The 144,179-nt window shown below is 31.8% G+C and overlaps 2 protein-coding genes across 5 annotated transcripts; one reads left to right on the top strand and one right to left on the bottom strand.

Annotated features, from left to right (window-relative positions):
- Positions 1–26,615: 26,615 nt before the first annotated feature.
- Positions 26,616–35,237, bottom strand: LOC114333129 (uncharacterized). Its single transcript, XM_028282958.2, has 2 exons — positions 35,110–35,237; positions 26,616–28,252 (listed from the first exon to the last, which is right to left on the bottom strand). Exons 1-2 carry the CDS (start codon positions 35,155–35,157, stop codon positions 26,771–26,773), a joined length of 1,530 nt encoding a protein of 509 aa, XP_028138759.2. The 5' UTR covers positions 35,158–35,237; the 3' UTR covers positions 26,616–26,770.
- Positions 35,238–48,341: 13,104 nt separating this feature from the next.
- On the top strand, positions 48,342–89,486 carry LOC126883772 (cytochrome P450 9e2-like). Of its 4 annotated transcripts, none has more exons than XM_050649452.1 (8): positions 48,350–48,414; positions 50,322–50,379; positions 64,480–64,684; positions 71,752–71,915; positions 72,910–73,244; positions 79,483–79,687; positions 82,164–82,412; positions 87,940–89,486. In XM_050649452.1, the coding sequence occupies exons 3-8, from the start codon at positions 64,488–64,490 to the stop codon at positions 88,374–88,376; spliced, it is 1,587 nt and encodes a 528-aa protein (XP_050505409.1). In that variant the 5' UTR covers positions 48,350–48,414; positions 50,322–50,379; positions 64,480–64,487; the 3' UTR covers positions 88,377–89,486. The 4 variants fall into 4 exon arrangements, with proteins under 4 accessions (XP_050505416.1, XP_050505409.1, XP_050505403.1 ...); XM_050649446.1 differs by having other exon boundaries at positions 48,369–48,418; XM_050649439.1 differs by having other exon boundaries at positions 48,381–48,518.
- Positions 89,487–144,179: the final 54,693 nt, after the last annotated feature.

Raw genomic sequence — 144,179 nt, 5'->3', positions numbered from 1 at the left:
AGAGTTTATTAAATTGAAAGAATTAAAATAGTATTAAATGTTATTATTTTGTTGAGCCACAATTTGACAACAACAAATTGACAATGTTTAGTTGTAGTTATATCTGTTTTCTTTCAAGAGTCAATAAATACATATTGGTTCATTAATATTAATGTTCTATTTGGGATTCAATATAGACAATTTAATAGACAACCAAACAACATACCTTGTGTCTGGTACATATACAAAACCTATTTAGTATTACAATGGTATCACCTCATAAATAACATTTTTTATAAATTCTTTTATAGTGCGTCTAATAATTTGAGCAGAACTGTACGACTGTACTTATTCTACGAAAAAACAGAATACGTTCAGATTGTTATAGATGTTTAAACATCTGGTGATGTTAAGCATTTTAAAGAATTCTTTAACTGTGAATGGGATTGTAAACCATACTTTTGATTTTCTCAGCTATTTTTATTTTGTTACTTAGCGAGAAAGGTTTGCTATTTTACGACAGGCCTGAGTTATTATATAGTTTTAAGATTTTTATGATGGCCGACACCTACCCTAATATTATTATGCATTGTTATATTATTGGGTATTTCACAATATTATATTCGGGAAAATACCATTACTTACAGTAATTAGGGCAAATTTTAACATTTTATTAGTTGTATTGTACAAACTATGTAGTTATATTATATGTTATGATTAAAATATGATGACATTGTCTTTTAGACCGAAAAATACCTAATTATGGGATATATAAGATTTTTAAAATATGCAAACAAATTTTTGTATCATTATCCAGGTACCTGACGCATTCTTAGAAAATTTATATTTATTTAAGGAATAAAACCAGTATTTTTGTAAAAAACTTAGGTAAAGGATTCTCAAAAAAATTAAGTAAAGATCTAGATTAAGATTTTCTAAAAAAACAAAATACCTATTTTAAGTCTCTTTTTCTAAAAATGTTTGTGGAGAGCGTGTGGATATATTATTAAGTTTTTAAAACCCAATTAAAAAAAAGACATATTTTTTAAATATGAAAATCTCTTACCGCCTAATTCAAGATATAAATCATCCACTTGGCGCAGATTCATATTGTTTAGGACAACATAATTTGGTTAATTCTTGAAATACTATAAACAAAAATGAAAATACATTTCAATAGATATAACAATCTCGAAAATTGCTTACCATCCTCGCTAATTATTTCTTTTACTAACACAACTCTTTCAAGTAACACAATAATTTAACCTTGTAAAGTTAGGCCGAATTTACTTTGTAATACTAAGGTGATTTGGCGGTTTTTAAATGTAGGCGTAGCATTCTTGAAAGTAGCTTAGCGGTAAGTGCAATATGGTAAGGTATATGGACGGCAACTGTAGCAGATACCGTCAAAACGCCATAGTATTTAACATTTGCCGCCAAATGGCTTAGTATTTTAACTAAAAAGTGTAGATACCGCTAACAAAATTGCAATTTTATTTAAAATATAATGCTTCTACAACTCCAAAGACTTTATAAAATATACTAAATACCCTATTCTGCCTAAAAATACAAAAATCTCATTTTCGATAAAAAATCAGTTCCCGCCTTTGGGCTTAGCACGGCAGTCCTGGTCTAGTATAAATGACTAAAATATTTAATATCTATTGATTGCATCCTAGGTTTTAGATAATTCAAAACTTTTTAATAATTTGACTTTTTTTAATAACTAAAAGAATAATTTGTTTTAATAAATAAAAAAGTTTTGCATAATGTCTGCACCATTGGGAAAACTTTTTAATTTTTAGTTTTATAAAAAAGATTATTCTTCACGAAATGTTCGGAATGATCTAAAATCTAGAATAAAATCATCAAATATAAAATTGTTATAGTCATATAATGTCGTGTTGCAGGGTTGTCATGTCGAGTTGTCGTGTTGGATCCTCATTGGAACGGAAAACAGTGGGAAAACATTAGGAAAACACTGACTCTAACTTATAACTTTATTTAAAGTTTACAACATCCATACACGTAAAGTTACGAAGATGTTGTTCCGCGGGGTAGTCTTTCAGACACCCATCTCGCACGACTGCTACTAGCATAGTAACGATCTTAATCTTAATATGAATATTAATGCTTCTATTTTACCACTCTGCGGGCTTTTTATTATCTTCCTATAATTTGGACTTTGAAAGTAAACGGTACGTGAGTTCCAAGCGACACTCGAGGTTACCCAAACAAGCTCCGTCAATCAACCTTCGCCTTGTTTGTGATGGTAGAAACAACATCTTCAGTAACGACCTAATTATGCTTAAATTGTATACATTTTTTTAGATACATATTATATTATACAGTAAGGATTTTTTCCCTTACTGTACAATACGCGGTTTGTCAAAAAATAGCTTTGACAAACCGCCTACTTACCTGAAAAAGGTGATGATGATTGTTTTTTGGTTTTAGATTATTTAGAAGTTTTTATAAAGAATAACTTTTTCCATAAAACTAAAAATTAAATTACTAAGTTTTCAATCTAATAGTACACAAAATAATATTCAAAAAATGTAAATATTACTCTACATCCCACCAGATTGAAAACAATGGGAACCTTCTCTGGTTACATCTCCGAGACTTCTAAAATTTGCAAGCCATAACGAATGCTGAGGCTAAAGAAGATTAGGGAATTTTACAATTTATAATTCACGTCTCATCTGCTCAGCGCGATAAAGTTCCTGATGAGAGACTAATAAGTTTCGAAACCGGTAGAGGTGCTTGATGCATTCTCTGATTGAACTAGAATATAATGCGGCTGTACTCTCGTATTGCAACAGAATTGAAAATGGTTATTAATTTTTGATTTACATGTTTACTTTACTCTGATTGTAGTACGGAAGGGGATCATTCTCGTTGGAACCCCTTCGTACTTCTTCGTCCTTAACAGAACTAATATGTAAGCGCCTTGGAAATTTGGGTACACAAAAGAATTACATGCATGTCCTAGACGGAACAAAAGACGAAACTGTTAATTCTGCAAGAGCTTCATATAAAGACAAACCATATAATGGCACCACGCTCTAAATAGTCTAAAGGAATGAGGAGAAGGAGGAGGACAAAAATCATATTGGTTATATAACAACAAAAGTGCGGGAAATGGAAATAAAAATAAGGGACATATAATAATTGTACATATTTAACAAAAATCTATTGCAGGGAATGAAGATGATTTTCAGCGACTTTTATATTACAGTCGAACCCGCTTATTAGAGTACCGCTTATAGGAATGTCCCGGTAGGAATAGAATTTTGAGGTCCCGAGACATTTCCATTTACTCCTTAATAAATTTAACCGCTTATAGGCATACGTTTTAGTAAAAGAATACCGCTTTATCGAATAATTCTAAGTTACTAAAAACTTTTTACATACAATTTCCCACAAATTTATATGTTTTCTGGTTTATTGGATCTGTCTATAATATATTTTATTACTTACTTTATTATGGGTACCAATTCTACCTTCCTCCAAACATTTACCGATCATAAAGTAGGTACCTACTTTTTCAATTGTGTAAATATTCTTATTGCTCACCTACCACCCACGTCGTTGTCTGTTTAGATTTTTAGAAACAGTTGGAAGTCATAAATAACCGCTTGTAATATAATAATCGCTTTATAGTATGAAAGAAATTTTCTGGAGGGTAAAACCAATGTCAATTTTTTATTTATTATATTTTAGAGCAACAAGTGACTAATATCTTGAACAACTAATATTTAGCAACAAGTAACAAAACAAATAGTCTCAGACTACCGATTATTTTTCCAGAAAAAAAGTAAGTCTGTTGTATCGTTGTATGTATGTCAATAAGAAAATATATATACCTATATCTACATATTGCATACATTTAATATTTATTTGGGTAGGTATGCATGCACAGATAATATAGTTTGGTGTTTTAATAAAATAAATAACAGTTACACTTGGTACTGTAAGTATTATTGACATAAAAAGAAATAAAACCATATACATAATATATGTACATAACGTATGTATGTACATGTACATACATAGGTACTATGTACAAGTAAATACAGTATGTACATGTACAAAGTGTGTTGTACTATTATGACGTATATTCGGTACATTTATTTCTGCTAGCCACCACTGATCGGTTATTAGAATATCCCGGTTATAGGAATATTTTTGCTTGGCACGAAGGCTATTCAAATAAGCGGGTTCGACTGTAATTTAATATAACAGCAAGAAAGTTCAACATGATATCACCAAATAAAATAAAAAGTATGGTAACTTTTAGATCCAATAAGGTGTATGCTAGAAGTGGACAGCAAAATGATCCAGCAAGAAAGAAATATAACCTACCTGAGAGTACTAATCCACCAAAAAATAAACAAAGCCAACATAATAGCAGGATGTCTTAAACATACTATCTGGCGCAACATACATCTACGGACAGAAACAAAGGCCAATATTTATAGGCCAATTATGACTTACACTGCGGAAACAAGACCTGACACCACCAGGATAAAAAGACTAATGGAAACGTGTGAAATGAAAATAGTCTGAGATATCACAGTAAAATCATTATGAGACACACAATATAACACAGACCTCAGGCAAACTGTAATATAGAGAACATAAATGACTAGATATTGAAAAGAAAGAAATAATGGTATAGCCATATAAGCAGAATGGGAGAAGGAAGACTGGTAAAGATAGCACGAGATAGATCACCAAACGGCCGAAGGAGTATAGGGAGGCCAAGGAAGAGATGGAGTGACAACCTGGATATCTGATGAGGAGACATCCGAAGATGGACAGGCGTCAGCCTATTAAGGAATCAGGAAGAAGAAGAAGAACAAAAATCTACACCATACACATACTAGATACTTAAATTAATGACAAACCTGCATAAAACGAATTAATATTGCGGATATCAGAAAATTATTTTTTTAAAATATTGTGTTATAGAAGAGGGCGGATCTGTTTTGAGGTAGATGTGAGAGGTGCCATTCGGATTTTTGCTGATGAAGTTAGGTGGCAACTTCAGTAATCATAATTGACTGATGCTCCTTCTCAAATATGCCGGGAACATTAGTAAAAAAAATAAAATATTTAAAAATTTCGATAAACATCGATTTTTTTTTATTTCTTTGCTTAATTTTAAAACGATTCATTTTGGAACAAAGCCGTAGTAAAATAAAATAAAGATAATTAAATTTTGTATGAGATACGACTGGTTAAAAATGTCTTAAATTATTGCCCTTTCTGCAAAATAGCAATAAATACAAAATAGGGGGGCAAAATAAGGCTATTTTTGTTCAATATTTCTCAACCACTTTGTTTGCACTTAGAACCTTCATAATTCGCTTAAAAAATTCTTATAATATACTTAAACCGTCCACCAAATTTCATTAAAATCGACTTAATAGATTTTGCATAATAATTTTCCAATCTAAATGTTTTTAAAAAAGTTTTTTTTAAACTTTCTAAACAAAAAGTAGACCATTTAAAAGTTACAATTTTTTTAGTAGCTTATTTTTTCTATATATAAACAGGCGCTCTACCTGTCTAATACAACTTACAGAATTAAAATCGGATTATTCAGGCAGCCTCAGCAATGTTTTAAAGTGACAAACAATTTTTTGGCATATAAACAAATTAGGGCTGTCGCCAGGAGGGGATGCAACCGCCTCTTGTATTTAGATGGACTTACCTAAGTTTTTTTTATCTGTTTTGACCTGTAGAACACGAATTGTTTGGGTAACCGTTGATCCGGATGTCGATAAGATTGTTATATATAAAGAACTCGAGGAATTACATAACAGCGATTTTTTGCAAAACAAAACATTTTTTTGTATTTCTTCGGTAATTCCAAGAAAAAATGTCCTTCCATTAAAGTTTTTTCGTAGGATGCATAGTTTTCGAGATAAACGCGGTTGAAACTTTCAAAAAATCGAAAAATTTTTGAACCCGAATAAATTTTGATTAAAAAAGAAAAAAGCAGTTCTGCTGACAGTATTTAAAAGTTTAAGTCAAATTATACCGGTTTTGATTGTTTGCACCACTAAAAATAATTTTTTTTATTTTTAAACATAGCTATTAAATAATCCGATTTTAATTCTGTAAAGTGTATAAAATAGGTAGAGTGTCTCTTTATTAGGGATGGGAAAACCTGCCGGTTATAACCTAAAACCGGTTTTTTTCCTATGCAATAATCGGTTTTTCGGTTTTTTTGTCCCGGTTATAACCGGCTTTTTCTTTTTAAAGTAATAACCAGTAAAAAACCGGATAAGTGGAAAAATACTGAATTTAGAGAAAACATGGGAAAATTTTTCGCCCCCGTGCATAAATGAGAAACATTAAGCTGACTGAAACCGACTTTACAACACTGATAACTGATTTCTATACTGATATGGACTGATATCGATTCGACCTAACACTGGTTTTTGGAATAACCGGTTTTTTTGACCGCTTATAACCGCCAGGTTAAACTGTAGGTAAAAAAAAACGGTATAACCGAAAACCGGTGTTTTGTCAACAGCCGCCATCCCTACTCTTTATATGTAAAAAAATTAGCCAATTTCTAAATGGTCTACTTTTTGTTCAGAAAAATTTTAAAAAATTTGAACTTTTTTAAAAAAATTTAGATTGCAAATTTATTATGCAAAGGTCGACTTTAATGAAATTTGGTAGACTATTTAACCATGTTATAAGAATTTTCTAAGCGAATTACTAAGGTTCGAAGTGCCACCAAAGTGGTTAAAAAACATTGGATAACAACAGGCTTATTTTGTCCTTTTATAGGCTATTGATTGTATTCAAAATAAGATAGCTAAAAGGAACTACAACGTTAACGGGGTTTTATTATTTCATATGATCAATGGATATCTATGTATAAAAAAACCGCGGAGTGCTACCATTTAAAGTGGTGCGTTTTTGAGAAATAGCTGAATTAGTCCCTGGGCACAGGTTACATTAGGGTGAGTTCCATGCACTTTTGGTACAAACATACCTAAATAAAAATTGTTGCTGGTTAAATTTCTTGTCTAAATATCACATTTTAAAGTCAATGATCCTTTTTTTTACAAAAATATATTCAAAAGAAAAAGCACAAAGAAACCCAAAAGAAAGAAATTTTGTTTTTTTCCCATAACTGTTGTCCACGAGGATATAGGTATAGACATTGCTTTACAGAAAAAAAAACCTACATAATTCTTCTTTAAAATGCTGTTTAGTAGAGGTAATTAGAATTTATAGTTTTTGAAATATGATTTTTTAAAATTCGCCACTCAGAGCAATTTTGGGCAATTTTCGTTGTTATTTCGCAAATATTGTGCTGTAACTTTTTTCTACGTAACTTTAGGTATATGCAATGGTACACGTAATAGAAATAGAAATCAATTATCTTTAAAATGGTCTACTGTGTATCGCTGTACGACTTTTTTAAGAGATTATGGTTTTTCAAGGTTTTATACTTTTATCGATTTTTATAATATATAAAAATAAAATAATATTATTATATTATATATTATATATTATATAATATTATATTATATATAGTATACATAATATAATATTATATTATATATTATAATATGATGCCTAATATGTATAAAAAAATATTATTTTTTACATTTTTACGATTATTTTTAAAATTTCTCATTATAACTTTTTTCTTCTACATTTAGGTATATATTATATTATATAATAATGAAAGCTTATTTTGTTTACTTAAAAATGGTGAATTACAAAAAATTCTAGGATTATTTTTGAATAAGATATTATTTTTCAAAATGTAATAAGTACTTGCAACGATTTTTGATTTTAGGATTATTTTTTAAATTTCTCATTATAACTTTTTTTTTCTTGTACATGAATATACTATATATTGCTCAATAAAGAGGGCTTACTTTCTGTTCATTAAAATGTTGTATCATCTATATTTAAATAATGGAAACCGAGTGATTCTTTGATATTTTTTTATCTGTATTATTTAAAATTATTTCTTTTACAAAAATTACATAAACATTAGTCTTAGAAAAGATCACTTTAGTTAAAATTATTTAAACGTTGACATTTAAAAAATTTTCAAAATCAAAGTCCATCTCTTCGTTAGCATTAGCTTCAATATCTTCCTCTGACACCTCAGTTATCTTCCCACAATTAGTACCCATGCACATGCACCCTTTGCACGATATTGAACAACTAATTTCTATATTCCTACAACCGCAGTTTTTTGTACATCCTTTGGGTCCCACGGTGAGTGTAATGGATGGCCAGACTGAGCTGTTAAATACCGCACAGCCACATAGCAACACAGGATAGAACCCATTTTTCGCGCTTCATTTTACTGCTCTTACAGCGCCATAAATTGTCGCTTCTCTGGCCGTAGCCTAAGAAACCTTTTTTTTGTTCCTTGGTATTTCGCAAATTAAATGTTCCATTTTTAGGTGTTCTGCGTCGCCGGAATCTATGCGGTGCTAGTGGATCTCGACAAGAATTTATTGAAACAAATTTTATACAAACACGATCAAGATCCAACTTTTAACAACAAAAACAACATTTACCATGAAGTTAATGTACAACCGCTTCTACCCTTGCCAAAGGAAGCCAAAAGATTATGTGTTATGGTTCGTACCCAAATGATCTGCTATGGATAACCTGGTTATTAAATTTTTCTCACTTGATCAAACATCTTTAATTAATATACTACGTGATCACAATAAACCAATAATCCAATCATATTTGTCTTTTATTAAAAATAAATAAATGTGATACAATTCATTAGATCTAGATCTTACAATAAACGTTTAAAAACTTTTTTTCTACAACCGTGTTAAAAATGCAATTTTTAGCACTCCATACGAGCGTTAAAAATGCTACTTTAAAATTTTTAAGGCACTGCAGTTCGTATTGACCGTATAGTAGTCTAGTAAAATAAAATTACACTACATGTAAATCAAAATGTAAATTCGTACAGGTTGAAACAAATTTTATATCAAAGTTTAGGTGTGTACAAAATATATTTTTAAGAAAGCATCCAAATCATACAAGGGGATCATTGTTTAAATAATTAAAAAGGGGTCATTTTTGCAAAAAAAATTTTTTTTTAGCTGCTGAGGTCATTCAAATACCAATGAAGGTCTATGGGATTTTTTTCCGCAAAGTTGAAGGGTAAGTCTTTCACGTAAGTCTTACTAAATTAAATTTGACCCCCTATTTATTTAAATAATTGTATATAAAACTTTAAAAACAAATTTTCAAAAAATTATTTTTAGCGTTTTAAATAAGCACTATAAAATATCTTATTTTACTTAGTAAGTTGCGCTGTGTTACCAATATTAAGCAAAAAAAAATTGGTCCAAAAATATTTAATATTTTTTTAGATATTGAATTTGTTTATTAAATGTTACTCTATTTTCTATTGCAAAAACGCGATTGTTGCCAAAGAAATATTCACCTGTATTAAATCTTATTATTTTATTTTTATGTATATTTTTGATAAATGTATTGATAAATTCAAATTTCAATTAAACTTCCCCCTAAAATGGTATTTGAAAATTATTCAAATTTGTTTATAATTTTTTTTAATAATGTGGCGGGGATTAAATATTTTAAAATGCCGTTTCGATAATTGGGTTCCTGGGAAATTTTCACTAATTAACAAATTTTTTTGCCTTTTTTTCCTCTTCTTTTTTTTTTTTTTCTTGGAGTTATATTATTACGGGCCCTTTTAGGGTTAAGTTTCATTAAGAATGTCGAATCTCTAAGTTGTAGATTCTAGACATAAAAATATTAAGATTGGTCTAAAATCACTTAAATAAAATGTGGCTACTTACTGAGTTACAGGGTGTTTTATTTAAAAATTTAAAAATTATTTTTACCAATTATTTTCAAACTATTTGACGTATCCTTATCATACTTGGCAGAAAGTGTACGTACTATACAGTCTACTAAATTGTGATGAATAAAAGTTTCTAGCTACTACCAGAGGCGTACGACAGGGGATAGTTAATGGTTGACCCTTCCCAAATTCTACGCCACTGAGGGAATTACTATTTTAGCGAAATTTTTCGATTCTCCAATACTTTCTATGTAAATAATATACTCTTTACTGGTAACGATTAAGTCATTAGTTTTCGAGATATTGGACGTTAAAAATGAAACGGCATAGTTATTTTGATTCATTCATTCATTCATTTTAAACTTCCAATATCTCTCAAACTGATGGCTTTATCAATACCAATAAAGTTATTTACATACAGAGTATTGAAGAATCGAAAAATTTCGCTAAAATAGTCATTCACTCAGTGGCGTAGAATTTGGGAAGGGTCAATCATTCACTATCCCTTGTCGTACGCCTCTGGCACTAGCTAGAAACGTTTATTAATCACAATTTAGTAGGGTGTATAATAGCTACACTTTCTGCCAAGTGTGATAAGGATACTTCAAATAGTTTTAAAGTATTTGATAACAATAATATTTAAATTTTTAAATAAAACAGCCTGTAACTCAGTAAATAGCCACATTTTATTTAACAGATTTTAGTTAAATCTTAATATTTTTAGGTCTGGAATCTACAACTCAGAGATTCGATATAATAAAATTTAACCCTGAAAGGGCCTGTAGTAATGTAACTCCAAAAAAAAGGAAAAAAAACGACAAAAAAATTTTGTTAATTAGTAAAAAATTCCCAGGAACTTAATTATCGAAACGACATTTCAAAATACTTAATCCCCGCGACGTTATTAAAAAAACAAATTATAAACAAATTTGAATAATTTTCAAATGCCATTTTAGGGGGGAGTTTAATTGAAATTTGAATTGATCAATACATTTATCGAAAATATACATAAAAATAAAAATAATGACATCTTAAGCAGGTGAATATTTCTTTAGCAACAACCGCGTTTTTGCAATTTAAAATATAGTAACATTTAATAAACAAATTCAATATCTCAAAAAATATTAAATATTTTTGGACCAATTTTTTTTGCTTAATACTGATAATATAGCGCAACTTAGTCTGTAAAATAAGGTATTTTATAGTGCTTATTTAAAACGCTAAAAATAATTTTTTACAAATTTGTTTTTAAATTTTATGTACAATTATTTAAATAAATAGGGGGTCAAATTTAATTGAGTAAGTCTTATGTGAAATATTTACCCTTCAACTTTGCAGAAAAAATCCCATAGACCTTCATTAATAAGTGAATTACCTCAGCAATAAAAAAAGTATATTTTTTGCAAAAATGACCCCTTTTTAATTTTTTAAACAATGATCCCCTTGTATGATTTGAATACTTTCTTGAAAATATCTTTTGCACCCACCTAAACTTTGATATAAAATTTGTTTTAACCTGTACGAATTTACATTTTGACTTTTTTTTATTTTATTAGGCTATAGGCAATTTTGATATAATGTCAAAAAAATATAAAAATGGAATGTCAGTCAAGTTCAAGTAAAATTTATGTAGATATTGTCCTGTAATTACGTTTGTAGAAAAAATATTGTATGATATGCATGTTACAAAGTACATTTTTAAGGCACTCGCTTCTCTCATTCTGCAAACTTTCACATGCGTGCCGTAAACGTGTACTTTTAACACTTATATCATAAATAACTATTAAACACATATAGGTACACACATTTGATGTGAATATTATAGGTCTAAGCATGTCTAAGTAAAAACCTAAAAATAATGGTTTGGAACCTTTACTACTGCACGAACAATGTTAAAGAGGTCTTTATATAGTTTTAGCAGACATGATGGAATTTTTAGAAATACCCTTTCCTAAAATGAAGAATGAGAAATCATAAATAATTTCCGATATGCGAACATCACAGTACTGTTAGCTTCTAGTCAAGAAGATTCACAACACTTCTTGAGTGAGAGCTATAAACAATCAGGTCTGGATCTGAACATTTTAAAAGCAAATTACGGAGTAAGTAAGTAAGTAAATAAAAACTGGATGAAAGCGGCGCATTATTGACGGAGTTGGAAACAAGCGGAGAATGCCTATGTTCAGCAGTGGACTTTTGATATATGTTTATTTTACTGCTCGAGATTTACTTAATTAACCAGCTTAAATCAACTTTATTCACGCTGTTTTGCGAATCACTATTTACGTTTACATTTGTATAGAAATAATTTATTTATTAAGCTCAACAGGCCTTAAGATCTAGGGCTATCTTAAAGGCCTAGGGCTTTAGAAATAATATTGGTAAATAAGTTCAATATCAAATATCACTTTTTATTTAATTTTTCCACAAATACGTGTTCAAATTGAAGTCTTAACTAAACCTTACCTTGACAGTTACAAATCATATCCTCACACAAATCATAATATCATCACATCAAAAGTGATGGTTAAATGAGTCGTATATAGGGCTTTTCGTTCACAGTCATTTGTTTCGAGCTTCTGTTATGTCTGTGTCGTCTAATATTAATATATCTACGTAACACGTCTTTGGTTTGTATCATTGGTATGTACCAATAACGTATGACGTAAATATATTAATATTATACGACACATATGACAGAAGCTCGAAACAAATTACAATTGATTATAAGCCCTATTTATGTAATTCCATGACCTATCTCAATTGTGAGCTTTTTTCCAGTGACTCAGTAGATAATATTTTACAGTTTATAATATCATTACGTATATAAACGTTTATGTCATGATACGATAATGTTCTTCCACTCTATCATTGCCCATGCATGGAATAATTGTTCACGAATTACCTTTTATACTAGGTCGCTTGTTTACTCACAGGAACTAGTATCGTAAAGTTACGCCGCTCCTTCATAGAAATCTCAATAGCCCAGTCGGGATAGCATTTGACCTTGCATTACGAGCTGCCCCAAATTGTATTTTTCTAATCTTTAGGGAGGGTCAATATTAGTATAAATTTAAAATCTCGACTGAATTCTACCGTTGCGTTAGCCGCCATCTTGATTTTAAACGAGAACGGTTTTTGCTCAATATCTCCGCCATTTTAAATTTTTCGACAAAAAGTTTAAAAACTGAAATTGTTTAAAATCCGATTTTCTATAATTTCGTTTATTATAATTCTTTTCGTGCGGTCGATATTTTCCGAGTTATGAGGGGAAAATAGTGACAGTTGGAGCATAATTATGGAATTATTTAATTATCTCGTTTAATATCAGTTTTACAACAAATATGTATCTATACAAAAATGAAGAGAATTAAATTTTGTACAATTTTGATGTCGTTCATTTTTTTGATAAAACCAATATTTAAGATAGTACGTACGTGGTAAAAGTGCGAGCGTAAGACCTGACTGATTTTGTAGCAGTTGTTTTTGTTCAATATCTCTGCATTTTCAACTTTTCGACAAAAAGTGTAAAAACTGAAATTGTTGCAATTACGATTTACTATAATTTTTCGAGAGAACCAGTGGCCTGTCTATAAGGGGGGGGGGGAAATAGGAAAATAGAAAAATAGGGTCCAAAATTTAAAAAAAATTGTTGAAATATTACAATATATTGGCTGACATAAAACTTAAAATATCGACCGAATAAAATTCAACCAATAAAACCCGCGAGTTAATAAAATTAAGTGAACTTAATGCATATAAGTTATTATTTATATCTTTTATATACTTAGTTTGGTTGATGTTTCTTTGGAAGTTTCAAAAATTGTATAAAATATAATTCTCTTTATTTTTGTTTAGGTACAATTATGTCATAAAATTAATAATAAATGAGACAATTCAATAATTATGCTTCCCCTCCGCTTCCACTATTTTCCCCCTTAACTCGGAGAATATTGATCGCATAAAAAAATTGTGCCAAAGAAATTGTAGGAAATTGTATTTCCAACAATTTTCTTTCCCACCATTTTTTCGAAAAGTTGAAAATGGCGGAGATATTATGCAACAACAATTCTCATTTAAAATCAATATGGCGGCTAATGCAACCGCGAAATTCAGTCGAGATTTTAAATTTACACTACTATTGATCTCTCCTAAAGGATAGAATTATAAAATTTGGGGCAGCTCGGAAACAAGATTCAATTCAATAATTATGCTCCCCCCACCACCTTTTATTATTTTCCCATGTAACTCGGAAAATATCAACCGCATGAAAAAAATTGTTAAATAGAAATTGTAGGAAATTATATTTTGAACAATTTTAGTTGAAAATGGCGTAGATATTCAACAAAAACAATGGCTATAAAATCAATGAGGTCTTACGCTCGCGCCATTACCGCATACGTACTACCTTAAATATTAATTTTAGCAAAAAAATTAAAGAGATCAAAATTGTGTAGAATTTAATTCTCTCTATTTTTGTATAGGGACATTTTTGTCGTAAAACTAATAATAAACGGAATAATTCAATAAATATGTTTTAACTGTCAATATTTTCCTCCATATCTTGGAAAATATCGACCGAACGAAAAAATTGTTTAATAGAAATTATAGAAAATCAAATTTTCAACAATTTTGGTTGTTATACTTTTTGTCGAAAAGTTGAAAATGGCGGAGCTATTGGACAAAAACTGTTCTAGTTTAAAATCAAGATGGCGGCTAACGCAACGGCGAAATTCAGTCGAGATTTTAAATTTACACTACTATCGACCCTCCCTAAAGATTAGAAAAATAAAATTTGGGGCAGCTCCTAATGCAAGGTTAGGCCTGTTATTCGTCTAACCCGACTGGACTACAAGTAAAGTAAAGTAAAACAAGGATAAACAATACATGTCGTTGATTCCTAGTTTACAATGAATTTTGATGTTTATAATTTTCAATGACAGCGACATTAGCGCATTTGTCTTGTTTATTGGGTATTCGCATATTACTTGGTTTTATAAATCAATAAAGTTTATTTGGTTTGATATTTTTAAAAAATAAATATAAGATTTCAGTTAAATAAAGGATGAGTTGCAATTCTGACTTTTGGGTCCCCAGACAAAGGGAATATTAGTAATAGGTTTGTTCTAGCATCAGTTTCAAACAGTTTGAAACTATCAAAAGCATGCGCATTTGTTTTATGGCGTTCTAGCACACAAATTACTAGTCTCAAACTACTAGTCGAGCGTTCTAACGAGAGAAAATTTTGGTTTGGAAACTAGTTTCAAACGGTCAAAAGAGTTTGCGGATGTTGTTCGGTTTTTCAGTATGTGACTTGCGCAGAGGAATTATTTGTTTGAGGTTTATAAATTTTAAATGAAAGTAATATGCTTTGACTATATTACTTACCATTATTTACGTTTATAACATTAATTTTCAATATTTAGCATAAATCTTGAAAATTTTGATACTTATAAGAAAAGTTTTTCCAATCTAACCTCAAAATTATAAATAAAAACAAACAATTAGACGTTGGTATTTACTGTGCTAAAAAAGCGTTCTAACAAAAACAGTTTGTAACTAGTTTGTGGATTGAACATGCGCAGTAAAGCAGTACAATAATCTGGTGTCAAACCATACACAAACTACATGCTAGAACAAACCTAATATCGTAGTGTTGGTAACTCAATATGTGAAAAATTTGCACTTGTAAATGTTTTCCCAAAGGTGCGATGTATTAAAAATATTAATGTCCGACTGATCTATTATTTGGCAAATAATAATATTATTTCGAAGTCTATTAGGTACGATAAAAATAACGCCTTATGGCCTATTAGATTTAAATAACGAGTTAAATATTGTCAAGTTGACAAATAAAACTTTAAGTAAAACTATGGTTGCCACAATTACGTTACGACTATTTCTGGCAACTGTACTTATTTGAAAATTAATTAATTCAAAATTCATTAAATTTTTTGCATACAAAGAATAATTTACTCGGATATTAAACGTTGAAGGCACCACGGGTATTATAATAATAACGCTCCTTCAACGTATATACCTCGGGCCGAAGGCCCTCGGTCTATACACCATTGACCTCAAGCGTTATTATCCTTACAATACCCTTGGTACCTTAATGACTATAAGTGTTTTTTATGTAATTCACTTATTGACAATTTTGTATTTTACAACCTTAGGTAATATTAACTCTTCTTAACACTATTAATGTGGTTGTTGTGACTTCTTTTTAATTTATTTATTACCGTTCTATATTTATCTTTATAAATAATAGTCTTTATCATAATCTTTCTAAATACTAATCCGTATGATGTTCAAGCCCTATAATATTGAGTCCACCAATCTTCCCAATAGTAAAAAAGATTTTACACTTCAATAAAATAACTTTATCAAATACTTCCACCGGGATAATAGCCGTTGCCTAATAATTATTGTCCTTCACATAACATTTCGAACATTTGTACTTATGGTAGTGGTCTTTTCGGGCCGCTGATCACAGTTTAAAGAAGCAGAAGAAGAAAAAGAAGATTATTAAGCTTCTTGACAAGTGACGACCGCGCATCACTGTTTTTTCTGTGCGTGTACTGATCACAAGTGTTTTCCAAATAGTTTTATAAAAATTATTAGAAAGTGTTTAAAATACCACAAAAGTCATCAGAGAATAATTATGTATCCCGAAAGAGGCGGAAATATGAAAATTTGCAACAGAAACTGGTAGGGTTAAGGTATTTATATGTTATTTTTGCGTTTTATCCCAAAAGACCAAGTTATTGTAAATAAATAAGTTTATTATAAATATTTAGTATTTACGAAATGACAATTTTAATCAAATTCAAACTTGGGGTCCTTTTTTGTTGCTATCAATATATTTTCTCTGTTGTCATAGTTACTATATCTCGCCTTCTTCCCTATTCGAAATACTCAAAACGTCAATAGTATTTGTCAAAACACACAGAGATGTAACACGCGCTATGTTGCCACACTGCACTGGTTTTCCTATTAATGTTAATTTTGTAGCAAAATGCCCGACAGACATGATATTATGCAAAAATTTATATTGTTTGTGTCACTAAGGGCACCTTAAGGTAGCCCAAAGTAATACAGACTAAATTATTAGGGGTTTAACAATAAAATTATAGCCCAAAGGTTTAAAATAGAATAAAATAAAGGGTTTACCAATAAAATTAGAGCAGGGGTGCTTTTAAGCAGCCCAAAAAATCTTTATGATTATTTGACCTGCCTCTATTTTTCAGAGGTACTCTACAGTAGTCCAGAAGTTTAGAATAGAACAAAATATATTAATTTAACTGCTTTTGTAAATTTTACTTCGATTTCACGTTACAAGCAAGTTTACTTGCACTAAATTATTTGTTTGGTTTTGTGTTCAAACAATAAAACTAGAGCAGAGGTACTTTTTAGTAGCCTAGACAATCTTTATGATCAATTTATCTGCTTCTATTTCTCAGAGGTATTTTACAGTAGCCCAGCAGTTTGGAATACAATAGAATTATATTTATTTCACTACTTTTGTAAATTCTACTTCGATTTAAGATTAAAAGCAAGTTTAATTACACCAAGTTTTTTGTTTGGTTTGTCTTCAAACAATAAAATTACAGCAGAGGGTACTTTTTAGCAGCCCAGACAATCTTTATGATTATTTTATCTGCTTCTATTTCTCCGAGGTACCTACTTTAATGTAGCCCAGAAGTTTAGAATACAATAAAATGTATTTATTCAACTACTTTGTGCACATTTTGCCTAGATTTCATATTACGAGGGTAGTAAGTTTACTGTTTACATTAAATTTTTTTTGGTTTGTCCTCAAACAATAAAACTAGAAGAGGGTACTTTTTTTTAGTAGCCCAAAAAATCTTTATTTTGAGCTGCTCCTATTTCGCAGAGTTACTTATAGTAGCCCAGAAGTTTAGAATAGAATAAAATATATTTAACTATTTTTTGCACATTTTGCATTGATTTTTATCATCTACCTTGATATTACAAAGTTAGTAAGTGTACTTACAATAAATTTTTGTTTGGTTTTGTCAAAAATATTGAAGATACAAAATCAGCTTTATTAAGTCATCTCTATTACGAAGCCACAAAATATCACTGTTTATCCAAAGACTGTACCACAAAGCCAATCTGCTGTTTCCACTCAGCATCCATCAAGAATTTTTTCAGAATCTAGCAACTTTAATCAGCAGCGTTTAAACTTCAATCCAACCTTGAGCAGACCAAGATTTGGACAAATTCAGTACTCAAATCACCCTCTACTAGCATCGAGATACAAACAATCGAACAGACATCAGTACCAAAAGCAAATGAGAACAACCAGGATGTCATACTAAAGGTCAATAAAAATTAATAGGGTAATATGGCTAACTGTATTAAAATATGGAAAGGGATTACTTCAGATAAGAAAGTTTTAAGTTGGGTCTAAGGTTTTAATATTTTATTTAAAACAACGCCCTCTGAAGAGAGAGCACCAAAAGTTCTCATAGACCCAAACTGGTCGTATGACTTATAAAAAAAAATTACTTGAAAAGGGAGCTATTTCTCCTTCTTCACATACAAAAGAACAATTCCTTTCTTCGTAGTTTTTTGTGCCCAAAAAGGACGGAAATCAGAGATTTTGTTTTGAATTTAAAACAATTAAATTGCTTTATAGAAGCCACATATTTTAAACTAGAAGACTATAATAGGTCAGTCCTCAAGCTCATTTTCAAGGGTTATGGCAAAAATAGATTTAAAAGTAGTCTATTTTGCTATTCCTGTTCATTAAAATTCTAAAAAATATTTAAAATTTGAGTACAGAACTTTTTTATATTAATTAAACTGTTTACCGTTTGGTTTGAATAATATCTCGGCTTTTATATTTACAAAAACTTTAAAACCAACCCTAAATAATCTAATAACAGGAGGCTTTACTTTTGTCAATTTTTTAGATGACCATTTACCAATTTCAAAATCATATTTAAAATGTAAAGAAAATATTGTTTAAACATTTTCTATGTTTTTTCTGCCTTGGATTTACTATAAAAAAAATAAAGAAAAGTATACTTTCACCCACACAAAATATAACTTTTCTTGGTTTTACGTTTGATTTGAACCTGATATATTTTGCACCTGCTGACAAAAAAAAATATCTAATAGTATTCAGAACATCAAAAATAAAAGTACATGTAAAATAAGATCATTTGCAGCCTTAATAGGCCAGTTTGTAACAGTTCGTCTATTTATGGAAGTTAAATATGGAAAATTATACAGAAAAATTTATGGAAATATATATGGAAATTATATATGGAAAAAAAAATAAATAAATAAAAAAGAAAAGTAGCTTGCTCTTTCTTAAACTAATAGTTATAACACTAAAATGACCATACCTAAATACTTAAAAACGATTACAATTGGTGGTTAAATAACATACCAATTAGTGAGCAAAATATAAAATAATCCAATTATGTACTTGAAATATTTTGCGATGCATATGTATATCTTTTAGCATGGCGGGTATGCTGCATTGATAACAAAACTCATGGTTTTTGGAGTCATGAACAACAACTACATATAAATGTACTTCAGTTTCTAGCAGCATATAGTGGCTTGAAATCCTTTTTTCAACGAATATAGGACTTGTAACATTTTGCTAGGAATAAATAACGCAACAGCTGTGTCTTGCATTAACAAGATTAGTTGTGTAAAGTACTCAACATTTGCAGATAAGTTTAATAATTCTGTGAAAATAGGAATTTAAAAATTATTTTTGCATCTATTACAGTAAAAAAAATGCTTTTGCTAACTCGGAATCAAGATCTTTAAAAATAGAAACAGAGTAGGTATTCTTTAAGTGATAATTGTGTTACTATAATTTTTGAGCAGCTTCTTATTCCAGAAATCGATATGTTTGCCACATATCCTAAAAAAAAATGTGCAAGGTTTGTAATTTGGAACCCTGACCCCGGATAAGAGAAAGCCAATGCCTTAACTCTAGATTGGCATGGATTTAAATTTTATGTTTTTCAGCCTTGGTCACAACCTTTGACCACCACACCTTACACAACCAAAAAGAAAATTATGGACCTGATAAAAATTTAATCTAGAACTATTTTTGGGCTTTTATATCCAGGACATCTTTTGGGTTTCCATATTCTTGTCAGGCAAGCTTTTTTTAAGAAAAGGCATTCCTGAGGATTCCATCCCGTCTATTACAACAAATCACTAAATCTGTATGATACAGTTTTCAGGAGATGGTGACGGTTTAGTATAAAATAATGACCATTTTGCTTATGAATTATCAAATTTTAATTTTATTAAATCTATCGTAGAACAGGATTATAATTATAGCTCGTATAAACATTCACAGTGCTGCATTGGCGTTGATAAAAGATATCCTAGAAAATTATAAAAACATTTTTAAATTTTTTTTACAAATGTATATATAACCTCAAACCTTAATTGCCCAAATATCAATTAACTTGGGACCCTCTACCAGTATTACTTTATTTAGAAACATTATTTCGTCTCACAAGCCTTTCCCTGAAAGATCTTACTTACAAACTTGTAATGTTGATTGCACTCACTTCAGCTCAGAGGTTTCAAACTCTGTACCTAATAAAAATTCAGAATATTTTCATGGATCAAGATAAAATTGACATTTTGATATAACATAGGATAAAGACTTCCCCAAAAAATAATAATAATAATAAATAAACAAATATCAACCTATTTAAAACAAAAAACACAGTTAAGAGTGTTTAGAGATTTCTAAAACATTCGTCCTCAATCAGAAGAAAATTTGTTTATAACTAAAAAAAAAGAGACGTATAAAGCAACATCTACCCAGGCGTTGAGTAGATGGATATAACATTTTTTAAAATTAAAAATATAGACACTAATATTTTTAAAGTGTATAGTGTCAGACATGCATCTACCTCAGCGGGAGTTAGAAGATATTAGAGAGACGGCGAGATGGACAGAAAATTCTCAAGTATTCAATATTTTTTATAATAAACCTCTAGCAAAACATTACGGATTCTTTGCAAAACCGTATTGTCTGGTGAGTCCATGTAATTGTATGCTTCTTGGTTGGTTTATTTTTGTTATCCATTTTGTAATTATAATTACATGTTTGGGTTACTAATATTAGTAAGAACATTAATTTTTTTATTATTTTTATTTGTACCTGGTTGAAGGTATACATCTCATATAATTAAAATATAAACATGAATCTTAATTAATAATTGCTCTAATATGTTAGTTAGGTATGTGTATATATTTTGTGTAAAGTTTCTAAAAAAAAAAAAATTTGCTAAATACTATTCATTTTTGGATTGCAATGTACTTTTGTTTATTTATCGCACAATATTGTTTAATCTTTCAACAGCCTACCATAAGTACAAATGTTCGAAATGTTATGTGAAGGACAATTAATTGATTGGTTGACTTATCTGTTAAGGAGGGACAATCATAATTATTGTCCTATCTTACATTTCGAACATTTGTACGCTCCCCCCCCCCCCCATTGATTCTTTTGAACCCACCCATGTCTTGTGCGATAAAAATAAAATAAAAAAAACAGTGATGCGCGGTCGTCACTTGTCAAGAAGCTTAATAATCTTCTTTTTCTTCTTCTGCTTCTTTAAACTGTGATCAGCGGCCCGAAAAGACCACTACCATAAGTACAAATGTTCGAAATGTAAGATAGGACAATTATGATTGTCCCTCCTTAACAGGTAAGTCAACCAATCAATTAATTATTACATCAATGATATTAATACGTCGACACATCGCCGTCGACACATCGATGTATGTTTCACTTTATGTTTTGATTTAACTTGTTTGAATATAAATCATGACGTTTGGTCAAAGATAAAATGAAACAACCATCTATATATAATTTTATTCTATTTATACAACAAAAATAAGAATTATTTTTTGATAGAGTACGGTCCTGACAATGATAATATACATCACGTTGTAAACCGCTGCGATATTTATCAGTTTTTAAATGATAAAAACACAGTTTAAAATTATTTTGTTAGTTCCTCCACATTGTTATAGTGGAAACACCATGTAAACCCCGCAAACCTGACGTGAGTACCAAAAACCACATCTATTATATTTATATTAATAATAATATAACCTATAAAATATCCAAGAAATATAAATAGGACCAGTTTTGGGCCAAGATCCACACCGGTTTTTGAACCGGCAACAGGGCCGGCCTTGCAACGTCTCCAAAATTAATCAAACATGACTTCGAATAACACCATGAACACTACACAAACTACATCTCACATCTCATATTCCAGTGTTGTTAACACGTTTAAACAACCAACAAAAGACGAAGCCATAGTTCTTTCTAGTATTAAAGGAACCAAAGTTCAAGAGTACATCATAGCCGTCGGTTCAATAGTTGGTCCACGTAACGTATCTTTCGCTTCCAGAATAGCCAATAATAGAATATGTATATATCTCTCTTCTAAAAATATGGTTGATTCATTGCTGCATTCCCACAAATACGTCAATATAAAAGAAACTCAAGTAGAAATAAGAAGACTTATCACTCCAGCTCAAAGACTGATAATATCGAACGCTGGTCCTTCTGTTCCAACCACGTTAATTGAACAAAAACTACGTAAAATGGGTATAAGCGCCGTCTCTAAAATGACTTTTCTTAGGGTAGGAATGCCTGAAAGCGAATACAGCCATGTCTTGAGTTTTAGAAGGCAAACATTTATCACACCTTTAGAAAATATGTCCATTCCCGATTCTTTCATGATCTCTCATGATAATACCACTTACAGACTATACCTTTCTATAGAAGGATTCAACTGTTCAAAATGCAAGACTATTGGTCACCAGGAAACAGAATGTCCTGACAATGCTAATACAATCACTTCTAATGCAACCACTTCTAATACAACCAATCTTGACTCAACCAATTCTAATCCACCCACTTCTAATACAACAAATCCTGACCCAACCAATTCTAATCCAACCACTTCTAAAGCTCTTCCAGAAACCTCCCAAAACACACAATATATAACAAATCTACCTTATAACCAAACAGAACAAAAACCTTCTGACAAAGCCTTAATATCCACCTCTAACGATCACCCAGCATCTTCCCAAAACATATTAGATCAGATCCCAGACGTACAGGTCTCTAATAACCAATTAGAATCTACCATAGAAACTGACGACATGTCAAGACCTACAAATAATACAAATGAAACAAACACTTTAAAAATAACAACATCATCAACTTCCAACAAGATCAGCAATCTTACTCCATTAGAAATAACACAACCTAAAATTATTCCAAACGTCACAAAACATCCAAAAAGGCTCATCTCATCGTCTCCAGAAATCAACGAAAATACCACACAGACCGATTCTCATATCTTCACTTCTCCAGTAACAAGGAAATCAAAGAAAAAAACAAAAACGTCTAAAAGAAATTCTCGACATGAACTTTTACTTTCCCTAGAGACAATTAAAGACAAAATCGCAAACAGATCACCACCATTTGTCCTTAACTTCGACGAAATATGTGACTTTCTCGAAAACACATTAAACGCAAAACATCCCGAAATAACCTCAAAAAACTATTCGAACGAAACAGCCGAATTAATTCAGATCCTTAATTTTGTTCACGCTTATACCCACAATTCAAAATTAAAGAATAATATAACTCGATTAAGAAAGAAACTAAGCCCCAAAAATTTCTCTTCCACAGAAGAGACCGATGAAACACATTCTCAGTCAGAACTCGAAAATGTCTAATCTAACCCCTATATATTACTTACTTTACTTTACTCCTCTTGATTCCATTTGGAACATAGGGCCTCTACAGTCCCCCTCCATTCATCTCTGTTTCTGGCCAGGGCTTTCACTTCTTTCCATGTTAACCCATTGTCTTCTAGCTCTCTGGTAATATTTCTTTTCCAGGATGTCATTGGTCTGCCTTGTTTTCTTTTTCCAGTTGGTTGGTAATCCAGGGCTTGTTTGGTTATATCATCTTCATTTTTCCTTAATGTGTGTCCAATAAACTTCCATTTGCGTCTGTTTATCGTTTTGGCTATCGGCTCTTGATTAGTTTTTCTCCAAAGTTCCTTGTTACTTATCCGATTTGGCCAATATATTTGCAATATTCGTCTAAGGCATCTATTTACAAATGTTTGAACCTTTTGTATAATCTTTTTCTCTATTTTCCAAGTTTCTGCTGCATATAGCAAAATGCTCTTTACATTTGTATTAAATATCCTGATTTTGGTTTTGGTTGTTAATTTATTGGACTCCCATGTTTTCTTCAGCATATAGAACGCATTTTGGGCTTTAGTTATCCTTCCATTAATTTCCTCTTCTATTCCACCGCTAGCGTCAATTATGCTTCCCAGATAGCAAAACTTCTGTACATTTTCTACTTCTTCTCCTTCAATAAATATACCCATTTCTCTTTCCGTATTTATCTTCATAAGTTTGGTTTTTCTTGTGTTAATCTCTAGTCCTATTTTTCTTGCTTCTTTTGTCACCTTTTCTGTTTTTTTCTGCATATGTTGTCTTTTTTCGGACACCAGACATATATCATCTGCAAAGTCTAGATCTTCAAGCTGACCGAAAGCATTCCATCTAATTCCTGTTTTATTTTTCGTTGCCTTCTTCATGACCCAGTCAATTAAGATCAAAAATATTGTTGGAGATAGAATACACCCCTGTCTGACTCCACTGTCTATGTTGATTGGTTCTGTGAGTTTCCCATTGTGCATGATTTGTGCGGTATAGTTTTCATAGAACATTTTGATAATTCTTATATATTTTAATGGAATTCCATATCTCTTTAGTATTTCCCACATTTTTTCTCTGTTAATCCGGTCAAAGGCTTGTCTAAAGTCAATGAAATTTATATAGATTTTGCTCTGCCATTCTATTGTTTGTTCTACAATGTTTCTTAATGTGTTAATATGATCTGTGCATGCTTTATTACTCCTGAAGCCCGCTTGGTTTGGTCTTAACAACTGGCCTATAGTTTCTTTCATTCTTTCTAGTATCATCCTTGTCATGACTTTACTCACTGTAGAAAGTAGTGTTATTGCTCTCCAATTGTTGCAATTCGTTTGATCTCCCTTCTTGGGTATCTTTACAATTATACCTTTTTTCCAATCATCAGGTATTCTCTCCTCCTGCCATATTCTGTTTATTAGTATATACAGGATTTCTTCCGATGTTTCTCTATCTGCTTTCAGTAGTTCTGTGGTAATGTTATCTATTCCAGCTGCTTTCCCTCTTTTCAGCTGTTGTATTGCTTTACTTACTTCTTTTTTTGTGAATTCCGATTCGGTGCAGCTTAGTTCTTCCTTTATTTCTTCATTTTCTATTTCGTGTTCTATTATTCTGTTGGCATATACTTCTCTAAAATGTTCGATCCATCTCTCAACTATTTCCTTTTCATTCTTCAACATTTTCCCGTTCTTGTCTTTTATATGCTCAACATTCATTTTTCCGCGCGAGCTTAGTTTTTTCGTCGTTTTATATAGAGTTCCCATGTCGTTGTTTTTTGCTGCTGTTTCTGCTTCTATTAACAGTTCTTCGTTATATTGTCTTTTGTCGTTTCTCGCACTTTTTTTAACTTCTTTATCTTTCTCTCTATATTCTCTCTTCATTTGTTCCCTATCTCTTAGATCATTTTGTAGCATTTTACATTTAAGTAGTTTCCTTTCGTTTATTTTTTCCCACGTGCTTCTCGATAGCCATGGTTTATTACTTATTTTTTGTATTCCTATCGTTTCTTTTGCTGCTTGTGTATATACATACTTGCATTTATCCCACAGCTCTTCTATCGTGGCATTTTCTGTGTTGTAAGTTTTATTATATAATTCTCTTAACTTGGTCTTATATTCTTCAGTACTTTCATTTCCGTCTTTGAGCCACTGAACGTTATATCTTTCTCGTTGTTCCATTGGCGTTTTCTTGCTTCTGGCTAGTTTGAGTTTGATTTTGGCTCTAATCAACATGTGGTCGGACCCTATGTCTGCCCCTCTCATTGCTCTAACATCTAAGATTGAGTGCCTCCATGTCTTATCTATGGTTATGTGGTCAATCTGATTGTGTGTTTGTCCATCGGGGGATGTCCATGTTACTTTATGTATGCGTTTGTGTTGAAATATACTTCCACCTATGACTAAACTATTTTGGGTGCAGAAATCTATAAACATGTTACCATTCTCATTAATTTGTCCCAATCCTTCTTTCCCCATTACAGTTTCTCTTCCACTATTATTCGTTCCTATTTTGGCATTCATATACAGTATATAACCCCTATATATTACAGTGGAATATCAATGGGTTCTACACCCATTTAGAACAATTAAAACTTCTAATAAACGAAACATGCCCTAAGATCTTATGTCTTCAAGAAACCCATTTTAAGCAATACAATATTAATCTTCAAAACTACCAATGTTTTCCAAAAAATAGAATAGCACAACAGGCAAGTGGCGGAGTAGCCATCCTTGTAAGAACAGACCTAGAAGCTAAGCCAATCACATTAAGAGTGTCCTCAATTTCAAAAAGAAAGAAGATCCCATAGAATCACAGACGATGACCTCAAGACAATCCTCACCAAAAAAGTTTCATCAGTGTTAACATATTTAAAAGACATCAAATTGTATAATATTAAATTAAATTGTATTATATATTTAATGTAATACTTTGTATTGTCATATCCACTAATAACCCTGCGCGGTTGATGTGGTTTTGTGTTTTAAATAAAAAAAAAAAAGGATTATTTTTCATATTAAACACTTTATTTAGTAAAGAGAGTTTAAAGACAATTGCAGAAGCTATAATTATTATGGGGTTCATTTGTTAACTTTAAAGAATAACATTTCAAGTTTTCAGGAATGGTGGTTATTGGTGAATTTATTCTCTAGTTGACAGTTAACGTCGCCCAACCCTTGATGGTAATCTAAACCTTGGAACGGCATCGTTGTCAAATAGGGAATGGGATCCGGGTAATACTGCATCAGATGAAACAGCATCGAAGTCCTGCCTTGAGGGGATTGTTGATCTAGGATTAAAGGGTATCAAATGTCTTAAATTAGCATCGTGGTCGTGATGACCAGACAGCGCAGCTGGTGCATCATCTCCAGATATAAAGACAGAAGGGAACGAATGTCGGGAATTAGCATCGTGGTCGTGATGACCGTGATTATCAGACAGGGCGGCTACTGAATCATCTCTAGATCTAGGGTAAGAGGGGACCGTATGTCTGGAATTAGTATCGTGGTCGTGAGGGCCGTGGTCGTTATGATTTTGGTGGTCGTGATCGACTGGTGCATCAGACAAAATAGGACCTGAGGTTTTCCCCCTCTTAAGTGGAATTTGTAGAATGTTAGGTAATATTTTAGACACGTTATCCCTGATTAGAGTATCTTGATTGACTGCTGAATCATCTGACAGTTCTAATAATGCGTCATGCAGATGAGCATCTAATCGCTTTCCCTGATTTCTCCTTACAGGCCTAAAACCCACAAGCCTGGAACTCGTAGGTATTGAACGTCTTACAAGAGTATCGTGGTTGTGTAGTGGATCAGATACGTGGTTGTGCAGTGCATCATTGGCCACAATATCTGGGGATGATCGCGCATGGTTGTGTTTGTCGTGGTTGTGTTTTTCGTGAATATGTCGGTTAATCCTAGGATAACGTAATACATGACTTCGAAAACCATTGTCAACTGGTAAATCAGACGGAGCAACTACTGCATCGTTCATCGCAAAATCTGGCTGTGTTCTCCTGGCATATGGTGACCGTCCAAAGAGTGACTTTGCCCCTGTGACTTTCGTAAGTGGTACCCGTCCAATCTTACGAAGAAGAGGTATCCCATATCTTAGAAGAGCATCATCTAAACTTGTCACTGTTACCCTGGTACGTGGTAATTGTCCTGGTAATCGTCCAATGCGGTTATAAGGGCTTGGAAGAGTGTCGTGGTTTGGAAGTGGTGGAGGAACGTCATGGTCGACTAAAATATTGGATGAGGGGCTTATTCGAGTAGACACAATGCCCGGACTTCTAAGTAAAGGGGCAGGATGAATTATGCGTCTTAAAATAGAATCATGGTCGACTAGGGAATAAGGCAGAGGGTGTAATGCTTGAGGTAAAACAAGGGCTGGTGTTTTTACTTTGTGAAGTGGTATTCTTGCAATGTATTCTTTCTCAGGCACTGCTAAACGAGGAATGGAAAACAATGCATGCACTGAAAAAGCATCGTGGTCGACTGGTAAATAGGACCGTGATTGTAATCTATCATGCACTCCATCCATCTTTCTATCTTCGTGATACCTTAAATTTCCATAATAGTTCCTAGGTAAATCAGGATACCATGGGTGATGTGTGAAAACCACATTAGTTGTACAAAGCACCTAAAAATAACATTTAATTTTTATATACTGGGATGGTTATGTCAATTAAAAAAGAATAAAATGAGAAACATTTCATAAAGCTATAATTGTATCCATTATAAAACAGATATTTCAATAAATAACGCAATTCGTTGTCAACGTTCTCAGTGGAAAAAACAGTGTAAGGGTACAGAAAACCAATGCATAGTACCTACTTCTATTATCACCCAAATTATACAAAATAGTAATGGCCATTGACAGTAAAATTACCTGTACAGTAAGTATCTGTGCTACAGAAGGGAATATCAATGCAGTCTAAGATATGCATTTCGTTACATTATTGCAAGATTTAAGCAAAACTATATCGATTATTCGACAAATACAAAAACTATACTAACTAAAACAGCTGGATATACCAATTAGAGATGATGGGTTAGCGTTGTATTAGGCAAAAGTCCGATATATCAGATACCTATTGTAGAAAATAGGATTCTTTACGAAAATGGCACTGGATCATTTCCTACAGAGGGTGCAATACATATCCTAGAAAACCAGGTGATGCTGAATGTATTTCATAACATCAAGGGAGTAGTTGACAATATTTTTCATGAAACACACAGGTGTGAAATCTCACATGCGCTTAAAGAAATAAAATCAGGTAAAGCATCTGGGTTTGACAGCATCAATCCTGAGTTCCTGATACACAGTGGTGCATACACGAAACAGTAGTTTGCGATGTTTTATACAGATACACTTTTCTGAGGCAACATTCCTTTCCCATTTAAGCCAACAAAGACAACTGCAATTCCGAAACCAGGCTAACCAAATGATAAGTTAGAAAACTGCCGCCCCATACTCCCACTCAGCTTGGAATATAAACTATTAGACAAGCTTCACCTTTTCAGAATTCGTCACAGAATAGTTGAACATATCCCCATTGAATAAGCCAGATTCCGCTTTCAGCAAAGCTGTAGGAACCAAGTCTGGTCACTATCAACTTTTATATAAGCTAGTTTTTAATTAACCCTGCTGTCCCGTTCGAGTCAACTACACAAATGTACTGTTCGGGTCAATATGACCCAACTATGGTTTACCCTCCTTAATCGAAATAAAATAAGCTAATGGTGATAAATAAAACTTTATTAACAAGAAATTATGGTTAATTAAACAAAAATTATGTTGTTAATGTAAATTAAACCTTATTAACAAAAATAGAAGGTAGGTATTTTTTTCTTTCAAAAAAGCATAGTAACAAATATCTACAAAAATTTAATTCAGTTTAGAACTGGGACAGTACTAAAAAGAATGGATTTTACAAATATGTTTATGATATATACAACATAATTATTAGTATTGTTATTGTTTTTAGGGCAAGAGTATCCACTGCTCCCTTTTTGGAATTGTAATCTAAAATAATTTGGGGCTTTTTCATTTGATGAAAATGATGCATGGTGCATCGATTCATGATGCAAAGTACTCATAAGACCAACATTTTTATTATTTTTAGGAATATTGTCAACAACAGTGATATCTTGCGTGAAGCAAAAAAGACGAGCTATGAACTTCTTTATTCGCGATTTTTGCTGTAAGCTCCGGTTTATTTTATCTATAGTCCCCGGCATTGTATCTAATTTGTTTTAGAAGAAATTGTCCTAAATTTTACCGTATAAAAAAGTTATTACACGTAATATTGTGGCCTTCCAAATCACTACTCAAGTCACATATCACACGCATTCCTGTATAGATCTGCAATTTTAGAGCATAAGAAGTTTTACTGTTCATAATTACATAAAACCCAAACTTGTGTGCCATATTTCGCTGGCTTACTTGGAATGTACCATTTGAAGGGAGAGCGGTCTCTGAAGGCAACTAGTTGCTTATCGACGGCAACATTTTCATCAGGGTTAAAAAATGTTGGTACATTTTCTACCAATGTTTCCTAAATTTTACGTATTGCAGCATTTTATCAAAAAGTCTCCTATCCTGTCTAGTAGTTTTGTTATCAAAACGTATTACTTGCAAACTTTTTGTAAATATATCAAGCGACATTGTTGATTGAAATATACTACGACTCATTTCTTCATTACACAAACTTTTAGTTGATTCACCATGGGACTTATAAACTTGAGCTAAAAAAAAAGATCAATGTATGCTTGGAAACCAACTTTATTCATGTCTTTCCAGTTGGTTCCAAAGACATGCTGTCCGTCCATGTCGGTCATATTTATAATTTGGTTTGCAATATCGTCCAGCTATACTACAGTTTATTTTACAAGTTCTAGCTTGCAGAAACCTGTTTTTAGTTACAAACATATCCGGTTGACAAACACACAGGTACTGCCAATATAGAATACTGCCAACTAAACACACATACACAGGTAAATTTTAACGGTTTAAATACGCGGGTCATATTGACCCGAACGTACTCTGGGTAACAATTTCATTTTTATCAAAAAAATCAGGAAGTTGATTGTTTATCTCATATGCAATTGAAAGACCTCATTTTAGGTAACAAAGTCACGAAACACCAAATCGTTACGCCGCGTAATAATTTGTAAAATAAGAAATAAATTATTTTTTGGGTCAAATAGACCCGAACAGGACAGCAGGGTTAAAAGAAATAAAAAAGACCATACTGCAGAGTTTGATACTGTTTGGAGATAGATTAATATACAATGCTTTTCAGATAAATCTATCCACCTTAACTGACTTTTGAACTACTGATTAAAAAAAAAACTCAAAAACACGTCAATTAATACTTGAAGCGGGAGACATTATGTCATATTTAAGTTTGCCGGGAAAGGCGCCCTCTCAGCCCCCGTATCATCCCTTAATTTTTTTTTCTTTCCTTCTTTCTCCCCTTCCTTGTACCCTATAATAGTGTCGCATTTGGGATCGCTATTCTAATTTACACTCACCCATCTCTTGCATTCTTTTCTGTTTTCTGCCATTATTTTTATTTAATTCCTCGAGTGATTTTCTTTTAACTTTTCCCGCCTCTACTATTTGCTGTATCCATTTTTTTCTTGGTCTGCCTCTTTTTCTTTTTACAATGTTCTTTGCTTCGTGGACTTTCCTCGTAATTCTGTTGGGTTGCATCCTCATCAAATGCCCATACCAATTCATTTGTCTCTTTTTTAATATATTCATTATTGGTTCTTGGTTCGCCATTCTCCTAACAGTCTCGTTGCTTAATCTATCCCATTTTGTCTTTCCAAATATCCTTCTTAAATGCCTCATCTCCATTGCATTTATTCTGCTCTTACTATTTTTCCATAATTATCCAGTTTTCACTTGCATAGAGCACATTCGATATCACTATTATGTTATATATGTTTATTTTTGTCTCTCTTGCAAGTTCTCCTTTTCCCAGTATTGGGCTAAGGCATAATATAACTTGTTTGATTTATTTGCTCTATTTGTTATTTAACAAGTCTATTTTTTCGTCGTTCGTATTTTTTTTTAACATGCTAAAATCATTATTACGACAGTGGCATACATTGTGAGGGGGAAAAGGGGGAAAAGTAAGTATATATCCCTAGAGCACGCCGCTGGTAACAGCTGAAAACTATCTATTAACGCTAGTTAAAGTATCCTAATATTATGTCTGAACTGTTTGTCAAATTTGAACAAAAATATTGGAAGGTGTTAAAACAATGGGCTAACATTATTTTACAATATTTGTATTAAAACACTCTGTATCTCGGTAAGGAAGAATATTTTACTTAAGTGTTTTATGTTAAATCTTCGTATTTTGTGCTAAAGTTTTTCCAGTTACCATATGGACAATTCTTAATGAAACAGCCTGTATGTTCAAAGTAAAAACCTTAAACCTACCTTTATTAGAATGTATGGAAATAATAAATTAAAAAATACATATTAATTTTATTCTATAGTACCAACTTGAGACAAAAATGTCTCCCTTTCTCAACTTATCCAGTTAAAGACGATAGAGTGTAGACGCATAATCAAAATAAATCACTTGGGAAAGGGTCTCTGTTGAAACAGCGCTGTGGTAATAATAAATTTTAATACAGATGTGGATGTGTTTAAATACCACAAGAGTGGAGATCAGTCATCCTAATACGTCTCTTCAAAAAGGGAGACAAATCGGACCCTGAGAATTACAGAGGAATTAATTTATTAACATAACATTAAAATTAACAACTAAAGTGATAACAAACAAACTGAATAAAAGTATAGCTTAAGCAGAAGAACAAGGTTTTATGATGGTAAGATCATGCTCCGACGCTATTAAAAATAAGGCAAGTTTAGGAGAAACCATCAGAATAAAACAAACTATCTCTTATGTCTCTGGGTCCTAAGAAAGAATTTGATAGAGTCTAATCAAAAGACGTTATCCATGTATGTGCCTCTAGGTATAATTAAAACGATCAAAAATATCTACCAGAATAAAATAAAAGTAAAAGTAGAAGAAGAACTAAGTGAACCAATTAAAGTCCTCTGTTGTTAAATCTGATCATGTATAAAACAATAAAAAAATAAGAAATAAAAGAGGATACCAAGTGGGAGTGACACAGACTAAAATAATCTGCTATGCAGACGATATACTGCAACAACAATATAACCACCAAAAAAATTGAACATGTAATTTTCCCCAAAAAAACCAAATGCATGGTTATAACAGCGAATCTACCAAGATGTAAATTAGAACTGGAGGGTCAAATAATAGAAAAAGTCATGGAGTTAAAATATATAAGCATCACACTATCTAGCTATGAAAAGCTCGAAACAAAAATGAAAGATGAAGCGAATGAAGCAAACAGAGCCGCAACCCACATAACAATTTCATGTTCTTAGTTGATTCATAGAACATACTTTTCAGAAAAAGTATATACTGAGAATATGCGTAATTACCATTGGGAATGTGCAGAGCACATACTGAGTATATACTACATTACAGTACTTAAACGTTCTATGTAGGTATATACTTAGAATGTACTACCGAACTTCTTTTCAGTATATACTAAAAATATACTTTTTAGGATATTCCAAGGATGTGCTATAAACCTTCTATTTATATACTTAGAACGTACTACCGTACATCTTTTTAGTATCTGGGAAGAATATACTTTTAAGAATATCCCAAGGAATTGCTATATTGCTCAGAAGTATGTTTTCAGCATCACCTAATCTCATCTTAGGTTCTACTGGTTCTACTACTAAGTACCTAGTTACATATTCTAATTGCATATGAGAACGTAGTTAGTACATTCTACAATATTACTTAAAAAGTAAGTATTTATAAATTTTAGTTATTTATTATAAATATTACATTATCATATTTTTTAAACTAACCTATAAGTAACTAAAATTTATATACTTAAGTATGTTATAACCTTACCTACTATTTAAGTAATATTGAGTTACCAAAATGAATCATATTTTGAAGCACCGCAAACAAAATAAAGAGATTATGTATGTTCCTAATGGTCCTACTCCTTTTAATACTTTATCGTTCGCTTCATCCTCAACACTGCATAATTAGACACCACAAATGTCTGTTTTCGTTTTCATATTTTACCGTTGCGTACAATCCAGGTAGGAAATGGTCAGAATGAGACTGGCCGTTTGCAGTTGAAGGGAATGGCCCATATTACGTCGATATAATTCCGATCCGATCTTTTATAAATACTTGCTTTTACGATCTGGTGATAAAAATGGTGGATGATGTATTCTTTCAGTTCTTTGTAACTGCATATACCTAATCCAACGATGTAAAAATACTCATGGTAAACTAGAAATGGTAAATTCATTTCAATTATGAAAACGAACATTTTTGTTTCGTTGATACAATTAATGTTTAAACTTTTTTACCATACAATTAAAACAATTTTAAGAAATTAATTCGTCCAATACTAACTATCTACATAAATTTTATTAATTATTCTATAAATAACGAAGTTAATTATCCATAAAGCTAACATTATTAGATATATAATGTTGATCTGAAGATATTTCCTTGCGACAAATTTTAAAGATTTTTTTTTACTTAGCAACTACATTTTTGTTTATTTTAGTAGTATTTTGTATTTTGACACCAAAACCCGATTTGGGCTTCTATGAATGTACTTATAAGTATGTGTTAAGAATATACTAAAATATACTTTTAAAGAATATTCGGTAAAGGTATATTCCAAGAATAAACTTTTACGAATATTCTGAGATACTACGTACACAAATGTGCTCAGTATATTCGGTACGAGAATATTCTTTGAAGTATATGCAAAGAACATGAAATTTAGGATGTTTTTTAAGGTATATGCTATGCATGTACTACGCATATACTAAAAACAATATACTCCGACGAATGTTGGTAGTATATGCTTTGAACATGATGCGAACATCATTGTTATGTGGGAAGTTGCCTGAATTAAATAATATGGAGAAAAAAATGTCGAAAAAGAAATGAAATAAAATGAAGAATTTATGAAACAGTCATCAGACCAATAAAGACACTCGCGGCAGAAACATGACCTGATACAGAGATGACAAAAGTACGCTAGAAACGGCAGAGATGAAAACCCTTCGAAGAATCGATTATGAGACACCATGAGACAGAGCTAGAAGTGCAAACATAAGAGGAGAATTGAACTACCACGTAACTCAAATCACAACAAATAGAGTGGTAAGAATGGTGAGATACGGTTCCCCTATAGGAAGACGATCGGTGGGAAGACCACGAAAACGATGTAATGACAACTGGAGGCACAATGAAAAACAGACACAAAAAAAATAGTTAATAACGTGGAGTAACCAAGGTGTTCAAGCCATGCTCACATACTTATTGGAACATGAAATATCATTGAAGGTGGGGAATTTAATAGATTAACAAAGAAATTACATAAACAACTTACCACAAGGAAAACAAAAAATATCGACTTCATCTTCTGGCAACTAAACATTTATAATTTGTCTCATTCTTATATATATATATCTTATATTCTGCGTGGTTTTGATTAAAAAATATATTGATGAGTATAGAATTAATATCTACCCACTAATCACAATTGAAACAATAGGAAATTATTGTACAGGTTCATATTTTGGAATATTGGTTATATTAAATTTTATTTTAATTAAAATATTGACCAATTTCCCTAAGAAACTAAAAAGTACCAAAATAAAGCTTCTAGCATTCAAGCACCCCTACAGGCTCATTTATACGCTGACGAACTAATGGGTTTTAACCCATTAACGCCACGCCAAGAAAAAACATAATTTTATTTAAAAAATTTATTAAAAATCGTTCAATGTAACAGTATTCTGTACAAAACGTAAGAAGACAATTGATGGATTCGACCGTAACTTGATGGAAGTTCATTTTATCTCACAATAAAACACTGAAAACTTTTGTTTTCTATACTTCCACAAAATTTATTATTTAAAACTATGTGACTACAGCTGTTTCGGCAGAGTGCCTTACTCAAGTGATATAATTTACAATGTGTTTGCATTTTTAAGTCTCTAACTGAAGAGGTTGAGGAGTGGGGAGCTGTTTGTCTCGAGTTGGTCATTCAGAATTATATCTGTATTTATTAATAAAAAATTAATTAATTAATAAACTGAAAAATACAGATATATTTCTGAATGACCAACTCGAGACAAACAGCTCCCCACTCCTCAACCTCTTCAGTTAGAGACTTAAAAAGGCAAACACATTGTAAATTATATCACTTGAGAAAGGCACTCTGCCGAAACAGCTGTAGTCACATAGTTGTAAATAATAAATTTTGTGGAAGTACAGAAAACAAAAGTTTTCAGTGTTTTATTGTGAGATAAGAAGACAATTGTTTGTAAATGGAAGAATAATTGAGAAAAAAACTATTCCCATATGGGACCACTAGGCTCGGACACGATAGATGTTTCGTTAAGAGTTATTTGGTATGAAAATTGTGAAATCAGTAAATACAAAGGACAATATCAAACTAAGAGCATATTGTTCTCTCCTGTCTTCAAAGTCCAACCCGTGCGCATCTTTTTTTTTCTGGTACATAAACCACAAAATGATTTAATCCATCATTCCGAATATCTCCAATTCCAATTAGAGAGCCACTTCTTGCATCTGCGGCCATATTAATAAATTTTTTTTTTTTTTTTTATTTAAATTTATTTTGCAATCTGTTGAGTGTCAACAATAAACAAAAGTAATTACATTGACTAAGGACAAGAAAGATTTTACCCACTGGCAAAATCAAAGTATATATTAATAAATAAAATAAAAATAAATCCTAGAGGAAAACAAAAGTAATAAAAGGAATAAAATATGATATTTCGTAGCTCTATCAACGTGCACAAGCGCAGCACTGTGTAGGTCCCAGTTATTATGATTTATGTATATACTAATTATGACATTTATTTCAGACATCCTACAAAAAAATATCACAAAAAAACACAAAACGCCTTCGGCCATAAAAAAAAAAATCAGAAAAATACTAACAAAACCCAGCGCAAGCTTACCAAAAACCAACAAAACACGGGCATGTAGGGCCCAAACACTTGGGCTTCGGGTCTCCGAACTGGGCGTACCAAGCAAGTAATTTAGTTATGCGGACAAATCACTAGATGATAACAGGATTAAAGCGCCTCACGATAGCCTGAATTTTCAATTGATTGGGGTACCACGTTGGAGTTATATTACCCAAGACTCTCCACATTAAGAGCATTTGACTGATAGTGTGCCCCTGTCCAGTAGGGTGGAACGAAAAGAATGATTTTATAATTTCAATGTGTAATAGTAATAGAAAGTTGCCTATATCCATTGTGAAGCCACAAATAAAATATTTTTCCAAACAAAATATTTTTAGAGGTGCCGCAAAAGGGTTGAAAATTAGAATTTTTAGTTAAATTTTGCTAATTTTGATGATTTTGGTTTGGTAAAAAATAGCTATTTTAATGTCTTAATTCCTATTTTAAATGATAAATACACACTCTAAAACTACCCTTTCAAGATAATTTTAGTTTTAACTACAACAATCCAATGTTTATTTTTACTAGAACTGGCAAAGTTTAAACTTGAATTCCACATTTAAAGAAATATTTAATAGGAAATATTTATTTCATTCCTTAATACAATTTAACATTCTGACTATAGCAGAAGAACACATTTCAATAATAGAGGAATCTGAATCAAGCTTGCTAGCTTACATAACTTCTGCTTCCGGAACGGGTGAAGCTATAAAAGATAATGGAGCATTTTCAAAAGGAAAATCTTTTGAACATTTCCAATATAACAGATGTCGGATTTGATGGAACTGCTACTAACACCGGTATTAACAATGGTGTAATTGCTTTTATAGAAATAATAAACCTAAATAAGCCGCTGAGTGGCCGATTCGTTTGTTCTGTACCAATGAATAATTGCCTTTGCATCATTTGTTTTGCATATTGGATGGAAAAACTAAAGATCTTAATGAATTTGGAGGGCTTTCAGACAAATAACTTGAAATCTGTAACCAGCTTCATGTGGTTAATTTAGTTCCCATACAAAACTACCTACCTATTCTAGAGATTAAGGATGATCTAAGCGCAGATCAAAAATATTTCTTGAAATGTGCAAAGCAATCTCCAATGTTGTATGTCCTTCTGACCTTTCTTTAAAAACCCATGGGAAATTAGCTCATTCACGAAGGCTTACGTTGGCCAATCGCCTTCTTCGGTCAACTGTAACTATGTATGTCATGAAGGTGTATGTCCCAGTCTGGTTTCACATCAAACTGAAACCATTTTGTGTAAATGGATCAAACATCCATGGAGACTCATCAAATTTTCACGTTATCTTTGTGAGGAACATCTCCAAATAATTGATCCAGTAATTCAAAGGAATGTGACAAGACAAACCTTAAAGGGAGCTAGGTCTGCGGCGACTTTTGCAGGCAAGATCGGAACTCATAAATGGTGTAAGGAAGTTTATTGTCCCTAAGCTTAACTTTCATGCCAATGACTTACATTGATATAGATATAATTAACAGAACGGAAGAATAAAATAACTTAGCCTCCTATGACAAAACATAGAACTGACGAGGACTTAAAAAATATATAAATGAAGCAATAGACCCTAGTTGTCAGGTACAATGTGTGGATTTTCCGTGTTTTCTCTGTCATACACAGGCAGTGAAAAGAGCCATAAAGCTCGTGACTGTGTCATCTCTTAGTGTCTGTGGTCTTAAAGCAAAAATTGCTTTGTTAGAGCAAAGATTTCTTCCCAAAAGATCATGCCCAAGTTTGAGACAAAAAACCATTTTATTTAAGTAACAAGATGAATATTGTAACTAAAGCAATCTTATAGCAATGTGTACATATAGCAATGATAGCAATGTTAACTGTTATTAGAAACAATATTTGACTAAAAAATGTTAGCTACGTCACCAGGATAAATATATAAAATATTTGAAATTTTCCGTATTTTTTGTTAAAAACCTATCTTTTCAAAGCTCTTGCGGCACCTCAAGATGTAAACCTAGAACAAAAATATTTTGTAGTTTTATTGTAGACATGATAAGGCAACTTTCGAGTTCTACTAGAAAGTTCCATGAAAGAAAAAAAATTTTTCCTATCCTTTCGTTCCACCCTACTGTCCAGCATCAGAATGCTATAAGGGGAAAAGTGTTGGTCTGGAGCACTGGAACGCGGTGGGGTTATTCCTATTTTTAACACGAGTTAATATACCTCGCCTCAATGAATTGTTAAGGCAGACTCAAACGACTCGTGTACTTGGCAAGTACAAAATTATTCGCCCACTTGGCAAGTATACGAGTTTGCAATTGCAATAAAGAGCAGGCCGCTCACACGACATGTACAATTTAAAAATACGCCATAGTAAACATTTGGCTTAACCGCCTTGACAAATAAATCAGTGGTGTAATTATTAATAAATAGACCAGCGCATTTAGGAAAAAATAAATCGATCTTTAAATACAGCACCTATTAAGTTACATTTTTCATTGTTTTCAGGATGATGCCAGGAAAAAGTCTGTAATAGAAAAATAGGTGGAAATGCATAGTTGCATCTTAAAATGCATAGTATGCATCCAAAAGTGCATAAACATATTAAAATACGTGTATTAAGGCCACATTTTATCACTAGAGGGTTTTTGGGGTCACTGACTACTCCAGCCTGCGACTACGCCATCATAACCTGCCGCCGGAGCACCTGGTGTCTATAATTACCACTAAGGCACTTCAGCTTCTAGAGTTTCGAGGGGTTTTGGCAATAAATTTATGCAAAGAGATTACTCGGGGGTTTTTGGGGGTCGCCGAACAAAAATAGGCCATTAAAACTGACCCTTCAGTGCACCTGGTGCCCAAAAACGCTACAAACTGAAGAAGATAACATGCCTTAGCAATGACATTGAGCACCAGATGGTCGGGGCTCGGTTCTGATGGCGTATTTGTATTCAGCGACCTGAAAATCGCCTAGTAATCTATTTGCATGCATTCGGTGCCGAAAACCTTCGAAACTCCAGAAGATGACGTGCCTTAGAAGCGACCGTGCACACAAGGTGCTCCGGGGATCAGTTGTAATGGAGTATTCGTGTTCAGTAACACTATAAACCTTTACGTATCCGTTTGCATTAATGTGGTGCCAGGACCCTCGAAACTCCAGAAAATGACGTGACCCTAGTCACCAGTGCTCGGGTGTCGGTTCTGATAGCGAATTCGTTTTCAGCAACCCTAAAAACTCTTGAGTAATCTGTTTGCATCAATTTAAGGCCGAAAACCTTCGAAACTTCAGAAGATGATGTACCTTAGCAGTGACACTGGGCACCAGGTGCTTCGGGAGTCAGATATTATGGCGTATTCGTGTTCAGCAACTCCACAAACGTCCAAGTAAACTGGTTGCATCAATTAGTACTCAGGACGTGCCTTAGCAGTGATTCCGGGTACTAGGTGCTCCGGGAGTAGGTTCTGATGGCGTAGTCTCATTCAGCGACCGCAAAAACCCCACGAGTAACAAAAGTTGCCCCTTAATATAGCTTATTTTGTTATGCTTATTCATTTTTAAATACATTTTATGCACTTTAAAATGAAATTAATAATTATGCATTTCCACCCATTTTTCAATTGTAGGTTTTTCCTGACATCATCCTGAACACAATGCAAAAACTTGCAAGTCTCTACTAAGTGGTTAACACGCTACAGTGTGGTAAATGAATAGTCGCAGTAAATGCCAATTATTTATACATTTCGTTTGAGCGCATTTGCAGTATTAACAAGTATGTACGTGGGAGGTGTAGGAATCATCATAATCCCTTTGACTCAAGTCATCTTTACCGACAAAAAATGGAAAACCAACGAGTAGCAACGAGTGAAATTAATTGTACGAGTAACCCACTCACACGACATGACAAGTATAGGCAAGTGACGATTATTTGCCACGTACACGAGTCGTTTGAGTTCGGCTTTACACGCGGATGTCTTTTTAAGGGGTAAACAAGTCTCACAAGCTGGGTTGAAATTGCTTGTTTGCTTATACGCAGAACGCAGCGAGCAACTAGTGTAAGGCGGTGGTCTCCAATCGACGCTGTAGGCTGCGTACAGCGTAACGCCGTAGAAAAATTGTTTATTTTCGTTACTCTTACAAACTTTGAATGACAAAAGCTGTCTTCCAACCGAAAATAGTTAAAAAAGAGTAATTCTAAACCAAACTCAAATTACGGGGTAAATTGAAATGACCACCACCTTGGTCGGTTGGCTGCAATAGAAGACGTAGGCTGCGTAGAGCGCGTATTGGGGACCAACGATACCATGTAGAAGCAACATACAGCGTAAGACTAAGGGCAGACAGGCGATAACTTACTGCGCCGTAAGTGCAGTAAGAGCTGTAAAATGAAGCGGCAGTAGCCGCCGTAAAAAGCATAACCAGACGGGGATGTAAATTACGGCGTGTGTCGCGTGATGTAAATACAATATTTTTGTCGTTGCTGTGGCTAGATGAGCTACAAATTTGGACCCAGATCCATTCGTTTGCGACACGACGCCGAAGATGGGCCCGTTCGATGTTGCTGCGCGATATTTTACAGCTCAGTCTGGCCATCCACTACGTATTAAGTAATATTACTAACTAAAAGAATGCTTGTAATATATTATATAAATTTAATAAAATACAAACAAAAGATCTTTGTGATGTTTATTGCAAAGTGGGTTGATCAGCAGAAGAATACATTCTACCCACGTTTAACATTCGATGCAATCGGAAATTTTCGCACGTATCTCCTTTAATATTTTTAATTAACTTAAAAACTTTATTGAGCTATTAAATATGATACCTAATAATTGCATCGGGAACCCACTGAACATTGAATAATGAAATTTCAACATAATAAAAATGTCTTGGAGAAAATGGTACTTATTACAATAATAAAAATTTTATGGGCATGATTTCTACAATATCTGAAAACAGAAATAAATCTCCGCTATAAAGGCCGGGATACACATATCCACACCGAGCCCGAGCCGACACACGGCAGAGTGTGGGACGTGGGACGTGCTACGGTCAGAAAGAAAAAGTAAGGTATTTTCTCTGTGGGGACTGTAGCCCAGTCGGGATAGCATTTGACCTTGCATTAGGAGCTGCCCCAAAATTTATTTTTCTAATCTTTAGTAAGGGTCAATATTAGTATAAATTTAAAATCTCGACTGAATTCCGCCGTTGCGTTAGCCGCCATCTTGATTTTAAACGAGAACCGTTTTTGCTCAATATCTCCGCCATTTTCAATTTTTTGACAAAAAGTGTAGAAACTAAAATTGTTGAAAATACGATTTTCTATAGTTTCATTAATTATAATTTTTTTCGTGCGGTCGATATTTTCCGAGTTATGAGGGGAAAATAGTGACAGTTGTAGCATAAATATTGAATTATTGAATTAACTCGTTTATTATTAGTTTTACAACAAATATACACCTATACAAAAATGAAGGGAATTAAATTTTCTACAATTTTGATGCCGTACACATTTTTGATAAAATCAATATTTAAGGTAGTACGTACGTGGTAAAGGTGCGAGCGTAAAATAAGACCTGATTGATTTTGTAGCAATTGTTTTTGTTCAATATCTCCGCCATTTTGAACTTTTCGACAAAAAGTGTAAGAATTGAAATTGTTGCAATTACGATTTACTATAATTTTTCGAGAGAAGCAGTGACGGGTCTACAAGGGGGGAAATGGGAAAATTCCCCCAACAGGGTCCAAAATTAAAAAAAAAAATTGTTGAAACATCACGATATATTAGCTGACATAAAACTTAAAATATCGACAGACAAATTCAACCAATCAAACCCGCTAGTTAATAATATGAAGTGAACTTAATACATATAATGTCTTTTATGTCTTTTATATACTTAGTTTGTTTGATGCAGAAGGCAACGGGGAACCACTGCATTAAAGACTCGGAGAGTACCCCTAGTACAATTAGCATGACTACGACAAATCATAGAAACGATATTACTGATCATGGAACTCGGATACCAAGATCCGGCAGAGAAGGACAATCACAAGACGGCAAGGCCTTCTCGGTCGCCAGCAGAAGAAATCCTTGCCAATATAGTGTAAGGATAAACCTCACGATCTGCACATGGAACGTTAAAACATTATACGAGGCAGGTAAGACTCATAATGCAATCAAGGAGATGGATAGACTATCAGTAGACATAATGGGAATAAGTGAAATGAGATGGACGAACTCTGGGCAATGTAAAATTAATGATCATCACATATATTATTCAGGTAACCCTAATGGAAGACACGAAAATGGGGTAGGTATAATCTTAAATCAAGAAACTGCCAGACATGTTAAAAATTTTGTACCTATATCGGAAAGAATACTCCTCCTTCAACTTAATACCTACCCAATTACAACTAACATTATCCAGGTATATGCCCCTACAGCTGACAAACCGGACGAGATAATTGAAGCATTTTATAATGAACTATCCAACACCTTAAAATGCCTCCCCAAAAAGGATTTAACTTTGATTATGGGTGATCTAAATGCTAAGATTGGTAGGGGACAATCGGGAGAATTCATAGGGCAATTTGGACTTGGAGAAAGAAATGAGCGAGGAGACCGACTGGGTGAATTTGTGGCAGAAGAAGAGTTTGTGATTACTAACACTTACTTCAAACTCCCTTACAGAAGATTATATACATGGAAATCACCTCAAGACACTCCAGGCCGCATAGTGAGAAATCAAATAGATTACATCATGATTAATAAAAGATTCCGTAACAGCATAACATCAGTCAAGACATACCCAGGAGCTGATATCAAGTCAGACCATAACCCACTGATTGGCAAAATTAAGCTCAGGCTAAAGAAGGTTAGACGTAGTGTCAATCCAAAATTCGACATAAGGCTATTAAAAGACCAAAACACAGAACAGAGTGTAAAACGGTATATACAGAACAACTTGAATACCGTTATTCAATCGGATGTAATGGACCAGGAGATAGAAAAGTTGCATACAGTTTCACAAGACATACGTGAGAAATTCCTCAAACCACCAAAAATAAAGAAGAAATCGTGGATGACAAACGAGATTTTAGATATGATGGAAGAGAGGCGAAAGTCCAAAGATCAGGACATGTCATTATACAAAAGAATAGATAAATATATCAAAAAAGCAATTAGAATAGCTAAGGATACACGACTAAGAGAACAGTGTGCGGAAATCCAGCAATTGCAACATAAACACGATTCATTCAATATGCACAAAAAAGTTAAAGAAGCTGCAGGCTTATACAAACCTAGAAGAGTTGGGTGTTTGGCAGATAACCAAGGCAAACCACTGTTAAGTGTGGAAGAAAAACTAGACACGTGGAAGAAATATGTGGAAGTAACTTTTGCAGATGAAAGGCAGAATACCATTGAAGACATTGAATGCCAAACAGGACCCCCGATTACCATTGAAGAAGTCACGTCAGCTATTAAAACAACTAAAGATGGTAAAGCTGTAGGGCCTGACCAGTTTTATGTAGAATTCCTAAAACTTATGGATGAACAAGGAATAAAATGGATAACAACCGTATTCAACAAAATATACGTAACTGGAAAAATACCCCAAAGCTGGTTAAAGTCGACCTTCGTAACTTTACCCAAAAAAGTAAATGCCAAAACATGTGAAGACTACAGAGCAGTTGGCCTGGTGAGCCACTTACTCAAAACGTTTCTGAAGGTGATACATGGCAGAATATATAAAAAATGCGAACAACAGATATCATGGACGCAGTTTGGATTCCGCGATGCCTTAGGCACCCGAGAGGCTCTATTCGCTGTCCAAGTGCTTATGCAAAGATGCAGGGATGTTGACTGTGAAGTGTGTATTTGTTTTATCGACTACAAAAAGGCGTTTGATAGAGTAAAACATGATAAACTCATAAACATCTTGAAAGAAGCGGGAGTAGATGATAGAGACTTGAGAATCATATATAATTTGTATTACAACCAAACTGCCAATATTAAAGTGGAAGACCAATTAACAGAGGCAGTCTCCATAGATAGAGGAGTGAGGCAAGGATGCATCCTGTCCCCGGTGCTGTTTAATATATACTCTGAATGTATCTTCGAGCAAGCGCTGGGAGAACTACAGGAAGGCGTATTAGTCAACGGAGTGCGTCTGAACAACATTAGATATGCCGACGACGCTGTAGTTTTTGCAGAGAGTATAGATGGTTTGCAAAGAATAATGTCGCGCATATCAGATATAAGTAGAGAATACGGACTTGATCTCAATACGAAAAAAACAAAGTATATGGTAGTCAGTAAGCGCGAAATATTAAATACACAGCTTTTGGTTAACCAACAACTAATTGACAGGGTCGACAGCTACGCATACCTTGGTACCAACATAAACAGCCAGTGGGACCACTCAAGTGAAATAAAACAACGCATAGGAAAAGCGAGATCAGCGTTCATAATGATAAAGTCTCTTTTCAGAAGCCACGATTTACCTCTTGCTACCAAAATCTCTATCATCAGATGCTATGTATTTTCTACGTTATTATACGGAGTAGAGGCCTGGACACTTTCCGAGGCTTCTTTGAGAAAACTCGAGGCATTTGAGATGTGGTGTTACAGGCGCATTTTGAGAATTTCGTGGGTGGATCGTGTGACTAATATTGAGGTTCTACGTAGAATAGGCAAGGAATGCGAGATTATTAACATAATCAAAGAGCGCAAACTAGAATATCTTGGCCATGTTATGAGGAATGAACAGAGATATGGCTTGTTGCAACTCATTCTTCAAGGCAAGGTATTTGGAAAGAGAGGACCAGGGAGAAGAAGAATATCTTGGCTTCAAAACCTGAGAAAGTGGTTTAATACATCGACAACCGGACTATTCAGAATAGCAGCAAGCAAAGTTAGGATAGCCATGCTGGTCGCCAACATCCGGAACGGATAGGCACCTTAAGAAGAAGAAGAAGTTTGTTTGATGTTTCATTGGGAGTTTCAAAAGTTGTATAAAATATAATTCTCTTTATTTTTGTTTATGTACAATTATGTCGTAAATTTAATAATAAATGAGACAATTCAATAATTATGCTTCCCCTCCGCTTCCATTATTTTCCCCCTTAACTCGGAGAATATTGATCGTATAAAAAAATTGTGCCAAAGAAATTGTAGGAAATTGCATTTCCAACAATTTTTTTCCCACCATTTAGGTTGAAAAGTTGAAAATGGCGGAGAAATTAAGCCACAACAGTTCTCATTTAAAATCAATATGGCGGCTAATGCAACCACGGAATTCAGTCGAGATTTTAAATTTACACTACTATTGATCTCTGCTAAAGGATAGAATTATAATATTAGGGGCAGCTCGGAAACAAAATTCAATTCAATAATTATGCTTCCCCACCACTTTTTATTATTTTCCCATGTAACTCGGAAAATATCAACCGCATGAAAAAAATTGTTAAAAAGAAATTGTAGGAAATTTTATGTTGAACAATTTTAGTTGAAAATGGCGTAGATATTGAACAAAAACAATTGCTATAAAATCAATCCGGTCTTACGCTCGCGCCATTACCACATACGTACTACCTTAAATATTAATTTTAGCAAAAAAATGAAGGAGATCAAAATTGTGTAGGATTTAATTCTCTTCATTTTATTTTTGTATAGGTACATATTTGTTGTAAAACTAATAATAAACGAGATAATTCAATAATTCAATAATTATGCTCCAACTCTCAATATTTTCCCCTCATAACTCGGAAATATCGACCGCACGAAAAAAATTATAATCGATGAAATTATAGAAAATCGTATTTTAAACAATTTCAGTTTCTACACTTTTTGTCAAAAAATTCAAAATGGCGGAGATATTGAGCAAAAACAGTTCTCATTTAAAATCAAGATGGCGGCTAACGCAACGGTGGAATTCAGTCGAGATTTTAAATTTATACTAATATTGACTCTCCCTAAAGATTAGAAAAATAAAATTTGGGGCAGCTCCTAATGCAAGGTTAGGCCTGTTATTCGTCTAACCCGATTGGACTACTGGGGACACATAATAGTACCGCACCGAGTCAGCAACGGAACCATGCTCGGTCACTGTATCCATGTCGTGTCGCTGTTTCTGCTTGGTGCGGGTGCTGGCTTGGTGCGGATATGTGTGTCCCGGCCTTTAGGAATGAGCATCTAGTAATAGTAACAGGAAAATGCCTAAATGTTGACTGTATACAGTGTATACCGTAGTTTAGAAACTTACAATAATTAGGTAAACAACCTCTAATGTATATAATATATTTAAATTTAGCTATAAAATTATACAAACGGATTAAAAATTTCAGAACATTTTCAATCTTATCAGATTATCTAACACCGAATATTTCATTATAACTCAAAATCATATTAAAAGACCGATATGTAATTACGCATGATCAGTGGACCTTAAAGACTTGCTTTAAAATTCACACGTACATCCTTTAATATTTTTAAAAAAATAAAAATTTATTGAGCTATTAAACATTCTTCTTCTTTTAGTGCCTATTCGTTTCGAATATTGGCGATCATTCTGCCTATAATTATTTTATTAACTGATGCTTTAAATAGATTAGTTGTTGTTGTGGAGAACCATTTCCTCAGGTTCTTTAAACATGATATTCTTCTTCTCCCAATTCCTCGCTTTCCGAATACTTTACCTTGAAGGATTACCTTCAGTAATCTGTATTTAGTGCCGTTTCTTATTAGGTGTCCGAGAGATTCTAACTTTCTACTTTTAATGGTATACATCACCTCTCTTTCTTTGCCCACTCTTCGTAATACGGTCTCGTTGGTTATTTTGTCCGTCCATGATATCCTTAGGATTCGCCTGTATAGCCAAATCTCGAAGGCTTTAAGTTTTTTCTCCATTGCTTCAGTGAGTGTCCAAGATTCAACTCCGTAATACAATATTGAGAAGACATAACATCGTAGCAGCCTTATTTTTATCTCCAGATTAAGGTTGCGGCTTTTAAAGAGTTTGGCCATGTTATTGAATGCACTCCTAATCTTCTCTATAGGGCTTTTCATCGACTGTCATTTGTTTCGAGCTTCTGTCATTTGTCACATAATATTAATATATCTACGCCATACGTCTTTGGTTTGTATCATTCCAGATACCAATAACGTATGACGTAGATATATTAATATTATGTGACACATGACAGAAGCTCGAAACAAATGACTGTGAATGAAAAGCCCTATTCTACATTTTATTTCTTGTGAGTGATACCCATTGTTCGTTTACTATTGTTCCAAGATAGTTACACTGTTTTACTCGGTCCACTAATATATTATTGATAAGTAGTTGGGCGTCCCTAATTTTATTTTTGCTGATGGTCATAAATTTAGTTTTTGATATGAAGATAAGATTTAGAATTGAAGTCTAAATCTTTCACTTATCATACTAAATCATCTTTCAATTATCATCTTTCACTTATCTGAATTCATATTGCAATATGACGTTTAGGCATTGATTGCACTAATAATATTCCTTACCCACTACCCACCACTGGCGTACTACTATCATTGATATTAATAATTTTAAATGGCAAGGTCATTTTAACTGGTCCACGATAAATTTCGTTACTCATCAGGAGATAAAATTAGTATTTGTAAACAAACCAGTTCAGTGTATCAATGATTGTCAAGGCTTTATTCGTTGATGTTTGATAGTTCCGTGTATGTATGTGTTTTTTGTTTTGGTTTTTAGTGCAGTTACTGTAGCTCGATATGAACCATTACCTCCGATTTCGTTGAATTTCCATAGATTTGCATGAAAATTGGTGAGTGGTTAGAGGATATCTCAAGGAACAAAGGTGACATGGTGCCAACTTGCGCTTTTACACTGGAGGTGGATGTCACCCCTTCTCGGGGGTGAAAATTATTTTATTAAGAATAACCCCAAAATTCGATAGAGAGACAAATTCTAAGCAAAATTTATTATATAAAGTTATTTAAATAAATCAAAACTTTTTGAGTTTTAAAGATCACAAATTTTAATTTCTCACGAGAAAAATGCATGTTTTCAACCGATTTTTCACAAATAACTCAAAAACTATAGGTTTTTCCAAAACAGCTTTTATTACCAAAATTGAAGCCAATAAAAAATGAAATGTACTCCTTACTAGAAAAATCTTTTAATTTTAACTCAAAGTGAGCTCTAGCGATAGGTAATTGTATGTATATTTTTTTCGGCGAGTTCCCAAATCTAAGTATTCAAGCTTAAATGTAACGGGAAAATGATGTATTTTATAACATAAACTATAAACTTATTAAACATTTGTCGAAGTACTTAGAAATATCTATCAAATGAGCACCCGGAGGAGTCGACAGCATTAAAATGTATGCCCAAAAATGTTTCAAAATGTATTTTTTTTAAATTTATCCAAAAACTGTTATTGGTTTTTTTAATAACCCCGTTAATTTTCACGATATTAGGTTCACCTAAAATAAATTTGAAAGCTTATTCAAACTCAAAGTGCTATTAAACCGCGTTGAAATTCATCTTTTAACCCTTTACTTTTTAAAAAATAAATGGTTAAATGGCCCCGGTTACATGGTTTTCGCAGCAAAATTTAAGCTTTACACGTTTTATTTATATCTCGGTTATTTTTTTACCCTACAGAAATACTAAAAACGGTAAAATATTTGATACAGAAAAAACTAAAATTTGGTTATATATACCATTTTTTACGTATATTGAGTATTTTTTGAGTTATTATCAAAATAGTATGAGAATTACGCTAATTTTAAAAATTCTGTTTTTTTTTAATTACATATTATTTTAAAAAAATATGCATTCTAAACTGGTCATAACTATTGAAATAATTACTTACGCTAATATAAAGAAATTTGAGTAAGGATTACTATAAATTTAAATTTTTGTGGAAATGGCATATGTTTTGTTTTTCACTTTTTCCTAAAAAATTCAAAAGGGTTCTTTTATTTTCATCATAACTTGCTTAATTTTGATGCTATTAACTTCTTGTAGAGCACATTTGATAGGTATTCCGAAGTGCTTTGACAAGTGTGTAAAAGGTATATTTTATAAATTGCATCGTTTTCCCATTATTTAAGCTTGAATACTTAGATTTGAGTACTCGTCGAAAAACATACACATTCAATTACCCATAGCTCACTTTGAATTAACATTAGTTTAGTTCTTTAAGTGAGGGATGTATTCAATTTTTTTATTGTCTTCAATTTTGGCAATAACAACTTTTTTGCAAAAGCATATAGTTATACGTGAAAAACAGCTTTAAAACACGCATTTTTTTAGGAAAAAATAAAAATTTTGATTTTTAATAACTCAAAAAGTATTGATTTATATTATTGACTTTATATAACAAATTTTGCTTAAAATTTGTCCCTCTATCGACTTGTGGTATTATTTTTATTAAAATAATTTTCACCCCCGAGAAGGGCTGGCATCCACCCCCAGAATAAAAGCGCAAGTTGGCATCATGTCATCTTTATTCCTTGTGGTATTCTCTAACTACTCACCAATTTTCATGAAAATCGATGAAGATCCAACGAAATCGGAGGTGAAAACCTTCAGTGACTGCACCATTTTGTTTTTATTATAGGTTTTATATGAGAATATAAAAATTGTGAGGATATAGAGAATTACTGTGTATTTTTTGGGTATGTAGAATATTTTATACATCCGGAGTTCTAGTTTACGTTTAAAATTAGCATTTACGTTTATCATCCATTAATAAGTACGATATTTCAGATTGTTTAACAACATTGATTCCTGAAATAGTTATTTTCCTAACAAGTGCAGAAAGTCATTCTTTTCCGCACGCGACTGCAGTTTGCCGAACGACGCGAAGCGGGAGTTCGGCAAGCAGTCGAGTGCGGAAAAGAGACTTTCTGCAATAGTTAGGAACAATATTTTTTCTAAGAGTCTTTAAAAAATTACCAAATCTTAATAAATTAATTTAATTAATATGAAAATACATACACAAATTAATTCTTTGACAAGGTTGTCAAAATCAAACTTTCAATATAATTAGTTAGCATGACGACTATCTTGGTTTTCATGACGATGATTCAAAACGACTGTTATTGTCTACCGATTTGACTTTCGAATATTACGTCAAAATAATTTTATTTCATCGAATTGTCGCGTTAATTTCATTAAAACAGGAACACAATAAGATATATTTGAAATAAATTAGTAAATAATATCTAAATATTAGTTTATTGCATGTATTATAATTACCTTAAGGCCATATTAACATATCTAAATTAACACGCGTGCGGAAAAGTAAAAATCGTGTACGGAAAAGTAACACGCGTGCGGAAAAGTGAAACTTTCTAAACTAAATTGCGTGCGCGAAAGTGACATTTTTGCATGCTCGTAGAAAATAGTTATTTTCCTAACAAGTGCAGAAAGTCATTCTTTTCCGCACGCGACTGCAGTTTGCCGAACGACGCGAAGCGGGAGTTCCGCAAGCAGTCGAGTGCGGAAAAGAGACTTTCTGCAAGAGTTAGGAACAATGTTTTTTCTAAGAGTCTTTAAAAAATTACAAAATCTTAATCAATTAATTTAATTAATATGAAAATACATACACAAATTAATTCTTTGACAAGGTTGTCAAAACCAAACTTTCAATATAATTAGTTAGCATGACGACGATCTTGGTTTCCATGACGATGATTCTAAACGACTGTTATTGTCTACCGATTTGACTTTTGAATATTATGTCAAAATAATTTTATTTCATCGAATTGTCACGTTAATTTTATTAAAACAGGAACACAATAAGATATATTTGAAATAAATTAGTAAATAATATCTATTACATGTTTAGTAGAACCCCGTAAATCCGAACCCCGCGAATCCGAACTTTCGGCAAATCCGAACCAACGGAAAGTGAAAAAAATTTAAAAATTCAAGACAAAAACTTAAAAACATGTTTATTATACAGAGTAAAGCCAGAAAATTGGACAATGTAGGATTACTAGGACTTTGACATTTAAAATTTCTTAAAAATAAATATTATACTTTAATATATAGGTTTATAAAGTGTTTATAAAGGTTCAACACAAACTTACTTTGGTTCTCTCGTAGTCAACTTGAGTCCAAAAATATTGTCCACACTCTTGCGAGAAGGTTCGGCTACTCAAAATCACAATGGAAGCTTTGAACTATGTACTAGTTAAGGCTAACTTTCAAATAATCCGAACTTTTCGGAATCCGAACAGGCTGTCCCCCCAATGAGTTCGGATTTGAGGGGTTCTACTGTATTATAATTACTTTAAGGCCATATTAACATATCTAAATTAACACGCGTGCGGAAAAGTAAAAACCGCGTGCGGAAAAGTAACACGCGTGCGGAAAAGTGAAACTTTCTAAACTAAAGTGCGTGCGCGAAAGTAGACATTTTTGCACGCTCGTAGAAAAATAATTTTTAAAGTACTAAAATGTATTTTGTGAATGTCATCGACTTTATATCTTAATATGCATTTTATATACACTATAATTATACAGGATACACACTTAGTGCACCATTAAGAATTATTACTTCTTTTATCCAACCGCTGTCACCAATGTTACTTTTTTCTAATTATTTTTACTCAAAACAGCAAACAATATTGCAATACTTGTTATAGTTGTTTTATTATATTATATTTTCACAAACGTTACGTTTCATTTGCAAACAAGTTAAATCAAAACTTGTGTTTTGATTTAACTTGTAACAGTGAAACGTAGGTACGTCGATAGTAATGTAATAATATTATTGTTTTGATATGTACTGTAATGTAAAAAGTTCGAAGTGGCTATTATCGGTCGACGTATTATATAAAGTTAGATTGTGCATTTATATTTAACTATGTGAAAATATATAATATCACTATATATGGAGCAGAGAACCGATAAAAGACGCAGCGAAAGTATTAGAAAAGAATTAAAAGTAAAATCATTACAGGAAAAAATTCATGAAAAGAAATTAAAATGGACTGGGCTCGTATTTACAATGAACGACGGCAGACAGGTTAAAATAACATGGGAAGCGAGGCCGATAAGGGAAACAGGAGAGGTCGACCAAGCAAAACGTGGAATACCAGTGTGATGGAAATATTGCAGAACAGAGAAAAATCGTGACAGGAAGACAAAGAATTAGCTAGGGACCGAAAAAAGTGGCGTAAGTTCGCAGAGAATAACGAGTAAAGAAGACACCTCGACACCTTACTGTATAAAAGGATCATCGATTATGTTAAGTTATGTTAAAATATATTTAAGCCAATACAACTCTATAAAATAGACATAATATTAAATTATAAATTCCAATAAACACAACAAATGTGCTAATGTCACTGTCGCTGAAAATAATAAATGTCCGAATTCATAGTAAACAAGGTACCTAACAAGGACATGCCGTATTGTTTATCCTTGTTTAACTTATAGAGGTTTCTATAGACAAACGGTTTAATTTTGCGATACTAGTTTCTGTGAGTAAAAAAGAGACCTATTATAAAAAGTAGTTCGTGAATAATGTTATGCATGTGCAAAGATAGAATGAAAGAACTTTATCTAGCACCTCTAATTTTTTTTATTTTGAACTTTTATTAACTTAAAATCAACTTTTACATTAAAGTTTAAAGTAAATTCGGAAATGAATTTGAAAGCACGGAACACGGAAGGAGGAGCATCTAATGATGCTTCGCCTCATCAGTTGATTTCATTGTTTAGGGGAGTGCATATTATAGATTTTCACTTCGGAAAAGTCAAACAAGATAGAACTTTTTGTAATTTTATTAAGAAATGTTTAATAAACAACATATCAAAAAAATCTACTCGAGAAGTGGGTGCTTCATTTTTTATTAAACAAATGAACTACGAAGTTTGATGTTTTTTTAAATATCTCCGAAAATATAAATTTTAGAACAAAACTGAATTGAGTAGAACAAAATTGAAAAATTCAGAAAATTTTACAAAAAAAAACCTTATATAAAGAATTTTCTAAAATTAAATCTGTATCTTCTATAATTTTTTATTTATAACGCTAGTCACCCTTCTCACACACATTGGCGCACTGCAAACTAGCGTACGGCGAAGTGCACGCTTGAGTCGTGTTAATGTAATTCTTTAACTAATGGATCAAATCAAATTTTACAAATTTAACTTAAAAGAAGAAAAATCAAGCTACCTTATGGTTATAATAAAAAGAAACAAAATGTATGGGCATAAGTACGGTGGGGGCGGAAAATGAGCCTTACATGAATTTTGTTTAGAAATTATTTAAAAATGTGTAACTATACAATTTTTCTTATAAAACCCTCAATTTTGCACAAATTACCTTTCAAGCATCGTACTAAATGATGTTTCATTAGAAATTAAAAAAAAATCTCAAAAATTTAATTCAAAATATATGACGTCTTAAAAAATGTAATTTTTGAGAACTTCGTAGTTTTATAGAATTACCACCATTTTAAGATGGTATTATTCAAGTTTGAACAGGTCTATTAGAGTTTTATAAGTGCTTTTTTAAAAAATAGGAAGTAATTTTTAAAATGCACTAAATTATTTTACTTTAGAAATGAAACAGACTATTGCTTCTTGAGAAAATTAAGAAAGATAAAAAAATGTAATAAAAAACCGAAAATTACCAGCCAAAAAAATGTTTATATAAAGTGATCAAAACTTTTTTCTGTAAAACTTACCTAAAATACATTTAATAATAAACTTCAACAATAATAAATGTTCAGCAAAAAATTTTTTTTAGCTCATATACAATATGTCTGCGTAACGTGGAACCTATTGATAACTTTTTATTATCAGTTTTACGAAAAAAAGTTATTCTTTATAAAATACTTTGCATCGTATATAATCTAAGATGCAATCATCAAATATCAAATTTTATAAATTTTATACGAGGTATGTTAAAAAATATGAATTTCACTCATAGCCTAATAAAATAAAAAAGTCAAAATGTAAATTCGTACAGGTTAAAACAAATTTTATATGAAAGTTTAGGTGGGTACAAAAGATATTTTTAAGAAAGTATCCACATCATACAAGGGGATCATTGTTTAAATAATTAAAAAGGGGTCATTTTTGCAAAAAAAAAAATACTTTTTTAACTGCTGAGTTAATTCACTTATCAATGAAGGTCTATGGGATTTTTTTCTATAAAGCTGAAGGGTAAATCTTTCACATAAAACTTACTAAATTTAATTTGAACCCTATTTATTTAAATAATTGTATATAAAACTTAAAAAACAAATTCGCAAATAATTATTTTAGCGTTTTAAATAAGCACTATAAAATATCTTATTTTACAGACTAAGTTGCGCTATGTTACCAGTATTAAGCAAAAAAAAGTTGGACAAAAAATATTTAATATTTTTTGAGATATCGAAGTTGTTTTTTAAATGTTACTATATTTTCAATTGCAAAAACGCGGTTGTTGCCAAAGAAATATTCACCTGTTTAAGATCTCATTATTTTTATTTTTATGTATATTGTCGATAATTTTATGGATACATTCAAATTTCAATTAAACTCCCCCCTAAAATGGCATTTGAAAATCATACAAATTTGTTTATAATTTGTTTTTTAATAACGTCGCGGGGATTAAGTATTTTAAAATGCCGTTTCGATAATTGGGTTCCTGGGAATTTTTTAATAATTAACACAATTTTTTGTCGTTTTTTCTTCTTCTTTTTTTCCTTGGAGTTATATTACTACGGACCCTTTTAGGGTTAAATTTTATTAAGAATGTCGAGTCTATGAGATCTAGATTGTAGACCTAAAAATATTAAGATTTAACTAAAATCTCTTAAATAAAATGTGGCTACTTACTGAGTTACGGGGTGTTTTATTTAAAAATTTAAAAATTATTGTTACCAAATGCTTTAAAACTATTTAACGTATCCTTATCATACTTGGCAGAAAGTGTGGCTATTATACACCCTACTAAATTGTGATTAATAAACGTTTCTAGCTAGTGCCAGAGGCGTACGACAGGGGATAGTGAATGATTGACCCTTCCCAAATTCTACGCCACTGATTAAATTACTATTTTAAAGAAATTTTTCGATTATCCAATACCTTGTATGTAAATAACTTTATTGGTATCGATAAAGTCATCAGTTTGAGAGATATTGGAAGTTTAAAATTAATGAATTAATGAATCAAAATAACTATGCCGTTTCATTTTTAACGTCCAATATCTCGAAAACTAATGACTTAATCGTTACCAGTAAAGAGTATATTATTTACATATAAAGTATTGGAGAATCGAAAAATTTCGCTAAAATAATAATTCCCTCAGTGGCGTAGAATTTGGAAAGGGTCAACCATTAACTCTTCCCTGTCGTACGCCTCTGGTAGTAGCTAGAAACTTTTATTTGTCACAATTTAGTAGACTGTATAGTACCCACACTTTCTGACAAGTATGATAAGGATGCGTCAAATAGTTTGAAAGTACTTGGTAAAAATAATTTTTAATTTTTAAATTAAACACCCTGTAACTCAGTAACCAGCCACATTTTATTTAAGTGATTTTAGACCAATCTTAATATTTTTAGGTCTAGAATCTATAACTTAGAGATTCGACATTCTTAATGAAACTTAACCCTAAAAGGGCCCGTAGTAATATAACTCCAAGAAAAAAAAAAGAAGAGGAAAAAAGACAAAAAAATTTGTTAATTAGCGAAAAATTCCCAGAAACCCAATTATCGAAACGGCATTTCAAAATATTTAATCCCCGCGACGTTATTAAAAAAACAAATTTTAATAATTTTCAAATGTCATTTTAGGGGGAAGTTTAATTGAAATTTGAATTTATCAATACATTTATCGAAAATATACATAAAAATAAAACTAATAAGATTTAGTACAGGTGAATATTTCTTTGGCAACAACCGCGTTTTTGCAATTGAAAATAGAGTAACATTTAAAAACAAATTCAATATCTCAAAAAATGTTAAATATTTTTGGACTAATTTTTTTTTTATTAATACTGATAATATAGTGCAACTTCTCCTGTAAAATAAGATATTTTATAGTGCTTATTTAAAACGCTAAAAATAATTTTTTGCAAATTTGTTTTTAAAGTTTCATGTATAATTATTTAAATAAATAGGAGGTCAAATTTAATTTAGTAAGTTATATGTGAAAGATTAATCCTTCAACTTTGCAGAAAATAATCCTATAGACCTTCATTAGTAATTGAATGACCTCAGCAGTTAAAAAAGTAATTTTTTGCAAAAATGACCCCTTTTTAATTATTTAAAGAATGATCCCCTTGTGTGATTTGGATACTTTCTTGAAAATATCTTTTGTACCCACCTAAACTTTGATATAAAATTTGTTTCAACCTGTACGAATTTACATTTTGTTTTACATGTAGTGAAATTTTATTTTACTAGACTATCAAGAGTAAAGTATCGTTAAGTTTCACCATATCGAAAATTATTATTGAGAAAAGTTGTTTGGAATTAAAAAATTTGTCTTAGTGTTCAATTACATCCTTCTAATTAAAATATTGTGAATAATAAAGGCACTTAGAAAAATTCATATTTTTTACATACACTTCTTATAAAATTAAAAAAGTTTAATATCTGATGGTTGTATCTTAGATTTTAGACCAGGGAGAGCATTTTATGAAGAATAACTCTTTTTCGTAAAAGTGATAATAAAATAGTTATCATAATTGTAATAAAATGATAATGAGTACCTATCCGTAATTTGAGAAAAAATTGAAAAAAAAATTTCGATTAGAATAATGTAATTGTATATTTAAACATAGTTTTTAATTTCAAACAACTTTTCATAATAGCATTTTTTGATATTCTGAAATATCAAGGTACTTATTCTTTAACGCAATTCATATTTTTGACATAACTCGTATAAAATTGATAAAATTTGATATCTGATGGTTGAGTTTTAGATTTTTGTCTATCCAGAGCATTTTAGGAAGAATAACTTTTTTTCGTAAAATTGATAATAAAATAGTTTTCCATGTGGTTCCTAGCTACTCAGACATACTGTATAAGAGCTTCTGTATAATAATTTTCAAATTGCAATGCCATATTCGGATTCAGTATAATCAAAAACAAAATAGAAACATATTTGATCAAAGTAAAATGATGAATTTAACGATATTTTTAAAATTATTAATACAAAACAATTGTTATTGTTTAAACAATTAATAAATAATTAGTGGCCAAATCTGCGAGTAGAACTTTTTTACTTTAACATGTATATAAACTAACAAAAAAGTTTTAGAAAAGTATAAGCTTGTTTGAATTTTTCCGAAACAATGCATGTTTTCGTTCTAATTGCACTCCCATAGTTGTAATAAAGTTTTTGCTAAAAAAAGTATTATTTCAAAGGATAGAGTATGTGTTTTTATTTTGCAATAAACAAATTTATTTATTTATATCGAAATGTAATAAAAATTAAAATGTATCAATCATTATCAAAGGTCATTGGAATGCCCAGTCAGAGCAAACTATCCGCTGTCCTGCGCGTAGCACCAATAATTAATGTTTATTTAAAAAAATTTCTGACGCCGTGGTAGTTACTTGATTTTAGTTTTGCAAATTTCAAATGATAGGTACAGTACACTTCTATAAGTAACAAAAATGTCAACTTGCTATCTGCTTTATTTTCAGTCCTGTAACATTTTAAAATAATGAATTTTTTTTGCGAAAGCTGGATTGCAAAATTTATTTTGCAAAATCCTTTAAACCGATCTTAATAAAATTTACAACATTGTTTAACTGTATCATAAAGTTTTTCTGGGTGAAATATGAAGGTCATAAATGTAGCACAAATAGTTGAAAAACGTAAAATGTGAATACTTGTTATTGTATGTTTTTTTCGAAATTATTGCTATTTTTCAACAGGGGTGACTATTTTATAAATTTTTGACTAATTCTATATTGTAAGAAATTTAATTATGCAACTTTTATACTAGCACAACTTTTCTAGGAAATGAATACTTTTAATGTTATATTCAAAAAACGAAGAAAAAATCGAATTTTTCCTTCAATTTTTGACCTTTTGATTTTTTAAACAATGTTCCGGACCTTTTTGAGAGGGAGGATTACTCAAATATTATTATTTAAGTTATTTTCAAGCAATTTCTGCACAAAAATTTGAGTCACCTCTCAACGTCCAAATGTACTAATATTTTTACAGATGCGCCCTGGTCTATTAGTTTGTTTCTTAGCAGCTGTCGCTACGGCACCCCAGCCAGTTCGTTCTTTTCAATCCGGGATATATTCTGGTAGCGGATGTCGGATGTTTTTCTTTTATTCTGATTAGTAACAGCCTTATAAACAATTTACCCGAGATGGGTAGTCGATTGATGGGTCGGTAGGAAGAGGGTTCTTGAGGGGGTTTGTTAGGTTTGATGTATGATGTAGGCTTTTATGATGATTTCTGCATGTTTCTAGATAATAATTATAATATCTCTAAAATGAGTGACAAAACTGAGTATTCAAACACTCAGTTACTACTGCTCATGGAACTTTTAACTGCTTTTATCACTTCTTCTTTATGTTCTTTATAACAGGATCTAAAATATTTATATATTGTAAGTGTGAATATTATGATTAACGTCTTTATAGAAAACTTTTGTGTATCTTATAAAACTTGCTATCATTTTTAATAACAAAACATACATGATAAATGTTTAGTGAAAAACCTTGTAAATTAGACGTACAACTGTTGCTGTCCTAATATTGCAAAGCCGAAAAAAGAAGTACAAAAGAGACTAAAGAAAAAAAAACTATCTTTACAATGTTTCTTTTTTAAACGTTTCGAATGTCAAGTATATTTCATACCTACACGCTTTTAACATACAAAGTTACCTCTAATTTACCGTACACGGACATGCGTTAAAATTTAAATTGAAATGCATACAAAGTTTAGTGCAGGAAATCCTCTTTTATATACCTGCACATACTAACCTAAATAGTTTCAGTGTACTATCCGTTTTATGTGGTTTACTCTAGACTTCTGAAACAATATATTACGCCTGTGTTTTAAACAAAATTGTATAATTTCATGAGGGTTGAGTAGGTATAATTTACTTACAATACTAAAAAGCAGCTTATGAAAAAAAAATAATACATTATTTGTATAAAAGTACTTATCAAGCATCCAACTTATTTTGTGATTCCAAGCTATAATTTACAATATCGTTCGTTAACATAGCAATTTTGGAATTATTCAGCCAGATTTTTTAATATTCTTTTCTTTGCTGCTCATAAATTATTATAAGTTAGAATATTTCATTTGTCTCCGCCTCAATTAGATAATAATAATATTTATTTAACAGGCATTACCTCACTTAGGTATACTGTTCGATCGTCTTAATGTTTTGAATTCAATTTGGCAGTATACCAGTAATTGGTATACCAATAGTATACCAATAATTGGTATACCAATGGTATACCAATAATTATTATTGTTGAACTGTATAATGTACGTACCCCATTGAAATTTTTCCACTTTCGATATAATATTAGTGCAGCCGATATGTGAAACAATTGTGCGTTTAATGATAGAAGTAAATAATTTAAAGCACATATACTACACATATAATGTTCAAATAGATATGAGGCCAACTCATAATTTTGCCTTTTACAAAAATGGCGAGCATTCAAAATGGCGACTATACATATATATAAGATCTAGGTCTTGAACCGGAAGAATCGGTTTACCAAAAATTGTGTTTTCCTGGTTTTAATCTAAAAATATGTTGTTGTTTTTTCAATTTTTTTACCCTGTATGTATTAATTTTTCAAAAAGTTAATACCGCCATTGAAAAGAGCGTAAAAATATTTTTTTGGAAATATTTTGAACTTTTTATTTATGTTAATTACCATTTAATAAATGCATAACCTATCTTCACATGCACCTATGTGCGGCAGATTCGTGTAAATATTATAAGAATTATTGTGCATTTAACGGTAGAAGCATATAATTTTAGCCACATATACTACACACATAAAGGTTCAAATTTAGATATGAGGCCATCTCAGTTTTTGTTCCTTTTACAAAAGTGGCGGGAATTCAAAATGGCGACTATACATGTGACTAATAGCACGATAACTTTTGAACGAGACGTCAGATTTCAACCAAATGTGGTACGTAGGTTTTTTTTTGATAAATAAGATCGAGGTCTTGAACTGGAAGAATCGGTTTACCAGAAGTTGTGTTTTTACTGTTTTTTTTTATGCAAAAATATGTTGTTTTTTTTTCAATTCTTTCACCCTGTATATATAAATTTTTCCACCACCATTGTAATATTCCAAGGTAATACCACCATTGAAAAGAGTGTAAACATATTTTTTAGGAAATATTTTGGACTTTTTATTTATGTTAATTGCTATTTAATAAATGCATAACGTATGCTCACATGTACCTATGGGCGGCAGATTCATTTTGAATGGGGGCCATTTTTGTAAAAGACAAAATCTGAGATGGCCTCATATCTAAATTTGAATCTTTGCATGTGTAGTATGTGTGGTCTAAATTATATGCTTCTACCATTAACTGCACAATATTTCTTATATTATTATTTGCACGAATCTACCGCACATAGGTACCTACATGTGAAGATACGTTATGCATTTATTAAATGGTAATTTATATAACAAAAGAGTACAGAAAAATTTCCTAAAATATATTTTTACGCTCTTTTTAACGCCGGTATTACCTTTTGGAAAAAATAGTATATAAAGGGTGAAAGAATTGAAAAAACAAACAACATATTTTTACCTAAAAATCAGGAAAACACAACTTCTGGTAAACCGATTCTTCCGGTTTAAGAGCTCGATATTATACATCAAAAAAAGAACCTACGTACCAAATTTGGTTGAAATCGGATTTTTCGTTTAAAAGTAATCGTGCTACTAGTCACAGGTGTATAGTCGCCAAAATCTGAGATGACCTCATAGCTAAATTTGAACCTTTTTATGTGTACTATATGTGGTCCCAATTACATGCTTCTACCATTAAATGCACAATAATTCTTATAATATTTGCCGCACATAGGTACATGTGAAGATAAGTAAATGCATTTATTTAACATCTAGAGATGTTAAATAAATGTAAAAATAAATAAATAAAAGAGACATCTAGAAAAGCAGCCATAGTATACGCATTATCAGTAGTTTATTTGTATAGATGAGACTAAGGAAGTTATCGCATCTTGAGTTGATTTTGATTTTCGAAATCCATACTGAGATTTTGGGAAAATATGTTCTTGCTCTAACCAGTGTTCAATTCGATTTTTTATTAATCTTCCTAACGTCTTTAGGAAGCAAGAAGCTAGAGATATTGGTCTATATGAAGTACAGGAATTTTCTGGCTTTCCAGATTTTTTAATAGGTATTAGAATATATTCCTTCCAACTCTCTGGAATTTGTGACGTATCATTCCAAATTTCATTAAAAATATGTAATAATAATATTTTATAGTGAAGTGGTATATGGTATATCATGCAATATGAAATATTGTCTTTACCTGGAGCACTGCTATTTTGTTGACCAAGTACTCGGTCTAACTCCCACAATTTAAATGGTTGTTCTAAGCCAAACTTATCCCTTGAAATTGTTTCGCTGTATTCTGGAAAATATTGAGACGGTACCCTCTGAGGAGATATTTTATTATGAAATTCATTTAGTTAGCTTGAATTTGGATTTATTGGAATCTTATTGGACTGTTTGCGATTTTAAAAGCGTTTACTTTCTTCCATACTTCACTGATTTTTGTTTTGGAATTAAGGATTTCGCCATACTCTATCCAATTCTGTTTTTTTTACTTGAAGAGTTTTTTTGCAACAGCATCAAGTCTCTTAAATTCAAATAAATTATTCCTTGTAAGGTTTTGTTTATATTTTCCGTACGCAATTTTACGGTTATCAGCAGCAGTTCTACAACTTTCGCACCACCATTGGTTTGAAATTTGTCTCTTATGTATGACGTTAGATGAAAACTTCGGTATTGCTAAATTGGCTGCTTTATTAATGTTTGCTATTAATTGTTGATAACTACCGGGAGAATTTTCAGCTTCTAGTACAGAGGTGTATAAGTCCCAATCGGCCTTATTAAGATTCCAGATCTTGTGAAAGTTTTCAGTTGGAGATAAAGTTGTATTATCTGTTTCCATGTTTATAATAATCGGAAGATGATTGGATCCATGAGGATCTTGTAAGACACTCCAAGTTAAAAAATTTGAAATATCTTGAGTACAAAAAGGTTAAGCCAATAGGAGACGGACTGTTAGTAGTTGCTAATGTGGGCGACCCATCATTCAGACATATCAAATTACAATGATCAATACTTTCTAAAAGTTTTTTACTATAGTTGTCTTCAATTTCGCAGCCCAATGCGATACTGTGGGCATTAAAATCCCCACCAATAATAAAAGGTTTAGGTATATCTTTTAAGAATTCCAGCCAATGTCCTTCAGATATCTGGGTTTTTGGTTCAATGTATACTGAGACAATAGTAATAGGATTTTTGTTTCGAAAAATTTGAACTGAAATACATTTATTAGTGAAAGGATGTTTATTTTTAAGATTGATTTCTTCACTTATGTTTGATTTTAATAAAATGGCAGTTCCACCATACCCGTCTGCACGATCTTATCTAAAGCAATTATAACCTTTTAAATTATAATAGTAATTTAATTTAAACCAGTTTTCTGAGAGTAATGCTATGGAAATTTGATTTTGATATAGCAGATATTCCAAATATACTTTATTAGCTACTGTTGAACGACAATTCCATTGCAGCAAATTCATATTTGTGATGTCTGCGAATTTGAAGACAAGGGTTGGTTTACACGATTACTAATTATTTGAACTATTTCTGACTCTGATACATTAAAATTTAACAAACCACTGAGGTTTTTAAATAATGTTGACTATTAAAAATTCCTTCCGAGACAACAGAGGAGTTTGGTTGAGAAAGAATTTATTGTCTTGAAATTTCAATGGGATTGGGGCTAATTGTCCTGTGCCTTTTGTTTGGGCTTGAAGATGTACGGGAAGAAAACATGTAATTAGTAAAATTATTTTTATACGATTTGGGTTGTAAATTCTGGGTCTGCGAGAATTGGGGTTGAGAAGAATGAGACTGTATTATGCTAGCTGGGGTAAGTCAAGATTAAATCCGTTAGGGATAATTTGTCGAGGATATTACACTATTTTCCATGGGAGAGGTATTAAGAGCGACTATGTTAGCGTATGTATTTCTTGGGACCTGTTTATTTTCATCAAAGAAATTAACATTGGAAGAGCTCATGGTCTCCTTCAAAATGTTTTGCCTTTTAAATTCTGAACAAGAAGATAAATTGGTTGTAAGGTGATTTCCTTGACAGCTAAAGCAACGTGGTAGGTAGTCAGTACTAGTACAATCTTTTGTGATGTGGGATTCCTGACATTTACTTCATCTCGGTCTACTTCTACACTGACTACCCAGGTGGCCGAAACGAAGGCAGTTATAACCTAATAAAACCTTTTGTTTGTAGGGTTCTGATACACCAGTAATTCGAGGCGACTAACTACAAAGGAGAGAGCAGTGTTACGACAGTAGTGTGAGATTGATCCCACATAAAAAAGTTCCTTGACAAAAAAGAAATAAATAATTAAGGAACTACAAGGTCCTAGACCTCATAGAAATGACCCTCATTATATCAGTTTACAATGTTTTATTGAATCTGATTTGATCTTATGTGAATTTGACAACTGATCTCTTATTTTTTAGCTTGTAAAATGTGGCTCATCCTAATTTTTATAGCCCTCATGTTACTAATATATAAGGGACAAAATTCATTAAACTACTGGAGGGATAGAGGCGTTAAGCAAATGTCAATTTATACTTTTATAAAAGGAAATATTAAATTTTTTCTGAAAAAAGATAGTATGGCAGAAAATATTATGGACACCTATAAATCATTTACAAATTGTAGGTAAGCATTTTTAAAAGCTGTGTAACAACTAAAATTTAATAAAAAAAATATTGATACTGTCGAGTTATTGTTAACATTGACACATGGATTCATTATTTCTTATTCTTTTATTGACATCGAGCCCAAGTAGTCGTCAAGAAACGTAGTGGAACCTATAGCTCCAACTATATATGAGGTTCTAGGCCGCATCAATATTTAGGCGAGCGGCAGTAACTCCTAAAATTACGTTCTACCGACCACGAAAATCAACTTTAAGGTGAATGAACAAAAATCAACTTAAGGTGAATGACACATTTTGGTGACATTTTATGTTTTCGAGGTCGCTGAATCTAAATATAAAGTTTATTTTCATCTAGAGTTGGTAGGACATGTTCAAAAATTAAGTTTTATGCAAAAATGCGAAAAATCAATTGATGATTTTTCAATTTTACCACACTGTATTTTTGGTCGCTGTAAATATTTCCGTTTGAAAATTTTACGGTGTCATATTTGAAGTATTTAGATAAAAACGAGCTTTGTCCAAAATGTTTAAACAAATTAAAAGAGGAGTTGTTAATATTTAAACATTTTGTCGTTAGATTTCGTTAGTTTCATGTTTACTTAAAAAAGTTGAGTGAAAAACTTTTTAGTTTATAATTACTTAAACAAACACCGCAATAAAATATAGTTCATGAAGAAGTTTTCTGGAAAATATTAAGTCAAAATAAATATGTAACAGGAAAAAAGTTATGTGACTTTATAGAGGAGCGGCACACCCCAAATAATGCTTTATAGTGCGATATATAGCACGTCGTAACGTGCGTATATCGTTTGGACTATTGCGTATAACATGTTCTGACCAACTGGAATGTGCTGTGTTTTTGAGATAAGATCCTAGATCGTCCTTGTGCAGCAACTGTCAATTACGCCGCTTGCAAGTCCAGTCGGAGTTGTACGCCTTCCTCCATATTTTTATGTAGAATATTTTTGGCAGTTTCGGATCGTGGGTCAAAGACAGACCGTTTAGTTACGCCCATTCTTCGACAGCCTATCCGTGTGTCCATTTATGCTAAGATCAAGTTAGGACTGTCGGATTGTAAATTTTTGGATGGTGAAACACAAATTGTGCTCTTGAAAGCTTGTATGTATTTTTGTCTTGCCACTTTAAAATATTTATTATTCCATTGAAAAAGTCCTTTATAAAAGGTATACAAACTTTTACTAAAATCTCTTTAAGGGCTACATCACAACAGAACATTTTCGATATTCTTACAAAATCATCATTAGTGTTAAAATAAACAGGTTGAATGCTAGCTGAGCTATCCAAGAAATACCAGGGTGAGAGCTGTTTAAATGGTATGTAGTTATTTTACAAATGCCTATTTGTTTGAAATTCCATAGGATGGATTTTTTAATTAATAAGGCATTATGCCCTTATGTAAAGTATAAACCTTTTCATCACGTGGGATGTAAATCGAGTTGTTTGCTTTACATTACGACAGTTTGATGGCAGCTAATTTGTCATCAAACTAAGCATGGTAACTAAGTTGTCATCTGAGCTGTTGCCTCTACACTACTGTCATAATTTACAACACAATTTACTTCCCACGTGATAGCAAGTTTCATACTTTACCTAAGGGCATAATTCTTTATTAATTAAAACCATCCTATACTTCGTCTAATTTACTAATCGTTGCACGTCATCCGCGTCATAGCATGTGACGTCACATGGTACCAACACGAAATATTTAGGCGGTAGGTGTGTTATTTTTAGAAACATTTTGCCTAGTACACTGGAATTACAGCCATTAGACATATTTTATTATATACGCGTAGAAATAATATTTGACGATTTCTATTAATTTTAACCTAAAGAAATACACAAAAATTTGTTTCATTTAATTTGTATAATTGGACTATAAAGCGTTTTTATGAAGCAGATTTGTTCGGAATACACTGTAACTGTAATAAAACGAAGGTGACATTTTACAATAAATTGGTAACATTTATTGGACAGTTGCGGTGATGACACTTCATATTTGTTTATATTCTTTACTATAAGTAGGTATCTGTTTTATTATATTTACTGTTTTTATTATTTTTACTTTACTATAAAAAGATCCTCTACTATAAAAATATAAATTTCACCTAATTTTATCACGACTTGGAATAATCGAGGTATCTGACAACTTTTTTAGTTGTTATTGTAGACATATACAAAGAAACCTACCGGCTTCATGCCAAGAGTTCGGAGCCGTTATTTAATTATTAACAATGCATTGCAAAACGCTTGCACTGCAAATCTTAAAAGATTGTAACTTAATTCTTGGTCTCCATTTCTTAAGTTTTTACTTATTTACATTGAATATTAATTTGTTTTGTTGTCTAATCCACGTTTACAATAATTATGTGATATATTTGATTTAAAATGGATTCAGGATTTTTTTATACTTTGGCAGCTATGTCAACTTAGACCTCTGGCTTAGATAATGACGTGCAACGGTAAGTAAATTAGATGGACTGTATGTAATTTCAAACAAATATGCATTTGGGTGGTTCGCCAAAATAAGCGGCATATTGTGTAACTCGCTTTTTTTTAAGTCCTTTACATACTGTGTTTCAAATTGTGTTGCCAAAGTTAAGTTATACAATAGATGAATGTAGGCCACTTAACATTAAATTTAAAAAAATATTTTTACAAGCATTTTATGCAATTTTAATGTCAAAATATCAACTCCGAGGCTCTAACCCACCTTGTTTTTTGATCTGTTTTATAGTATTACACACTGAAAAGTTACAAAAGTGCAGATTATTTTATCAATAATTAATTAAAAACCCAATGTAATTTAAAACTGTTAAATTAATAAATTTCATTTCTAAAATTAAACCATAAAAATCTACTACTAAAACTGTAACCAACTTTTTGCATCAACACCGAGGCCTCATGATAATATATGAAAATTTAGGCCAAACTGCACTATACTGTCTGGCAGGCCACTTGACAAGAGAGGAACGCTTTAGTCTAACCCAAATTGTGGAAGAAAGTGGACGAACATAATATTGTTAAGCGATAGTAAATTTTTAAAGGTGTCTTAAGCTAAGCGTATGTTTTTATACAGTCAACACCGAAGCCTTCGTAAAAGCTTAATTTTGCTAATTTTTTAATATGTTTTGTTTCTAAGTATGCGCTATAAAGTTTTTTTGACACACGATGAATAAAGCAGTATTATTTTTAATATTTGTAGAAAGTAGAATTAAAAATGTATAAAATCATCAACACCGAAGCAATCAACTCCGAAGCCCAGTCGTGCCTCCGAGTTGACGAACGTGCCTCGGAGTTGTTGAAAGTGTGTGAGTGGTCATTCTTAAACTAAAAAAATACAGTTTAAATTTAGTCTGATATAGGATAGGAAAAGAACCGTGTTGAGCTGCCCCCCCCCCACCCCACTTGCAAAAATCAAAAAACAAATAGCCCTGATTTATGAGCTATTTATGAGCTCTCATATTCCGCAAACTAAAAATTTTGAGCTCGTTCCACTGAGCAGGAATTTGATACCTTAGTGGGGGGGCTGAGTCAGCCCCCCACTACTTAAAAATAGGAATATTGAATCGGTGTTTGCGGCAGAATTACGAGCTATTTATGAGCTCTTGAAATTATAGAGTTTCGATTTTTGAGCTCATCCCCTTCACCCCCAAACAACCCTTTAATTGATTTAACTTGAGAAAAATGCTGAGAAGACTTAAAATGTATCGTATTGCGGATATAATTTCTATAGCTTATATACTCTAAGAATAAACTATTAAATCACGTGCATTTCGATTATTGAGCTACAACCCCTTCGCAAGAAAACCATCTTTCCGGCTTAAGAGAAAGTTGTACTTAAAATGCATTAAACTATTATTTGGCGACTACATATCATTGAATAATTTATAAGATTCAAATTACGCGCATTTAGATCAGTAAATTGCAATTTATTTTGTATAGTGCAGTCACTGAATGTATATAATGTATATAATGCGATTAAAATAAATCAATACTTTTTGAGTTATTAAAGATCAAATATTTTAATTTTTGTGAAAGAAATTGCATGCTTTAAAGCGATTTTTCATAAATAACTCAAAAACTGTAAGTTTTTACAAAAAAGTGTTCATCAGTAAAATTGAAGCTAATAAAAAATATAATAAATTGCTTACTTGAAAAACCCTTTAATGTTAATTTAAAGTAAGTTATTGGTAATTAAATATATATTTTTTTTGCGACTGTTCAAATCTAAGGATTCAAGCTTAAATAACGCGAAAGAGATGCATTTTATAACACTTAGTACTTGTCAAAGTACTTCGAAGTACCTATCAAAAATTAGCTCCAGAAAAATTGATAGCATCAAAATCCGCTCACCAATTTTCGTGAAAATTAATGGAGATTTACCGAAATCGAAGGTCATAGTTGATTTTTACCTTCAGTGACTGCACTATAGAAAGAAAATGGCAATTCAATAATTGAGATGCGTATATTTTGCGAGCTCATAAATTATTAAACGATATCTAGTCGCCAAATAATTTATTTAAATTATTTTAAGTACAACTCTCTCTTAAGCCGAAAATATGGGATGGTTTTCTTGCGAAGGGGTTGTAGTTCAATAATCAAAAGGCGCGTGATTTAAGAGTTTATTATTAGAATATAAGCTAAGCGAATAAAACTACTATTAACTTTTTTGTAAAAACTTACAGTTTTTCAGTGATTTACGAAAAATCGCTTCAAAACATGCATTTTTTTCACGAATAATTAAAATTTTGGATCTTTAATAACTTAAAAAGTATTGACTTATTTTAATAACTTTATATGATAAATTTTGCTTAAAATTTGTTCTTTTATAGATTTGTGCAGTTATTTTTTATAAAATAATTTTCACCCACGAGAAGGGGCGGTATCCACCCTCAGGGTAAAGGTGCAAGGTGGTACCATGTCACCTTTGTTTCTTGAGGTATCCTCTAACCACTGACCAATTTTGGTGAAAGTCGATGAAGGTTCACCGAAATTGAAGGTAATCGTTGATTTTTACTTTCAGTGACTGCACTGTACAAAATAAATTGCAATTTACTGATTTAAATGCGCGTAATTTGGAAGCTTATAAATTATTAAATGATATGTAGTGGCCAAATAATTAATTTAATGCATTTTAAGTACAACTTTATGTTAAGCCGGGAAGCTAGGGTGGTTTTCTTGCGAAGGGGTTGTAGCTCAGCAATCGAAATGCACGTGATTTAATAGTTTATTCTTAGAGTATATAAGCTATAGAAATTATATCCGCAATACCATATATTTTAAGATTTCTCAGCATTTTTCTCTTAAGTTAAATCAATTAAAGGGTTGTTTGTGGTGAAGGGGATGAGCTCAAAAATCGAAACTATATAATTTCAAGAGCTCATAAATAGCTCGTAATTCTGCCGCAAATACCGATTCAATATTCCTATTTTTAAGTAGTGGGGGGCTGACTCAGCCCCCCCACTAAAGTATCAAATTCCTGCTCAGTAGAACGAGCTCAAAATTTTTAGTTTGCGGAATATGAGAGCTCATAAATCAGGGCTATTTGTTTTTTGATTTTTGCAAGTGGGGGGGGGGCAGCTCAACACGGGTTAGGAAAAGGGTTACTGGGTAAGCTCTCAAGATGTTTCGGTCGGTTTGGTAATTATCTTCTTTTTATAGAAAATGACTCATACATATACACTGGAGTACGACGCAATAATGAAGGCGAAAGCTCCCAAAATCGTCAAATAAATATTTTATGAAAGAAAGTAATATTTTATGCAGCTATGCTTATTTCTGTAAGAATATACCATTTTGGGTAGTCTTCTCTAATGTTGATAAAAGAGACATCTGTCTATGTGGGCACATTATGTGAAAACATGGAGCTCATGTGTGGAAGCGGATAACAAATCATTATGTTGACATGGAGAAAAGACAGAAGAATGTATAGAAAGGAAATGCCAAGATTGTGTTCAAAAGCAGATTAGATTTTTGAAGTTTAACGGAGAAGACACGGCAACATATTGGAAAGTTTTGGCAACACGAAGGCCGGTCTAAATCAATTCCGAGTTTTTGTGTAGTTTTATTACATACCAATTTTTATTTAATTGTTACGATCATAAATTTCAATTAACAGAGAATTACGTCAACACCGTGGACACTTAGTCAACTCCGAAGTCACAACATTTCCGTTTTTCGGAAAATATTTAAAAATGATCTCTGCTGGTATAATGGGTAAGTTGAATAGCTCATTTTATAAAAAATATTTAAAAATGAACCAATTCTAAACCATGTTTTAAATTAAATTTCTGTACCTCGAAATTGCCGTCTATTTTGGCGAATCACCCATTTGTAAAATAACTATATACCAATTAAAGGGTTCTCACCCTGGAATTTCTTTGGTGGCTCAAATAGCATTCAACCTGTATATTTCAACATTGATGATGATTCTTTAAGAAAATCGAAAACATGTTGTGATGTAGCCGTTAAAGTGATTTAAGTAAAAATTTTATAAATTTTAAAAGGATTTATTTAATAAAATTTTTGTGATTGTTGGTATACAGCCAGCTACGGAAAAAATTCTTTCTTTTCCTTGTGGATTTAATATACTGTTTTCGTGGAGCATTTATACTAAATTTACAATCAATATGCAGTAGAAACAAACAAACCAAGACACGTTAAATGCTACTAGGAGCACTCCAGAATCATATTTTATAATGGTATAAACTTTGGAAATCATTATTTGGGATTTACAATGTACATACATTGAATTGGGAGTGCTCCTAGTAGCCTTTAACGTATCTTGGTTTGTTTAGTTCTACTGCATCTTGATTGTAAATTTAGTATAGGCTTGACATGTCATAGTTTAAACAGATGCTGGTACCTATACAATGTACCCATCTGTTTTTTAGATTTAAATGGTGACTTTCAGGAGGTAAATCTAAATCTAGTTATTTATTCTGCGAAAAAGCTAAGTTGGTTCCCTAGCAGTACTTATAAGTCGTTTATAAAATTTATTAGCTTCTTTTATCAAAATTTTATATCAGCAGTTACTGTATTTCAGATATGCTGGTGTTTATCAATTTACGTTGCCAGTCTTAATGATTAGAGACCCAGAGTTACTTAAGGAATTAACCGTTAAAAGTTTTGAACACTTTACGGACCATTTCAATATTATAACTGAAGAAATTGAACCTTTATGGGCAAAAAATTTGTTTGTTTTGAAAGGTAAGTTATTTGAAGATAAGTTTAGGTAAGTTCATTTGATAAATGTATATTAAGAACACCTACGGGCGTTATTCAAAAATTGAATACCAAAAAAATACAATTTTTTTAAACAGCAATTTAGCAAGATATTGGTTACTTTTCTGAAATTTATTGAGATGCTTTTTTTCCGTCACTGATTTTGGTGGAATTCATTTGACGTTGCGTCAGTCACTTTTGTTAATCCAGTGATTGAGCGGTCGTGGAGTAACGGCACAATCGCTGGCCTCATACGCCAGTGCCCGTGGGTTCGAGCCCTGCCAAAGACAAACCATTTTCATTTCCAATAATGACACGAGCCGTCTAACCGTGCCTCGGAGAGCACGTAAAGCCGTCGGTCCCCCTGGGCTAGTGTACATCGGCACTAGTTACTTGAAACAGGGTTAGAGATGTAAATGGCGCCGAAACTGTCCGAAAGGATCTCCCTGGCAAAAATGCCATACGATAATATTATTATCAAGCGATGAGCTTGTATAGCTCAATTGTAAGAGAAATAAGTCCGCCTACTTTTTTTAGTATCCACTTTGATGACAAGTGATGACATTTGAACTTGTCAAGTGTCTTAGTTTGTTCTATATGTTATAGTCAAAGTTCGAACTTCAGGCACTCCTAGGTTTGACTAGGCAATCCTCAGGTCTGACTGACGGTCTTAGTCAAAGCCCGAAATAAATTACAGTTTCGACCTTTGACTAGTCAATCCTAGGAGAGACTAAGTTGGTCAGACAAAGGTCGAAATTTAATTTTATGAAATCGGTGTTTGACTAGTCAAACTCCGATCAGCTATTAAAATGTCGTAATTTGTTAGATTATGTTTAATAAAACGCCATTTTTTTTAATTTTAATGTTTATACCGATTACCGTTATATGTATATACCGTCTTTTGCCGAAGTATTTATTTTCTTTTGTCTATAATTTCGAATCATTGTATACTGTAATACTTATTTCATATGCTTTTTAGGTCAAAAATGGAGGTCAATGCGACAAGTTTTGAGCCCTTCGTTCACGAGCAGCAAAATGAAAATATTATTTAAACTTATTTCAGAGTGTGCACAAAATTTCACCAGACATTTTCTAGAAAATGAACAAGATGTCGTGGAAATAGAACTTAAAGATACTTTTACCAGATTCACCAACGATGTTATTGCCACTTCTGCATTTGGTATACAAACAGATTCCCTTAAAAACAAAGAAAATGAATTTTATGTCATGGGTAAACGTTTAACGTCGTTTACAGGAGGATTTCTAACAATGCTTAGGTTTTTTTTACTTGTCTTGTGTCCGAAAATGTATAAGGTAAGTATAAATTTAGTATAACTTAACAAATTTAACTGAAACCATTAAGGTTTATTGCACCGCATCAACGAACTTTTGTACTATATTTTGCATTGTAAATTATTGTTATATTATATGTTATATTCACTACATTGTTATTATTATTGTCAGGGCCCTAACATAAGTTAATTGACGCCCTAGGCAATTCTCTGGTAGCCGCCCTTCAAACATGTACCATTTTTGCGAAAAAAATTGCAGAAATTTTTATTTAAATAAGAATACACTAAAAATGGATATACGCTAAGATGCTTATATACCTATAACAAAAAATTGTCATTCCAGTTCAATCACATCAGAGACTTCTTTTCAAAAAAAGACTTTTCAAAAATATTTTTTTTCTTGGCAAAATTGACAAATTGTTAACACGTTCTTGCGTCATACTTGATGGGAAATTATTTTTAATTCTTGACATTTTCGAAAATGACCTTTCAGCGGACACGTTGGCAACTGGGATGCACAAATAAATGTGCAAAGCAATGTCAAAATTAGGGAAACACTCCACTTAGTGCAGTCACTGAAGGTTTTCACCTCCGATTTCGTTGAACCTCTATCGATTTTCATGAAAATTGGTGAGTAGTTAGAGGATATCTCAAGGAACAAAGGTGACATGATGCCAACTTGCACTTTTACCGTGGTGGTCGATGCCACCCCTTCTCGTGGGTGAAAATTTTTTTTTTAAATAATAGCATAAATCGATAGAGAGAGAAATTCTAAGCAAAATTTGTTATATAAAGTTATTAACATAAGTCAATACTTTTTTAGTTATTAAAGATCAAAGATTTTATTGGCTGGATTTATTGGATTTATGTTTTAAGGCTGTTTCCATATATAATTCAAAAACTATAAGCTTTAACAAAAAAGATATTATTACCAAAATTTAAGATAATAAAAAGCTGAATACCTACATTCCTCACTTAAATAACTAAACTAATGTTAAGTCAAATTGAGTTATGAGTTATTGAATGTATATATTTTTCGACGAGTACTCAAATCTAAGTATTCAAGCTTAAATAACGGGAAAACGATGGATTTTATAAAATATAGCTTCTAAGCACTTGTCAAAGTACTTCGGAGTACCTATCAAATGAGCTCCGGTAGAATTTAATAGCATCACAATTAAGCAGGTTATGATGTAAATAAGAGAACCCTTTAGAGTTTTTAGGAAAAAGTGAAAAATAAAACATACGCCATTTCCACAAAAATTAAAATTTATAGTTATCCTTAAAATAATTTCTTTATATTAGCATAAGTAATGATTTCAACAATTTTAACCGGTTTAGAATGCATATTTTAGAAAAAAAATATAATTTAAAAAATCAGAATTTTTAAAATTATCGTAATTTTCATTTTCTTTTGATAATAACTTCAAAAATACTTGATGTTTATCTGTATAAAATATTTTATCTTTTTATTATTTCTGTAGGGTAAAAACTAGTGGAGATAGCAACGTTTAAAGCTTAAATTTTGCGGCGAGAACCATGTAACCGGGACCATTTAACCTTTTATTGAAGTTATACTTCTTTACGCGCGATATGAGGGTGAATTTTAATAGGATTAAAACCTTTGATCCCGGCGCAGTCGCATTACAACTTTGTTCTAATTGGATGTTCAAATGACATGACAAAAATTATCCAATATGGCAGCTGTGGCACAGCTGTGGGACTGTGGTTTGGTTATGTATGATTGTTGCGTTTTAAAATTTGTAGGAAGAGAAACAACAAACAAAAAGTTAGTTAATGGTTATACTGCCTTTTTAAATAGTTTTCATATTATATTTTTGGACTTATTTCTTAACATAGGAGAGATGATTGTTGCATGCCAATGTGAAAGTCCATCAAACTGTGACTAGTATGAGTGCCGCAAAATTACTGATAAGAAACCTATTAGCTCGAAGGCGTAGAGAACTGTGGATAACAACAATCAACCGAGACGATCTACGATCTCGCTTATTCAAAGCTAAAGAATCTTACACTCGTAAGTGTTTTAAAAATAGTTGATCAAATTTTGTTATGATATTTGAACATAGCCACTTTGCACGATGCAAGTGATTGCGAAATTTATTAGTCGTTATACGGGCTCTGATTTGGTGTTGAAATGATCTGTCAATAATAAATAATTGTTCAATATGAAGGTAAACAAATGTATAATATATTAGTTTTATTGTTGTGAGGACAGAAACAAAAAAGTTTATAATTGTAGTGATTTTTAAATAGTTTTTAAAGCAACAGGTACGTAATAATTGTAAATATATCATAGGTACCTACCTATTTGAACCTACCAAAATACATAATATGTAATACTTTTATTTACATAATTTGATTACCATCAAAATTTCTATCAATATTCACCTAATATATTGTTTTCTTACTCTATGTTTTGTTGTATTTTTTCAATTCTAAATCATTTCAATTCAAAATCAAAATAATTTGATTTACATCATTCAAAAATGTCAAAAGTTTAATCCGTTTAGTTAGTCGATCTTCGCACATAATGACACACTGTCTCCGTGGCGAAGCGTTTAATGCGAGTGAACCCCAATACAACGCCAATACCAGCCGCGCTGGTAAGTTGGTTCGAATCCCAATAGAAACTTTTATTTTTTTATTTTTTTTATACATTTTATGATTGTAAGTATATTTATTATATAATTTTATTTTCAGAAAACACGTATTTAGTTAAAAAATTTTCCGACAATTAATGTTCAGAAATAATTTGTGGCATTTTTAATTATTTTGTGTGTGTTTTATTCTTTTATTATTTTAATTTTTGGCACTGTTTTAATAAAAATGTTTGAGAAGTATTAAGTATAAATTAGTTTAATATTTAAATAAAATATAAATAAAAAGTATATTAATTTCGTTTATAATCATGTAATCATATAATAGAAGTATAACTTCTTACGTGCGTACAAAGTACACACACATCCTTTTTTTTAAAGTAAGAGGTTTAAAAGATTAAATTCAACGTGGTTTAATAGCCATTAGCCAATTCAATTTCAAATGGTGTTTAGGCAAACCTGATATTGCAAAAATTAACGGAGTTATCTAAAAATTTTGGAAATTTTGGAAAAGATTTTAAAAGATAAATTTTGAAAAATATTTCGTGCATAATTTTAATGCTACCAAGTTGTTCGGGGCTTATTTGATAGATATTTCTAAGTACTTTGACAAATGTTTAACCTTTCCGGAACCGTGCTATAAAAACTTACGCTACAGGCCGTGCGGGGCAACTATGGTACCCGACTAAAATACTTTAATAATTCATTTAAATTTTAAATTATTTTTTGGAAAGTTATATAATAAAGCACTAGTAACTGAAATAATTTATTTTTATTATTAAAAAGATTTACGTTTTTTATTTTTACCTGTAATTACAATTTGATCTAATTCATCATTTTTACAGTCAAGGCATAAAAATGTTTTACTTTCTTCTCGATGTATGGTGCAAATGGGTTTTCTGCATGTATTACATAATATTTTAGTCTTTCTATCACGTGCCCTGGCACAAAAGCTGCATCTTATCGACTTGTATATTGTTGAATGTCTCTAGCAGTGGTTTCTGGCACTGTGTGCCCCGAGGAGTTAATTTCAATTTTAGTAGAAAATTTAAAATATAATTGATAATTTTTATAAAAAAACGATTTAGTAATATATTTTCTAAGATTACCTGGAGGGACAAAAAAAAATAAAAATATTTTGAAAAGTTATAAAGGCAAAACCGCATCTGGGGTACCTAAGATGCGGCCACGGAAAGGTTAATAAGGTTATGTAATCAAATGCATGATTTTCCCGTTATTTAAGCTTGAACACTTAGATTTGGGTACTCACCGAAAAAAATATATTCAAGTACCTATAACTCACTTTTAGTTAACACAAAAAAGTTTTTCCAGTAAGGATTTTATTTCATTTTTTATTAGCTTCAATTTTGGTAATACGTAATAACTTTTTGGTAAAATCTTATAGTTTTTGAGTTATCTATGGAAAATCGGTTAAGAACATGCATTTTTCTCACGAAAAGTTAAAATTTTTGATCTTTAATAACTCAAAAAGTTTGCAGCAAATTTTGCTTAGAACTTGTCCCTCTATCGAATTCTGGGGATATTTTTAATAAATTAATTTTCACCCCGAGAAGGGGTGGTATCCACCCCCAGGGTAAAAGCGCAAGTTGACACCATGTCACCTTTGTTCCTTGAGATACCGTCTAACCACTCACCAATTTTCATGCAAATCGATAAAGGTTCAACAAAATCGGAGGTAATAGCTCATAAATCCACCTTCAGTGACTGCACTAACTCTTCGTTAAATATTAAGATATGTCAATTGGTGATTTTATTGTGGTATCCAAATGACCCTTTAAGTGAATGCTAAGCATCATGTATGAATGATGTATCTTGGTCGTCTTTATTTGGTAGATATCAGATTTTCAGCTTCTTTGGGTAATAATTTCTTCATTGCTTAATTTTGACAAATCTGTTAATAACGCGAAAACGTTAATAAATAAGTCGATAAGATTCCAGACGTCTATTCAGGTCTCGTGTCAGGGTGTCGATTATAATGTAGAATGTGTGGATTTTTATCTCATCACTAGCTGAAAAGTTTAGTTGGTCATCGACCCCCTCGTCAAATTGAATTTTTCTTTTTCTCTTCCTTATTTCTTTATATGTTTTATTTGGGCACACCTTTTTGGCTTCGTTGCGGTAAAGTAATTTGAAAGAGCTTCATTCTCTTTAATGACAGAACCCAGATCCATGATTCTTATATACAAATATTTTTTGTACAGTATTTTTGCCGCCCTCTCATAATGTCCCGCCCTAGGCAACTTCCTATATTGCCTAATGGATATAGCGGCACTGATTATTGTATATGTGCCATTACAAATTACTTTTATGCTTTTTGTATATTTTGTTGTTTCCAAATAACGAGCGATCCACAATTATTGGGATCAAAACTAGCCGTGCAAAAAATTACGTATGTCTTGTTTTAATCTGAATTTATATCATTGGTTTATCAATTAATTTTGATTAACATTATAAAATATAAAAAATCAGTCAAAACCAGAACTTTAATCAAAAATAAAAAGAATTAACAAAATTATAAGTAACAATAATAAATAAAATCAAACAAGATCTCTACATAACCTTACTTTTCTTGTTAAGTTGACGTACACTGCAAAGTTGACGTAAACTGGAAAGTATATCTGAATTAAGAATAGACATGCACTGTATAGCTATCTCTGTCGTTCAGAGCCACCTATGGTGACAATAATTTTGGATCACACGTTATATTATGTACACCAATATAGTGAATAAAAATAAATATTGCTTTCACCTATTATGAAAAAATGTGAAAACGTTGAATTATCCATATCTATATGTCCGTCTTCAAACACAACTCCTCCGTTATTAGACCCGATAGAATGAAAAATGAAATGTCAAATGAAAGGTTATAACCAAGGATGGTACTAAAGGTAGGAAATTTGACCTCAGACTTCTGGTTTTAGAGTTGCAACCGGAAGTTCTGTTTTAAAGTTGGTGAAATGGTACAACCGATTTATTGTTCTTACGCATCTTAACAAGATGAAAACAGATATTTACTTCCGCTTTCATGCCTGTCTGTCCGTCCATCTGTCTGTCCGCAAATATAACTCCTGGGTTATTAAAACAGATAGAATGACAAATGACGTGTCGAATGAACGCTTATAACCAAAAAATGGTATTATTAGAGGCGAGAAATTTGACCTCGGACTTCCGGTTTTAGAGTTGCAACCGGAAGTACTGTTTTAAAGTCGCCGCTTGAAACTTGTAGCCATTGCTTCACCTTGTCTTAACTCTTTAATGAATGGAAATTCTTCATCCAAATTTTTCCCAGCATTGACACAACCTGTTATGATCGTATATTTATATATTTTTAAAAATTAAAAATTTTAATAATTACCTACTTACAGGCTTTTAAATTATGTGTTTATCTGTTTCTATATTTCGGGATGTTTTTTTTCTGTCAAACAGCTGTCTTCAGGAAAACAGGTTGTCAATACAAGACCTTGCTGTACGGAATCCACATTGACTGATATTATTATTTGTTTTATAATCTTACCGTGAAACCTGGACATGGAGTGTGTTGTACATAGTAGAAAAAGTATTTATTCAATAATGTATTATTAACAATTCCATGGTGGATCATTGTATTTTATTTCATTGTAGTTTTTAAAATTGGGTATTTTCAAACCTGAAGTAAAATCATTCTTTATAAATCTGGTAAATGACAACATAAAAGAAAGGAAAGAAAAAGGTATTGTACGTCCAGATATGCTTCATTTATTATTAGAAGCACAAAAGGGTGTTGTACTTAAAGAAGAAATCATAACCGATAACAGTTTTGCTGTCCAAGAGGAATCTACTTCAGAAGGTATTAAAATATTTTTATAAAATCTTTTTTTTTTTCATACCCTATTAGAACATCACATTAAATATACCCTAATGTACTTTATTTTTATTGAGAAAGTATTAATTCGGCGATTTTCTTGAATAAATTCTGTCCATCTACGACTTCGTTCTTCTTGATGCTTCTGAAATTTTCTTTTTATTTTTTGTGATTGGCTTCATCTGTAGGACTTGTATCCTTGTCACTTATCATTTGTACCTTACCGGAGACTTCTAATTGCTTACCATCAAAACAAGAAAATTAAAATATCTTGGACATATTACACATGGAGAGAGATAATACAACTTGCTCCAATTTATTGTGCAGGGAAAGATTAAAGGAAAAAGAAACAGGGAGATACAGAATATCGTGACTGCGCAACCTGAGAGAATGGTACGGATGTGTGTACATCAAATGAGCTTTTTAGAGCAGCCGTCTCTAAAGTTCGAATGGCTATGATGATTGTCGACCTCCGTCGCGGAGATGCAACTTGAAGAAAAAGAAGAAGTTACTTCTAACTAATAATAGATTCATTTTATATTTGAAATGAATTTCGACTCGATTCAAGTTCTCTGTTTAACCCAGGTATGACAATACCAAAAGGCACCGTTAGGAAAATATTCCAATTTACAGTTCAGAGAACCTTTATTTTCATTTGTTGAAATTCATTTTACATATTCCCCGTTAGAGGGCGTTCTAACCATACTGCGATATAAATAGTTTTAATTTATATCGAGAAACTACGGTCGTGTTTATTTAAATTTGTCTTCCTCAGAGCCTCCTTGACAACCGGTAGACCTAGAAATAGTACTATCGGAGGATGGAGAGAGACAAATTTTCATTTGTTTTTTGTGCTTATCTATTTTTTTTTCGCCGTACATAAATTTACGCCTTTTCCTTTTCCATCTATACAACCTCTGTAAATCTAGATTTTTCTTTGATTAGGCCTCACCAGTTTCTCCCATATTCCGTCGCATAAATTATTTCTTCTTCTTCAAATGTCACCTCCGCGACGGAGGTCGGCAATCATCATAGCTATTCGAACTTTGGAGACGGCTGCTGTAAAAAGTTCATTTGATATAAATCCGTATACCAATTAAACTTTCACGTTGCGCAGCCATAATATTCTGCGTCTCTCTATTCTTTTTCCATGAATCTTTCTCTGCGTGGAATATATCTAAGATATTCTAATTTTCTGGTTTCGTTTGTATTTAAGACTTCCATTTATTTATTAATCTTTCTCAGAACCTCTTTGTTTATGACGTGTTCTGTCCATGATAGAACTTGAATGGTTCCAGTTTTTTCATTGATGTCGCATTCAAGGTCCAACCTTCCATTCCGTAAAACAAAGTCGAGAAAACAAAAATTATTTAAAAATATATAAAGATTTTCAGTTTCTTTGCAACACGAAAATGCAGCAGCTGCACAATACTCTGGTTAAATCGGAGAGTACAGGAAGAGTATATACCAGTTTCGGAGGTCTCTTCCCCCTCATCAGTAGTCCCATATCCTCTTCTCTCCGATTTCTTCACGTATCATACTTTGGGCCTTTCCGAATTGCAAAGAAAGAAATGTCACGGGTGAACTGGAGCCATCTACCGAAAAACAAAGTAAGTTATGAATCGAAGTAGCACAGAAAACGACAATAAATATCGTCTCCTTACCACCAAATTGACAACAGGTGGGATACTTTTTTTAGTTACACCTCCTGGCATTTTCAAAATTTACCTCTCAGGAGGTGTAACCAAAGAAAGTATTCCACCTGTTGTCAATCTGGTGGTATGGAGACGATATTTCTGTCGTTTTCTGTGCTACTTCGATTGATAACTTATTTTGTTTTTCGATGTTTTTGGGCCTTTCTTTGCAATTCGGAAAGGCCCAAAGTATGATACGGGTAGAAATCGGAGAGAAGAGGATATGGGACTACTGATGAGAAGGAAAAGACCTCCGAAACCGGTATAGACTCTTCCTGCACTCTTCGATTTAACCAGAGTATTATGCAGCTGCTGCATTTTCGTGTTGCAAATAATTTGAAAATGTTTATATATTTTTAATTAATTTACTCTTTTGTAGGAGTATTAAGGAATCTTTCTTGTTGGAACTTTTACCACGCTGAGCAGATGAGTTGTGAATTATTTAAAATTCTCTCATCTTAATTTCCTCGGCATCCTGTTTCATTTATAAATTTTAAAAATCTCAGGAGGTGTAACCAAAGAAATTATTCACCTGTTGTCAAACTGGTGGTATGGAGATGATATATTGTCGTTTTCTCTGCTACTTCGATTGATAACTTACTTTGTTAAAAATTATTTAGTTGGTTGGTATTTGAATATTCTTCTTCGTTCCTCATATTTTCAGAAACGCACCTCAAAGTAGAATATTTGCATCTTACTGCTTATTTACCTTTTATGATAATTCAATTTTACATTTTTAGGTTAATTCATAAAATGTTGTGTTGTAGAAACTGGTATACCTAAACATGTCAACAAATTAACCGACGAAGACATCACTTCTCAAGCACTGATTTTTTTCTTTGCGGGATTTGATACAGTTGCCACCCTTATGTGCTTCATGGGGTATGAACTAGCTATTCATCCTGATACTCAAACAAAGCTTAGGAATGAAATACAAGAAACACTAGACGAGTATCAAGGACAGTTAACGTATGAAGTTTTACTCAAAATGAAGTATTTGGATATGGTCGTATCAGGTAAGAATATATGTTTGTTCTATTAAATAATAATTATTATTTAGAGCACAATTTAAAAAGCCACAGTTAGGTACATAGCTTGTAGTATTCGGTAGTAAATTAGCCCTTAATTATAGCAATATTATGATATTCTCAAACCATGCTACGATAATTTCAGTGAAAAATATAAATTTTGTAATAATTTTTGAGCAATATAACGTGACTAAAATCTATCATCTTTCCTATTTTAATATACTTAATTGATGTTCACTTATTCAAAAATTTATTGGTCTTCATGCTTCATCTAAATACAAAAGTTCGCATCACAAACCATACATACTCATAGACGTTTCACGTAAATTGTCAAGGTCAAGACAGCAAATTAATTACCATTCCAATCCAGAGATGTCGCTGTCAGTCAATTCTCTTGTCATATTTAACAACTGACAGTTGACAATTAAATTAATTTGTTTTGTTATTTACTTTTTATTTTACAGTTTGTGACTTAATTATTTTATTGTGTATAGTGGTGTTACGTTTTTAATCAGATTTAATTACAATTTTAATCAATTGTATTAACCTCCTCTCCGTTTTTATGAGTAGAATTTTTAGTTTACATTGATTGATCATCCCGTGTTGTGTTTCTCCACATTTAAAAAAACAATATAATAGATCCTGAAACAGTTTATTCCAATAGACAAGTGTGTCATCAACATTTCGGGCCTATATATTTTTGGAAGTTTGTAAAAGATTATAAGGTATTTATCTAAACAATCATCCTACAAGATTCTTTCAAAAATTTTCATTCAACTCAATATTACATCAGTGCTTTCACGTGACACATGGCAGTAGTGTTTAGCATTTTCAAAACAAATTGGAATATTTGAAGTTTTCAGTAAAACATTGAATTGTCTTTCTGTTGTTTTAATTTCCTGCGAAATTTCATCAAAAATCCCGCAAAATTTATAATTTAAAATTCCCACGTAACTAAAATTTGTCAATTTAGTTCCCATTCCAATCAAGAGATGGCGTTAATTCGATCCAAAAGATTAACATGGTCGTGAAACGTCTATAAGTATGTATGGTTTGTGGTTCGCATTCACAAGGTCTGTTATAAAAACAATTATCTGTTCCTTCTTTTCCATTGTAAGATTTAGTTTTAGATAAAATAGGTCTCAACTGTGTTTAAATGTTTTTTCTTCTTCTTCTTTCTTGCATGTAGGCTTTAAAGCATGTTTCTTCTTCAATATTAGTCTCCTAAATTGTTTAAATTATCGCACCATCTTTTTCTTGGTCTGCCAATACTTCTTCGTCCATTTGGTGACTTTCTCGTGCTATTCGTACTATCCTAACCTCTAGGATACGAAAGTCTTAGTACGGGGATATTATGTTCTTTTTAATGTTGAATTATTCCTAGCGTTTTAATTTTTTCCAATTTATTCTAATCATTATCAGATATGTCTTTTTCTAATCCGTATTGGTATACATGTTTTCTACCCGATCATGCGATCATCTCGTACATTTGAATCATCTAGTTCGAGTTTTTTATCTGTTTTTTCTTCGCTAAGAGTCAGATCTAGAAGCCTCTGATCCTCTTTAATTTCATACTGTCCTCGAGACATTTTGTTGGCAATTAAAATAGCACTGTAAGTACATAAAAGACACGTTGGTCACACATAGCGATTCTACTAATAACTTGCAAAGCATCCTTCTTTTCACACTGATGTTCGGGCACTAAAAATACAAATAGTGCGGCAGATTCGTGCAAATATTATAGGAATTTTGCATTTAATGATAGAAGCATATAATTTGGACCACACGTACTACACCTATAAAGGCTCAAAATTAGATAGAGGACCATCTCAGATTTTACTACTTACAAAAATTTACAAAAATGGCGGGCATTCAAAATGGCGACGGTACATATGCGACTAATAGCACGATAACTTTTGAACGAAAAGTCCGATTTCAACCAAATTGAGTATATTGTTTTTTTTTAAGTAAAAGATCGAGGTCTTGAACCGAAAGAATCGGTTTACCAGAAGTTGTGTTTTTCCTGATTTTTTATGTAAAAATATGTTGTTAATTTTTTCAATTCTTTGACCCTGTATATATTAATTTTTCAAAAAGGTAATACCCGCTTTAAAAAAGCATAAAAATACATTTTAGGAAATATTTAGAACTCTTTACTTATGTTAATTATCAATTAATAAATGCGTAACGTATCTTCACATGTACCTATGAACATAATGTGTGGCAGATTCGTGCAAATAATATAAGAATTATTGTGCATTTATTGGTAGAAGCATATAATTTGGACCACACATACTACACATAAAAATATTTAAATTTAGATATGAGGCCATCTCAGATTTTATCTTAAAAAAAATGGCGGTTATTCAAAATGAATCTGCCGCACATAGGTACATGTGAAGATACGTTATGCATTTATTAAATGGTAATTACCATAATTAAAAAGTTCAAAAATATTTCCTAAAAAAATATATTTACTCTCTTTCAACGGCGGTATCAGCTTTTTGAAAAATTACTATATACAGGGTGAAAGAATTGAAAAAAAAACAACATATTTTTACATATGTATATAAACAGTAAAAACACAACTTCTGGTAAACCGATTTTTCCGGTTCAAGACCTCGATGTTATTCATCAAAAATAGAAGATTGATATCAAATTTGGCTGAAATCGGACTTTTCGTTCAAAAGTTATCGTGTTATAAGTCACACATGTATAGTCGCCATTTTGAATGCTCGCCATTTTTGTAAAAGGCAAAATCTGAGACAACCTTATATCTAAGTTTGAACCTTTATATGCGTAGTATACGTGGTCTAAATTATATGCTTCTAACATTAAATGCACAATAATTCTTATAATATTTGCACGAGTCTGCCGGACATACATAGGTACATGTGAAGATATGTTATGCATTTATTAAATGGTAATTAACATAACTAAAAAGGTAAAAATATTTGCTAAAAGATATGTTCACGCTATTTTCAATGGCGGAATTATCTTTTTGAAGAATTAATATATACAGGGTGAAATAACTGAAATAAAAAACAACATATTTTTACATAAAAACCAGGAAAAACACAACTTTTGGTAAACTGACTCTTCCGGTTCAAGACCTCGACCTTACACATAAAAAAATTACCTATATACCAAATTTGGTTGAAATCGGACGTCTCGTTCAAAAGTTATCGTGATATTAGTCACATATACATAGTCGCCATTTTAAAGTCCGCCATTTTTGTAAAAAAGGCAAAATCTGAGATAGCTTTGTATCTAAATTTGAACCTTTATAATATGTGTAGTATATATGGTCCAAATTATACACTTACATCATTAAATGCACAATTGTTTCACATATCGGCTGCACTATTTGTGCATAATTCAAATGCATTGTAAGCATTGTGGACACGTTAATAGCTTTTTATTTTATTTACAAGCGAAATTTTTGACATTTAGCAAATTCATACGACACTGTGATTTTACAGTATTACAATGTAAAAATGAAGTTGTAAACCATTCAGTGACCGTAGTTCTGCTTGTTATGATAAAGTCCTTTTCATGAGTATTTTTAAGTGCGTCACAAATGATAAGAAAAAATGTAGGTCCGTGATAAAACACATTTATAACATAACATTTACTCTAACATGACATTTTAGTTAAATCTGACAGTTGTCACATGTTATTTGTAATTTGGCATAAAAACAAATCAATTGTGTTTATCGCATTTATAAAATGATATTTTCTTTGATTTGTATAGTCTTATAAATTGTACAGATTACAGTCGTATATATAAAATTCGTAAATATTTTTTTTCAATTATAGCGCCATATATCGACAACTAGAATAAATGTTATAAATGTTTCTAATCACAGACGTGCTTTTTTCTGTCGCATACAATTTAATGCGTTAGAAAGAAATCGGAAAACTGTGACGCACTTTTTATTTATTTTTATTTATCGTATGGCATAGATACAATAAGAACACATAATTTAAAAAAAGTATATAAAACATTACATGAAGTATCACAAACAAACATCTAATGTATACCCTATTCCACGAACATACCCCTGTTTTGGATTATTTCGACAACGAATATTTTACTGTGCAAAATAAGAAGAACGAAAGTAAATTGCAAATTACATTGTTGTTTATTGGAATAATTATTAGCGCCATTTACTTTCGTACTTCTTATGTTGCACAGTAAAATATTCGTTGACGAAGTAATCCAAAACAGGCGTATGTTCGTGGAATGGCCCATATTAATATAATGTAAAACATTTTCGGTCGCATTCAGGAACTCATCGAAAACTCCAGGGTACCGCCTTCGGGGGCATTCCTCAATAATGTGGCGGACGGTCTGCCGTTGCGCACCACAGTCACACTCAGGAGTAAGGGCCTTTCCCCATCTATGCAAGCTGTCAGCACATCTACCGGTGGTACCTGTTCTTATTCTGTTCAGCGCCGTCCATGTATTGCGGGGCAGTTCAAAGCCTGGCGGTTTCTGATCGATACAGGCCATTTGGTGTGATTCCTGTGGTGAGTCGCTCTCCCATTGTCTTCTCCAAGCGTTGGTGAGGTCGAAATGTTCCTGATATAGGGAGGTGGCCCTTAACAATGGGGGATATCTGGAGCGCAGTCTGTTCATTTCGATATCAAGCTTATCATGGTGGATGGGTAGTTGATGATTAGCCTCGATTTTTCGATATTCTCTGAGAAGAGAATGACTTCTTCTTAGTTTCGGCGGTGGAATGTGACTCAGAATGGGAAGCCAATAGTTCGGTGTTGGTCGAATTGTACCTGAGATCATTCGCATTGTCTGGTTTAATTGGGTGTCAATGATCTTCGTGTGTTTGCTATTGAGCCATACCGGCGAGTCCGAGAGCGGATGATCTGAGTACGGAGGCTGAGGACCCCCATGTGGTGCCACATAGCTTTTGGATTATATTATTTCGCGTTTTTGTCACTATTATTTCACTAGTGAAATAATTCTTCAATTTTTTTAAATGGAATTTTATATCGACATGCCACGTTGGGGCCCCTGAATGTTGGGGGGCCCGTATAATTGATACGGCTGATACGGCGGTAGCTACGCCTCTGCGCCTGTATAGCCACATCTCGAATGCTTTAAATTTTTTTCTTTTTCGCTTCAGTGAGTGTCTAGGATTCAACTCCGTATTATAATATTGAGAAGATATGACATCGTAGAAGCCTTACTTTTATTTCCAGATTAAAGTTGTGGATTTTAAAGAGTTTGGCCATGTTATTGAATGCACTCCTAGCCTTCTCTATTCTACATTTTACTTCTTCTGAGATTTGAGTAAGTTGTCTACTTCTGAGTAAGTTGTCTACTCGTCACAAGAAAGAAACAATTTTTAGTTTCTTTCGGGTGTATGGCAATTGCTCTATATCTTAGATGTACATAATGTTGCTATCGAAATTAAATGATGTTTTATATTTAATTTAAAAGTGTCTGAATGAATTGATTTTGCTGTTTATTAAACTGGTTAATTATTTTTAGAATCCTTGAGAAAATGGCCAGCAAACGTAGTAGTTGATCGAGAGTGCACAAAAGATTACACAATTCAACCAAAACTACCCGGGGAAGTAGCTCTTCACCTACCAGAAAAATCTTCCGTGTGGTTACCAATAATTGGAATTCATCGTGATCCAGAGTTCTACCCAGATCCCGAAAAGTTTGATCCGGAGCGATTCAGCGATGAAAATAAGCACAAAATTAACCCTTACGCGTACTTACCCTTTGGGTTGGGTCCTAGAAATTGTATTGGGTCAAGATTTGCTTTGCTGGAAATTAAAATAGTGTTCTTTCATCTCTTGCAAAACTTTGAATTAGTACCGACTACAAAGTCCCAAATTCCACTTAAGATTTCCAGGCAGAGTTTTACTTTAAATGCTGAAGGCGGTTTTTGGTTTGGACTAAAACGACTCCAGAATTAACTTAGTAAGAGGTTAGTAAGTGGTTACATCAGCGTGCCATCAATATTAATTAGAGAGATAGTAGCAGATCTTTGGCAACAGTGCGTCGGCAGTACATAACACTATCAAAGACGAAGGAATAATATTGTAATAATAATAATATACATCATGATGACGGCGACTGTGTTGCCAAATCAGTCAGTTAAGTTTGGATTTTTGTTATAGATATTCGATTTTAGAAGTCTAGGCATGAAATAAAAAAGTTTATTTGACGAAAGTGTTTTTTGTTCTTCCTCTTAATGGCGTTACAGACTGGTTTTTGGAATATTATATTGAATTATAGAAAAATTTTCATATAAATATATTTCTCAAACTGGACTCTGTACCGCCATTCTTTACTTTATTACGTAATATATTTACCAACTAACTTGACAAAATTATCAAAATTAAAGCTGCAATCTTGGAACGCGTTTTCCGTCTTGATGATGCTCTGATGTAGCCTCTTAATAACTTTAATTTATTATTGTTTCTAATGCTTACTTAGTCCATTGAAATGTTACATTTTAGGGCAGAGCTTGCATTTGTTAGAGGAGTCAATTTTATTTTTTTTTAATGTATAGGGGTGATCAGTAGAAGCTTAAGTTCAAGTTTTTGGGGTCGCCACCCTTGTCCCCGGCCGCCATCTTGGAAAAGGGGTTTAAAAGGGTTTCGCGCTATATCTCGTAAACTATCAACCCTACAGAAAATCTAATAAAACATAAAATGTAGCAAATAAGATTTTCTACAATTTTGTTGCTATTACGTTTTATCGTCAAGTGACCAAGAAAAAAGATATAAACAAAAATAAGTAAATATTTTTTAACAAATTTCCTTTTGCAGGTTTTAGCTTTTTTTTAGTTCAGTTTACAATAAAATAACATTATAATAATTTTTTCTACGAGCGTGCGAAAATGTCTACTTTCGCGCACGCATTTTAGTTTAGAAAGTTTCACTTTTCCGCACGCGTGTAACTTTTCCGTACGCGTGTTACTTTTCCGCACGCGGTTTTTACTTTTCCGCACTCGTGTTAATTTAGATATGTTAATATTGCTTTAAAGTAATTATAAAACATGCAATAAACTAATATTTAGATATTGTTTACTAATTTATTTCAAATATATCTTATTGTGTTCCTGTTTTAATGAAAGTAAAGCGACAATTCGATAAAATAAAATTATTTTGACATAATAATCGAAAGTCAAATCGGTAGATAATAACAGCCGTTTTGAATCATCGTCATGGAAATCAAGATCGTCGTCATGCTAACTAATTATATTGAAAGTTTGGTTTTGACAACCTTGTCAAAGAATTAATTTGTGTAAGTATTTTCAGTAGTAATAACCCAAGGACATTGATAATTGTTCGAAATTTTTTACAACAGATTTCGAAAGCTTGTTGCTTGGAAACAGACCGACGCCGTAGGCGGATTTCTGTTGCCTGTAAGCAACAAGCTTGAGAAAGTTGTTAAAAAATTTTTGAGCATTTATCAATGTTCGAGGGTTATTCGGATAGAAAATTTTTTGCTGGTTATGAAAAAAAAAATACAGAGCAGAAACAATTTATTTAAATGTGCAATTAACAATTCTTCCACCGTCCGATTTCCATCTAATTCATATTTTCTATCATTGCAAAAGTACATAAACGCTTTCCATACAAATTTTTTACTGTAAACAGTATTCTTTGGTATATTTGATTCGATAATTTTATTAATATTCTCATCAGTATTACAACCAAATCGTGACATTTTGAAATATTGAATATTTGAAATGTCAAAATCGAAATGAAACGAAATGTAGGTATCCATAGCTACATGATTGAGTGAAAACAGCCCATGGGATCTGTTTTCAGTATAATGTTGGTTTTATTGTTGTATTCAATCAGATGACCACAAATTAATTGATTTCATTGGATTTCTAATTGAGCAAAAAATTTTCATATCAATTAAATTGACTGATTAAGATTTGGTAATTTTTTAAAGGCTCTTATAAAAAATATTGTTTCTAACTCTGGCAGAAAGTCTCTTTTCCGCACTCGACTGCTTGCCGAATTCCCGCTTCGCGTCGTTCGGCAAACTGCAGTCGCGTGCGGAAAATAATGACTTTCTGCACTTGTTAGGAAAATAACTATTGTAGAGAATTTTTCAGCGAACAATTTCCACTATAAAATTGTTTAATTCTATTTATTTATCTAGGTTTTACAGCGCTCCAAACTTGACCAGATTCTCGAATGCTCATAGGGATACAATAAAAACAAAAGGTTAGGCTTAGTTTTCTATGTGTATATTTTTTATTTATACAATTTGTGATGATTTTAATATTCTTATGCTATTTTTATAACCTATTTTTGACCTTTCTCCCCACTATAAAACTAAGAACCCTAAGCATATATAGAAAAGGGCCAAGAAGTTGTTTGAGAACAAATTCGCCGGTCCAGAAGAAGAATGACGCAACCGCAAAATGCAAAATTCTTCAGAAGACGATTCAAAATTATTTTTAAATATTTAAAATAGGGATTAAATGAAGAGTACTCGTCCAGTAGCCTCGGTGTGGCGTTTGTTTTTTGACAATGATGGCTTTTATTTTCATCGATATTGGTTCGAATTTCATTATCTTAATTTAATCGCCCCATTTTTAACCCTATCTACTGTTGCGTCATTATGCATCTGAAACAAGGTCTAACATAGCACCTAGTTCAGTAACGTCGCAACTACCCTATAGTAGCTCAGCAGATCTTTACAGTTCGGTCGTTTTTTTATCATCTGTATATAGTATTTTAGAAGTTCATTACGCAATAAACAGGAAATGACAAAATTTGCAGTTACGTCATTCTTCTTCAATACCGGACTGAATATCTGCCTGCTATTAGTTTTATTATTTTAATTTATCCTAGGTGGCACAGCAATTGGTTCCTCTCTACTTAACTTACCTATTCTTACAGTTGTGCTACCTATTTGGCCACGTGCAATAGGGTGGAACGAAAAGATAGGAAAAAAAAATTTTTTTTTTTTAAGAACTTTCTAATAGCACTCGAAAGTTGCCTTATCATGTCTACAATAACACTACAAAATATTTTTGTTCTAGGTTTACATCTTGAGGTGCCGCAAGAGCTTTGATAAGATAGGTTTTTAACAAAAAAATGTAGAAAATTTCAAATATTTTATATATTTAACCTGGTGCCGTAGCTAACATTTCTTAGTCAAATATTGTTTCTAATAACAGTTAACATTGCTATCATTGCTATATGTATACATTGCTATAAGATTTCTTTAGTTACAATATTCATATTGATACTTAAATAAATTGTTTTTTGTCTCAAATTTGGGCATAATCTTTTGGGAAGCAATATTTGCTCTAACAAAGCCATCTTTGTTTCAAGACCACACACACTAAGAGATGACTCATTCACGAGCTTTATGACTCTTTTCACTGCCTGTGTATGACAGGGAAAATACGGAAAATCCACATACTGCACCTGACAACTATGGTTTCTTGCTTCACTTATATACTTTTCAAGCCCTCGTCAGTTATCTGTTTTGTCACAGAAGGCTCAGTAATTTCTTCTTTCGTTCAGTTAATTATATTAATGTAGTCATTGGCATTAAAGTTAAACTTCGGAACAACAAAGTTCCTTACACCATTTATGAGTTTCGATCTTGCCTTCAAAAGTCGCCGCAGACATAGCTCCCTTATGTGTTTTTTCTTGTCACATAACATGGAGAGAAGCAAATTTTCTGGGTGAGAGAAGTAATGATTCCTTTGAATTACTGGATCAATTATTTGGAGATATTCCTCACAAAGATAACGCGAAAATTTGATGAGTCTGCATAGATGTTTTGATCCATTTATGCAAAATGGTTTCAGTTTTATCTGAAACCAGACTGTTTGAAAGATTCTCTGGAGCAACATATAACCGAAGAAGGCGATTGGCAAACGTAATAAAGCCATCGTGAATGAGCTAATCTCCCAGGGGTTTTTAAAGAAAGATCAGAAGGACATACACCACTGGAGATTTATTTCCACATTTCAAGTAAATATTAATTTTTGATCTGTACTTAGATCACCCTTAATCTCTAAAATAGGGAGATTGTTTTGTACGGGAGCGAAATTAACCACAGGTAGCTGGTTACAGATTTCAAGTTCTTTGCCTAGAAGCCCTCCAAATTCATTAGGGCCTTTGGTTTTTCCATCCAGTATGCAAAACAAATGAAGCAAAGGCAATTCATTGGTATAGAACAAACAAATCAGCCACTTCAGCGATTTAGGCTTTTTTCTATTAAAGCAATTACACCACTGTTAACACCGGTGTTAGTGACAGTTCCATCATAGCGGACAGCTGTTATATTGAAACGGCTCAAATGATTTTCACCTTGAAAATTCTCCATTATGCTATATTTTATAGCATCACCCGTTTCGGAAGCAAGAGTTATATAGCAGGTTCCTATACTATTGAAATTTGCTCTTCTACTATTATAGATATAATGTTAAAATATATTAAGGAATGAAGTAAATATTTTCTATTAAATATTTCTTTAAATGTGGAATTTAAGTTCAAACTTTGCCAGTTTTAGTAAAAAGTAATTTTGCATTGTTGAAAGTTAAAACTAAAATTATCTTAAAAGAGTAGGTTTAGAGTGTGTATTTATAATTTAAAATAGAAATTAAGACATTACAATAGCTATTTTTTACCAAACCAAAATCATCAAAATTTGCAAAATTGAACTAAAAATTCTAATTTTCAACCCTTTTGCGGCACCTCTAAAAATATTTTGTTTGGAAAAATATTTTATTTGTGGCTTAACAATGGCTATAGGCAACTTTTTATTACTATTACACATTGAAGTTATAAAAACATTTTTTTCGTTCCACCCTAACGTGCAATCGTATTAAAAATTGTGAAAAATATTTAGAGTTTTCTAGATAACTTTTATAGATACTATTGAGATTCTTGTGGGTAAAATTTATATTTTTGTGATTAGATAAGCATTTTGTGTTTTTTGTAAGCGCGAATCATGAGTGGTGGTTATTTGTAAGAAACCTCTGGGGAAAATTATTTGTCAGTGGGAAAGTCGAGCCATCTTTACTCATTGTTGTCGGCGAACGTTTTTCGTCTCTTTATATGGCGGAAATAAACCTATACAAAGCAGGGAACCCTGGTTCCCTGGTTTTTGCAGTTATAAATAAAAAAAATAATATATTTTTCAGATATTATCTTCATAAAATCTAATATTATATTAAGTTATTTATCTGTATCTATATCCTCATTAAAGATAGCGTTTATCGGTGGTGTCCGTTCAATAGTTAGGTATATAATACTTATAGAAAACACTGATGAGTAAAACCTCTTTAAGTCGAAGATTAGAGGGGAAAAAATTTGAGTTATTGAATTTCCGACTTATGGAGGATTGCTCCCAAATTATTTCTAGTCAGTAGTTTTATTTTTCTCTCCGAAATTGTCTTTATTTTATTAAGCTTATCTTAGGAGCTGCATAATTCCTATAAAGTCGACTTCACTCAATTGTAAAATTTAGTTTGAACATTATTTTCGTTGCCGGAAACTATTTTTGACAAGTGAAAACCATGGCTTCTACAAGGAGGCATTTTTATGAGAATCTATTATGTATATATTGTGAATATTATGATTATGTGAATACATAATATTTATGGAAAGAAGAAAACCAGTTTGTGCAGATTGCTATTTTCGTCTTGTGAATGTAAAGGCGCATAGCCTAACCTAGATTCAGCAACAAGGCATATTCTACATCAGCTTGAGCAGATACTCATTGTAGTATTTAATAATCTAACTACGTTGGCAAAGGATTTTTGAGAAACGTCATCTGATGAATTACAGACTAATACTGAGGGAAGAGACAGTGAATTTGAAAGGGATTCAACACCTGAAGCTTTTACTCTGGACAAACTAAACGATCTTATTAGAGATTTGAATTTTTCAAAATAATCTTCTTTCTTGAAGTAAGACCCATTAAGTATGGTATTTTTGAGATCGCCTAAGTGTCCTCTTTCTACAGTTAACGTATGTTACTTTCCCAATGAAACACTCTGTATAATGAATATGGAAGTATACCAATTGGACATTCTACAAAAATTAAGGAAGAATATGAAACAATCATATCGCTTATGCTAAAAAACATCAACTATAATCAACATCAGAGGGTGTGGGTGATCTGTGTTGATTTTAAGACGGTAAACTCATTTAAACAAAGGACAACAGGGTGGCTATAAAAAATATCCTTGTTTCTTGTATCTTTAGGATAGCAGTACTAAGGACCAACACTGGAGTAGAACAAAATGAGAATGTGATGACTTAGATTCTCCTCTAGAGATGACTTAGTTCACGGAGAAGCTAAGGTAGTCTTTTTTTAATGAGGTCGGATTTGTTCTTTAATATTGTTGACAGAGTAGGTCATGACTACACTAGTTCATGTAGCAAATATATTCATGTAACAAATAGCTTGTAAATCTCAATATTTAATTTTGTTTTATAATCTCTTAGTATTCAAATTTTCGGTACCGGAATGTAGTAACTAATAAAAGATAGCGGCTTATACATAATTTTGTCACGTTTTGTCCTTGATACAAGGGTTCCAAAATCTGCCAGTTTATATCACTAGGTAAAAATTTTCAGTTTGACGGTCCTTTTCACTTTTGTTGTAAAATAAGCGGTGAACACCTGTGTTCATCACTTAGAAGAAGTAGAGGAATACCCCCTACTCGTTGGACTGACGATCTCAAGGAAATGTCAAGAAATTGGATGCAAAGTGCTCAAAATAGAGCACAATGGACAAAAATGAGGGAGACCTAGGTCCAGCAGTGGACGCAAAGGGCTGGATAATGATGATAACCTGTTTTCAGTGTCATTCATAAAATTAAAGTTAGTTTCGTTCAGAAAACTATTACCCAATTGGATTCTTCCAAATTATCATTATTAGACAGTACATTTTTAATAAAAGAATTTGAATTATTGTATTAAAACGTTAAAAGTAATACATATTGTAAAGAAAACTTTCCAAACATTTTCCAACAACCATGGAAAAAACAGTGGTTAACAGGTTCTTTACTGAAGTGATTCAAGTAGTAACTTGGACATTTTCCGAACCACTTAATTTAGAGCTAACTATTATGGTAAATTTGAAAAATGCCCCAGTTACATCAGTTGATGTCGAAAAAAGTTTTTCTATGTAATAGATATTTGTTTCTGTTAGAAAAAAAACAGCATTTGATAATAATTTACCACAATTCGAAATATTATCATTTATTTGTTAAAATACTTAAATGTTTAATTACATAAGCTTAGTTTATAAAATACATATGGTAATTAATACAACATGTGAAGATATTTTAAATATTTTTGTAAATTAATGTAAATATTTTTTTATTACGTGCATATTTTCTAGATAAACTTGCATATTTTTGGGTAAAATACTGCATATTTATGCGCATATTTCATACCTTTTTATTTGCATATTTGCCTATGTCTAGTCATGACAGCAGATTTGTTGGAAAATTGTTCAGCAACATCTTTGTTCTTTTCATAGCTCTTTACAACTACTTTTCTAACTTTCCAGCGAGATCTAAAGTTTACAGATAACGTTTCAAAACATCCACATTTCAACAATTTTATTTGTACACTGTTTAAAAAAATTGGTGTGTATTGTAGTACATAGAAAAAAGTGTTGTGTGATTTGGTAGAATGCGATCTTACTCTTTAAAAAATATGTCACGTATTTCAGCGCCATCTCAGCACCTGGTTAAATGGAAGGGTACTACAAATCTGGCCTCCACATAAGTGGTCTGTAGCTTCGACATGATAGGTGTGAAATTTTAACTTTCTTGTTGTTGACTGGATAGGGAGAGTGGCGTAATCTAGCCTCCATGCTAGGTACATCATAGCCTCCGTACGGTACTTCCGATATTTAATATTTTATTCTAGTGGACAATAAAGGTACAACACAAACAACTTTTGTTTCTTAATTATTTATTTATACAATAATGTGACATTTTACATAGAAATATGAGTATTTAATTTGGATTAAATATATGTTAACTCGTTGAATTTTTCCACCGTCTGCACACAACACCTGATGGGAGCCATTAGACCTAACAACAAAACGCGAAATAAAATGTGGATTTTAAAACTGTTGGATAAACAGTACCTACAATCAGAAAATCTCTACCTTACAATCAGAAAAACTTACCTTTATAAAGGTACTCGATTACAAAATAACAAAAATATCAAAAAACACGACTGAATATCAGCTTTTTATGGTGACACAAACACATCACATAACCGACCATATAAAATATAAAATAACTGAACGACAACGAACGAACGAACACGAACACTGATCACAGATTCACAGATAGCGCAGGATTTGTCAAAAGTCATGTTCCACCAATCACAATGCCGACATCAGCGCCTCTGACAAAATGGAAGGAAAATAAATACGATTACATGTTTTTTATTAGAGTGAGCGGGGCATGTTGTAGTAGAACCAAACTTCTTATGTGAATTTTACAATGGACAGCCTAAGTCTGACGTCACAAATGTCACAAAATTGGGAGGAGCTTATATTGGCTCCAAACAATTTTGATTGTAAGGTTAAATGGTCATAAGACATTTTTCATTTATGTGCTTTGTGTGGCAAAATAAGACTTCATTTACGTATTTTGTTAAAGAAACGTGATAATTAAGAGATTTTTATTCGTTTTTGCTCAGGTGGTTTTTATTCCTTAGTGATTGAAAATAAACATAACCTCAACACTGTTTACGTTCTAATCATTGCAATAAATTAACTCACCTGAGCCAAAACGAATAAAAATCTCTTAATTGGCACGTTTCTTTAACTAAATACCTAAATGAAAAGTCTTATTTTGTCACACAAACTACGTAAACAATAAATTAAAAAATCCTTATGAGTGTTTAACATTACAAACAAAATTGTTTGGAGCCAAATATAAGCTCCTCCCAATTTTGTGACGTCAAGACTTAGGAAGTCCATTGACAACAAATGATATTATACATCGCTAGTTCAAATTTCAAAAAATAATAAAATTAAACACCTGGCACAAGAAAGCAAGCAAGAGTTAATATGAGTAATAAATTCCTTATTGTGTAATACTATAATAATTATATTGTGTACTCCTTAATTGTTTTCTAAGAAACAATGGTGGACTTACATTGTTGGCAAATTATTAAAGTCGTTAACTTATTTTTCTCGAACTATAGAGGTAATAATTTTCAAATAATCGAGTTGTAAAAGTCATAAAATAAAACATTACTATGGTGAGATATAGAGGTCTAATTTAATTTTTCGAGTTTTATTATTTAGACTAATATGGGGTTGAGATTATAAGTAACGGAGTAGTGCAGGGTAATAAGGTTTTTTCCTTGACACTTCAACAGTCAGGATGCTGAAGCGTTTTTTCGACAGGTAATTAATACATATAAGAGCAAATTGTAACTATTTCTTGCCTAGGATCTGGCGGCCATTTTTATTTATAAACAATTTAGTATCAAAAAATGGCATTTTCCCTTTTTTTTCCAATCAAGGGAAAACAGTGAACCTTATGGTTTTTTTAGTACAAATTTCTTCGAGAGTATGGAAAAAGCTTTAAAATGTTGTATTACAATGTTTGATGTACTCATATATTGTTAATATAATTGCGAAAAAAAGGTCGAAGTTGCAAAAATAATTAATTTCGCAATAACTAATTTGTTATTAAATTAATGACTAAAAGCTCGAAACAGAAATGGAAGATCAAGTGAAGAGAGCAAATAGAGCCTCAGGTTGCCTTAGTGAAACAATATGGAGAAATAGTTCAGAGAAATAAGGAAAAAATATATCGTGTTGGTGACACAACCCCCTCCAGGCCGAAACCAAATTATTCGAGTAATATGGTCATCTATAATAATAACCTATATGTTTCCTGCAGCCGATTTTGATGATATACATATTTATAAACAAATGAAGATCAAAAAACTGTAAATTTTCGATTTTTTCGTCTATTACTAAAAAATTGGGCATTTTAAACAAATTTGAGAGTAATAAACTCATAAACCATTTAAAAAACTTCAATATGGCGTTCGCTGCATATGTCTATCCTTATGGGTTACTTAGAAAATTGCCAAATAAATCATAAATTTTGAGTTTTTATAAATATTCATAACTTATGTAAAAATGAACTTAGAACCTTCTTATTACACGGAATGCTGAGACTTATGGTGCTTAAATCATACCCTAAATTTCAAAGCAATTGGTCAAATAGTTTAAAAGTTATTTAATTTGTTTATCCAAAATTAATTTTATTTGCAACACTGTAAGTCAGAAAATGATGAAGTTACAGTAATATTTTGGATAGTTTATGAAAGAAGAAAATTTACAGTTTTTATTTAATTTAAAAAAATGACAAAAAATAATTATAAATATTGCAAAATAATTTTGCAAAAACATGTCAATTAAAAAAAATGGGGGGGCTAACTTTGTCCCTAAATGTCCTAGAACAGTTGTTTTTCTTTCTAAATGTGTATAAAAATTCAGTCTTTCTAAACGTGAAAAAATAATTTTTCTACGGGTAACGGTTAAAAAGTTATTCTAATTGTTTATAAGTAAGCAAAAAATCGACATGTTTTGCAAAATAATTTTACACTGTTTAAAATTATTTTTGTCATTTATTTTTAATTAAGGTAATAGTATAAATGTTCTTCTTTCATAAACTGTCTGAAGTATTATTGTAACCTCGTAATTTTCTGACTTATAGTGTTGTAAAAAAAATTAATTTGGAATAAACAAATTAAATAACTTTTAAACTATTTGACCAATTGCTTTGAAATTTAAAATATAATTTAAATACAAGAAGTCTCGGCATTCCGTGTAATAAGAAGATTCTAAGTTAATTTTTACCTAAGTTATCAATATTTATAAAAACTCAAAATTTATGATTTATTTTGCAATTTTCTAAGCAACCAATAAGGATGGACATATTCAGCGAATGCCATGGACATATTCAAATTTGTTTAAAGTGCTTAACTTTTTGGTAATAGACGAAAAAAGCGATAATTTACCGTTTTTCGATCTTCATTTGTTTATAACTATGTATATCATCAAAATCGGCTGCAGGAAACATATAGGTTAATAATATAGATGTCCATACTACTCAAAAAATTTGGTTTCGGCCTGGAGGGGGATGTGTCACGAGAAAAATCTTATTTCTCTGGACTAAAACAAAAATATCGGTAAAGCAATGAACGGCAGAATTTGCAAAACAGTCAGCAGACCAATAATGACATACACGGCATAAACACGACCTGATACAGACCGTGCTAAAAATGTTCGTATATATGACGTCAAACAAACGTCAACATTTTGGGAGAAGTTACGTCAAAAGTTACATCAAATTTTACCTAAAATATGTATAAAAGTCACAGCGATGTTACGTAACAGTTTAACGTTATTTCTACGTTACCTTTCTAACGTCACAAAAACGTCACTTTCTACTTGAATTTTCGGTATAAATAATATATAAAAAGGACTTAAAATTATTATGTAAATAAAACCACATACATAATGCTGCCACATTTATTAAACATTCGAAACATTTATTATGTATTTGACGTTTATGTGGGAGTAAGAGACAAAATTATTAATATCTACTTTATACAGTACATAAACATACCCTTAAAGGGTATGTTTATGGGTATTATTAAAGGGTAAACTGCACACTGTGCACACTTTCATATAAGGACTAGGGTCCGTTCCCATTTTTAGAAGATCTGATATTTCCATATATTTTGGTTTTCAACTAAACTGCCATTGAATAGAATTCTATCTTGCTTATCCTTTTTAGTTAAAGAATGAAACGATAAATTACTATTATAGGTCTGGATCCCGCGTATGAAAAAAAAGTTGATTAATAGCAAGCTGAAAATTTGTTAATAGCTTAAGGGTGTCTAGTTGGACAAACTTTGATATATGGGAACACTGGAACAGGGGCAGTTTTAATTGTGGAACAGGTTAAAAATTTGGAACGGTCAGACCACGAAAACGGCACATGTATTTTGTCCGACAGAACAGACTTAAACTCTCCGAACAGAAAATAAACTCTCATGCAAAAATCAGACTGCTATTTATCACCAAATGGGCTTTTTAATGAGTGCAACATGTAGAATATGTCAATTGACAGGAATTATGACAGGTGATAAATAGCAGTCTGATTTTTACATGAGATTTTAATCTCTGTTCGGAGAGTTTAAGTCTATTCTGTCGGACAAAATAAATATGCCGTTTTCGTAGTCTGACCGTTCCAAATTTTTAACCTGTTCTACAATTAAAACTGCCCCTGTTCCAGTGTTCCCATATATCAAAGTTTATCCGACTAGACACCCTTAAGCTATTAACAAATTTTCAGCTTGCTATTATTCAACTTTTTTTTCATACGCGGGATCCAGACCTATTACCAAGAATTACATTGAGGCACACAACAATAATAATTCGATTTTCTGCCATAACTCAATAAAAACAAAACACGATTTTAAGCCATTTTAAGCACGGAAATGTAAGGTTATGTATTAATGTCCGTGTCTATTTGAAAGTATCGAAATAAATACGCGATGGCGCTGCAATCATGATACCTACTCATAGATTAGAGAAAATAAGCAGATATGAAAAGGAAAAATAATAAACATCGAGGTGATAAACATCCCGTTAAAAAGACCAAAAATTGCCGGTGCTAAAGAAAATCTACGACTGACCTTTTCCCGCTATGTACGACAACATAAACAGTGCCGTTTCATGAAGATACGGGGTCTAATCATGATTATAACACTAAACTTTTATGAATACTTTCGGTTTATTTCGTTATTTGTCGACAAAAATAGATAAAACTGTCAATAAAATAAAAGTTGTGTGTATGAGATGTAAATATATTTTGAATTTTACATTGTAGATATCTAAAGATTATTTTTAAAAATTTCAAGAATCTTGGATATACGCATTCCTGAAAAAAAAATCAATGTTCAAAACATTAAATATTTTATGAAATAAAAATGTATACCTACCATTTTTATTCAGTTGCAATGCGAAGGCAAAACTGTCTTATTTTTCACTCAGAACAGAGAGCGCAAACCAGCACTCTAAATCGATGATTTTCGACTCTATTTGGAGTCATCATCAGAGAGGCGTAGGTTTGCTGCCCTCTGCCCCAAGTGACGAAACTCCGAGAGCTTATCCCCGCATTGCAACTGACGTTTATGGAGTAGGTGTCTAACGACATCTGGCAACTGAAAGTCAAAGTTTTAAAGTTTTCAACCTAATAGAAATATTAAATATATTGAAAAATATTAAAAATATTCCCAAAAGATACACTGGGGTGCAAAATTAACCAGACACCTTAAAAATGGGTCATTTTTGATGTCTCGAATTTCCTAAACCTGTTGTCCGATTTAAGTGATTTTTTAATATGTTATAGCCTTATTCGTTAACAATATCACTGTAATGATATTGTTACTAAACAGGTAAATTTTCATTGTATACCGGGTGCACCAATGACACTGTGTTTTTTCTCAAATTTTGTATCACCCTGTGGAATATTCTATCACAAAAAATACTGAAATTAAAACGCAACTATAGATTCACTTTTTCTCAACATTCTGTTTTTTGATTCATTCGCTTATGTTGGACCATAAAAAAGTTAGGTACTTTAACAATTACCCATGTTTTTCATGCATACATGCATACAGGGTGTTTTTAACAAGTGTGGCATACTTCAAGGGGTAATTCTACATGAAAAATAATGACAGTTTGCTTTATAAACCTATGTCCGCAAATGCTTCGTTTCTGAGATAGAGGGTGTTGAAATTTTTCTTACAAACTGACGATTTATTTATTGCTTTAAAACCGCTTGAGATATGCAAATAAAATTTGGTGAGTTTTAAGACGTAGTTATTGTACATTTTTTGACGTACAGGTAAGAATTTAATATTCACCATTGGCGCGCCTACGGGTAATATGGGCGGTTATATTACCCGTATGCGCGCCAATGGTGAATATTAAGTGCTTAATTGTATGTCAAAAAATGAGCAATAACTACGTCTTAAAGCCCACCAAATTTCATTTGCATATCTCAACCGGTTCTAAAACAATAAATAAATCGTCATTGTGTAATAAAAAGTTCAACACCCCCTATCTCGGAAATGAAGCATTTTCGGACATACCGTTTATAAATAAAGCAAATTCTCATTATTTTTTTATGCAGAATTTCCCCTTAAAGTTGACCATACTTATTTAAAACACCCTGTATTGTATGAAAAACATGGCTAGTTGTTAAAGTACCTAACTTTTTTATGGTCCAATGTAAGCGAATGAATCAAAAAACAAAATGTTGCGAAAACGCGAGGCTATCGTTGGAATTTAATTTCAGTATTTTATAAATGCTAGAATGTTCCACAGGGTGATGCGAACTTTTAGAAAAAAAAAACACAGTTTGATTGGTACACCCGGTATACAATGAAAATTTAACTGTTTAGCAACAATACTATTACAGCGATATTGCTAAAGAATAAGGCTATAATATATTAAAAAAATCATTTAAATCTGACAACAGGTTTAGGAAATTCCAGACATCAAAAATGACCCATTTTAAGGTGTCCGGTTAATTTTGCACCCCAGTGTATTTAACTGAAAACTTATTGGACCAAATAGAGGGTACCAATCACTCCGCTAGGAGTGTAGATGTCATGGTGATGATAATACCGCTGTGTCTAGGTACAAGCTAGCGTGTACGCAAATAAAAAAGTTAGGTACTCGCGAGTTAAACTTCATAAATCCAGTGACGTCATTATTTATCGTGCGCAGTAACTGTATATTAGGTACACACTATTTTGACATGTTAAGTGTTTGTTTGATAGAAAAATATTTGTTATTAAGGGAAGGGGAAGGGAAGCAGAACTATTCAGATGTTTCAAACTTAATTGTAATAAATCAATGTGTATATAAAAGTATATATTCAGGCTAGCAAAATAAATATGTATTTAGTTGACATGACATATGTACAAAATATTGTTAATATAATTTTTATACGTAAGTAAATTATTATTGTGAAAGCTTTATGTCTTCCTTATATTTTAATTTTGGGCGGTAATACTATTTCACTTATGACTTAAAAATATATATTAATTTATAGTCTCTTATCTTATTCATACTGTTTTAAAATATTGTTAAACTTATTAAATCAACTAAATAATTGTCCACACTCCATAGTTAATTTAAAAACAAGCACTAAACAAATAAAAAATAAGAAATCTACTAATCAATACATATTAAAGTGTAAACACAACGCGATTAGATAAATTCTTACCTCATTCTGGCACTCAAGGTACTTACCACAGCATACACGCGGCTCAAGTTAGCGTGTACGCAAAAAAACAGTAACAGTGCACGCTAAATAGTGACGTCACTGAGTTGATGACGTTTAGCGTGTACTTAACTTTTTTATTTGCGTACACGTTAGCGTGTACCTAGACACAGCGTGATAATACATACATATTTAGATTTTGTTCAGATTCCTTACAGTTTGGCAACACTGGCTTCATTCGTTTATGTAACTTATCTGTTATTGTAACACAAATGGTTGTTTGTCGCTACAGGGTATTTTTCTAATTTGTTGTTCTTAATACATTTAGGGGAGTGCAATTAGAACGAGAAGATACAATGTTTCGGAAAAAATCAAACAAGGTTATATTTTTCTAAAACTTTTTCTGTTAGTTTATAAATATGTTAAAGTAAAAAGTTCTACTCACAAATTTCGCCGCTAATTGTTTATTAATTGTTTAAACAATAACAATTGTTTTGTATAAATAATGTTAAGAATATGGGTGAATTCAACATTTTATTTTGATAAAAAATGTTTTTATTTTAGTTTTGATTATGCTGAACCCAAATCTGACATTACAATTTGCAAATTCAAAATGGCGGATTCAAAATGGCGGATTTTTTCCTAAAATTCCTTAAAAAGCAGTTGTAAAATCCGATTTTTTTTTATAAAACGTGTTTGTTTACATATATGTGGATATTTTTGAGAGGTTGCTGAACCTGAATCAAATTTTGATAATTTAAATTATAAAATGGCAGATGCAAAATGGCGGATAACTTAAAAAATAGTTGTAAAATCATAATTTCTTTACAAAATGTATTTATTTCTACATATATTTATTTTTGAGAGCTTTGATAAACCTAACTTAAATGTTAACATTATAAACTATAAAATGGCGGATCTAAAATGCGGATTTTCTAAAAAGAACATAAAAAAGAACATTTTTCTAAAACATTTATTGTCTTTATTTTTAACAGGTTGTTGAATCTAAATTAAAGATTAAAAATTTAAATTTCAAAATGGCGGATCCAAAATGGCGGATATTTAAATGAAAAACAAGTAGAATCCAATCAAACAAATAGGGAATTTCATTCTTAAAAAAAAAGATAACAAATAATTTTCACAAAAATATTAAAAATTAAAATGTATTAGAAAGAAAGAACCAATTATTCAAAATCTATCTCTTCAATATTCAAAAAATTGTTGCAATGGAATCATAAATAAAAAGTTATTCTTAGTAAAAAGCTCTGCATATTCTAAAACTTTAAATGCAATCATAAAATATCAATTTTTATCAATTTTGTACAAGATATGTCAATAAATAAAAATTTCAGTTAGGAGTAAAATACCTATATTTTTCATAATACTGAAAATTGTAATTATGGAAAGTTGTTCCGAATTAAAAACGAAGTGTCAATATGCAATTACACTTTTATGCAATTTTTTTACATAACAGCTCGTATAATATTGATAAAATATCATATTTTATATTTGCATATTAAGTGTTAGACCATGCACAGCTATTTATGACGAATAACTTTCTTCATAAAATTAATAATAAATCAGTTATCATAAATAATAAGTGAAAATTTAATGATGTTTGGTATAATTAATTTGAAACAATATTTTAAAAAAACAAATTTTCGATTAGAAGGATATAATTACATATTGGAACATAGTTTTTAATTCCAAACAACTTTTCTTTATAAAAATTTTCGATATTGTGAAATATAAAGGTACTTTACTCTTGAGTGAAATTCATATTTTTTGACATACCTCGTACAAAATTAACAAAATTTGATATTTGATCTTGCATCTTATGTTATATATGATGCAGAGTATTTTATAAAGAATAACTTTTTTTCGTAAAACTGATATTTAAAAAGTTATCAATAGGTTCCAAGTTACGCAGACATACTGTATAAGAGCTAAAAAAAATTTTTTTGTTGAACATTTATTATTTTTGAAGCTTATTATTAAATTAATTTTAGGTAAGTTTTACAGAAAAAAGTTTTGATCACTCTGTATATACACTTTTTCAGCTGGTAATTTTCGGTTTTTGTATTACATTTTTGTTATCTTTCTTAGTTTTCTCAAAAAGAAATTGTTTATTTCATTTTTAATCTAAAATAATTCAGTGTTTTTTAAAGATTACATCCTAGGCTTTAAAAAAATATTAAAAAATTTGTATTAGATTTATTCAAACTTGAGTAATACCGTCTTAAAATGGTGGGAATTCTGTAGAACTACGAAGTTTTCAAAAATTACATTTTTTGAGACAGCGTATTATTTGAATTAAATTTTTGAGATTTTTTTTGAATAAAACATCGTTTAGTAAGATAATTGAGAGGTAAGTTGTGCAAATTTGAGAGCTTTGTAAGTAAAATTGTATTAGTTACACATTTTTAAATCATTTTTAAACAAAATTCATGTAAGTCTCACTTTCCGCCCACACCGTACTTATGTCCATACATTTTATTTCTTTTTGTTACAACCATAAGATAGCTTATTTTATCTTCTTTCATGTCCAATTTGTAAAATTTCTTTTGATCCATTAGTTAAAGAATTACATTAAAAAAACTCAACCGTGCACTTCTTCCAACGCTAGTTTACATTGCGCCAATGTGTGTGAGAAGGGTGACTTTAGCGTTATAAATAAAAAATTACAGAAGCTAGAGATTTAATTTTAGAAAAATCTTTATATAAGGTTTTTTTTGTAAAATTTTCTGAATTTTTCAATGGTCAAGTCAGATTTGTTCCAAAAATTATATTTTCGGAGTTATTTAAAAAAACATCTAACTTCGCTGTTCATTTGTTTAATAAAAAATGAAGCACCCACTTCTCGAGTAGAACTTTTTGATATGTTGTTAATTAAACATTTCTTAATGAAATTACAAAAAGTTTTATCTTGTTTGATTTTTTCCGAAGTGAAAATCTAAATGCACTCCCCTAATTATAATGTTTTAATTTTCCAGAAGCTTGAAAATTTACTGAACACTAGATTGATTATTTTGTTATATGAACATAAAGGATTTGATTAGAAGTCAAGGGCCTTTCTAAAAAGAAATAATACATCACTGTATATAACAAATAAAAATATATGTAGTTTCTTTCCATTTGAGCATAAGCAATCTTCCATTTCGGATGTATGTGAGTACCTAGAGAAGATGTATAAATAATTAAAAGGCCCTTTCTTAAATGGCTTCCCGGAGTAAAGAGCGTTCTTTTTACGAATACTAAAAACTAATTCTAAGAACCTGTAGAAGGAAAAATAATAGCTACCAAAATAAAAGATACAATTATAACATCGACATCCTAACTTGTGGCGGATGCTGAAAACAAAGCATTGATTAGCAGAAACCTAACCAATTTAGAGGAGTAATTTGAGAAATTGTCCAAGTAGGTATCAAAGAGGTGTTTGGAAATAACTCAAAATAAAACAAAATACCTAATGTTCTTAAGGAAAATACAGTTACTTATATACAGGAAAATACAGGTACTTACTTACTACTAGCAAGGTTAAATATTGGATAATATGAGTTTGAACAGGTAGAATACTTTAAATATCTTTGGATCTTAGTTAATGGAACTAATTATAGAAGCATAGTAATCAATGAAAAAATTCAGGCAGGAAACAGAACGTACTGGAAATACTTTCTGAAATATAAGAAGCTTACTCAGAATACTAAACTGAAAATTTACAGAGCAGCAGTTAGACCAGTAATCACATATGGTGATTGATAAAGAAATGTGAGGAAAGACGAGATTCTAGAGAGAAAAATCATTCGGAGAATATCAGTCCCACTAAAATTAGGCAATAATTAATTTAGAAAACTGACGAACTACGAAGTAAGACCACTTTTGATAAGATTTTGATAAGACATCGTCAGATTTATTAAGGCATAGAGACTCAGATAGGTATATGGGAAATACAGAAAGGAGAAATCCAAAAGCAATTATCAAGAAAAGCACCAAATGAAATACAGTATCAAGAAGACCACGAGTAAGACCAAAAAGATATGGGAGAACCAGATAATTGCGAACAACAAGAAGATAAGCATTAGGAAATGGATAACTATAAGCAAAAACAGGAACGACAGGAGAAAAATTGTAGATGACACCAAGTCACACAACAAATGTTAAAACCAAAATTATAATGCGGACTGATTCTCCACTACAAATGAATCAGAAGAGTCCAAATAGGGCGGTATTCACTCCAGGACGGTATGAGTGTAGATGTTTAGATGCCATGATGGTGATAATAATTATATACACTAAGCATCAAAATTAACGCACCACTTTAAAAATGGGACATTTTGATGTCTCGTATTTCGTAAACCTGTTGTCGATTTGAGTGATTTTTTTAGTATGTTATAGCTTTGTTTTTCAAGAATATCGATGTAACAATATTATTGTTAAAGAGATAAGTGTAAGTGCATACCGGGTGTAAAAATTATAGTGTGTATAGATAAACAATGTGTTTTTCCTCAAAGTTTGGAACCCACTGTAAAATATTCTAGCGTATATAAAATAATAAAATTAAAAGTAAACTGTAGCCCTAGGCTTTCTTAATATTTTGCTTTTTGACTCATTCGCTTATGTTGTATAATAAAAAAGTTAGGTACTTTAACAACTAACAATGTTATTCATCAATACAGGGTGTTTCTAAATAAGTGCGATCAACTTTAAGGGGTAATTCGGCATGAAAAAATAATGACCGTTTGCTTTATAAACATATGTCCGCAAATGCTTTTTTTCCGAGATACGGGATGTTGAATTTTTTCTTACAAACTGACGATTTATTTATTGCTCTAAAACTGCTTGAGATATGCAAAACAAATTTGGTAGGTTTTAAGAGGTAAGAATTTTATTTTCACCATTGGCGTGCATACGGCATACGGTATGCACTCCAATAGTGAATATCTTCTTCTTCTTCTTCTTGTAATAGGACTATGTCCTGTTTCTTCTGTTACAGTCTTTGCTGCGATCCGGAGCTCCAACTCTCCTACCATCGTTTTTTGGGTCTTCCTATGGGTCGCTTGGTGTTGGGCTTCTGTGTTTTTGCCCAATGCGCCATACGTTCAGGGTCCATCCGATCTACGTGGTCCCTCCACATGCGTCGTCGCGCTCTTGTCCATCTCACTACGTCCTGAACGCCTAGCTCTCTCAATGTGTCTTCGTTTCGTACTCTATCTCTGAGTGTGATACCTCTTATGGATCTTAGGGTTTTCATCTCTGTTGTTCTCATTATCTGTTTGGTCTTTGTTGTCTCGGCCCTTGTCTCAGCTGCGTATGTCAGTACGGGTCTAACACATGTCTTATAAATGCGGACTTTGCTTTCGGTGCTCATATATTTATTACGCCAGATTATATCCCTCAGGAAACCAGATATTCTCGCTGCTTTCATTGCCTGCTGTTTTGATTCTTGCCACAGATGCCTGTCGCTAGATATTTCCACACCTAAGTATCTGCAATCCATTACCTGTTCGATTATATGGTCGTCCACTACTAACTTACATCTAATTGGGTTCCTGGATATTACCATCGATTGGGTTTTCTCTTTGGATAGTGTCAGGTTATACTTTTCGGCGGTTATTTTGAATTTTTGTAGTAGGCGTTGTAAGTCATCTTCGTTTTCGGCTATTAAGATTGCATCATCTGCGTAGCAAAGTATTCTCATGGTTCGGTTACCCATTTTGTATCCCTGATTCATTATGTTAACACTACCTATAACTTCATCCATTATTAAATTAAATAGGCATGGACTGAGGCTGTCCCCTTGTCTAATGTCTGCATTGATTTTAATTTCTTCCGTGAGCCCGTGTGTGGTTTTAATTCGTATTTTGTTGGATCTATTGAGCTCTTTGATTATGTTTCTATACCTCTGACCTATGTTTTTCTTTTCAAGGATACTGAGCACGTCCTTTAATCGTACTCTGTCGAATGCTTGTTTCAGATCTACAAAGCATGTGAACATGGGCTTGTCGAATTCAATTGATTTCTCAACTAATTGTCGCATTATGAAAATAGCCTCTATTGTAGATCTGTTTGTGCGAAAACCCTGTTGTTCTTCCGATACACCGGCTTTCTTATATATTTTTGGGGATAGAATTTTTGTCAATAGTTTTGATGTAGAATTGAGTAGTGTAATTCCTCGGTAGTTCGTAGGATCTGTCTTTACGCCTTTCTTGTAGATGGGTATTGTTATACTCTCTCTCCATTCCTCTGGTACTGTCATGTTGTTTACAATTTTTTGGAATAATGTTGTTATCTCTTCTATTATTTTTGTACCTCCGTATTTAATTAATTCATAAATAGTGAATATAAAATTCCTAATTGTATGTCAAAAAATGCGCAATAACTACCACTTAAAACCACCAAATTTCATTTGCACATCTCAACTGGTTTCAGAGCAATAAATAAATCGTCAGTTTGTAAAAAAAAATTCAATATTTCGTATCTCTGAAATGAAGCATTTCTGGATATATGTTTATAAAGCAAACGGTCATTATTTTTTATAGAGAATTGCCCCTTAACGTTTGTCGCACTTATTTAGAAACAACCTGTATTAATGAATAACATGGCTAGATGTTAAATTACCTAACTTTTTTCTTATCCCACGTAAGCGAATAAATCAAAAAGCAAAATGTTAAGAAAGCCTAAGGCTACAGTAGAGTATTAATTTCAATATTTTATATACGCTAGAATATTCCACAAGGTGTTCCAAACTTTGAGGAAAAAACACATTATCATTATTACACCCGGTATTCAATGACACTTGCCTATTTAGCAGTATTATTACATTGGTATTCTTGAAGAAAAAAGATATAACATACTAAAAAATCACTCAAATCGGACAACAGGTTTAGGAAATACGAGACATCAAAAATGTCCCATTTTTAAGGTGGTGCGTTAATTTTGATGCTTAGTGTATATTTAGATTTTTTTGAAATTCCTTATAGTTTTTTTCTAATAATTTATTTAATCTGACTCATTTATATTGGCAATTCAGACATATATTATACATTTTAAAGTAGAAGACTTTAATTTGATATTGCCAATATTTATGAGTTGCGTTCCTGGGACGAATTTACTGAAAGATAGTTCATTAGATTACATGAAATCAACCCTTATAGTTTGCGGGGCAGTTTTTAGTGATTTTTATTTGTTGTGCTCAATAATACAACGTTTTGGTTTTCAAGAAGTTAAAAATTTACTAAATACTGAATTTATCATTTTTTGTATGGACATAATACAAACGATGTGATTAGAAGTCAGTGGCCTTTTTAAAAAGAAATAGTACATCACTGTACATAACGAATAAAAATATATGTAGTCTCTTTCCATTTGAGCATAAACAAGCTTCCATTTCGGATGTATGTGGGTACCTAGACAAGCTGTATAAATAATTCAAAGGCCCTTTCTTAAATGGCTTCCCGGAGTAAGGAGCGTTCTTTGTACGAATACTAAAAATTTAATACGTCGGGGTATACTCTGGAAGGATTCAAACAGGGCACTTGCTTAGCATCGGTGGATATATCAAATATACATGCTGAGAATCCGCATACATTGTATTAGGTTGTCTGTTCGAACCGGGTAACGGGTATTGAAAAAGGATGTTATATCATCGACGTGTTTTACATTTTTGCTTTAACATTTTTCCGGGAGCTTTTCTACTACATAGGAATATAAATGATGTGTTGACAATATTTTGCTCTAGAAGAGAGCTGATATGTTGGTGCGAATACAAATTTATTTCTTTGCAGACAGCGACCTTTTCAAAGTATGAATATTTTAGTTGTGATTTGATCACTTCATTTATCAAACATTTCACTTCGATGTGTTGAATTTATTATTGAGATCCCTGTATTATTTCTAGTAGTAGTAAAAGCAAAGTGTATTATATAATGGATTATAGTTTTGATACAAAAGTTTTTAAATCAATAACATTTTCCTTTCAAGTATGAGCTGAAGTAACTGAATTTTTATAACATAGAAGAAAAGAGAGAACACTGGTTTGATCAGGACTGCAAGAGAATCCTAGAGCAGACAAATAACGCAAAACTGTAAAATATTAGAAACAATATAGAAAAAGGTAAAGAGCATTGTAAAACCAAAACAAGAGAACATAAATGATTATGCAGGCAAAATAAGTGAAAATTACTGGAAAAACAACTAAAAATTATTGAAGAAATATATTTAAAAAAAAATAAAATTTTTTATCAATATGTAAAAGACAGGACTGGTATTTATATTACTAGAAGACAAGACCGAAAAATTAAACAAATGGGCAGAGTATATTGAATATTAATTGTTAAACGATAAATACCAAAGAGAAACAGAAATACAACAACAAACACAAGAAACAGAACAACAAACAAAAACCGACAGAAATGGAGATAATAGCAGAAATAAAAGACTTAAATAATAATAAAAGTACCGAAGAAAGCAAAGTACCAGCAGATAAAGGTAGGACGAGATATATTGCAGTAAAGGATAGCTCAACTTTGGAAAGCTCAAGGAACACAGGGAAGTTCGTTAAGGAGGGCCCGAAAAACAATTTATCCTTAGAAAAACTCGAAATCGTCAGATTAAGATAAGGTAAGTTAAGTACCAGCAAAAGCGTGTATATTTCAAAAATCTGACGATTTGAGCGGGGCGTTAGGAAATGGGTGGGTCAAAAAGTTTCACAAAAAAAAGCGAATATTTCGCGAAATGAACGTCAGATCGAAAAACTAAAAAATACATCTTCAATATTTTTCAAAAATCTATCGAATGGTACTAAACATGAGCCGTCACGGAGAGAGAGAGAGGGGGGGGATTTAAAATTTTAAATACAAACCCCGCGATATTTCGCAAAATGAACATCAGATCAAAACGTTTTGAAAAATCTATCGAATGACACCAAACACGACCCCTACGGAGGTGGGGTGGGAGGTTACTTTAAAATCTTCAATGGGAGCCCCCATTTTTTATTGCAGATTTGGATTCCTTGCTTAAAAATAAGTAACTTTTATTCGAGACATTTTTTCGGATTATGGAGAGATGGCGCTATAATCTAAAAAAACGATTGATGGAAATGGAAAACTAAATTAAAAATGGAAAATCCCCACTAAAATGGAAAAGTTTTCTTAACTTTTTTTGGTTTTAGGACCTAATAATCACAACCAGATAGGTCCCCATAACGCTCGAGTTAGCACATTTAGCATACTTTGCTCCCCTACCAAAATTTAACTTAGTTTATTAAAGAAATAATTTAATTAAATATTTCCACTTACCGCATATCATTCAAGTAATTTTTAATGCTCACCTGAAACAAATAAAAATATTTATAATATAATATAATATAATAATATTATAATTTACAATATAATTATAAATATTTATAATATAATAATACTGTTGAAAAATTAAATAAAATTGTTAAATGTTAAATGTTACTTTAACATGTTAAATGAAATTAGGATTTGTGCAATAGTGGCTGTATTAAATAAGCGCTAAAAATGAAAATCATGTTATTCTTTTATTCCTTTCTTATTCTCTTATAACCCTGGATGGGTCTTTGCCTGTCTGGCTATGTCCTTCCATTCGGATATCTCTTGTACAGTGGCGGCTGGTCAGGGTCGGCAGAGTCGGCAGTGCCGACCCACACATTTATGGACACATTATAGATTTTTTTAAATATTTAATTTAATCAGAGTTGATGATATTCGTTTCTGTGAAATAAAAAAATATCTGTGAGATAATACAGACTAAATTTTATTCATCGTTTTTAAAAGAATTCGATCGATCCCACACGTTAAGCGATACCTGTGCGCTGTGCGTAAGAGACTTTTCAAAAATAAATGATCCTGATCCTATAGCCATGCACCCGATTGCGATAGGCCGGCTTCGGCAAGCCGTCCCCAGATTTAAGATTTGCTTGTAATAAGAAGCTATGGAATATTATCCGATAGGCAACCAATTATACATTTCCCGTACTATTTGAATGGCAAGTACGGCAGAAACCAATCTGCCGAGCGGTGATCTGCCAACGGTAGCAAGGCACGTCGTACAGCCACGTACCTTGCTATCGCGCCCGGGATAAAATTATGAAATAGGTAAGTAGGTAGTTTTACGTCGTTTAATTATTGATATTGTAATTTTTTTAAGTTGTTAGGAATTACCATTTAGGTGACAGGATGAATCGGAGGATTCGTTACATCAAGTTAGTTATAGAGAAAAAATAAAATTGTTTAACAAATTTTCTAAATTACTTTCAGACTCGAAGACATTTAGCGGCGTACCTAAAACAACACAGAATGAAAGAATCAATTAGTAGTTACATTTTGATGCTTTTCAGTAGAAGTAGACGAAACTACTGATAGAGGTAACATGTCATTCACAAGTATCATTAACTTCGATACGCGTTACGTCTAATATTTATGAGAGGTTTTTAGGTTTTCAGACGTGAGTAGAAGCCATAAGACAGAATATATTTTTGGTGTTTTAAAGGACATATTAAAATTTTTTGATATCAAAAATAAATTGGTAAGGGAAATTTATGACGGCGCTGCCTTTATGTCCAGTGAATTGTATGGTTTTCAGGCAAAAGTTAAAACTATTGCACCAGGCAAAACTATTATTTACTCACTGTTATAAGTCATTGACCTATTTGACGATTCAAAATTTAAAAAGCCAAAAAATTTTCAAAATATCTACTATAACAAGTTCATTAAAAATTATCCATCATTCTTTAATCAAATAAAATAAGAAAATGGATTAACAGGTTTATATGCTGATCCAAATATTTTCGGAAGGTGGAATAAGTTATACAAAATATGTATAATTTTATATACTGCAATTCATTAGGTACACCAAACTGTTCCTGAAATTAATAAATTATTGTGCTCAAATGTGGGCAAATTCTGCCTCAAGTGAACGGGATTCCTCTTGTCTCAAAAGAGTCAAAACGTATTGTCGAAACACCATGAAACAAGAGAGAATATCAAACTTGTCTCAAATTTCAAATGTCAATAGAAAAAAAGTTTTAAAATCTCTCCAAAGCAATAATACATTTTACAATGACGTTATAACCCATTTTGCTACTTCGAAACAACATAGACTAAATAGACTCAATTTATAAACAAGTTTAGTTTCTAAATCTATAGAAAAAAACAAAAAAAAACAAGAAAAATAAAAAAAATAAAAAAATAACAAAAACCAAAAATCTCCTATGAAATTGAAGCCTTTTAATTAGATGCCATACATATCTGAGAAGACCAAACCTTGCCGATCCTGTCCATAAAGCCACGAGCCGTCACTGCTCTTGTGCCCTTCTTTTCCATTGTCTTATATTCATGGTTTTCAGGTCGTCTTTCACGTCATCCAACTATCTCGTTCTGGGCCTTCCTTTTTTTCGTTTTCCTATCGGCTTCTAACGTAATATTTTCTTTGTTGTTTTTTCATCTTCTTGTCTCTGCACATGTTCCAGCTATGACAGTCTTTGACTTTTCACAAATCTTACAATATCGTAACCTTCATGTAATTCCTTAACCTCATTGTTTCTCCTGTTTCTCCTGATTCATGTGCCGTCTTCCTCTGGCACTGGGCCATATACTTTTCTCAGTATCTTTCTCTCCAATGTCCTGAGTTGGGCTTCATCTTTTTTCGTCATTACCTAGGTTTCACAACCATAGGTTACTACGGGTCTAATCAGTGTTCTGTATATAGTCATTTTGGTTCTTTTGTCTAATAATTTCGATGTCATCAATGTTTTATTAGCATTGTATGTATGATTCCCGCTGGAAATACGTGCATTAATTTTGCTACTTACGGAACTCTTCAGATTGATTTCTGTGTCCAAATATGTGAAGTTATCCACACGTTCAATAGTATAGTTGTTTATTGTGATATAATTTTCATTGTCAGGTGTTCTTTTGCCGGTCATGTACTTCGCTTTTGCTTGGTTTACTTTAAGCCCCATTTTCTGCTTCAGGATCAGTTTATTTGAACGCCTCCATTAATCGTGGCTTGTCCCTGCTAACGATAGCTACATCGTGTGCATATGCAATAATTTGCACTGTCTTGGTGTTTATATGGCCGGTTACATTGGTTTTTCAGATGACTGACTCAAGAACTAGCTTGGTTGATAGAGCATCTCCGTGTCTCACCCCCATGATGTCAAACACGGGGAGTCAGTTCTCCATTTACTCTGACTACGGCTGTTGAACCCTGTAACGTAATTTTTATGAGGGTTATATATTTCGAAGGTATACCTAGAATACCAAGGTCTTCCAGCATGTTGTCTCTTTTCACACTATCAAAAGCTTGTTTACAGTCTATATACAATATATAGTTCTATGTCGTTTTCATAAGCTTTTTCTTCTTTCGTTCTTAGTATGAATATATTATATGTAGTGGCTCTACTTGATCTGAATATTCTTCTTCTTCTTTCTTCTTGTATGTAGGCTTTAAAGCTTGTTTCTTTTTCAATATTAGCCTCCTAGATTGTTTAAATTATCGCACCATCTTTTTCTTTGTCTGCCAATACTTCTCCTCAATTCATTTGATGACTTATCTCGTGCTGTTCGTACTGTTCTATCATCTGACATTCTACTAATGTATTCGTTCCACTTCTGTTTCCGTTTTGTCACCCATCCATTAATGTCTTCTACATTGCATGATCTTCTCATGTTTTCGTTTCTCTCCCTATCCAACAGACTTTTCCCTGATATTTTAACATTTGACATTTTTAATAAACGTTATTAAAAATACATTTTCCTGTATTTTCGATTATTTTACTTTCACCCCTTAGCCAGAGTAATAATCACAACATCTTTTGTTGCCAATGGTTGCAAATAAGATATCGTTTAACAGCTGTTGAAATTCACTATCTATACATTAGACTTAATACGAAAGTAAAGTAACTTATTAAAAAAATATTTTTACTAATTTCTGCATATTAATGGTCAATATTGGCCAATAACAGTTTGTTGCCTGGCAATTTTCGCGAATTAAATTTTGACAGTTAAATCACGAGACGTCAGTCGAGTGATTTTGTCAAAATTTCATAAACGAAAATTGCCGAAAGGCAATAAACTTGAATAAAACCAGAAGAAAATTTTGCCGGTAAATAATTTTCCCTCGAATGATATTCGACAAGACTATTTCACGAAATAATTAATACACCATATTAACGAAATATAATCTTTATTTATTTGTTAACAATATTAAATGTACAATTATTATAAGCTATAGTAGTTTGCCCATTCTTTTCTACCAAAACATGATTTTGTATATTATTGACCTGCAGCATTTGGGAACTCGAAAGTCCAGCTTCATTATTGTTGTTCTGAGATTTTCGATCAACTTCTAGTGGTGACTTTAATCCAGCTGCAGATATGGTTTTAGAGAGCTTTCGTTTGAGTGACCCGTTAATTTAATTAACTCCTATTTAATGTTATTTTGTGACTATTCCAATTTTTTCAGCTGATTTTTGTCCACTTAGATACGGTGTTGATTCCAAGTGAACAGTTTTTGAACCAAGATCCATCTTTTCAGTTGGGGTAAACGGTAAGAAGGAGTATGTCTGACAAAATCTTTGGTCCCTTTTTTTCCATTAATTTCAAAAATAATCTAACTGAGCATAAATTTTCGTTTGATGAATTTCTTACCAGCCATTTGCTGCTTGCCAAAGTTTTCGAACCGCCTTGATTTGTTTTGGAAAAAAGGTTGTTGTATTCAATTCGGCCCGTAAATTCTCCCATAACATCAAATTCCTTCTATAAAAAGTGAGTCTTGCAGTTTACGGCCTCATTGCCTCTCCAAGCAAGTTCAAATGAGCAAAGGTGAAAAAACTTTTTTTGTGCTCCATCGGGGGTTTCCTCGACGTAGCTTTGGATGATTTTTAATAGTACTTTGGTGGATAAGTTTTCTTCGTTTTTTAACTGAGTTTTCTTTTTTCTTGAACATTTTGGAGCTGAATCCGCTTGGTCTCGGTGGCCAATCTTATATATTTGTTAAAGGGTCGATTTTTATGCCGTACTCCATAAAATAATTATAGTCATTAGTCCATGTGGTGAGACCGCTCCCGTCTGGAAAAATTTCTGATTCGGTTTCTTTGTGGATTCCTATTCAAAAATGTCCCCTTTAAACAAATCTGAAGGGTGCCGGGCGGAATTTTTGGGCAGAAATTGTTTAAACAACTTTTTTTAAACAAATACAAAAGATCACGATTTTTTGCTCCGGAACATATATTTTTAAGTTTTGTGGGTGATTCTAAACAAGAAAGTTATCTTGTAAATTTTTTCAAAAATTGATAGCTTTCGAGTTACACGCGATTTAAAATCTGAAAAATCTAAAAACTCATATTTAAATTAGTATTTTTGAGGTTGCCAGATACTTAAATTGAAGATTAAACATTCAGCTTCAAGATTCTGAAGAGTGATTGCGTCTAACCTTAATTTAAACCGTTGTTTTTTAATTGTTAAATAGGCATGTCCATCCGATCTTTTTGCTGGTGCGGCGCGCTCTATTTCAAAAATCTCCAATTTTCCTCCGAAACATATTTTTTCTAGATTCTTTGGGATATTCTAAATAAAATAAGTTTCTCGACATTTTTCTCAAAAGTTAACAGTTTTAAAGTTATAAGCGATTTAAAATCCAAAAATGCGCTGTTTTGACATTTTTCGGATTTTAAATCGCTTATAACTTTAAAACTATTAACTTTTGAGAAAACAGTCAAGAAACTTATTTTATTTAGAATATCTTAGATAATCTAGAAAAAAGATTTTTCAGAGGAAAATAGGAGATTTTTGAAATAGAGCTCGCCGCACCGGCAAAAAAATTGGATAAACACGCATATTTAAGAATTTAAAAAAGACGGTACAAATTAAGGTTAGACGCGATCACTCTTCAGAGTCTTGAAGATGAATGTTTAAGCTTCAATTTAAGTATCTGGCGACCTCAAAAATGTTAATTTAAATATGAGTTTTTAGGCCTCGAAAATGCGTATTTTCGCATTTTCAGATTTTAATTCGCCTATAACTCGAAAACTATCAATTTTTAAGAAAAATTGCAAGATACCTTTCTTGTTTAGAATGATCCAGAAAACCTAAAAATATATGTTCCAGAGCAAAAAAACGTGATCTTTTGTATTTGCTTAAAAAAATTTTTTAAAGAATTTCTGCCCAAAAATTCCGCCCGGCACCCTTCAGATTTGTTTAAAGTGGACATTTTTGAATAGGAATCCACAAAGAAACCGATTTAGAAATTTTTGCAGACGGGAGCGGTCTCACCACATGGACTACATCGCCATTGCCTTTTTTCATGTTAAAGGCATAATCCCCGAGAATTTTTGCTAGTTCCGTTTTGGTAGTACATCTTTAAAGCGTAAAATTTCTAGTATTTCCTGTAGGAACTCCGAAAAATAGGGTTCCATTAAGAGCTCTATCTACGTAGCCATGTTACTATGTAGTCTGATCCATTTTAGGACGTAGGGCCCCCTTCTTGTCTCCATTTGTATCTGTTTTGAACTTCATCCTGAAGTTCATCCATCTGGGACCGGCTTGCTTCTTCAAGTTATTAACCCATCTCATATGTGGTATTCCTATGGATTAATAATATATATGGACTCCATAATATTTAAAAAAAAATCCACGAGGAATAGCTATTTGTATAACAAGGGAGGAAAGTGCTACTTTTCTTCCCGAGAATGAAGTTTACTGCCCGAAGCGTAGCGGAGGGCAGTAATCATTCAACTTTACTCCCATGTTATACATAATATGGTTTTTCCACCTTCCTCAAATAACAAGTCATTTTTTCATTTTTACTTAATTTATTTATGTAACTAACCAAGAAAATTTATTAAAAGTAAAACTAACAAGTAGGTACAACATAACTGTCAACTGTCAAATATAAGTCAAATTATTAATGTAAACATTGTTAAATCAAAATAACAATTTACTGTTTTTTACCATTCTGCAAAATACAGGGTGTTTTATAAATAAACGTTAAAATGTATAGATACTTACGTAATAGAAAATAGATATTGTACAGGGCGTCAATAAGTTAAATTTCATTAACGAAATACCGTGACGTCACTTTTACTTTTCCTCCCTCGGAAGGAAAAATATTTTCCTCCCTAGGGAGGAAAAGTACAACTTTTCTCCCTACAATCAGGTCCGGAAAAGTATACATTCGGTAGAGGTAGGTGGAAAAAAGTTTTCCTGTAGTTGGCTGTATACCATAATTAAAAAAAAAACAAGTAGGTAAAGTCCTTTATAAAAGAAATGTTTATTAAAATTCCCTAAAAAGGGCCACATCACTCATAATGAAAAAAAAATCCCCATTTGTTCTCTGAATCTACTATTTATTCAAGAGATAACTTATCCGGTTTTTCTCCTGTTATTACTTTAAAAAGAAAAAACAGGTTATAACCGAGATCCAAAAACAACCAAAAAAACCGATTATTGCGGAATGAAATATCCAGTTTTAGATTTAAACCGGTAGGTTAAATCCCATGGTAAAATGGTTTTCCCATCCCTAATCAGTACATTTCCCAAAATGTTTTTTTATTACCCATACATATTTAAAAATGTTAAAATGTTTTTCATATTTTGATAAAAACGCAGAAACACACCTACTTGTCGAGAAATATATAAACCGGGTCACGTTTAATTATTTTTATGTGTTTTTTGCAGTTAGACGGACTATCTGGCTTTTTATAAAAACAAACCTAATTTTAGTTACATTATGCAATTTTTGTTTATTTTGTAGAACTGCTACAACATTCCACTCAGGTCGTGTAAACAGAATACATTAGTATTTATGTGGTAATAAAAACATGCCATTTTCTGAAATTTCAGTTTACTTAATTCTTTTTCAGGGAATTTTTTAACATCCAATTTTTATTGCAGTCTATTCCATTATAACAAATAAGCAACATTTAGAACTTATGCAAAATAACGTAGTGCAGTTTGGATAAATTGCTCTTTATTGCAACAAGTTATGGTCAGTTTTGCTACTTTGGACCCTAGTAAATACCAATAAAAACAATGTAATTTACAATTATTATTATGTTAGCTTCAGGGTTATGGAAAGCTGTAAAAAGATTAGGAAGGCCTCAATTCAGAAACCTCCATTTACGTACTCCAGATGGTCACTGAGCAAAAAGTAATGAGGACAAAGCCAATGTTTTTGCCGAGTACTTAGAAACAGTCTTCCAACCATATTTCGCTAAAAATAACTTTCATATTGAAGATAAAGTAAAGAGCTTTCTGCAAACCCCATATTAACTAGAACTACCTACTGTTAATTGACTTACTGAATTTTACTGTTAACCATGTAGCAAGATCCATACATAGGTTGAATTCAAAAAAATCTACAGGATACGATTTAATTAGTGCTAAAATTCTTAAAAAACTTTCGTATAAAAACGACTGAAGTATTTGACACAAATGTAATATAAATATTCTGTATTAAATATTATTCTGTATTCTGTATTCCGCTTTCGTAGAAATTAGCCCAAATTATACTAATCAATAAGCCAGGAAAACCTTCTGAGCAAACAGCAGAGCTATTAGCCTACTCCCTGCTATCGAGAAGTTACTAAAAGAATTACTTGTAGTGAAAATGGAACCAATTCTGAAAGCAAATCAATTAATTCCTAACAATCAATTTGGATTTAGAGCGAAGCATACCCCCATCGAACAAGTCCATAGAGTTATAAAGAAACTATATAAATCCTTTGAAGGGCAAGAATGAGCTGCTTCTTTGACATCGCACAAGCTTGTGGATGGACTGTTAGACAAACCAGAAAAGATTTACTGAATAACATTTTTTATACTACCTACTACCTTTAAAATAGACACTTCCAAGTAACAGAGTATTGCCCAAAATAAACAGTACTGAAACTGAAACATAGATGTTACTTTGTGCGCGCTGTCATATTAAAATTAACTAGTATAGACCTGTCAAGTAATCCTTATAGTTATTAAGGTACCAAGGGTACTATAAGGATAATAACGCTTGAGGTCAATGGTTTATAGACCGAGGGCCTTCGGTCCGAGGTATATACGTTGACCGAAAGCGTTATTATTATAATACCCGTGGTGCCTTCAACGTTTCATATCCGACTAAATTATTCTTTATATGCAAAAAATTTGAATGAATTTTGAATTAATTAGTTTTCAAATAAGTACATTTACCAGAAATAGTCGTAACGCAATTGTGGTAACCATAGTTTTACTTAGAGTTTTATTTGTCAACTAGACAGTATTTAACTCGTTATTTAAATTGAATAGGCCCTAGGGCGTTATTTTTCAATAACACGCCCTTGGATGTTATATCGTACTTAATACACTTCGAAATAATGTCATTATTTTTCAAATAATACAGCAGTCGGAAATTAAATAATTAATTATTAAGGACTAAATTATATTAAAACTGGTGTTAAGTACAGAGGAGAAAATGTTTCTTGTCGAGCATTATTTTCGCTCATACGGAATCGGCCGACGTAATAGTGCAAGTCTGCAATTCGTGTGTGATCAATTCACACAACGGTTTAATAAACGTTCTCCAAGTAATGCTGTAAGGTTGTTGAAAAATTTAGAAATACAGGTAATGTATTGTGCCAACGAAAAGGAGACTCAGAGCGTCCCAGGACAGTTAACAACAACGACAACCATAACGTGTTTTTGAGCGAATCTTGGAAAATCCTAAAGCCAGTCAAACAAGAACAGCGATGCATCTTGGCTTAAAACGAACTTCCTTGCAAAGAATCCTGAAGGAGCTGGGTGTATTTTCGTATGTGATTCAAGTACTTCAACAATTATATCCCAGGGATTATTTTTCATTTTCCCCAGCCATTTTCATTTAGCAGGCCATGTAAATCGTCGTAAAAATCGATTTCTGGGCTTTGCCAAACCAGATGAAGTTCAAGAAGTTCCTTTACATAGCGCAAAAGTGAGTGTCTGGTGTGCAGTTTCGGGACACGGAATCATTGGTCCATACTTTATCGAATAAAATGGTAGGCAAGTCACACTTAATCAACAGAGGTACATACAAATTTTAACACGCTTTACCCCTGATCTACATCAATTTTGTCGTGCACGTAATTTGGCATTTCGAGACCAATTTTTCCAGCAGGACGGGGCACTGGCCATACTGCGGTCGCAGTTCATCAATTCCTTCAGGGACATTTTCCAAACAAATTCATTTCACGATTTACTTACTTCCCCTATCCTGCACATTCTCCAGACACTTAACATCTCCAGACGCATACATTTTGGGCATGGCTCTAACTGCCGTTTTAAGCGTTCACCACAAACCATCAATTAGTTAAAGAATGCCGATAGAGCCTTCTTCGCGGACTTGAGACAATCTGTATTCCATAACATTACGAGAAATCTGGAATATCGGTATGAAGTCTGTCTTGAGAGTGGAGGAACTCATTTAGAATATGTTATAAAGTGTCAATAATATGTATTTTTTTAAACAATAAAATAACTACAAGTTCAGTACTGTTTATTTTGGGCTATACTGTATTTCAAGACAAAACCACAACTCTACACACAATAAGGTCTGGCGTACCGAAAGGGAATGTGCTTGGTCTGATCCTTTATATCAATTACATAGTTTATGTTCCCTGTAGCAAAAATATAAACGTTGCAATATATTTTATATAGATAATACTGCTGTTATAGAATTTCACAAAGATCCTGGCAGTGCTCTTCAAATCGTGCAGACTCACTTGGAGGTTATCTCCTCTTGGTTAAAAACTTGGTGAATTAAAGCAAATGAAATTAAATTTAAGGCGCTCAGAGCAACAGTGGCCTAACCCCAAAAACGAAGTTTTGAGATAAACGAAATCTTTGTATTCGTATTTCCATTATGCTTATGGGATCGCGCTACAAATTATGCAGCGCCATTTAGCCAAATAAAGAGTTAGGTTGTGTAGACCCTTGTTAATTCGAAGATTTAATGTTGCTGCTTTTATTGATATATGCTCAATTTGTGGCTTAGGCCACTGTTGCTCTGAACGCCTCATTTATCCATGTCACCTACATCCTATGAAGAGGTGCCTGTCCAACTGCGCCTTTAAATGGTCATCTCTTGCAACAAACAGGATACAGCAGTATGTGGAACAAGTAAAAAAAGACACCAAAAAGCAAACAGACAGCAAGGCGGCCCAAAGAAATAAAACAGCAAGTAAAAATAAAAAAAGCATGGAAACGATATCTCAAAGACAAAACAAACGAGAAGTACAATAACTATAAAAATGAAGGAAAAAAGTAAAACGATTAATAGCAGCAGCAAAGAGAGATAGTTGGGAAAAATTCGGAGGTAAAATGGAAGAACCTAGAAAAAGTAACCAAAGCTATTTTACAGAACCCTAAAGGCGGTAAGAACACAAAAAAAAACAAGAAACATACAGCACTACATGGAGAAATTATAAAAGAAATAAAACAAATTTGAAAAAATATTAACTGATATAAACCAAGACGACATTAATGAAGAATAAAACAATATATTGGAAGAGCACACAGAAAACTCATTAAAAGAATAAGAACTAGAAGAAGCAATAAAGGCGTTGAAGTATGGAAAAGCTTCTAGAGTGGATCGAATATCAACAGAAATTATAAATAATATGGGGAAAAATTGGAGAAAAAGTATTGCTAAAAATAATGAATAAAATATAGGGAAATAAAAATATCCCGGAAGATTGGAAAGTGTCACTAATAGTACCCATATACAAAAAAGGAGACATGAAAGAATATAATAATTACTGAGGATTAACGTTGCTATGTACATGTATGAAACTGTATGAGACGAAACTAAACAAACGATTAAGAATAATGACAGAGTACACACTCGATGAAGCACAAAGTGGATTAATTTAGGAATAATTGGATTAGGATAGGATTTAGGGATTGATTTAGGTAGTGGTAGAAGTATGCAGGATCATATATTTACTATAAAACAGTTGCAAAAACAAACACAAAAAGAGATGCAAGAGAAAAATAATAGATACCTACGTAACATTTCTGAACCTAGAAAAAGCGTTCGATAAAGTACCATGCACCAAAAGAAGATGCAAAATATGTATCAGTGAATCCATCTGGATCGACGATTAACTTATATTTGCGGGGATATTTGTTGAGGACACATATATTTGGTAAGAGAAAACCATTCGGCCTAAAACTTAGCAAATTTTACTAGATGTTGGATTGTAAACCACAATTAAGATTTACCAATTTTTGTTTCAAATTTCATGGTTTATAAAATTTAAATTTTGAGGTATAGTCCAGAGAAATTAGATTTTTCTCGTGATACTCCAGCCCAAAACCATTTTTTTTGAGTAGTATGGAAATCTATATTAACAACCTATATGTTTCCTGCAGCCGATTTTGATGATATACATAGTTATAAACAAATAAAAATCAAGAAACGGTAAATTTTCGCTTTTTTCGTCTATTAATAAAAAGTGAAGCATTTTAAAAAGTTTTGTGAATAATAAACTCATAAATCAGATAAAAAACTTCAATATGGTGTTCGCTGAATGTATATCCTTATTTGTTGCTTAGATTGCAAGTTAAGTCATAAACTTTAATATTTTATAAATGTTCATAACTTATGTAAAAGTTAAGTTACAACCTTCTTATTCCACGGAATGCTGAGACTTCTTGTGCTTAAATTATATTTTAAATTTCACAGCAATTGGTCAAATAGTTTAAAAGTTATTTAATTTGTTTTTTCCAAATTCATTTTTTTTATACCCTATAAGTCAGAAAATTATGAGGTTACAGTAATAATTCGGACAGTTTATGAGAGAATAACATTTATACTATTAACTTAATTAAAAAAAAAATGACAAAAAGTCATTTTAAACAGTGTAAAATTATTTTGCAAAAACATGTCGATTTTTTGCTTACTTATAAACAATTGGAATAACTTTTTAACCATTACCCGTAGAAAAATTATTTTTTCATATTTAGAGAGACTGAATTTTTATACACATTTAGAAAGAAAAACAATTAATGTCCTAGGACAATTAGGGATGAAGTTAGCCCCCCATTTTTTTAATTCACATGTTTTTGCAGAATAATTTTGCAATATTTAGAATTATTTTTTGTAATCTTTTTTAATTAAATTAATAGTGTATATCTTGTTCTCTCATAAACTATCCAAGTATTACTTATTTCTGTAACTTCATCATTTTCTGACTTTAATGTTAAAAAAAAATTAATTTGGGATAAACAAATAAATAACTTTTAAACTACTTGACCGATTGCTTCGAAATTTAGAGTAGCTATGATTTAAGCACCAGAAGTCTCAGCATTCCGTGTAATAAGAAGGTTCTAAGTTAATTTTTACATAAGTTATGAATATTTATAAAAATTCAAAATTTATAATTTATTTTGCAATTTACTAAGCAACCAATAAGGATAGACATATTCAGCGAACGCAGTATTGAAATTTTTTTTACTATTTATGAGTTTCTTAGTCTCAAATTTGTTTAACCTTCCGAGGACCAACCTTTCTTTGTTACACGGATGACCAAGGGGGGAAAAGACCCCAGGTCAAAAATGTCAAAAATGACGATTAACAAAAAAATGAAGTTTTTTTTTTAATTTTTTTTTTAAATTTTTTTTAAATTTTTAAAAAAATTTTTTTTTATTTTTTTTGCATGGACTTTATGTCATTCAGCCAGTCACAACATGAGTATTAGTGCCATGAGTAGTGTGTATGTTGAGTAAGTGTCTTTTTACTTTGCAAAGTCGACGTCATTAGCGTAAAACTATTTGGAATTACTTTTGATAGACGGTATTTTACTAAACATCAACTTCAGAATATATTTTTTATTCGTAAAATATAGGGAATTTTTTTTATTTCAAAATATGAGGATAACTAGAATGATATTAAAGACAAATAAAAAAATAATGAGTTAAAAATTGAAAATACTTTTGAATTTATTAAAGAAAAACATACGCCTGGGGTCACAATTTCCCCCGCTTGGTCATCCGAAGGTTAAAATACTTAACTTTTTGGTAATAGACGAAAAAATAAAAATTTACCGTTTTTTGAACTTTATTTGTTTATAACTATGTATATCATCAAAATCGGCTGCACAAAACAAAATATATATGTAGGTTATTATTATAGATGTACATGTACATACTACTCAAAAATTTGGTTTCGGCCTGGAGGGGGTTGTGTCACCATATTTTTTTTTCCTTATTTCTCTGAACTAGTATCCGTATATTTCGTCAGCAATTGTATTATCTATTTACAAATCTGTGTAATTTAAACAGATCACCTTTACAATATTATAATTCCCAACTTGTCGTAAAGGCATTATGCAGTATAATGTAAGCGTTTGCGTTTAACATCCACTTCTAGAATCACTTAGTGCAATAGAATGAGGTGCAACGTTACGGTCTCTACACATCCTCCTCTCTATACCGATATCCTGTGTCAAAAGTTACATGAGGAATGGACTAAATCCCCACGTTAGCGTTATTGGATACTTTGTGGAGGAGTTGTAGCTCTATCTGACCGAGGATGAACCCTGGGAGACTTAGAGACATTCAACTTGGAGGCTTTAATGTAATTTGGGCTATTGAAATGAGATCTGTCGATTCGGCTGACCCCACTGGCCGAGATTATACGGCAAAGACTCGAAATACATAATATCAACGTGATTATGTTCGCACAGGGGCGCAGTTTGGGTAGAGATTTGGAAAAAGAATAGTACGTATTTCTTTTAAGCAGACCCGCATTTTCTAAAACTGCTCCAATAAACGAAAATAATTTTTAAAATGACCCCGTTTTTGGAAAATGTATACAAACATCGGTCTGAGCCAAAAACTATAATTTTACAAAAAATATTAAGATGTTTAAAATAAATTCATATTTATACTTCTAAGTTTATAAATGAAATAAAAAATGATTTATTACTTTTAATGATGTTTTGTGAAAACCAGTGAAACAAAATTGTTGTGTGCCCTGATTCGTTATCACTGTTAAATGCATTATAGTTATTAACCTTCCGCAACTGACATAGGTTTTCTGAACATTAAAGCTAACATCCGTCTCAGAGACCGGCATAAGAAAACGTTTCCATTGACACACTTTCAAGTGTAGGATTATGTTTATTCCTTTAATGAGTGAAATTAAACAAGATTGATACCTATTTTTAAATTATTAAGCCTCTTAAACATTAGCAAAATAGCAAGGAAAATAAAAACAATTATAAAACATCTCGTTTGTGAAAAACAAGCTCAATTTTTCCACTGCCGTTTTTTTGGAAATAGCTTCACCTTTTACTTCTGACAATTGGGTTACTAAATTATCAGCACTTGTTCGCATGTTGTTTCGTTAATATAAATATTTTTTCATCGAATATGTCACGTCCAACTCTCTCTAGTCTCTGAGAAAAAAATTTATATAAAATTGCCGATAATTGCATAATCATTTGATACTAAAGTCTCAAACTTCAACACTAAACATAGGCACCTGAATCAGGCAGCTACTGATGGCGGCGAAGATACATAACGAACAATTATTTGGATATAATCGTAAAAACTCCAAGTGGTCCGTCTCACAGACCCAATGATAGTCACGGAAGGTTAAGGTACCAAGGGTATCATAATGATAATAAAGCTTGAGGTTAAAGGTGTACGTACCGAGGGCCTTTGGCCAAAGGGATATACGTTGACCGAAAGCGTTATTATCTATAATACCCGGGTTGCCTTCAACGTTTAATGTCCGACTAAATATTCTTTATATGCAAAAAATTTGAATGAATTTTGAATTAACTAATTTTCAAATAAGTACATTTACCAGCAATGGTCGTAACGTAATTGTGGTAACCATAGTTTTACTTAAGTTGTTATTTGTCAACTTGGCAGTATTTAGCTAGTTATTTAAATTTAATACCCTATGGCGTTATTTTTCAAAATAACGCCCTAGAGTATTCTACTGCAGCCCTAATTCTACTGCATGCATCTCCATCTATTTCTCCATTACTCTGTAATACCGATTTTAGGTACTTAAAACTATTGCTTTTCACAGTCATTTCACCATTCAAAGGTACTATTTTATTTGTAGTAACTCAATCTTTAAATCAACATTCCAAAAACTCTTACATTTTTTATAAAATAAATGTCTTACATTTTTTCTTTTAGAAAAATATTCAATCGCAAATAACTCGAAAAGTAGTGACTTACCTAAAAAACTCTATATAACGAAAGTTGCTTAGAATTAGTCAGTTTATCTAGTTCTAGACTTATTTTAAACGCACAGTTTTCACCCCTGAGAAGGGGGGAATTTAACCCCCCACGTAAAAGCAACTAACGGCATGAGTCCAACTTTAAAATGGAGTGTAAGTAGAACCTGAATCCAAATTTTCATGCAAAGCGGAGTTGACCCTGAAAATTACACTCCAAAACGGTCACTTACTGGTATATTAGTAATAAATTAAAGTTATAAACGAAAAATTGATCGTTTGAATGGATATTTCCTTTGTATTTGTACATGTTGTCTACCTATCTAACCGTGGTTTATGTCTTGTGTGTTATAACAAGAATAAAAAACCGCTAAACGCCGTAAAAATGAGTGACGCATACAATATTCCAGCTACAAAAGATCTGATATGAATATTACGTGGAGCGAAAATGTATTTTCATTCAGATGCAAAACAAAATTCTAGTTTTATTTTAAAGGATTTTTCCATAATGTTTGCTAAATTTGAAGTAAACGCGCCACAAAAGAGTTTCAAAATTCAAACTGTATCAAAGTTACTCTTTTGTGGCGCGTTTTACTTCAAATTGGGTAAATATTATGAAAAAATCTTTTAAAATAAAACTAGAATTTTGTTTTGCATCAAAATGAAAATACATTTTCGCGCCACGTAATGTAGCTGGAATATTGTATGCGCCACTCATTTTTACGGCGTTTAGCGGTTTTTTATTCTTGTATGAATACCCAGCATCGTTTTTATTTATTACAAAAATATGATAACTCTTTTATTATTCATTTTACGAAATAAAGTTACTTTTCATAAAAAACTCTGCATGGTCTAAAATCTAAGACACAACCATGATTATATCAATTTTTATTAATTTTATACGAGGTGTGTCAAAAAATATGAATTTCGCTCACGAGTATTTATAGTACCTTTATATTTCACAATATTTCAATTTTTAGAAGGATGTTATTGCATATTGAAACATATATGTTAGTTCTAAATAACTTTTTGTAAAAACAATTTTCAATATTGTGAAAAATAAAAGTACTTTACTCCTGAGTGAAATTAATATTTTTTGACATACCTCGTGTAAAATCTGATATGTGATTGTTGCATCTTAGGTCTTAGGACATACAGAGCTTTTTATAAAGAATACCTTTTTTCGTAAAAGTAATAATAAAAGAGTAATCATATTTGTAAAAAAAATAAAAAAAGAAGTTAAGTATTCATAAATTTGAGAAAAATTTGGAAAATATTTTTTTCAATTATAAGCATGTAACTGCATATTTGATTTTAGATTTCAATTCCAAACAACTTTTCATAATAAGAGTTTTCGATGTTGAGAGAAATAAAGGTACTTTACTTTTGAACGAAATTCAAATTTTTTGACATACCTCGTATAATATTGATAAAATTTGATATCTAACGATTGAATCATAGGTTCTAGAGTATGCAGAACTTTTTATGAAAAATAACTTTTTTTCGTAAAATTAATAACAAGAATAAAAAACCGCTAAACGCCGTAAAAATGAGTGGCGCATATAATATTCCAGCTACAAAAGATCTGATATGAATATTACGTGGCGCGAAAATGTATTTTCTTTTTGATGCAAAATAAAATCATAGTTTTATTTTAAAAGACTTTTTCATAATATTTGCCCAATTTGAAGTAAAACGCGCTACAAAAGAGTAACTTTGATACAGTTTGAATTTTGAAACTCTTTTGTAGCGCGGTTACTTCAAATTTAGCAAATATTATGAAAAAATATTTTAAAATAAAACTATAATTTTGTTTTGCATCAAAATGAAAATACATTTTCGCGCCACGTAATATTCATATCAGATCTTTTTTAGCTGGAATATTGTATGCGCCACTCATTTCTACGGCGTTTAGCGGTTTTTTATTCTTGTATCAGGAGTTTTTCAATGTTATTTATAAATTAAATGTATAAAGTTGAATGCAATGTTTCTCGATTATACGTTAAGCTTTATAAAAGGTCGCCTTTGTCGCATTATCTCCCAAATGATCTGGTGTCCATCGAATGTACACTAGATTTTTTTTCTATTCGAAATGATTGAAAAAATATTGGGATAGCCGGTAAATGAACTCGGATTGCCCGTTGCCAGATCATATGATCTGGCATAGATCATGATAACTGAAGCTATTACAGGAATTATTGAGCTTGAAAAACCGTTTTTCCCATAAGAAATAGATTTGATCGTAATTATGAAGCCTATAACTTAAAAATTCGAATTTTCCCGGATATAAGATATACACCGTTTGATTCGTCTAGAGTCCTTCTACAAACGCTCAGTTATTGGCGTAATTCGTAGGTTGAAATTTTGAGTAATTGTCGAAAAACCAAAATTTTCAAAGATTAGTTTTTCACTTTTTCGGCTATACTGAGCCGTGTGTATGTGTGATCCTGACAGCTCAACACCATTTGGAAGCTTAACTCAACTCTATTAATTTGGTGTATTTAGTGTTCTCCTGTCTCCTTTCGAACCGAAGATATATACCTCCAAAAAATATGCCGTTTTGTACCTACCAAGTCCTGTTACTGGCTTATGGGTAGTCAAAACTCATAAACTGCACCGGTTCTGAATGGGCCCTCGCCCCCTCTTCAAACAGAGAAAAAACAATTCAGATCGGTTCACCTTTTCCACACACATACATACATACATACATATCCACAAACATTTTCCCTTTTTTAAATAAAAATTGACTCATATTTCTGAGCTCGGTAACTTTTGAACGGTATAACTGATTTTCAAAATTAGACATGCGTTGTAAAGGTAATGATCGCTTCTATTAGAAGCGGCAAAGGTCGGAGTTCAATTTTAGAAGTTTTTGGGAGTTTTGGGGACGAGAACGAAAAACAGACCCTAAATAGGAAGGGCCGTAAAATCGACACCCTTGATCAAAAATGGATGGTTGACATAAATGGGTGAGTCTTTTCATGAACTTTAAGATGGAAGTTGGCCCAATTTTCAATTCAGTCAGATTTAGAAAATCGAAAATTTCGTGTATATATATTGTCGCGTGTAGGGAGTGTAGGTGTGCGCCACTGGCGAGAACTGCCGTTCTCTGGTAATGAAGTTAATATTATGATGAACCCCTGAGCTTGAAAAGTGTCCTGTACAATCCTGTGTGAATGAATACTAATAGTTATTACAGGGGAACAAAGTATCCTAGATTTGCAGTTACTCGAGCGATATGGAAACCTATTGCGTTGTGAAGAGTAGGTTCTAAAACCAAAAAAAGTTAAGTAAAGTTTTCCATTTGGGTGGGGACTTTTCATTTTTTAATTAAATTTTTCATTTCCAACAATCGTTTTTCCCGATTATAGCGCCATCTATCCATATATCTATCTAATCAGCCCTAAACATCCATCCTTGGATATAGGTCTCCTCTTCCTTCTTCCATGCCTCTCTATCTTGGGCAATTTGCATCCATTTTGACCCGGTGTGTTTCTTCAGGTCATCTGACCATCGCACCTGTGGCCTTCCCCTTTTTCGTTTGTGGTTCCATGGTCTCCAATGTATAATCATCTTAGTCCATCTTTCATCCTTCTGCCGCAAGGTGTGTTCGGCTAACTTCCATTTAAGATTTGCTACTTGGGTAGAGACGTTTTTCACTTTTCTTTTGTTACGGATCCATTCGTTTCTTTTCCTGTCTGATAATTTAATGTTCAGCATTTTTCTTTCCATGGCTCTTTCTGTCTTTGCTATTTTTTCCATATTCTCTTTTGTAAACGTCCATGTCTGAGAGCCATATATTAAAACAGGGAGTATACATTGATTGAAGACTTTTGTTTTTAGATATTGCGGGTATTTTCTGTTCTTCAGAATATAAGACAGTTGTCGGAATTATGCCCAGGCCAATCTTATTCTTCTCTTTATTTCTTCGGTCTGATTTTCTTTATTTAATCTAGTGATTTGTCCTAGATATATATACTCTTTTACTTGTTCTATTCTTGTTTGTGCCACTGTAATTACTAGTTTTTCTTGTTGATTGGTCATGGTTTTTGTTTTACTGTAATTCATTTTCAGTCCTATCTTTGTCGATTCTCTATCTAGTTCTTCCATCATTCTTTGTAATTCTTCACTCCTTTGTGCTATTAATACAATATCATTAGCATGTCGTAAGTGATTCAGATATTGCCCGTTTATGTTTATACCCAAACCATCCCAGTGCAGTTGTTTGAACACATCTTCTAGCGCATGGTTGAATAGCTTGGGCGAGATGGTATCTCATTGTCTTACTCCTCGGTTTATTTTAATAGGCTCCGTTTGTTTCATTAGCATAATAGTTGTTGTTGCCTTATTATATATATTTGTAATTAAGTCGGTATATCTATAGTCTATTCTGCTGTTTTGTAGGGAATTCTTTATTGCCCAGTGTTACACACTATCATATGCTTTTTCGAAGTCAATAAATGCCATGTATAGCGGGATATGATATTCGTTAGCTTTTTCGATTAATATCTTCATCGTTAAAAGGTGGTCACTTGAACTGAAGCTCTTTCTAAATCCGGCTTGTTCTCTTGCCTGGTATCCATCTAATTTAGTTGTTAATCTGTTTGTTAATATCTTGGTTAACAGTTTGTACATCACATTTAGTAAAGTTATGGGTCTCTATTCTTTAGATCCGTTTTATCTCCTTTCTTAAATAGTAACAATGTTACTGCTTCGTTCCAAGTGTTGGGTATTTGTAATCTATCCATAATTCGAAAAAATGTTTCGAATAAGAGTTGCTTATTTTATAGATTTTTCAAAAATATAGAATACGTGTATTTTGCAGCTTATCGATCTGATGTTTATTTTGCGAAATATCCCGGGATTTCTATTTAAAATTTTAAATTTACTCCCCGCCCCTCTCCATGGGGGGTAGTGTTTGATATCTTTCGATAGATTTTTGAAAAATATTAAACATGTATTTTTAGTTCTTCGATGTGACGTTTATTTCTCGAAATATTCTCTTTTTACTTTATCGTACTACATACGTAGTATGAGTATAATAGATAAAGTTATAGGATCGTGCAAAAAATTTTTTTTTCAGATTTCACTTTTTCTTGACGTTTTGAGTCCCCCTGAGTGTAAAAAGCAAATAAAAAAAACATGTCGGAAGTATGTACGTATATCTGTACGTATGTCTGTACGTACGTATGTACGTACGTATGTACGTACGTATGTCGCCACCGCCCAGCAAAATCTACCAGACCGATTTTGATAAAATTTGGTATGAGTAAGTTTAAGAGAATTTTGTCGAGAAACTAAGCTTTTGAAAAAAACCTCTCAAAGGGGGGCCGAAATAGGGGGGTTATTTGGGGCCCATTTTTGCAAACTTTGACCGAAACGAATGAAATTTAACATAAAGTTAGCTTATCGATAGGTGAATAGAAATACGGAATTTGACATTTCCAAATCCAAAATGGCGGCCAGCATGGCCGACCTCCCACCCGATACATTTCCCTACCAATCTAAAAACTTGTTTAAGATAAATTTAATTTGAAAAAACATTTATATAGCCTAAAGATGGGCCTATAACAAGAATATTATCGTTTTGCAGAAAAAGTTATGGGTTGCCTATATTTAAGGGGTCAAAATTTGACATAACTTTGAACTAGATTTTCTCAAAAATGGCTCCAAGGAATTTTTTTATTTTTTGATATATTTTTGATATCTTATCGGTTAATTCAATAACATTAGTTAGATTTATTATCTCCTCATAGGAGGGGAGTTATAAATTTTTTATAAAAAAATATTCGAGTGCCCGTAACTTCCTCTGTAATAGAAAATATAATTTTAAATTTGGCAGACATATAGAGTACTTTATTATCTATTAGTTCAATAAATTTTATCCACAATATAGCTTCCGGTTGAACCGGAAATAAAAAAAAACTTAATTTTTTAGATTCACCCTGTATATTTTTACATATTTTGAAAGAATGCAAAATTACCTTTCCAATGTCATAAAACTCGTTACTGTAGCTCAAAAACTCGAAAAGTTACAGAAAATAGTTATTTTGCTAGAATCTTGTGTATGTCCCCTCTCACGCGATCATAGCAGAGCATTATTATAGGGCAGTCAATGAGGGTATTTGGCTCCGAATTCCATCCTACTACATCGATGTACTTGATATTTTCACAGTAAGTAGGGAATAGCTCAAGAAACAAAATCTACCCTATATAATATGGCGCTTTTATCTTGGGGCAATTCCCACCCCTTCAAGGGGGTGGAAAATTTGTTGGTCAAAATAAGCATGGAGGTGGCTAGAGAACCTATTTTTAAGCAAAAACTGATCTATACTTTTTTTTGAGAACTCAATACTTTTTGAGTTATGTAGTTGAAAATTGGCCATTTTCATTTAAAAATGAAAGGTTTTCGGACGGTTTTTTGTGAATACCTTAAAAACTATGCATCAAACTAAAAACAGTATATAAATTTTTTTAGATTATAAGTAATAAAGAGATTCGTTCCTTCGTAAATTTTCTATTTATAATACAAAAAGAGATATGGTAGGTAAAAAGAGTTTGTTTTTTTGGTGCATGCCCAAAGTTTTTTGGTACATGCTTTTGTACTGTTTGAAAAGGCATTTAAAACGAGCACCGTTAAAATGTCGGTTACATTCAAACTAAGCGAGATATGGTGCAAAAGAATATATGACTAATGTACTTTAAGGAAAAATGAGAAGTACATACATTTAACCCATTTAACCCACCAGAATTTAAATGCATTGTTTTTCTTTTGCAATACCTCTTAATATAGTGTTATTTCTATTTTCAAACAGTTGGACGGGTGAAAAAAAAATAAGATCAAATTATAGAGCGCATTTTTAACTTTTCTTAAAATTCTTCCTTTTGCTCCATGCAGTTCGAAAATAAAAATGTTCTATCCCCGAGAAGTGGTGGGAACCGCCCGCATGATAAAAGCGCCATAGTATATAGTATATAGGATAGACTTTGAATTAGGAGATTTGGCTTTGGGCTACTCCCAAAATTTCATTAAAATCCATGCAGTAAAATGCAAATATTGTAAACTATTAATTTCTCAGAAAAATGAACTAATTTGAAATGAAAGTATGACTAATAGTCTATTGATTTAGGTATGCAATAATCTATAGTGTGTCCCCGAACATTCTCTCAAATGTAGGAATTAATGATGCGTAGAACCATAAAATATTTTCAAGTATACAAGGTGTTTCTAAAATATCAAAATAACGAGTAACTTTGTTATTTTTATAGAATGCCAGTATCTAATACGATAACGATAATAGATCGGTACGATAAAGTTCTCGGGCGGCCCTTCCGTCCACCGTTTTTATTGTGAAACTTTGTGACTCTTCATTTTCCTTACGCCGCGCTCAAACCGTTAGATTTTTGAAATATACACTCTTCTGCATGTACTAAACTTACCTTATAGACAAGGCGAAAATGGTGGGTTCGTTAAAAAATATTCCCATGAGATTTTTTTGCATAATCATATTTGTGAGACATCCCAGAATAAGGTTCAAGAAGTCGCCCACCTCAAAAGTGGTCCAAATTTTTTTTCTATTTGTTTTAATCAAATTCCAAAAATCAATGATTTTGGATCGAATACATTTTTTTAGGTTTCTTAGACCATTTTGGACAAAAAAGGTCTCTAAAGTTGCTCGTTTTCGAGTTATAAGCAATTTAAAATTGAAAAAAAAAAACGAAAAATGAGGATTTTTAGGCTTAATAACTCGGTTAAAAATTATTATTATGAAATTCAGAAAGTGACCAAATCAAAGATTAAAGCCTCCACTACATGATACTGAAGAAATTTGTGTCATTAATTTATTACTAAGCTGTTATTTTTAATTATTAGTAATGAGCAGTAAGATCTTATTGACGAAGCTGTAAATGTAAGTGCGAGTAAGATGCCGCCTTAAGTATACATAAAAATGTTCAACTGCCTCGGACTTCCAATCAAGCTACTACATCCAAAGTATCTCGATCTTCCCAAGATTTTTGTGCCATTCTTGCTTGGGTTTTCCAGTTGATAGCAGCGATATTTTCATCATCTTGTGTTATTCCACTATCCATCTTAGCTGGCTGGCCCGTTTTGAATCATGTTCGTTTCTGGGGCCCGGGTTACAGGTTCTGCTCACTGCAGGCTTATGCTTTCTCTACCAAACATGCTTGTACTAGATATTCTGTAGGTCAAGCCTAGGAATTATGTACATTTAAAGATTTACAACACCATAATTATTGCAAATATGGGCAACATTTGTAAAAAGAAAATTAAAAATTGTGTTTTCATTCCAGATAATTATTAAGATCCACGATTTATAGTTAAAAATGTCTCTACAATAGTTATACATAATTAGCCGGAATAATTTTTAATATAATTAAAAATAAACAAAAATAATAAAAATTATTTCTAATTAACTAATCTTGATGGGAAATAAGCCACAATTTTACTAAAAAAATTATTTTATTAAGGTTTCGACGTCCAAACCGGATGCTGTTATTGATAGTTATTTATGATATAAGTGTTAAAAGTACAATTTTAAGGCACGCATATGAAAGTTTGAATGAGCGAAGCGAATTGTGCAATTCACATGAGTGCCTTAAAAATGTACTTTTTAACACGTATATCATACAATATTTTTTCTACAAACGTCTTATATATCAACAATTATAATTTATTCATTCTCAATTACATGACAATGCCTACAAAAACTTTTACTTGAACTTGACTGACATTCCATTTTTATATTTTTCTTGACATTATATCAAAACTGTCTATACTGTCAATACGTAAATCATAACAACTATAGAATAACATCTACTTTTATTGTTGTATATTCTAACAAATTTTAATAGTTTTTTTCTACAAACGTGTTAAAAATGCAATAATAAATTAAATTAATTAAATTTTAAAAAACCTTTTAAACCACCTTTTTTAAATTGCGCGAGTTGTACTATTAATGTTAATGTTAATAAATGAAATATAAATATTTTGACGTTTCACAAGTTGACAATTCACTTTTAACTGCAGTGCCTTAAAAATTTTAAAGCCCCAGTGCCTTAAAGTAACATTTTTAACGCTCCTATGGAGTGCTAAAAATTGTATTTTTAACACGGTTGTAGAAAAAATTAATTAAATCTTAAAATTTATAGAAATAAAAGGTAGAATAACGAGCACCTAGTTTATTAAAGCTTGCCTAAGTATACTTTTGCTCGTAGAGCATCATCAGGGGCATCTGAAATAAGCCTAAAGAACGCCATTGTAACAAAAAAAGTAGTTTGGAAAAACTTTGATAAAAAATCGAAGTTAATGTGAAATAAAAAATTACAATAATTTTCACATCAACTTTGATGTTTTGTCAAAGTTTTTCCAACTACTTCTTTTGTTACAATGGCGTTCTTTAGGCTTATTTCAGATACCCTTGATGATGCTCTAGGAGCGAAAGTTTACTTGGACAAGATTTAATAAACTAGATGCTCGATATCTGCCTTTAAAATCTATAAATTCCATTTATTCGAGGATTTAACCTACTTTTTTAATCTTTAAATCATAAATTCTAATTTTAGAATAATTTTTTAAGTGGAGAATAAAAAATTTCAGTTCAAACTACGTCTTTAATATAGATTTTATGTTCATCCCCTGTTGCCCTGGCACCACTGCAAACTGCGGATGGCCTCTTAGACGTGATCATAAAATTTCCAGCGAGTCGAAGTTAAAGATTTAGTTTTCATTTCGACAGGATTTTTTATATTGTCGTAAAAATAGTAAAAAGGTGAAGGTTTTCCATATTTTCCATCTTCAGAATAAATGTCCGCAGAATTTAAACTAGTGCCGGAAAACTACAAAAGGGATAGAAATGTTTTATGATGTTAATATACATCTGTGTTTTGATTACAAATATACGAGGTCAACTTAAAACCATATGCGTCCTTGGCTGGCACTGAAAAACAAGTTTTTATTTAAAAAATGCCTGCATCTTCTACTGACTATCTTCTCTTGACCCATCCATTCCTGTATTTCGTGATTCATCCATTGTCTTGCATCTTCTTCGTTTTCCCCTTTGGTCGCAGTATTTTTCCCACAATCTTCTAAAAAACTTTCAGTTTCCCTTCTACTTCTTCTCTTGCTGTTCTTTGTCTCTAAACATATTATAGATCTATGTTGTATTGTTTTAACTGTGTCGCCAGTTCCTCTATTTTCCCTGCTTCAAGCAGCGCAGCTTCTTCACGTTGAATGTTCCAATTTTTTGTCATTCTCTTAATTTCCTTTCTATTTTTTTTCTCATTATGCTGAAAATACCTTGACTAAAATTTAAAAAATTTAAAAATTTCAACAACCCCTATCTCGGAAACGACACATTTGCGGACATACGTTTATAAATCAAACTGTCATTATTTTTTCATGCTGAATTATCCTTGAATATTTGCCATACTTACTTAACCTTTAACTACCCGCGCATCAAGTTATAACATAACTACACGCGTGGCGTACTTTGTACGCCACAAGAAAATACACTTAGAAACAGCGGATCTGTTTAATTTTTTTTTGAAAAAATACACTTAGTTGTTTGTTGTAAACCTTATTCGGCATCAGTGAATACTTGGAATTCCTTTTCAGTAAGCCAATTGGGATTTATAACTGGAATCATGGAATAACTGGATTCCATGATAAATAAAATTACTAATAAAAAACTTTTTAAATGTTATTTTTTACAGGAGAAAAAGTAATGTTTACAAAGAAAAATATATTTTTTGCCATAATCAGCCCTATTCTGTAACTTTTAACAAATCGAATAGAAATGACCAAGTCGAATCGTAATTACCCAAAATCGGAATGTTTGATATCTATCGCGTCATTTTTGTGTTTGGATTGGTATTCTGTAGGAGGAGGTGGCAACCGCGCATTAACCAGTGTTCTGTGACCTGTTTGTTACTCGAAATATGACACCGTTGCCATATCCTCAATGTTTTCATACTTTCTTCATACTAACCTCAAGTTTTGAAAAGTAAATAAAATATTAGTGTAAATACTGGAGGCAAAAAGCTCAAAAGAGCTTTTGATAAAAAAATTGATATAAAAAAGAAGATAAACTGATAAATAAAAAGATAAGTGAAAGTGAATATAAGAAGTATAAATGCTTTTAACGCTCGGTTTCATAATCAGTTAAAGTGGACTTTAAATTTTAAGTTGGTACCTTTATCAATGCAATTCATACGGGTAAATGTCAACTTTAAAGTGAACTTTAGTTAATGTTCCTTTTAGGTTGATTACGAAACCGGGCGTTTTAAATCAAAGATATTTAAGTTGATGTTATTAATTCATAATTATTAATAAATTATTTAAGATTGATATTACTAATAATATGCAATCTTCAAGATTCGTCTCCAGCTGAAATAACTGCTGAACAACTTTTCTCAAAAATTGCATCTTTTCTATAATTTGTTCAGACTATGAGCGTTGACTGATAAATATACAAGTAGGTATACTGGTATAATATACAAATATATACCTATATTTATCAATCAACGCATAAGAAGTCTATTGTATGCTATTCTCGTACATTATACCTGATTGAAATTGTACAAGAAATAAAAGCAAAAAAGTATGGCAACAATTCGAGCGGCAAACATTCAGATGTCACATAGCAAATAAATAAGGTTAGGTCCAATTCATACTCGTACAACATGTCTAAATTAAATATATAATTATCTAAACAAATAAAACCACAGACTAAAAACGAAGCAGCTAAAAAAAAGGTAGAAATATTATAAATATGTAGTAATCAATTATTTTTATATATAAAATATAAACGCCAAAACAAAAAAAAGGCACTTGCGTCAACCACAATTCCGATAATCGAAATCTCATCTCGACAGGGTAAATGCTGTCGAAGTGATTTCTATTCACTATTACGATTGTAGAGATTCCGAATAGTTATGGAATACGGATTTGGACTATTTCTATTCGACTTAGCCACTTCTATTCGATTTTACTGACTTCTATCATCGAAATGAGTTACAGAATAGGCTTGAATGACTAAAAAACAATTAAAATATGTACTTATATTACGACTTATAGTAATATAATCCTGGGGTATATTGTCCACCACCGGAAACAACAAATAATAAAATGTAAATTACGATCTTTCCAGAACGCCGATTATAACGAAACTAAAACCAAATTGTAAAGCACATTCCAGTGATAGGTTAGAAAAATAAGCAAGATCAAAAATTAAATTTTTAAATATATTTCCAGTAGAATTCCTATATCTGGCGTACAAAGTACGCCAGCGCGTGTAGTTAAAGGTTAAAAACAATCTATATTAACGAAAAACAAGGTTAGTTATTAAAGTACCTAACTTTTTTATTATTCAATATAAGCGAATGAATAAAAAAACAGAATGTTAAGAAAACATGAGGTTATAATAGTTCAGTTTTATTTTCAGTATTTTATAAAAGCTAGAATATTCCACAGGGTCACGCGAACTTTGAGCAAAAAATCATAGTTTGATTGGTACACCCGGTATACGATGACAATTTACCTGTCTAGCAACAATATTATTACAGCGACATTGTTAACGAATTTAAAAAATCACTTAAATCGGACAACAGTATTAGGAAATTCGAGACATCAAAATGACCCATTTTTAAGAAGGTGCGTTTATTTATTGGAGAAATGTATTTTGGTCTAGAAAATAATTTCATCTAACTGTTTATGACACTATATTCATCTAACTGTTACAGGTTTGTATTAATTTAACAGTGGAAATACAGACTATTTAATTACTTCAGAAACAGGTCAAGAGACTTAACTCTTAATAAAAACAACACGGATTAGCAATGCTTTTATAGTTATTTTTCTACGACCGTTTAATAACATGCTCATTATTCGCTATTTTTTCATAGATAATAGCACCCATTACTGTACCCGTGAGTAATAATTCATTACTCACGGGCTGAAGTTACTCACGGGTCATTACTCTGAAGTTAGATTCAAGTGACGCATGCCACTTTTAATATTAATCGTATATAAACTGCAAATAAAATTACTTAAAGTTGTTTATTTAATATAATAATTATTGTAATTTATATCAATAATTAACTTCAAAAAATGTTTAAAGGAATTTTAACTGTAACAATGTCAGTATATTTTTTACGTTTATATCTTTTTTACCTGTTTACTAAACATTTTGACGTTTATCATTTATTTTAGTGACAGTGACATTAGCTCATTTTTATTTTATGTTAATTGGAATTTATAACTAATATTGTGTTTATTTTTCAAGTTATATTGTGTTAAATATGTTATAATATATTATGTATAGTTATATTATATATAGCTAAATGTAAATATACATTATAACTATTGAAATACGTCCACCGACAACAGCCATTTCCTATAGGGCCTTTCATCGATTGTCATTTGTTTCGAGCTTCTGTCATGTGTCACATAATATTAATATATCTACGCCATACGTCTTTGGTTTGTATCATTGTTATTATACCAATAACGTATGACGTAGATATATTAATATTATGTGACACATGGCAGAAGCTCGAAACAAATGACTGTGAATGAAAAGCCCTATTTATTAGATTAATTGACAGTAGGTACAAATTTAAGTTTATAATTATTCGGAAACGAATAGAACTTATATTAACTGTTTCTAGTTGTATTTTTACAATAAATAATAATTTAGTAATAGTAGGCAACCAAATATTCAGCCACGTACTAGGGGTAAATAACATTTAAGTATTCTTGTAAATTATTATAATTTAAATCTTGAGTGGTTGATAATTAAATTTTTTCTAATTAAAATAAAAAAGGTCGTAGAAAAAGTATAGTATTCTACTCGCATGTAATGGCTACTACTCACTCTGATGAATTACGACACTCGCCTACGGCTTGTGTCGGAAACTTCATCATCGTGAGTAATAGCCATCATTACATGCTCGTTGAATAATATACTATTATGATATAAGTGTTAAAAGTACACTTTTAAGGCACGCATGTGAAAGTTTGCAATGAGTGCCCTAAAAATGTACTTTTTACAAAAACTTTTACTTGAACTTGACTAACATTCCATTTTTATATTTTTTTGACATTACGTCAAAATTGCCTATACGGTCAATACGAATTGCAGTGCCTTAAAAATTTTAAAGCAATAGTGCCTTAAAGTAGCATTTTTAAGGCTCGTATGGAGTGCTAAAAATTGCATTTTTAACACGGTTGTAGAAAAAAAAATAATAAGCTAAATTTTAAACGTAAGTTTTTTTGTGTATAAATTTATTTAGCAACTATGTCTATTTTTGTATATCTATACATTATTTTTGGAGTAAATGTTTTTCTAAAAATAATAATTTCAGTTACTGCTACCAGTGCCCCGTTTTTGTTTTGTGTTTTATGTTTTTGATCAGATTTGTTTGTGTTAAAAAATACTTTATGGCATTATAAAAAATGACACATGACAACTCTGGAAACAATACGAATACATTCTAGTTTTCATTTGCACTCAATAAATTAAAGGTTATTAAATTGCTATGCTGTTTTTTTTTTCGATTACATTAATTTAATGTAAATTATTGTATGTTGTTGTTTGTTGAGTATCACATTTTTTATATAAATTTTATTTTATTGAGAACTAGATGTATTTTAGTGTAAAAAACGTTCTAATATAATTGTCAGGGGGTTTTTAAAAAAATGTTTGCACTGGGGTGATGTAGAAATGTCATTAAGTGGATATAGTCGAGTAAAATAAGATTACACTAAATGTAAATCAAAATGTAAATTCGTACAGGTTAGGACAAATTTTATATCAAAGTTTAGGTGAGTACAAAAGATATTTTCAAGAAAGTATCCAAATCATATAAGGGAATCATTGTTTAAATAATTAAAAAGTGGTCATTTTTGCACGATATTTACTTTTTTAACTGCTGAGGTAATTTATATTTTAATGAAGCTCTTTAGGTTTTTTTCTACAAAGCTGAAGGACAAATCTTTCATCTAAGACTTACTAAATTAAATTTTACCTCCAATTTATTTAAATAATTATATCTAAAATTTTAAAATCAAATTTGCAAAAAAGTATTTTTTGCCTTTTAAATAAGCACTATAAATTATTTTATTTAATAGGAGGAATTGCGCTATATTACCAGTATTAAGCAAAAAAATTG

Source organism: Diabrotica virgifera, chromosome 1 (genome assembly GCF_917563875.1).
Source record: "Diabrotica virgifera virgifera chromosome 1, PGI_DIABVI_V3a".
NCBI classification, from domain to species: domain Eukaryota; kingdom Metazoa; phylum Arthropoda; class Insecta; order Coleoptera; family Chrysomelidae; genus Diabrotica; species Diabrotica virgifera.
Note: the sequence above shows the minus strand (reverse complement) of the source record. Positions and strands in the feature narration are given on the sequence as shown.

Bases quoted from the DNA above. Each gene is read 5' to 3' on its own strand.
- LOC114333129 (XM_028282958.2), bottom strand. From the start codon at position 35,157: ATGTTTAGTTGCCAGAAGATGAAGTCGATATTTTTTGTTTTCCTTGTG. The intron at 28,253-35,109 runs GTAAGTTGTTTA...TGTTATTTTTAG, and splicing joins TATTTTTTGTTTTCCTTGTG to GTGCTTTGTACAACTAATGT.
- LOC126883772 (XM_050649459.1), top strand. From the start codon at position 64,488: ATGTGGCTCATCCTAATTTTTATAGCCCTCATGTTACTAATATATAAG. The intron at 64,685-71,751 runs GTAAGCATTTTT...ACTGTATTTCAG, and splicing joins AAATCATTTACAAATTGTAG to ATATGCTGGTGTTTATCAAT. The intron at 73,245-79,482 runs GTAAGTATAAAT...ATTTCATTGTAG, and splicing joins TGTGTCCGAAAATGTATAAG to TTTTTAAAATTGGGTATTTT.